Here is a 107,922-nt window from a genome sequence, read left to right as displayed (position 1 = left end):
GTGCTGTTTAGGAAAGACATATAAAGGCAAAGGTGGTGGAGTAGCATTGTAAAGAAATTAGAAGTGATGGAATTGATAAGACAGAGTCTGTCTGGGTAAAAAATCACATTGGGGTAGAAAACTACTAGAGTTTTACCTGGTATAGTGCTTGGGGTGTGCTACAGACCACCAGGATCTGATCTGGACATGGATAGAGACCTCTTTAACATTGCACCTCTGATTTGATTATTGGACCTTGAATAGTATCACCATCAAGAACAAATATTCTCTCCCATTGATCAACGAGCTTTTAGAACAGATCAGCACAGCAAAGGTCTTGAACAAGTTCCAGTTGCATGGTGCATACAACTTGGTCCACATCTGAAAGGGCTGACAGGTGGAAGACAGCATTCTGAATCAGGTATGGCCACCATGAGTATCTGGTTATACCCTTCGGCCTCTCCAATGCCCTGGCCACAACCCAACGTTTGTGAATGATATCTTCGAAAATATCCTAGACTAGTGCATTACTTAGATGACATCCTCGTCTTCTTGGAAAGCCAGACTCTGCACAGCCACCACATCCAACAAGTGCTGGAATGCCTTAGGAAAAATGGCCTATATACCAAACTGGAAAAATATGAGTGTGACCGCACCTCCATTGATTTCCTGGGTTATGTTATTTAACTCCCACGTGACAGAACTATGAGATCTATGACAAATAGCTGCTAGCCATCAAGACTGCCTTTGAGGAGTGCCATCACCACTTGGAGGGTGCACATTTCCCCAGCCAGTTATTCCCAGACCATAAAAACTTAGAACACCTGCTATACATGAAGGTCCTCAACCAGCGTCAGATCTAGCAGCCCCTATTTTTCCCCCTTTTTGAGTTCAGACTACATCATCAGCCTGGAGGCTGCAATGGCAAGCGCAATGCACTCTCCCACAAGGGGGAGTGCCTGGATGGCAAGAAAGGACATCAGAACCCTCCACCATCCTGAAACCGCACCATTTCACCAGTGTGATAATGAACATGGACTTGTTAGCCCTTGTGAAATCCTCTCTACCAAGAGACCAATTTGCAACTAAACAGATATTGCCCAGTGTTGACACCGACCCAGGCTTCTCTGTTAGAGGTGGGGTACTGCTGTTCAAGGAAGACATTTATGCCCCTGAAGGCACACCCTGCCTTGCAATTCTCCGACTGGGCAATGACTCACCTCTAACCAGTCATTTTGGATCATAAAACTGATTGTGCAGCATTTCTAGTGGCCCAGATCGCATGCCTCCATGAGATCGCACATTGACTTGTGTGAGGTATGTTGCCATATGAAGATCCCTCACACTAAGTCCATGGGCACCTTTGTATCCCTACTTACTTCTTCCTGACTCTGGAATCCGTATCAATGGATTTTATTGTGGAAATCCCTGACTCCCAGAACCACACCTCCATATCTGTAGTCATAGATCTCCTATCCAAGGTGTCCCACTTCATGCCCTGCCACAAGATCCCCACCACAGAAGTGACAGCCCTTCTCTTCTCCTATCATGGTTTCAAGTTTTCATGGGTGTGACAGAGCTGTGAGATACTGTTATCCCTCTGAGCCTCAGCAAGTTTGAGCTTTGCTGCAGCTAAGCTGTGTAACAGCTCCTTGACAAACTAGCCTGTCTGCTTTGCCAGTAAACTCCTCAGGGCTCCCCTAGTCCAAACCTTGCCGAGCAGGTAACAATCAGGAAACTCCAGCCCCAAGTTCCTAAGTGAGGTCCCTCTGCAATACACCGCCCATATTGCTGATCATTCACAAAACATTAAGTTCTCTGCTTCTTTAAAGAAACAGCAGCTTATCTTGACTGAAGATAACTATCACTTCAATTCAATCAAAGCACTGGCATGGTTTAGATAAGAAGTAAAAAGTTTATTCAATCAAAAAAAAAGAGGTTTTAAGTGAGTTCAAGTATAAGGGATAAAGAAGGAAAGGGTTATAAAACAAACAAATGTAAAAATCTGCTTTCTAATGGCGAAGACCTAACGTATCAAGCTACAGTCTTTGTTCAAGGTAGTTTCTTCATCCATCTTCCTTTTCCAGCAATGGCTGACTAGTTCTTAGTCAGGATCCCCATGGAGTCCAAGGGGCTGGTTTTCCTTGTCTCTTGAGGTGAAGGATAAGGTAGGAGTTCTCTGCCCCCTCTTTATAGTCCAGTAAGCCTTTGGAAAGTCTCTCTCAAAGTTCATCAATCTCGCTTCAAGAGGCAGGAAGGCTTCCTGGGGGTACTGTCTTCATCCCCCATTGAGATTGTTAAATGATCACTTTTTCTCCACTTGCTTTCCTAATAGCTTTGTTGCCTTGCCTGCAAACGTCTCTCTCTTTATCTTTGGTCACACACTGCTCAGTTAACATGGGTGAATTAAGGCAGAAGTGCATGACTGGGTTCAAATCCTAACTCTTCACAGCATTTGCCTATAACAATTCCAAGCATAAGTCTATCTGCCAGAGGCCCTCTTTCACCAACTACAGTTTCTGCCCCCAATTCCATCCCTCCCTACCCTCAACTTCCCATGTCCCTTCCGCATCTGACCTGGCTAAACAGCTCCGTAAAGTCCAAGAGGAACTAAGATCCCACCTGGATGCTGCCAACGCAGACTATAAGTGGTTCACTGACTGCTGCCACTGGGCTAACCCTCCCATCACCGTTGCGGACAAGGAATGGCTATTCACACAACACTTGGACACCTCCCATCCATCCCGCAACTAAACTACTCGTACCTCAGTCCCTTTCTCATCACTCAGCAATTAACCTGGTCACCGTCTGCCTCCACCTATCCCCCACATTGTGAGTACACCCCTTGTTACACGTCTCCCTAGTGAAAAAGCACACCCCCAAACTCCCTGACATGACAAACACAAGCTTCTCCTCTCCTTATTTCTTCTCTCCAGTTTTGCCCCATATTTCTCCCCCCCTCCTCCAGCTGCCCCATGTACATTATCTTCTCTTCTTTCCCCGTCCTCAGCTCAGACTTTACAACTTTCAATAAAGCCTTGCTGGCCTGTGTTCCCTAGCTCCAACACAATCTTTGCCATTACAGCCCATATGCCTTTGTCCTCCTGGTCTCCAGTGTATTCCTTGACTCCAGCATTGTCCTCATCTCTCTTTCTAACTTTTTCACCATCCTCACCTCCATCACCGACATCAGCTTCATCATTAACATCTTCAGCTACATCATCATCCTCATCATCATCTCCACTTCCATCATTCACCTCATCACTGTCATGAGCTCCATTGCCATCAGTTCCCTCGCCAACTCCATCACCCTCCTTGGTACTATCTAAGGCTCTCCCATTATCTTCATCACTGTCTGTGCTCCACCATCATTGCTCCCTCATTGCCTCTGTCCTGAGTTCCGTTGCTGCCATTTGTTGGAGGCCCAGTGCAATTTGAGTTGCCTGACCACTGTCATACAGGCCTTGCATAGCTTTAGTTGCTTGCTTGGCTATTCTGACCCCTGTAGCATGACATCTTCTGGTTGGCAGAGATGAATAGGACTACTGAGTAACCTTGCAGATGTCTCAGTTTCTGCATGCCACAGCACATAACAAGACAAAATACACAACATGCATGCTTGCAGCTGCACATAGATAACAGTAATGGAAACAAGTTATCCTTGAATGTCTGGGGGTACAATTTTTCATTGCCAAGGGGCATATTTTTATACCGCCGCTCCTATCACCAGATGTTGTTTTGACAACCCCAATTATCACAGTAAGAATGGAATGTAGTCAAGGGTGAAAACCCAACGTAGGTAATTAACGTATATGATAATGAGTAGAGAGGTAATTAGGTGAAAGCTGTTTATGGAAGGGTATAAGAAGTCACTACTTAGACAAAGTGCTTTACTGAGGCCCTGAGTCAGCAGGATACTTAAATATGTGAATAGTCTCGTTGCTTAAAGTTACACCCGTCAGTGCTTTGCTGATCAGAATCCTAATTTGAGAGCTCACTGATGCTTTGTTAAATTAGTGTCTTTTCTGGGGGCAAATTAATGGAAGATATGGGACCAAAGCTCAGCCTCAGGCAGTGCTTTGGCACTTAGTGGAAGAGTCATGGCTCCATGATCATCTCCCTGCAAAAAACAATGCAAAAGAGGGTTTAGAAGGAAAGATATCGCAATAACTGAACTTGTCTTCTGATAAAACTAAATGTCTGAAGATTTTGCTATTGCAAGGGTTGAAGATACTCTGACAGTAATCTCCATAACATATTATAACTGGTTTCTGGTGCTTCAGTTCATAGGTGCCACATTTTACTGCCATGTCCAAAAGAAACACACCTAAAGGGAAAAGCATTTTGTCGTGTTTTGACCTACAACATATTTTATTTGTAAACATTTATGTTACATGTGCCAATAATTTAATTGAACACAAGATTTTGTACATTTCAATGTATACTATTAACAACGTCATACCAGGGGAAAAAAATCAACTGTATTGAGTTACAGTTATACTTCAAAACCTTCATAATACAAACTGTGTTAGAAACACTGAACAAGAAAAAAAGGGTTGAGAATAATGCCAGAGAGAGAATTTGAACTGCTAGATTATAGAAACCAATGAAAACTTGTTAGTTGGCTCCTATACCTAAATCCAGCTAAAATACTCTTTAGGTTGCCAGAGCTATTCCCAAAGCACAAAACAAATCTTTTTTTTTTTTTTTAAACTGAATAGACTTCTTGGAAGGTAAATGCCTAAAATATTTTTTTTACATTATGAACTTGATTTTACACAACTAATAAACCATTTGAAGAAAAAAATTGAATATATTGTCTTTATTCTTAACAAAAAAAGAGTATTTTGGTTTGAATGGAGCCCATGCCTTTGTTTATACCACATTTAAAACAAAACATTATACTTTGAATAAAGCCTCTACACCATACCCAGTATTATAGTTGCAGTTGAGTTAGGATATGTTATGGCCTTTCTTTGGCAGTCACCTGTTCAATAAAAATGTCAAGCGTGTGTGCCTATAGATAGCCTCCTAAATCTACCTTAAAGCACCTAAATAAGAGTGGCCTGATTTTGAAAAGCTGCCAAGTACTTGCAGCTCTCATTGTTAAGAGTCGGATTTGTAGGTATTCAGCAATTCTGAAAACCAGGCTACTTTTATTTAGGAGCCTAACTTTAGGCATCCAAATATGAGTACTGAAGACAATAATAGTGGAAAATAAAAAACAAATTTAAAAAAATCTTCCATTAATTCTGAGGTTTGCGAAGACAAACTTTTCCATGAGCTAACAGAATTGTACATATCTGTATATATACAATGTACAGGGTGACAGTCAATATAAAATATGTTGCTAGCTAACCTACGAAAGCTCACTGCAGTATTTTAAATAATGCCTACAATACTGAAAATGTAAAACATCACCTATAGTATAGTTCCTGCACTGCATTAGCCTGTGGAATTAACCTCTCTTCGTGTAGCATATTAATTTTCAGACAGATCAGTCTGCTTTCTATGTTATTTCTCTCCCACTAATATCCATACAGAACATGTAGCATTACTATTTTTACTTTTTAATTTCCTTTGTAGGCAATAAAACAACCAGCATCAATTAAAAAATATGGATAGATTGGTACACTTCCAATAAAAAGTCAATCTTTTTTATTGTAGTGTACACACTGATCAACACATGAAGTAAAACTCTGTAATACATTCAGAATAAGTAAGTTCAACTGCTATTGGTAAAATATAAAAGGGGAAGAGACAAACGTGAGAAGAGCACTGCACTGATCATGCTGAAGTACTTACAACTTCCAGTTTCTCAGCTAGAGAGGAAGCTCCACATTTATACTTAATAGGAATGTTAACCAAGTGAAAAATGAGGAAATAACTGAAGATTCCATTCTAATTCAAATCACTGTTCTATCACATTAGAATGCTTTTTTTTTTCTCCTTTTAAAACATATATCACATCAAATATTTTCTTCCTACCCCTCATAGAACAAATACAAAAATTGAACATTACTACATTTACCATGTACAATTCCCAGCAGTACTTGTTGCACAGATTCTTGGTCCAATAACTGCTTAAAGTGTAGGTAAGTGCTGACAGCGTGGTTCAATTTCATTTTAAAGGCAAAATATGTGAATGAATTCCAGTAAACAAAAGTCAGCAGACATTTTTAGATACTAATCTTCAAAATATTCTACATCCTTGTTGTTTTCCTAGTGTGCTTAACTGAATTAGATATATTTAAACTGGCAGGAAACCACCTTACAGAGTTAGTATAAGCTAAAATGAAGTAACACTGCACAAATTCTTCCCATCTCTAGCCTTCTAAACCTAGAAATGACTACACTGATCAATTAACATAATATTTGTCATGAGTAGTTGATTTGTTAAGGAAAACAAAGAATTATTTAAAGAAATTCATCTGCCTATAAGTCCTTTTTCTGCATTTTTTTCTTTATTGAGGACACCCACATAAAAACCAAACATTTTGTTCTTTTAGTATTAGGTCTTCTCCGACTGTTTATTCTGCCATTAAAATCTTTGGTTTGTGACACTTTTGAATAACTTCAGGTGAGGAATAAGTGACAGACGCAAAGACAAGTTGGGTCAGTAATATCTTTTATTAGAGCAACTTCTGTTTGTGAGATACACAAGCTTTCAAGCTTATACAGAGCGCTTCTTCAAGTCTACTCTGTATAAGCTCAAAAGCTTGTGTCTATCATAACAGAAGTTCCTCCAATAAAAGATATTACCTTACCCACCTTGTCTTTCTAATCTCCTGGGTCCAACATGGCCACAACACTGCATATGACAGAAACAAACATGCTCAAGACGCAAAGATCCTGGTTTCATGTGAGTGCTCCAATAAAACAAGGAACAGAAGAGATACATTAAATATTATATAGATAAACAGCTTTCTATGAACAGAGGGAACCAAATTCATCCCTGGTGTAATTCCATTGCTCTCAATGAACTTAAATCTAGGATGAAATTGACCCAATCTTTTTCCAAGATTTCCTTGAGGCACAACAGGACTTTAAGTCTTCAAAACTTAAGACCTCATAGAAAGTGTCAATTCACTTATTGTTATGTTGATTTGCCAAACCAAACCTTCATCATCATCATGCTGATCTACATAAGATACAGACATTAGCAACAATTCTTAATGCCCCATAACACCACCATGATACCGGATTTTTACTGTTTGAACACCATTGAGCCTTTCCAGAGCCAAACCTCTTACCTATAAACAGAATTCAGTAATAAAATACAGAACTGAACAGGATTTATGTCTGAGCAATGAACATATAAAATTACTATTGCAATTTTGTTGTGACAGCATAGAAATTTAACAATCATCAGAAAGCCTAGAAAGGGTACGTTTAGAATTATAAAAGAAATAGAGATTGTCTCAAGATAGAAATATCGTGCTGATAGCTGAAAAGCTTTCTGTTGCAGCAGGATATGCACCAATGAATAACAAGTTGCATACAGTATGTTTCCCCAGTACTGCAACACAAGATACTTTAAAACACTGTTTTAATATGGGTTATGCTGCAGCAGCAATACACTTCTTAGTGGTCGGCACTATAAATTAATTGTAATAGATGAAGAAAAAAGGCATTAAGTGAGCAATGCATGGTGAACTCAAACTATTTGATTTGTTCTTTAGGTATGTTTGCAATAAGAACTGGGGAAGGAGATCGTCCATTCCATTCAGATAACATGCCTTCTTTGAACACTAGATTCTTGGCAGGAAGTGGAACACCCACATCAGCAGAAGTAGGTTGTGAAAACAAACTTGAACTGGTGTCAGAGAGCAGATCCAGTGTTGAAATACCTTCCTAAAGACAAAGGGAAAAAATGCAATGTCTTTAAATAGGAACAAAGGACCAACAAGGATTGTTTGGTAATATCTGGATTTCAGTTGGCTCATTTAAGCCACACTTCTGCCTTCTGGAGGTTCTATGAATGCTACTGTAAGCCACTGAAATTTTGAACTGTTATATAGGTAAGAGCACGCACCACTGAATGTGTTAAGCTTTACTTGACTCTTCGGCTAAGTCTGTGTACAAACCCTCTTGGGTCCAAGAAGGAAAAATCCAAAGCTCAGTGGAATTTAAAAAAAAAAAAAAAAACCTCAATCAGAATTCCACTTACCAGTAAGTAACCAGACTTTGAAAACACAGCTGAAGCTGGTGTTTGCCCTACTGTCAGAGTCTAAAAATCTTTACAAAATTGTACTCCCTTCCCATCCTGTATGAAACTTCCCTTCAGGCCTTTGGGAGCAGTCTACCCTGCAAGGAAACATAAGGAAGTCCAAGGAACTGTACTCCTTGTGATTGCCATATGTTGTTCCTCTGCAAGGCAGACTGTCTATATTAATCTTCTACTCTTATCTTTATGCTTTCTTTTTTTCCAGAACACCATCTATGTTGGGAACACCCCCAACAATAAGATGATCACCTCTCATTCAAATGCCTCTAAACCATTTCCACAATGCCCATTAATAATGCTGTCCCATTTCATTAAAATCATTGTGATTCACCAATCAAAAGTCATTCTAAGATAAAACCTTCCTCTGTCCGTTTTGTGCTTTTTATCTGATTTATATGGGCTATTTAAGACTATACACTCCTCAGAGCAGGGACCATGTCATCCTTGATGTCTTGTACAAGATAAGCACATTGTCAGCACTTAAATAACAATGCATGTTTGGATGTATTTATTTCCCACATTCTGGTTAGCCAGAATTTCTCATGAGCATGATATGCTGTGGTTTCAAGTACATGAAGAGGTGGATTAGGATTTTTTTGTAGTCACTTCCACTTTTTCATTCCTGGAATTCTTACTCAAAATATTTCATTACCAAATTCTTTAGCACACCCCCACATCTCTCTCATTATGTATTATAGTTAAGGTTAAGATTTTGTCAGTTATTTTTAGTAAAAGTCATGGACAGGTCACAGGCAATAAAAAAAAAAAATTCATACAAGTCCATGACCTGACCCTGGCAGCAGGGAGCTCTGGGACCAGTAACTCAGAGCTCTGGCTCCCACCGCCGCCCACAGCAGTTCAGAGCTGTGGGGCCCCTGCCGTCCAGGGGACCCGCCACCTGCAGTGGCTCAGAGCTCCAGGGCTCCCTCCAGCTGACAGCTTCAGCCCCACCACCACGGGGCTGAAGTGGAAAATGGCATGGATGTCTCTGGAAGTCATGAAATCCGTGACTTCCACAACAATCTTATCCTTAATTATAATTGTATATGGCTTCACGTGCAATGTATTTTATAAAAACAAAATCAGCTGTACTTTACATGCAGTAAAGTACAGTCATAAAGTTTTAGCAATAGCTATTGCCAAAACAGGGAGACATTGTGGACTGTGGAAATGCTGAGACATTGTGGAGGAAATTCCAAGGTAAAAATGCAACATTTATGTTCTTAAACATAAAGCCCTTCCAAAACACAGCGAAGAGTTTTACCCATTTTCTCTTTAAAATTAACTCATTGCTAGATTATTTACATGAAGAAATACACCAAACTTCTTCAACTAATAAAACTAGAATTTCACAGCATGTTTCATCTGCCATTCAGACTTGGTTAAATTTAGGATAAGAGTTTTCATTACTAAACAAACAAGGATAGTTTTAAGTAAAAATATTTTTCTTAAAAGAGATACGGTCAACTTGAAACCTAGTTAATATTTAGAAGATTAGTAAGTAGGACCTGAAACTACACTTGCCCAGCATCCCCTTACTAATATTTAGGATTTTATAATCGTGTTTTCCAAAATGTCAAATATCTCTCTCCTTTTGCTGTGCAAAACCCATACAAACAGGGGAAACTGATTATACTCAGAGCAGTGACAACATACCAAGTAAAAAACCAAACAGTATTTTCCCCTCTTATTTCAGTAAAATTTCAGAAAGTAGTGAGATTCCAAATATGACAATGTCCTTAATAGCTGTACCATTAAAAAATGAATAAACCACAAACTTCTACACAATGTTTAACAAAAAAGCCAAAACCAAAAGATAGACCATGAAGAAGTTCTTACATATTGGTTTTTTTTCCTTACCTGGAATGAATGAACAAAGTTAAGAACCCGTAGGGACAGCTTTCTACTGGAATGTAAGAGTTTTTGAAGGCTGTCAAAATAACAGAAGTAAAAGCTGTAAAACATAGCACATCTAAAAAAGTGCATGTGTGCTAGTATATATTGTTAGTGGGCTAGAGTTACCAGGTTCAGGCTGGCTCTTAACAACACTTGTTAAAGTAAAGCAGAATCATGTAATACCCTCATTGTACAAGAGGTAAATTGCTAACTAAACTTTATCCCTGGCCCCACCACTACCGCCCCCATTAACTGCCTGGGTTTTGTTCTGTTCAACCAAGTGAATATCCAATTTCCTGAAGTTATTTATGTTTGTTACTATGACACAGCAAGATGCAGGTGAAAATTTCAGTTAATATTTATAATGTACATAAAGCATGAATAATATATTAAACTACATTCTTGCTTCTTATGCTAGACTGGTCTAGAAAGGTGTAATATATAGAGGTTCTTAGCATAAGTTACTTCTCAAAATGCAACACAGCAAAAGTACCAATAAAGGTGACAAGCCACCTAATTACCTATAAGATCCTTATTGCAGAGGCCTATTAGAGCCACATTTTCAAATAGCCTTAACATAGTCTCTAAAATTGTGTCCCTAAATCAGACAGATTTTGCCAAAGAAAAAGTGAACTATAATGAAAAGCCACCTTCAAAATGAGGAATACACATCAGTGGCCATCATTTGATTAAGTCCATAAGATTTAGTTATAGTGCATAAGATCTGCCTTCCCAAAACCAAACACAGTAAAGCTACAACATTATTAGCTCTTATGAATTTGAGTTTTGCTAGTATTTTGACGATGAAAGTTAAGCTTGTGTAAAAGGTCCCTATTCCCTCTGCCCTGACCTCTACAAAAGACAGTAGTTATCCACAAATAAAGAAGCCATGATTAATTTAAGAAATATAATCTAATCAAAGGTGCTGCATTTCAGTAGAACAGTTGCAATTAAAATTGTCCTCACTGAACAAGGGCCCAAACAAGTTATCATCAGAAATCCAATTTATTATATTCTCCAAACTAAAATAAAACTTCTTTCCAAAAACAGTCCACTATATTAACCAACTGCAATGTGAAGGTCAATCTACTATAAAGATAGATTGCAAGGCAAGATTTTAAGTAGCCTAATCTCACTCATACACCATACACTATTGTATGATGCTCACACTGGCAAAAGCAGCCAAATATTCATGACTTGAGCTATGATCAATGAGTTATAGAAATGTATATTATAGCTAGTATCTTGGAGCCTAAAAGTGACCCCTATAATGTAATAACAGAATACTAGTTTCAACTTTAATTAATTGCATTGCCAAAGCACAGATAAGTCTTGCACGCAATTACTGTGGTAAAAGAAACCTCACCTTTCTTTTCTACATAGTCCATGGGTAGCAATTTTTCTGCAGACTTTCCGGTTTAATTCAGAGCTAAAGAGTGGAATTCCAAAGCATAATTCCAGGGGAACCCATTCCAGTTCTGTTGTGGGTACTACAAGATGTAAATAAGAGATACTGAAAAGTTTACTGAAGAAATTGGCAAATTGAACATGAAAATTTAACCCCTGGATCAGTTCTCTCTAAAAAAAATAAATAAAAATTTGCAGTCAGTAGCTGAACTGTACCAAAAGGTTCCTATCTCCCATTCTTTCTAAAACTTACACAATCTTTACAAGATAGAACACTTCAAATGAAGCTACCAATTCTGAGCAAAAAGAAGATTCTTTTAGAGGTCTGCATTAAAACACATTAACAGTGTTGCATTATCTATGCATCAATGTGTCAAAAACATAAACTTTTTTTTAAAATGTGCACTATTTGCTTAAGAAAGAGCAGTAGAGGAAGCATAGGCAATGCTCATATTGTGTATTTAAATACTTCAGTGTTAGATTTCTGACTGGGCAGAAAAATCTAAGGAAGATTTCATCTTTCATGAAACAATATAAGTCATTTGTAAGATTTTACCTTCAGGGCTTTGTTTAGCTACAGCATCCACAGATGTCTCTTCAATAACGATTTCAAATGATTCTGTGCTTCCATTTACATCAGATCCTAATGCCAATTCAAGCTCACCTAAATTTAAGGTAATTATTTAATAATATTTAGTTGAACATTAGCTTAGTTACCTCCTGATCTACTGAATATCCTACAAGTTTTACTTAGATGTGATGGACTGATAATGAACAAAAAGTACCTCTGAAACTATTTGCCTAAGGACAGTAATCCAGATGTATGGAATAAAAGAAGTAAAGACAGACACAAGAATCTTACTTGGACCTGGTTTGGCACTAAAATAATCAAAGTAAAGTCTATGGATCTCCATCACTTCTACTTAAATACACAGCTTTGTTTTCAAAATAAAACATAAAGAGCTGACATGGTTTTAAGAGAAGATTTTGTTTTGTACTTTTTTTATATTTTACATAATAAATTTATATCCCTTCCTTTTTGTTTAAAAGAGGGCATATGAATTCAAAGACACTAGCTGCCAAAGACAAATAGTCTTCACTGCTGACTAACCTTTTCCATCAGAAGCATCACTCAACTTTCTGTTTGTGTGTCGACTGGAAGAATTCAACATGGTAACATAGCCACAAAAATGCTGCAAATCCACTTTGTCGCTTAATATTCTCAAAGCTTTATGAACACCCATATTCACACGAGAGAAGTCTAGCAGAGAAAAAAGGTACATAAGTTTGCTTTTGCATCACTGCCAGAAGGTAGTAGAGCAACCACAGCATCACTATAGTTAATATCCAGGAAGTCAGGGGTTGACTTCTGATGGCTTGAATGTTCATTTAAGCATTTGGAGATTTCCCTTCCTTCTGTAATTCCTAGGTTCAGATATCATGATGGTGGGTGTGGTATGGGAATCTAGGTAAATGGATAGCTTCTTCTTCCCCATTCCAAAACAACATAGTTCCTTAAGATACAGTGGCAAGGAGGAAGGAGAAGATGCAAGAATTAGTGGGAGCCATTTTTCTGTACCTTCATCTAGAGGACAGAGTGCTGCAATTTCTATGCTGGGCCTCACTGATTTCTCTCTCTTCCACTAAGCTGCACTCTGGATCTTCCACAGTACTCTGGCCCAGAGTTCAGGATGAGGTACATTATGAGGCACAAGATAATCCTGCAGCTCCCAGGTTTTGAGTCTAGTTATGGAGGAACTACTGGGTTTTGACATCCAGCTGTTGATGTCAGAAGAAGGGTGGAGGAGTGACTGGCTTTCAGCTCAAGACTTTTCACCTGAGGATCAAGGTGAATGGAAGTGGCCACTCTGCCAAAGAACCAACAGGAGAGGTGAATGTAGGAAATAGGTTATTGTGAACCTAAACAAATAAACTGGATTTAGACTCAGACCAGGAAATAAGTGGATGGATTACATTGGTTTGTATTTTGTCCAACACCATTTTATAGTTTAAGATGTTAAATGTTAAATCTCAAGGCTCAGCCTGGAAGTACATGACCTTCCCATCATCTTCCTCTCCACTCCCTTTAATCTTCAAAATGATTGACTAGGACAAGTCTAAGAATCACTTCACAATCAATACATTTCTGCTTCACTAATAGCAATCATGCTTCTGCAGACTTTGAAAGTGAAGATTAGGAAATTTAAGAGTCATCATTAACCTAAAACTTTTTTTTTTAAAAAAAATGTGTTCAATTTTTTTATTTTCTGTAGTTCAGTAGTGCCACAGGATAGCGACCAAAATAGCTTAGCTGAATGCACCCCCTAGGAGCTCATCAATTGCCTAAATGTTTTTAGCTGGCAGTGTTCTGTAGGCATCACAGCAGTAATGAATCTTGCAGAAGGATCTGAAGGAGAATTAGATAGATTTAAAAGTTTTTTCAATAAGTTTATGTGCGACAAAAAGAGAAGCACGGAGGTCATGTAGAAGCAGTGATGGGCAATAAAAGCTGGTGTTGTCCCAGGAAGTTTATGAAGCAAAAGAAAAAGAGCCAGTAAATTAATTGGAAGTTGGGATGATGGTCACAGTGATATGAGGAAGACTATTTTCCTCTACACATTTGCGGCATCTGTGCACACAATGTAAGGGATCCCTTCCATTTTCTCTTCCAACTTTAATCAATAGTTAGTAACATTGTAGTCCTCTGCTTTTAGAAAGTGGGCATTAGTATATTTACTTCAGCCTCACCACAAAAGATAATTGTACAATAGCACTGAAGTCTTTGTTGAAAAATTCACATTAAAGATAGTTACCTCCTTGCTGCTCTGCTTCATCAAATGGGAAAGGTATATGCATAGTTTCCCCCATTCCATGCATGCCATGTCCCTGAACACCAAGAAATTAAAATCAGGGAAAGAAATCCATATATACTACCAGAGCTTGCATTTATTTCTTAATTCTATTTGTGCTCTTTTGTTTAAGAAGGGCCAGATTGGTATTGCTGATATAACAAACAAAAGGAACAGATACAACTCTTATATATTGAAGACTGGGGTTGGTAATTTTAAACTAATATTAATGTAAACAACTCAAACTTAAAATGTAGCAAAAGAGCAACAGTTACTTTGTGTTTTACTAACCATAACTACAAAGTTTAGTGTTCTTGTTAGTTTCAAAATGTCATCACAGCATACAGACCCTCATCCATAATAGTGCTCAAATAACTGCTTTTCTTTGTCACTTAGGCTCTTACAGGTTGATCATTTGCTGGTATATATAATATGAAAGTTACATAATATAATCCTAAATGCTTGCTTATTTGAATTACTACTTTTTCTTTCAGTTGTTTTCCAAATCTCAGAGATTTTAGCTAAATCAATGAAAAACAAAAAAGGATTCATACAGAACTATGGCATTTCTTTTACTAAACAGTAACAAAGACAGATATTATACCTATATATTTTTTAAAAACCCTATGTAGTAGTTAGTTTCAGTAATTTCATTGCAGATGTGTATGAAGAGCCATAGTGAAAGCAACAGTGAATTATGTTTACCTGTTTTTGATTTAGATACAAGATCTAAATACTAAGTAGTCTCTCAAGAAGTGCTTTTCTTGGATAAGAACATTTTCAAACAGAATTACCTCTTATACATACACCATCTTGGCCTATAACCTTAGTATTTTCCTTCACCTTGAAACTGTCTTCTCACATCTTCTATACCTGTGAATCTGCATCCCACCGCTTTGCAATATTGCTCAGGTACATCACTCTCTTAGCCCCACTTATGCCCAAAACCTTGTCTATAGCCTCATATTCTCTCATCTTGAATATGGCATCTCCCTTTTCACCTCCCCAAGTCCCAAATGTCTGAGCCTTGGTTCAAGAGACTTCTTATATGCCTCTCCTGACATCTTAACAGCCTTCTTGTATCATCAAATCCATCTCACCTGAAAACCTCTTTACTTTGTTAAATTTACTTAACTTATCCTCCTTTCCAGAGTTAATAAAGTTAAAATAATTAACAAAGAGTTCAGGATACAGTTGTAGGAAAGTCAGTGAACAAAAATTTGTGCAAGAGTACAAAAACACCCTGCAAGTTAGTGCAAAATTGTACTAAGATACAAATATTATATGATCAGAAAGAAATCATTGCAAACCAATAGAAATTTCTTTTAGTACAGAACTTTGAAAAAACAGGCATCTATAAAGCACAATTGTGATGCATCCCATACTTGTTGACTACATTTTAATACATGGACTATGTTTTAATCCATATAGCTGTATATGAATCACAGAACGATTTTTGTTCAACATTGTAATGACACAGTAATACACAAACTACACAGTAAAGCGGGTCAAAATGTTTTTAAGTTCAAAATTTTGAAAAAAAATGGAAAGTTTTTTTAAAATGTCAATTTTTTTCCAGTTTCATTCAGCCACCTCTACTATACATTACATATCATATTCATATAAAGTACCTGAATTAGAACAGCAGAATGTGTTAAAGCATCATTCAACATTGTCAGTACATTTGAAGTTGGGACTACTCCTGGGTCGTGACCCCAAGACGTTATTAGTAAGCGATCATAACCCTAAAAGACAGAAACAAAATAAAATGCAGTAGTAATTGATTATCCAAATATATAAAAGTGAAAAGCTAAATCACTAGGTTAATAGTAAGGTGTTACAATTAGGAAATTACTGTCAGAATTTTCAATAATATACCATTTTATATTGTGTCATAACATCACTTTTACGTTCATGCTCCTGCTTGTGATGGAGAGAGAATTTTGAGGTCGGGGATTTCTTAATGTACTAATTTGAACAGGATATATCTGTCATAAATCCTTGCAGCAATGTGCAGACACCACAATGTTCCTTGAGAATGGGAGGTGAAAATATTCTCATGTAAATTTGAAAGATAAGAATATGTGATGAGAGAAACTTTAAATCTGTCAGCAGGACTCAGAATGAGAGTGGTGATCTATCAATGTGGAGTATATTTTCAGAGAAAAATAATGACATTAAATGAAGACGAAACTGCTTCTCTAAAGATACAGTTGTGATAGAGCCTCATTTCTGAAAATTAACAAGTCCTAAGAATGCCTTCTGATAAAAAGTGTATATTTTGACAAGATGCCACTGCAACAAGCAGTAACGGAAAAAAGACCGATAACATTTTTGCATGGTAACAAAAAAAAGTGTGTGCAAAGGGATAAGATGTCTCAAGAAAAATTCTATTGGTATAGAACTTGACACTGTTTGGTACATGGAAAGTCCACTATGTCAGCAAACCTCAAATCTGGTTCCATAAGGAATTTACAAGGCAGTTACATGGAGCACTTTTAAAAATATAAATAAAAAAAAATCCATACCACACATTCACTAAACATTGAAGCTTTGGGTTACATCACACAGCTAGACTCAAGATCCAGTTTGTTAGCATGATAGTACCTCTTTGTGGACTCAGAATCCACACTCACCTGACCCTTTATTACTTCATTTTTGAGACATGACTTTTTCCCATGCCAATTTTAAAACAAAAAATAGGAATAGAAATGAGGGAGATAGAGTGAAACAAGATCTCAATGTTTTCATTCCTGTCCTGATGCCAGAAACTATTGCTACTGTAGCTACATCAAAGGATGCATGTATCTCTGTCTTTCTCCATCCATACACAAGGTCAGTTTCTGAAATGTTTCAATTCTCTTTGGGAAGGGAGACGTAGAATGTCTTCAGTTTAAATTGATATTTGACCAGGATAGTTACCAATGTGAACTGTAACCGTGAGAACTGCAAACTGGTGAACCTTCCAGTTGAAGGCATTCCAGTATCAAATTAGTCAAGGAATGCTATAATTTTAGTCCAACCAAGTTTTCATTGCCCATTGCAATTTCCACTACCAGGATTATGTGAAGCGGGGGGTGGGCAGCCAATTGCATCCCTATGTAACAGATGTTTTCCACTTAACAACTTTGACACAGACAGAATGGTAGGAGAACACTGCCATACTTCCTTTAGTCAATCCAAAACAGGATGAACATACGCAGTCATCCTAATTTCAGAAGACACTGCCAGGTGCTCCAAAAAAATCTGTCCTAGGATCTGGACAGTCTCCAGAACTAAGGGGATGGTCTTAACCATCTTCTCAAACTTTGAGAGAAGTGTGTGTGTGATTTTTATTTTGTTTGTTTTCTTTGGGGGACAAAGGAAGAAAAGAGAAGATCAGATTCCCAACGGCAGAATCCTTGCATTCTGAGGTAGAAGCCTAATCTTTCCTCAGCAAAGATATGCTTGCTCCTCACAAGTCTTCTACTACAGCAGCCTTCAATGTGTCCAGAGAGTACTCCTGAACAACCACCCTCATCATCTAAAATGCTTACTTCATACTAAAAGGAACTGCAATATGATGCATTAAACTAAAGCTGGGGGAAGAAGCGTCAAGTCTGCTGAAACAGCACTGATACGAACAGCAACAGAAGTAATGAACAGTTCCCTCTTGGGAGAAAATTCAGATTCTATTTGGAAAAAAGCATATAAACGTACCTGGAAAATATCTGGAAGTTTTCTTAGCCTTGTTCCTTTAGAGAGTAATAGGGATGGTGGTCCTTGACCAGTAATATGGTAAATATATAATTTGAACCAAACTGAGCTAACTTCTGGTATAGCTGGTCCAATATGCTGAAGAAAAATTAATCAAAAGATAAAGTATCATTTGAACTGCACCTATTACATGTACAATAATAGATTATGAAAAAACTGCAGAACTTTGTTATTTTACTATAGTTGGTACACTTAAACAGTAACCCTTACAAGCAGATAGGACTGACCTCATGGCCAGGAACTGCAACATCTCACTATTACATGGTGAATCCAAGTTTTAAGCTTCAAACTCAGCTGTCCCTTGGTTCCCTGGGTATAACAGAAGATGGGAAGGACTCTCCTGCTTGAAGGCTAAATTTGTTAAAGTTTGCTATAGATACAATACATATATGGCTATTGGACACCTGCTCAAACAAAATGCTGTAAACAAGCCGGTTGTTTTATAGAATTTGGTTACCAAGATGTTGACATTACTTTCCCTTGTAATTTATATTGCACAGTATGTTTCACTATTCTAACTTTCACTGCAGATGTCTGATTTATGAAACTAAGTAATATACTAAGTAAACAAACTCAGGAAGCAAGACACAGTAGTTTCACAGAAGATTATATAATGCACTTTCCTAAATTTTTAAAAGCTGAAAAATGAAGCCTATTGCATCTCGTCTACCACAACTGTGACATATGTTGGGAAAGGCATATCCATCTTAATTAATTTGCCATTCCGGGTTGTGTTATTTATTTTTAATGAAAGTTGACAACCTGGAGAACAGATGATAAGTCTTCTTACAATCCTCCCCCAACTTAGTTCTTCAGGAACCCCGAGGGGGATATGCCCCAGCATTTGGGAAACATTGACAGAATGTATCATATGAGGGCAAGTCTACACTTAAAACACTGCAGCACTTTAATGAAGATACTTTCTAATCCAAAGGGAGAGAGCTCTCCCTTCGGCATAGCTAATCCATCTCCCTGAGAGGTGGTTGTTATGTCAGCTGGATACACTCTCTTGCTGACACAGCACTGTCTACAGGGGGATTAGGTCAGTATAACTATGTCACTCAGGGGTGTGGATTGTTCACAACTCTGAGTGATGTAGTTATACTGATATAGGTCTGTAGTGGAGACCAGACCTAAGAGTTTTATTAGTAAGATGATCGTGATCCCAGTGAAGTCAATGGTAAAATCACATTGATTTCAATATTGCAGCTCTGGGACCTTAATATTCTGGGATTCCTTTAGTTTGTGACTTAAATATTCTATTTTATCTGCTACATAAAAGGGTAATGAAGACACTGTTGCTTAGGCCCAGATTTGAAAGGTATTTAGGTTCCTAACTGCCTAAATCCCTTCTGAAAATGGGTTAAGCTCCTAAATCAGTTAGGCATTGAAACACAAGTGTAGAAGTACTTAAATACCTTTAAAATGTGGACCCAAGTGCCTCCTCCAAACTTAAGCTACTAAATTTAAAATATTTACTACAGAAGTAGATAGAGCTACTTTAGATAACAAATTAAAGGCTTTATTACTCCCCCCCTTACTGTTATGGAGCCGTACCTTACTATGTGCTACTCAAAATGATATAGGGAAGTGGAATAAATTTTAAATTACTATCTCTTCTGGAAGATGCCAAATATCTATTTTGTTTCCTGGCATTTACACTGATAAGAGATTAGAAGACTATTTCCAAAGGGCTCATTGTAAGAGAGTTTTAAGAATATGAATTCAAAATGTTAAATATCTATAAAGGAACATCTGTCACAAATAATTTAACTAGAGAGATAATTGCCATGCAGACATTTAGTAAATATATTCAGCTTAATAATGAATGTGCACATTATACCTCCCTAACCTCTGATTTTCTGAGACAACTGTAATACTATTGTTTTACATGCAAATCACTTAAAGCAAAAATTCTAATGAAATTACTTTCTATTAAAAAGATCCAAAGAAAACTGCCTTTACATTAAAAGAATTATTTACAAAATGAAGAGCAATAATATCACAGATTCAGATTCCTTTCAAAACAGGTTTTCACCTGGGGGGTACAGCTGCTGATGGGTCGAATTTCATTGGTGAGTGGTGCCATGGAGACAAGTAGCGTATAGTTTTTGTTTAGAACTCTACTGCAGGTTGCAGGATCCAAGCCAAGCAAACTCTCACATCGTAAGAGATCCAAAGGAAAACCTACATTAATAGTGTCAAAAGACACTTAGAATACAGCTAGAAAAGGAACATATACAATCAAAAGCACATGTGGAAGGAAACACACAATCTTAGATTTTCTATTCTCTCATGTTCACTCCTGAATATTTAAATAAAATGTAAACAATATTTTAGAGTACTATTAATAGGCTGTTTTAACACTACCATACTAGTTTTAGTGAATCCATCCATTGCAATGGAACTAGTGCCTAGAGAATGAAATTCACTGAATGGTGGATTAACCCCTTCCTTCCTGAATTTGTGGGACCATTTGCAAAACTGTATTAGTAATTAAGAATTAAGGAAGGGTTAACAGAGAAAACCAGAGAAACTCAGTCAAAAGCTGAAACTCCATCCTTAAAATGCTCTAGCATGCGTAGGGTTTTATGGAGTGGTTTATTAGCTGTAGCACTATCATAACCATATGTTTTGGAATACGTAAACTCAACAGATTACAAATGAAATTTCAATCTTAAAGTGTCCTTTGATAGAAAGATAACCTTGTAGAAATCATAGAAGTCATTCTGGGGTTCAATGTTTATTGAATCAATTATTTCTAAATCAAATTTGCTCAGTTTACAAGTAAAAAGATGGTCTGCCAGCCTGAAAGCCAACCTGTGTTCCACGTTGTACATCACAACCAGTAACAATTCTAACAACATGTGAATCAGAAAAGAATCCAGTTCTTTCCCTGAGATGTGCTGGTTCTTAAAGTAGAAAAGTCTTGTCGGTCACTAAAGTAAAGAGATGCACTATTTTTACAGACTTGCTTTTCAGACTTGAACTTTTAACATTAAGCAGCTTGGTTTTTGACTGTTTAAGCTAACTCAGTATTTTAACAAGTATTTATGACTATGTTCTAGAAGATGTTTTACAACAAACCATTAAAATATAAAGTTAAATTATCATCTCCTCTGCTTACGCAGGAGCAGAAACATAGGCCACAGAAAATGGAATACATAAAAACTAGCTGCTATGTTGCTTTTTACTCAGTGCTACAAAGATGGCCAGTGCCAATGTTTTGGCCAGCAAAGGATTATATCTAGCACCTGGAATATTTCCAGGATTCAAGAAGACCTTGACATACTGATGTATTTCTACAAAGCAGTATCTCAAGTTTATGCTTGAACTTGGCTTCTGACAGAGAAGCAAACTTACACCTCACTGCCTACTTGACTATGTGAAGAAGAGTTTCCTATTCAGTGAGTTACAAGATTCAATATCTAATATTAAAGAAAAATGGTTACTTACCTGTTCTGTGATTGTTGTTCTTCAAGGTATGGGTGCAGACATGTATTCACTCAGGTGTTACCAGTGCACAGAAGCCGGAGAACTTGCCTAGCCATACCCATAAGGGTGGCATTTGCGCCCTGTGGCCGTTAGCTCCTCCCCTAGAAAGTTAAGGGCTGTTCCATCCCAACCCCCCTCAGTTCCATCCCACCGAATGTCAAGAGCAGAGATTCCAATGCAGAGGGAAGAGAAGGTGAGTTGTGAAATACAAGTCTGAAATATATCTTGAAGAACAACAGTTACAAAACTGATAAGTAGCCATTTTTTATTTCAGTGATTGTAGATGTGTACTCAGAGGCAGTACTCAGAGGTGGGACTTGGAATCTATTTAAATAATGACTGCAGCACTGCCTTCCCAAATTTTGCATCCGACAGAGGTGCTGCGATAACGAAACATCGTTTGGTAAAAGTATGTACAGAGCCTCATATTGCAGCCCAACATATGTCCAATATTGAAACATTGCTGAAAATTGACATTGATGTCTCTTGGGCTCTCGTTGAATGAGCCCATAATGTATACGGGGGTGCAGACTGAGCTACTTCATAAGCTGTGGTAAAGCAGGAAGTTATCCTTTGGAATTCATCTGCGCAGAAACCACCTGACCCTTCATTTGATCCACATAGGAGATAAAAAGTCAAGGAGATGTCTGAAAAGGCCTAGTTCTCTCTAGGTAAAAGGCAAGCATCGGCTCACTTCCTATATGTGAAGTTACTGTTCATGTGCATTTGAATGCAGTTTAGGAAAGAACACTGGTAAGTAAATCACTTGGTTAAGGTGAAACTGCAAAACAATTTTTGACAAAAATTTTGGATGTGGCCACAGCCCCACTTTGTCTTTGAAAAACTGCAAATACAAGGGCTCCAGTAGTAAAGCCTGCAGCTCACTTACTCTCTGTGCAGATGTTATTGCAACAGGGAAAGCTGCCTTCTGACACAGAAGGGACAGAGAACAGGTTACCAGACGCTCAAACAAAGGCCCCATCAGGGCAGCTAAGAGTATATTAAATTACCACAAGAGAACTGGCCCTTTCACAGGTGGGTAGAGATGAATGACCCTTCTCAGAAATCCCACTACCATGGAGTTTGAAAAAACTGACTTCCCTTGAATGGGCAGAAGAAAACACTGAGATCGCTGCTTATGTGAACCCTCAACGATCTGACTAAAAGACCAGAAGATTGAAGGCATAACAGATACTCTAAAATGTCCTAAATATAGGCCAGTAGCAGCTGAATTCCCCAAGCTAGCAACCAATCTGAAAACCATTTCCACTTGGCCAAATAAGTAGCCCTAGTAGAGGGCTTCCAACTATTAAGCAACACTTGTCGAACAACTTCCAAATATCATTCCTCCTCTTCATCTAGCCGTACAGCATCCACACCATGAGTTGCAGGCTGCTCAATACTGGATGCCAAATCTGACCATAGTGCTGGGTCAATAGGTCAGGATAAAGAGATATGGGCAGTTGATAAACCAAGGAGATCCGTATGTTTTCCTATAGGAGGCAAGGAAGCTGGGGTATTCCACAAAGTCCTGGCATGTTCTAATAATGCTTCATGTAAAGGAAGAACTACACTCCTTGGGCCAGGGACTGAAGAACATCTACCAAGTTGCGTGTATTTTCTTGCACAAACTCCACTTGAATACCCATAGCTGAAGCCATTCATCTGAGAACCTCCTAATGGAGCTTAAAATCTTCAGACACTGTGGAGAAAGATTGCAATATCATGGAGTCATCCAGTGATGAGGGTGACAATGGAAGTGGAGTCACTGGAGCCTTCTGTTATAGTACAGGCTCCTGTATGAGTGGTTCAGTTTGAACCTGCTCCAAGGAAGTAGCCTCCATTTGAGTCTGCAATGTAAGCAGCTGAGCAGATGATACTACAGGTTGGTTGGGCAACCTAACCCTGGAGAGAATTTTACTGAATGTGGAACGTCCCTCGGAGTGACTGGGGATAGGGATATGGCACTGATGGTGAGCATGCACTAGGCCAAAAACCCATCTCTAAGGTGGCAACAGTGCCAATCCTGGCACCGATTGTGGTCCATAGGAAGCCTCCATTATCCCCTAGAACTGTATCTCGAGGACAAGGGAGTGGGGGAGAATGTCCCTGAGTGTGATGAAACCCCAAAGCTATAAGAAGGTAATAGGGGACGCATCCAGCATGGAGCAAACAAACATCCCGCCTCGTCTGAGACCCAATATACTGGCTGCATCGGCACTGAAGTACGAAAAGAAGTCGGCGCCCTGAGGATAGGCCAGGACATCACACTCCCATTTGGTACCAACACTGAAGACAGCACAGATGCTGGGTTCAGTACTCATCCTAAAGATGTGGTCTGTACCACAGGCATGATAAGTGCCAAAGATGGCAATGGTGCCAACAGACCAGTCACTACTGATAAAAAGGAACTGCTCAATTGTCCACTGTGAGCTTTAGGCGATGCCAATAATTGGGACATGTCTGCCATCACACCAAGCAGCACTTTCCAAAGCAATGATGTCTGGGCTACTGAATGCTCCTGAATAATTGGAGAACCAGGAACAAGGAGAGGCAACAGAGAGGGAAAAAGTCGGTGCTGACGTCATTGAGTCACTGCAGACTCAATAAGCGTCCCATGGACAGCACTGGAGTCAACAAAGCGAATAGTCCAGTTCCATCTCACATATTTGAAGGATCACAGTCTGCACTCCTCCTGGAAGAGAAGGATGACAGCTCTGAAGTAGCTGCAGTCCATTTTGTGAGATCTTTTTCTTGGAGGACCCCAGGAAGGAGAACAATCTGTCGTCCTCCTGAGAGAGACATCATAGTCTGGCTGAGGAACATCAGCTCGTTCCAGCTCTGAAGTTGTTTGAGAGACTGGACAATCTGTGGAGGTCCTTCGTGCCAAAAGTGGGCCTCAAGGTGCTACTTGAATCTCAAGTCCCTTGCCACCTGCATTCTTTTCTTAAGAGACTCACACATGAAGCACCTTTCTCTAATGTATCTTCCTCCTAGCCACAATAAACACTGCATGTGAGGATCATTGGGCATAGCCACCCCACATAATGGACACTGTGTGAATCTTGGTGTGGGCATCCCACCAGGATGATTAGTTAATCTAACTATTCTTCACTAATACTAGGGGTGCCATTAACGAACTATTTATAACAAAAACTCAAAAGACTGAGAAAAGAAACAGCACGAAGGAAATACCATATGACGCACTCTAATTCTAGTCGCGGATGTTGAGAAGGAACGGAGGGGGTCGGGATAGCTAGGGGATAGGCTAAAGGCCACAGGGCGTAAGCTCCGCCCCTACAGGTACCACTAGGCGAAGTTCTGTTTTCGAAGTGCTGAGTGTACACACGAGTGGAATACACATCTGCAATCACTCAAAGAAGAACTAAATGTTGCTACCAACCCATATTACACTTTTTCTATTATCCGCCATTATACTGCAATATATAAGACACTTGGGCCAAACACTTCTCCCAAGTATGCTGGTGTAAATCTGGTGAAATACCATTGATTCAAAATAGCAGAGTAGTACTTTGTTCACTCGCTTCCAAACAGTTCTCTCTATAGAATAGGGTAATACAGTGGAATAGTATGATTCTGCCTTCCAATGACCGAATCCTGGGAGGTACTGAGCACCTAAATTTCCCAACTACAATTAGCACCTTGCAGGATCAAGCCCTTACCTGTTAAAACAAAATTCAATCTAATGGATAGATTTAGTCATCACAGAATTGCAGTTTTGGGGTATATTTCAGGCCCAAAGAGATAGGTGAACTAACAGCAAGAAAAAAGTTTTTGAGTTTCATCTTGACGATGGATTTTTGCAGTGAAGTATGTTTGGAATTTTTTTGGAGGGGAGGGGGATTTTCCACAGGCATAAAGGACAACTAGGCATTCAGCTCCCGTGTGCATGAGGGGTGGGGGCCATGGAAGTTGTGCCTAACTCCACTTTGTGCCTTTGAAAAATCTCCATGTAGGTCAGGATTATTTCTGCATGAGTAAATGTACTCCTTCACTATCCTTGAATGTGTGTGGTTTGGAACCGCCTCCCTCCCACACCAGCCCAGTTTGCCCATGGTCTTGCAGTGAAATCAATCTAGTACTTCGAACACCAGTCTACTGCCATGTAAGTGATTGATGTGTCAAATGTGACAAGAATCAATCCCTGGAGGCTCAAAAGAGGCAGCAGTGGACTGTAAGCACCCCATTCAGAAACGGCACTTAAGTACTTTACTGAATAGGGGACTAAATGGAGAAAACTTATATTTAAAGAGAACACATGATAGATAAACAAACTTAACTCCGATAGATTGGACAGCTTTCCCAAACAGTAACTTTCACTGTACCGTTATTTGGCTGTTCAGGTTGTGTAGCTTGTGCCACTAGGTCCCTGTTATGCCGCAAAAACAGTATTGTGTTTCTCAGAGTAAGTGCATGATCAAAGTATCTCTGTGCCTCCCCTTCACCTGTGCTTTGAACCTAAACAAAAAATAATATGAATGTTACACTTTCTATACTGTTTTTTGTAAATACCTGTTCCACAAAAAGCTAGATTAGTAAGTTATTATAAACATTCTATAGTCAGCATTTAAATGGTGCAACTGCCTTGAAACTTTTCAGCAAGAATAAGCCACAGCAACTATTAGGTTAAGTGAAGAGAAACCTGGCAAAGCTTGTCAAATACTATAATGTAAGCATAAAAGTGAGACATTAAAACTGAGGTGAAGGAGAGGAATAAAAAAAAATTAAATCAAACAACTTCAATTGTATTGTATCTTCATTGTTCAATATAACTTATCTCTTAAGAGCCCTATGTGAAAGGATGCCATAATAGAGTCATAGCAATCATAACAATTACAGAAAAAAAAATCTACAAATATGCAACTTTATAGTCATCTTAAGAATTTGGGTTGTTTAGATCTTACATCTACCATAATTTTAAAAGATTTCTTTTTAAAAATCATGTCTAGCAAGTTATGGTCTGGAAATTTCAATATTTAATGGCCAAGTTTTCAAAAGTATGTGAATTCAAAAGTGTATGCACATTTACAGATACTCAAATCCAGCACGCAAAGAAACAATGCTAGCACACAAGAAACAATGCTAAACACATGGTTGTTTGTACATATATCTACAAATACATGCACGCTAGGGTTTGTGAGGGTTTACTGTATTTGCATGTCTTCACTGAGTGACTGCACTTCTGAAAATTTGGCTCTAAAAAAGTCATTACTGGCACAGACATACAGGATAGTCACCATTTTAATGGGACATAAACAACTGAGGGTTGAATATTTCCATGCATGTGTTCCTGCCAATATTATTATGTAAAAAGAGGGGTAAACAAAGAGGCTCCTAAAACAAAAGTGCAAGGCCACACACACACACACACACGTTAAGCTCTGAAAAGCTTGAGACTGTACATGAGGGTTACCTTTTCAAGTTCCACAAGAAAACTGTCCAGAGATTCATCTGACAATTTTCCAACTTCAAACATAGTTACTGCATGACTTTTCAAGTTCTGCAAAAATATAATCCAAATATATATTGTATATAAGAGTCTTATCTCTCATAGATTCTTATCTCTCTGAGTGGGAGATTTAACATATATGTTTTTGTAAAATAAAGACAGAATTTGCTTAAACAATTAATACAAAAGTTCTACAATCATCAGAACTGAATTATACTAAATGCCAAAAGATTTTAAATGTTTTCTACACATTTGATCTTCACATAGACAAACTGAACAATCTGACATACTGGTGAAAGATTTCCCATCATCAGAAAGGCAGTTAGAGTTGAATCAAACAGGAAGGCAATACGCTTTGTGTGTCCACTAGACAGACTCAAGCTGCTCACACTGGCTGTGTCACCTAATAAAACAAAGAAAGAATTTGTAATCTTATTTGTTTTATTTAAGAATAAAGAAATTTTCTTTAAGCAAGCCTTAAAATCATAAAACGAGATCTATATATGAACTAAAAAATAAAGCCCACTCTACGCCATATGGAGTTCTACACATATTTCCTTGTCATTATTGAAACACAATATAACTTATCAAATTTAAAATTTAATTTTGCTGTTATTTTATTTTCATTTAGGAAGAATTCTACTAACATTCATAATGCAGATTGGTTAAAACGGCACCTTTTCAGGGTAGAGGAGGTAATATAATTTAAGAATAAAAAAGGGAAAAATAACCCAATGCATCTGATGTTAGAAGTATTTACACAATCTTCATCTCTCTTCATATTCTGGTTGCGTCTATGAATAATTAGCATTTATAACCTCAAGGCATTTTAAAAACATTAACCAAGTGATTGTAACATATCAATTCAAAATGGGTGTTAACCTGGATCATCTTGACTGTTGGTGTCAGTATCTGTAGCTGATGAACAAGCTTCCTGTACAGGACTCCGGTTTTCTCCACTGTCCCATGAAAGCAACATCTTTTGTGGATCCAAAGTATTCCTATTAACATAAAGTTTCTATATATTATCACTGTAGCACCCTGGCAGCAGCTCTGCCTGCTAATCTCATGGTACCTCACTCATGCTCAGGGGCAGATTGTGAAAACCACTGCAATTCCTATTAGTCAGTTCAAACATTTCACACCAATGTAGTAAGCATATCTATTAATCCAGTTCCTGCCCTCAAAACTACCCTCAGCCACAGACGTCTGCAGTCTCCAATTGATGGCTACAAAAGAGTTCAAACAGGTTTTATTTATTTATTTATTGAAAGCCTTACCAGAAATTTAAGTTTAAGAACAAAACAAGGGCCCCAACAGGATTGCCAGAGTACCTGAGTACTGCAAGCTGTCTTGCCAACCACAGAAACACACCACTAACTAGAAGTACACACACCAAGATATGAGGCACTGAGATATGCTGTCATGGTACTAGCATGGTAATGGCTACTTTTAGTTTTTAAAATCAGGAAATAATTTTAAAATTCCTGAAGACAGATCAAAATATAGAATAATATAAATTCACAGCCATAAGACATTAAAATAAGTACATAGTCAGTGTTTCAAAACCAAAAAGTAAGTATTCTAAACCAAAAGGCCAACATTTAAAGTATTATTTACAGCACCTATCAAAGAACTTTACCACCTATAATGCTCACATATACCTGAGGGCTATGCATGTGTTATTCTCATTTTATATATGGAAAATGAAGGAAGATAATTAAGTTATTGCCAGAACCACAAAGGGAATCACAGTACCAGAATCAAGGATAGAATTTAGAAAGTCCCACCTTTGTGGTCAAAACTATACTTTTCAATTAGCCCAAGGAACATGACAAGATACCTACTTCAGTCTATTTATAGAAGGAATGTTCCTCCATGATGAATGAAGATTTTCCAGATTCATTACTTGGCCTTTTTTGTGGGCAAAACCCAATCGACAATACATGGACACAGCATTCTGAAGAGACAAAGACACACATGAGATCAATAAAAAACTGCTAAGTTTTATAATGTAGTTTTAGTATCTATTTAAGAAGCCATGTAGTAAAACATTGGAGAATTTTCATTTTGGACAATTAGATGCTTTGGCTGTAGTATTAGACATACCTTCACCAGTGATAAGTCTATCTCTAGAACATTTGCAAGCTGAAAAATAGGAAACAAGACAAGAGACAAAATAAGAATAATTGATAAGTGATTCCAGGACTCATTTGCTCCTTGTCAAGAACACCTTTTCTAGTACAATACAATCTACTGTCATTTCACAAGTGGTTAAGGGAAAGGAGGAGAAATGTTGAAACCTTAGCCCAATATTCCCTTCCTTGAGCAGCAAGAGATTCAGAATCACATACTGCACTGTGTTACTCCTGGTGCAGTCATTTACACCAGAGTAGACTACATGCAAAGTGGATGTAAAATGCTATAATTCCAGTTAATTTATTTAACACCCACTATACACCCATTGTCAATGAATACACAGGGCATTGGAGAATCAAGCCTAGTTTTACAGTGTGATTAGGCTTTGAGACAACATCATGTAAAAGTGGCACTTACTCACAAAATCTACTCCCTGTGTTTTCATTGTCCCATTCATTCACTTTGGTGACAAAGATAAAAATTTAAGACTTTTTACTCCTGTTAGCACAACAGAATCAATCCATCTATGAGAGGGGGAAGCTGGATTCTATTTTTTCTTGTGCATAATCAACTAAGTTCCAATCCAAGGTTTAATCTCTCAGTTACCCCTGTGCAAACCTTTTTTCAGAATGAAACTGCTCCTTTAAGCAGAGAAAACAAAGTAAAAAGCAGCTAGTACTATGAACATTAACTACATGCAAAGGTCATTCACTAAAACTACTACCCCATGTTGCTCCTATGCACTACTCATTTTGCCAAGGCAAAGGTAGTGCCATTTATGAAAGAGTTGTGTGCTTCTTAATATTAAAAAAAAACCACTAGCACATTCCATAAAGTACTGAATATTGTTTCAAATTCTTCTCCCTAGACTCATCTCTGGAAAGCTACATCTACACATCTACTTCGTCTACACTGCCAGCAGATTTTGGCAGCAGTCAACGGGAGATACACAAGCTATGTAGAGTAGCTTACTGAAGCACCCCACTATGCTGCGCCAATGGGAAATGCCCTTCAGTCGACACAATGTTACTGTTTTTGCGGGGGTGGATTAACGGCATCGACTTCCGGATAAATCGAGCAGGTCTCCACTGCCGCTCAATCGATCCCGCAGAATCGATCCTGCACTGCCAACAATGGCACCGGCAGTATAGACATATCCCTTGTACAGCTGTGGAGATGGACACTGACAATAGATAGAGATACATGCATTTCCTATCTTTCAGATATTTCACCAGCCTGTTTCCTGGCCCTTCCAGTTTCCCCCACCTGATGCAGAAACAAGCTAAGCATTACTTACCTCTGCCACATTGGTGTGTTCATCTATTGAAACAAATATCTTGTAGAGAAGAGTTTCAAAGTAATCACCCTGCACTCTGTTCATTACAAAACCTTCAAGTGGAGGCACTGGAAGGAAGAATTATTTTAAATACTATGGTATAGGAGGAGCTTTAAGTTTTCACAATATTTTTGACTACTTAAAACCTGGAACTTTTTTTTTAAAATAGCCAAACTAAACTTTATTCTAGTTTAGACTATGGGGTAATTTAAAATATTTTCCCTCCAAGTTCAAACTTATTCATTCAGTTTCTCTGGTGCCTTTCCAAGTTCAAACTTATTCATTCAGTTTCTCTGGTGCCTTTCCAAGTTCAAACTTATTCATTCAGTTTCTCTGGTGCCTTTCCAACGCTACACACCTCCCAAAGACTAACACAATCAGAGATCTAAAATCATTCTATGAAATATTTATATTCAGCAATTTTCCAATCACCAAGTATTCTCCCACAATAGCAGTCATTCTGCCCAGCTGTATCATAAGACCCACCTAAGTCATCCTGCAGTCACCAGCCCATCTACCTGAAAAAAACTCCCAGCCTCCTTAAAAGATCTATGAAAGAGACTAGCTTTGTAGCATGCCTGAAGGGTTAATATGTCTGGGCTGTGGTGGAAAAAGGAAAGAAGTGAAGAGTTAAGGACCAGTTCCAGCTCAAGTGCCTTGACAGCTCTAAACTGTAAAAGTGACAGGTGGTCCCTCTATAACCAGGTCCCAAACCATTTAAACCAAACACAATTAAACCTTGCCCTAGAAATTCCATCCAAGATATCTTGGGAGCATTCAAAATAATATTAATTGCTCCCTGAATGTTGCACCATTTATCCAGTGGGCAGCCACATTCTCTATTAGCTCAAGCTTCCACATGGTCCAAACGTACAGCACTTTACAGTAATCAAATGTCAAGGTCACAGAGGCATGAATGATGGAAGCGATGTGATATCTGAATCAAGTCCCCCTTCTAGACAGGCTTTTTTTTAATAAACACTTCTTAGTTAAGTTTTTTACATTTACAGTATCCTTGTTAACTGCAGATACAACAAAACAAGGACAATTGTTTAAATAAATAAGTAAATAAGGATCTCATCTCTATATATATTAAAAACGGCTTTATTACTTCAGATAGAAATATAAGTTGAAATAAATAAATACTAGCATAAGGATAAAGGACAAAATGTTTTAGCAGCAAGTTGGAAAGTCACTGAATGAACAAGAAAAATTCTCATCCATCTTGGTGTTATGGTTATATGGGTCACTTTAATAAAAACAGACAAGCAGCACCCAAGAAAAGGAAACCTAAATTTTCAGGAACAAATCTCTCCCCCAGAAAACTTAGCTACTACTTCTAAAACATACACTCACCTGCTATACAACTGTCATCAGATATTGGTACGTCAAGATAAATAAATCCTTTGTTATATAAGCCTTTAGAAATAAAAAAGGTATATCATTTTAGGGAGATGTTTACCCAATTACTAATGATACTAGCAGACACTACATTTTTTTCAATCAATCCTAAATTATTTACAGCACAAAGATAAGGTACAATTTGACTCACAGCCTTATATTTATTTCAGAGACAGGAATTAGGAACATAACAGGGCATGGGAAGAAGGGTAATCAGAAACTGAGGGAACTATGTTTATTGCAGAAACATGGGATGTATCTACACTGCAGTTACTATGGACTCTTATTTGAGTTTTATCTTAAACCTTCTACCATTCACCCAAAAAAACCTCTGACCCAGGTTTACTTAGCTGAGAGTGTGGGTTAGAGCCTGGTTCTGCTTTTAATTACCCATAGTGAGGATGCAGACTTAACTCACTTGAGTGCTGATAGTCCTTCCCACAATCCACCCCCACCCGAAGGACGGACAAGTTCTCCCACAAATGACTGGGACACAATCCTAGGGTGTCTCAGCACAGAGAGCCATAGGATGTGCCCCTGACATACATGGGAGTGCAGAAATAGTGAGGACGCAGTAATGAGGAAATAGCTTTGTAGTGGCAATACTCACAACCAGGAGTAGGCTAACCTGAATGCTCAACTTGGGTGTCAATCACCCAGGTTAACTGTACAGCATAAACATAGTTATGGAGAGGGAGTTCAAAGGGCAAGACCCAGAGAGCACATTTCAGCATAACCTGAAAGCCCTGCCTGTTAACTCCAATAATTGTATCATGAGCTAATAAAGCACAAACCTTGATCACCCAGTGTATTAGGTGTCTGATTTATTGTCTTTCATTTATCTCTGACCCTGGGCCAGAGAGCTAATCTACTGCAAGTTCAGTATAGCAGAAAGGACATTATCAGCTCTCAGTTTTTAAATATATGTGTGTTTTTATTTAACTCCTTATCCTTGAGACTAAGTATTTTATTTAGCTCAGGGTAAGACATTTGAGGATAACTAACTCAAAAGTTAACACCTCCAAGAATCATTTAGTTAATCATCTTAATTATTTGGCATTCAAAATATTACGAGAAACAGTAGACATTTTCACAAATAGATTGCCAAGCCAACAGCCAACCATGCAAGCGAGCTTGATAAGACACAATTTTAGCACTATAGGGATTTGAGTTGCAACTGTACACATTTTAGTAATAGAGGCTTAACAAACTGTGTTCAGACTGGACTCATGCTTTATGTTAGGAATTGCACTGCCTTCTAAAAATAAAGATACACACACTATATCATGGACTGCACACTGACAAGCCTGCACAGAGTATATAGCAACATGTATCCAGACAGGCTGTTAAGCACATGTAGTGCAAGACAACCTGTAGTCATAGGCCAGGAGGACACACGGCAAGCTGACACAGCTCAGAGTGGGGTGCTTTTTATTGCTTTCTTCAAGTGCAGTCTTCATTGCTGGTGCATGCTCTCATTTGCTGTATATGGCAGCATATACACAACAGATTTTTAGGACAACCAAACCCTTTTTTCCCATAAAAACCCATCCCATTGGTGGTCCATTCTGTTACCTGCCCACATCTGCTTTTTCCACCCACAAGACAGGGCAGGGCAGCCTCTACACACCCACGCTGGGTACACTGCTATTTGCACATTGAGTTAGCACCCTTTACTTTCCTCAGGCACAGGCGTAACTTAGCCCTAAATACCTTGAATGGTCACTGTCAAGCATTTTTTCTTAAATCCTCTACTGTTCTTACATCCACTCAAAAGCTTGAAATTAATCTCCCTCATTCTTTCAGGGTTTGTTAAATGGAACAGGACAAAATCTGTAGAATTTCTTCCTGCCCTGCTTATGGGGAATACATAGTATAGTCAGAGCCCTCACATTGGGGGGGGGGAAAGAAGGGTACACTTTACCAGGGCCCAGAAGCCTTGGGGGATCCAGCCCAGGCTGCAACCCCCATTACCATGAGGAAAAAATTGAGGCTAAATTGTATATCGTGCCTGAGGATATTTATAGAAACTTATTTCCCTGTATCTATGCATCTATTGTCCAGATCTTGTGAGATTTGCTGGAGCCAATCAGAAGCAGTGTTAGAGCAGTCTCAAGCAACATTCTGAGCAGTGAGTTGCTGGGCCTCCTGGCCCAGCCCAGGCCCTTCTCTAGAATAGATAGTGTGTGCTTGTGCAGTTAAACTAGGACTTGTTGTTTGAGACTGAAAGACAGAGAGGTTTGTGCTCCTCTCTGTGACATTGTCTATCATATCAAGATCAAGAACTACCAGTCCCAGAGTTCCTTGTGCATAGGCAGGAGGAAGGGACAGCTGGTGGGAGGGGCAAAGCAAAGCACCATGAGACAGTAGGAGCCAGTGCCGCTGCCTCTTCTGTCTAATTCACTCACAGTCACACACACACCCCATACTGCCATGTCTGGTGGTGGCTATAAATACAAATCAGGCAGCCAGAAATGTAAGGAGGTAAAAGAGAGGGAACTAAAAGAAGCTAAAGGACACCAGTCTATCCTCCAGTTTTTCACTTCAGACAAGGCCTTTCTGCAGTCAGACAATATACTAACTAGGAAAGCAGATGACCAAAAGATGAAAATGATTTCAATATAGAGACTGTGTCTCTTGCACTGGCAATTGATGAGAAAGAAAAGCTGCCAGAACATGCATCATGTGACTCCAATCTAATGCTTGAAGATAGTCAGGTAGTATCACTATTAGCACCACCACATTCAGAAGGTTTACAAGAAGCAGTAGAGAGTAGTGCTACACTATCTGATTCTTGTCTTTTCAAAGATCCAGGCTTGTGGCCTGAAAAGAACGGTTAAGCCACTTAGCTATCTTATCCATTGAATGTGAACTTGCAGGAGAAATAGACTTTGGGGGGCTAATTCATGATTTTGCAATGAAAAAGGCCAGAAAAATATAGCTTTAAAGTTAATTGGCCTTTCTAATTATAAAATGTTTGCAGTCACATTGGTCCATTACAATAAAAAAATCAAGACACTGACAAGATACAATACCTTTATAATGACCAAAAAGTTACAAAATAGTTTGGCAAACGTGTAGGACTCTCAGGCTGGGTGTTATGTTAAACAAAAATAGCAAAGCGGGGGAGGCATTTTTCAGAAATGTAGAATATGTAACAGTAATTTCCAAATTCAAACTTTTTTCACGGCTCATGAGATTGTATGTATGGGATGACGGATTGTGGTTTTTGTGTGGGTGGGGGTCTGTGTTACAAGTTTGTACTGAGCCCAAAAAAATTATGCTTGGGCCATGAGTATAGATCTTCTTCATTTACTATCTCATTTGCAGGATCAATGCCACCAATGATTTATGCAGAGAGAGCTCAGAGAAGAGGATTTGTTAGTCAGTTTGGGCTCCCTCTGCTGGCACCATAACTTAACTCAAAATATTTTTTGTTTCTATGTAAACAATGGAGAGACAGAGTTCCAGAGGGTAGCCGTGTTAGTCTGTATACAGCAAAAACAATGAGAGTTCTGTGGCACTTTAAAGACTAACAAATTTAATTTTAGCAGGCATAAGCTTTCCTGAGACTCAGCTCACTTCATCAGATGCTTCTGACGAAGTGGGCTGAGCCTCACGAAAGCTTATGCCTGCTAAAATTAAATTTGTTAGTCTTTAAAGTGCCACAGAACTCTCATTGTTTTTGAGACATACATAGAGTTTCTCAGCAGTAGAGTGGGACATCTTTGGAAAATCAACAAAAGATTGTTACCACCAAATCATAATAATCTTAAATGGATGCCAAATTTGCTATTTGATAGTGCTCTTCAGAACAGAATCAATTACTATTTTAAAAGCTCTTCCCTCCCCAAATAGTATATATTAGATGAATAATAATAGTAAATTGAAACAATGCATTTTTAATTTGGATCAACACAATCATGATGTCTAGAAATTGCATGCGTTTTCTAGATCTTTTTATGTGTTGCTGTGGGAAAGCCGTTGCATCATTTCAAACAGAAATAGAGTGACAGCTACAAAATATATATATATATACTGCTAAGAATCAGTGTTATGCTATTTATGAAACATTGTTTATAGGTGATTTTGAGTTTAACTATTTCTCCTTTCCTCCACTCTTGTATCATTCCACAATAATTTCCTTCATTTCTTATCTGTACTGAATGCTTCTACCTCCTATGTTCTTTTTACTCCTAGTTTGAAATACTGGTCCTCAAATTTTTCCTCAATAAATTCTTCAGTAGATAGAAATGCCACATTTGTTAGACACTTACTGTGAACTATATTGTAGTCTAGTGATCCAGCAAGTTGAGGACCTGAATCAATTATCTTATCAATAACAGATTTCTCAGATGTAGTACAAATCTATGTAAAAGAAAACGTTAAATACTAGTTAGATCTGTCTAAGCATTTTACATACAGTCATTCAGAATGAAAAGTTCTCAGCTTTAAACCAATGAAAACTAATAAAGGCATATTTACACAAGGAAGACAGGACTTGAACCACAGATTTAAGCTTGCCATAGCTGTCTAGTTTGTTACTCTTGTCCCTGCTGAAGTAACCTCATCACAAGATTATGCACTCCTCTGGAAGTTGTATTTAGTTTACTGCCTGATGAAGATTTAGCAAGTGAAGTTCAGATCAAAATAGTTTTTAAAATTTATTGATGATAGAGTGCTAAATTTTTAAGTAGGATGGTGCATTTTCAACACAGCTTATTTAACTACAATCTATTTTAGAACTGTTAAGTTTAGGATCTAAATACAACACCTCTATTTAAATCATTTTGGGGTTATGGGATCTTGAAATACAAAAAAACTGCATCTGAAGTGTACTAGGTTCCATCCAAACATTCAGTCCCTGCTTTGAACAACTTACAATCTAAATGAGACAACCACATAACACCACATTACATAGTTGTTTCTTTTTGTTTTTGTTTTTTAAGATATATGCATCACATAGTTCATGGGAAAATGTTTTTCACAGTCATGCTGAAATAAGTTTTCTGATACCACATAACCCAGGAGCCAGAATTCACAGGAAATACTTAAAAGAGAAAGTATACCAATAAAAAATCCCTTACAACTATTTCCATAAGAAATTCTATTACATTAAGAGATAAACAGTACAGATTTGTAAACTTTCCCAATTCTCTCCGTAATTAGCAGTGTCTAAATTTGGTTAAACAAACAATACCTTAATGTCATCCTCTGTGATGTAGCCGGCCTGCACCACCCACCATGCCTCTACGGCAATCTCCACTGGCTTTACTGGTAGCAGATCACGAGCAGTTTTCCTTCTGAAAAATTTCTGCAGTGATACAGTCCATTTGAAATTGTACGTTAAATGTTATTGATTACAAAATAAGGATGTTACCAGTTTCCTTTAAACCATAAAAACAGCTACTTGTAAATGCTTGTTCTCTAAGTACTGCATACTCAGGCATTAAACAAACAGTGCAGGATACATTGGTAGGTGGGAAGCCTAACGATTTTTATTCTTACTCCCCTAAGGTCACTGAATGCACATGTATATAGCACACAGGGATGAAAACAATCCATTTACCCCAGCAGTTTTTAAGCCTTCACATAAGTCTATGTGTGTATGTATATATTCGTTTCAGTCATTAAAAAATGAGAACTGTACTCAAGTCTGCTAGCATGAAGTCCAGGCCTGAACTATTAAAAGTACACCAGCATTTTATTAGCAAAAAAGCAGAGACTGAAGATACAGAATAGTATACAATATATCAAATGGAGTGTTTTTGTAGGCAGAATACTTTACAAAACTAATAAGCAATGCATCATAAGAACACGTATTCTGTTTATTTCTGCTGACAGATAATGATTACACTATGTTCCAGATGAGCATGATGCCACGAGCTACTATAAACTTCAGTTCATGAAAAAATTGCTAGAGGGTACTGTTGTATTGATATGGGTAAGATTACTCTTCTCTACATTCTGTACAGCAGGCCCCTAACGTTTTCGTTTCAGTCAGCCTACACTAAATCTCTTTTTACTTGGATACACAATCCTTTGGCCAACGGCACAATGCTATAACTGTAGAAAGCACTTATGAATTACTTACTATATTCTTAAAATGGAAATTATCATTGTAAACTGAGCTCATAAAAGGGCCAGATCATGCAGACATCAATCATCAAATTAGTCCTGATGTCGTCAGTGGAACTGCTCACACACAGAAAAAGGGCTGCATGATCAGATCTAACACTGAATCCTCTAACAGACCACATGAGTAGTATACAAACTAAATACAATTTACACTAACTACTTTGATTATAAGCTTTTGGGAGCATACACCAGGGCAAAATCCACTTTCAATTATACCAGTATAAGTATGGAATAACTCCACCAAAGCCAATGGAATTACTTCAGATTTACACTCAGAGGAGAATTTAGCCCCTTGTCTTTGTCTAGAGAGGGCCTTAGACAAAATGTAGCATGAATAAGTAATAATAAGATAACATAAAGCTGGAGAAACTTTTTTTTTTTTTTGGTGCTTTTTTATCACAATTAACAAAGATATTTTAATAGCTTTGAAGAAACAAATATGTTAGTGTATTACCACATGAAATATTATGTTTGATTAGCTAAAATTATGATTAAAGAGGCATATGCTTCCTATCCCCATCTAGAACAGCTTTGTCAAGATGGAGCCAGGCATGGAGAGCAAGACTCACACTTAGAACAGATGGAAAAAAAAATTAAAAACTTACTTTTGATGACCTACACTGGTTCATTAGATCAATGTACTGGTTTCTTCCTATACCAAGAAGCCTTAGACCTGAAAAGTAAATGTTTGATTTTCCTTAGGAAAAAAAGTCCTTTTTAAATTGAAGCTGTGAGAACATATTATTCTCATTTTTTAAAGTAGTTCTGAGTATCAAGAATATTTTCAATACTTTCCCAAGAGCAGAATTTGGCTTCCTTCATTTACTTTGCACAAACTAAATTCATAATTCCAAGGCCAGAAGGGACCATTGTTGTCATCTAGTCTCACCTCCTGCATAACATAGGCCTATAGAACTTTCCCAAAATCATTCCTAGAGCATATCTTTTTTTTTTAAAAAAAATCACTCCACTTACATAAAAAATTGTCAGCAATGGAGAATCCACCATGACCCTTGGTAAATTGTTCCAATGGTTAATATTCACTGTAAAAAATTTACACCTTACTCCGAATCTGAATTTGTCTAGCTTCACATTCCAGACACTGTTACACCTTTTCCTGCTAGACTGAAGAGCCCACTATTAAATATTTGTTCCCCATATAGATACTTGCAGACTATAATCAAGTCACCCCTTAACCTTCTCTTTGTTAAAATAAATAGATTGAGCTCTTTGAGTCTATCACAATACGGCATGTTTCCTAATCCTTTAATCATTTGTGTGGCTCTTCTCTGAGTCCTTTCCAGTTTATTAATATCCTTCTCAAATTGTGGGCACCAGAACTGGACACAGTATGCCAGCAAAGGTCACACCAGTGCCAAATACACAGGTAAAATAACCTTTCTACTCCTATTGAAGATTTCCCTGTTTATGCATCCCAGGATCACACTAGCTCTTTTGGCCATGGTATCACCTTGGAAGATCTTAATCCAGTGATCTTCACCCATAGAAACCACACCAATGAATTCAGTATGACCACTTCCATGAGCAAGGGTTGCAATACTGGGTCTCTTCAGAATAATTACTTACAAAAAAGGTTTGGTGTCTCTTGCTCTCCCTGAAAACTGTTATAGGTGTTACTCCCTGCAGATCCTTACATTCATGAAAACAAACTTAAGGACTGTGGCAATAGCCAAAGCCCACTACATATTTAGCCATACAGTTAGGAATAACTTCCAGCCATCTGTCCCACAGAAATCAGGAAGACTTTATCCTAGTTCTCCCACCCCCATTTTCCTGTAAGTCTAATAAGAGCACAAAATAGTGCCCTAACTCTCAAGTGTTGGATCCACAAATCTAGTCAGGAGGAGGACCAAAATTTAACACACAAAAATTAAAAATAATTCCAAGATGATAATTAGTGACTTCAAATTTACTTCCTGAAAAATCTTGCTTTTTAAAACATGTTATGCTTTGTAAAAACTTCTCAAAATACATTTTAATTTCAGCGGCAACATCATGGCTGTACCCCAGTCAATGTTCTGGTCTTGTTGCATAGAAGTGTGTCTCTCCTTTCTCCCCTGGTTTATCTAAAGTGTGCATATCGGCTGAATTTGTTTTTGAAATTCCCTCAGGCCTCAAAATTGCCACCCTATATTTTAGCTGTCATAGTTATGGTCCCATTACTGGCTTTATTAGGGCTGGATTTCCTTTTTTTTTCCTTTTAAATGGATACCCGATGGACCCAAATAGCTCCTTTTACCTTACAATTTAACCATATTTGGTATTTTTCTTGCCTTCCTGCTTCCTTTTTATTCAGGTATATGCATACCATAACTTTTGTGCCTCAATTATGGTATGTTTAAGTAGCCTCCATGCTCTCTCACTTTTCTTACATCCCTCTTCCTAAAGTTTAGCATCTCAGTGCTAGTTGGAGTTACAAAACTCCAATGAAGAAATTTAACATTATTACCTATTAGTCACTTCGCAGCTGAACTACAATTGTTTCTCAAGTAACACATAGTTATTGGTTTGAGATTAAATCATGAGTCGTTTATCTTTTGTACTCCAAGAAGCAATTCTATGGCGCTGGAAAACTGCTTTTCTCAACTACCTCCCAATGTGACATATGTGGAGTTAATGAGAATTAATGAGAGTTGAAATCATCCAAAGATTACTGTGTTATCTGACTGTGAAACAACCCCTCTCCACCCACCCCCAGAGGAGACGTACTGAGGCACAACAGGGAAGAAGGCCAGTAAAAGCAAGTAGGGAAATTTCTAAAGTTAGATTTTTAACACCCAAACATGTCAGTTGTCTTGTTCACCAGAGTTTTCCTTCCTCAGCCCCTTTGGCAGACTATCACCCTTCCTTTCACTCCCCTTTTCCAATAATGTGTATTTGACCCATAGGGTATGTGTTCACTGCAAAGTTTAGACTGACTCTTACTCAGGTATTGCCCCTAGCTGGCAAGACTAGGCTAGACTGGCAAGACTAGGGGTAAGGGTTAGAGCTTGGGTTCCGCTTTCACTTGAACTGACTTCACTGTGAGGATACAAGCTACCTTGAGTGCTGATAACCCAATGCCTTCCTACAATCCTCACCCCCCGCAAACACACACAAGTTCTCCCACAATTCACTGGGAAAATCACAGCACAGCTCAGATTACTGCAGCGCAAAGAACCAGGATTATGTGCCCAGAAATCCTAGCAACACCCTGGAGTGCAGTGCCAATGAAGACACAGTCCAGGCTAACTCTGCAGTGAAGACGTATCCCTACTTCAGAACTACTAACAGGTTCTACACCTTTAAAAAGGAGTTGTGATGCAACTGAAGTCTCAAAACTGTTTTCAGAAGCTGCATTTATCTATCTCATTAAAAATAAGAATGCAGCCAAATAATACTTACAGTCAGCGGCAGTAAAGTTAGGCAATGAATCGTAGCTTTTTTCACTGTTCATTATATCCTTTAGAAAGGAACACACAGAAAAGAAAAAAGCTTAATTTGTAGCAAGAGAGACATGTTTTTGACCAAGGTAGTCCACTATTTGAGAAAGGAGAGTTTCTTTGATATCAATCAGCATTTAAAACCTTAAATAATATGTAGGTTTGCTATGTAAAAATCTATCCCTCAAATCAAATTTGATAATTTGACAAAAAAAAATCTAGCATGCTAAAATCAGTTACTGCTTTTGAGAGATCTGGCTTACTATAAAAGTGATGCAAGAACTGTATCAAAAATTATATGCTTACTATTAATAATGGTCAGATCCCTTTGAGTTATATTGTGAAAACACCTCAAAGTTTGACAGGCAGATTACTAATAGTCTAAGTCTATTTCCATTAAAGTCTGTGGTAACACTTGCATTAGAAATGTTCATCCAAATAGGAGAAGAAGAAGGCACTAATGAAAGTAGCCAACAGAAAGCACGGTAACAATTATCAATTAATCTATATCAAACTGTATGCATCCTTTACTCAAATGAGAAAATATCATGTGTACTGCACCCAAGCGAAGTGACAGAAGGTTGCCAAGAGAGCTGGCTGGGAACTTTTTGATGAAAAATACCAATTCACTAAAACTAAAACTGTACAAGATAAAGTGAGTTTTGACAAATTTCTCATTCTGAACATTTTTTAAAGATGTTTCAAAGTTAGCAAAACAGCCCTCATTTTGACATTTTCTAAATGAAAAAATTCCATTTTTTTCAGATCAGCATGACTTTTTGGTTTGAAATTTAAGTTAAGTTTAAAAGGTCATAAATGAAATTCAATATTTTGATTGATCCAATCTCAATTTTTTTTTTTTTTTTTTTTTTGCATTTTCAGTTTGAAAAAAATTCTGAGTTTTTGAGTGATTCAGGACTGGAAAACAATTTCCCACCCAGCTGCAGTTGCCAAACCCGAGCTCTGCAGAGAGGTATTGGGGGGTAGGCTGAGTTGTGATTATCAGCACAATTCTGAAGCTTACCTTCATGCTGCTCATTATCAGCAGTAGTCTGTCCAAGAGCAAACAATAACAGTCATATGACTCTGGCTGGCAGACATTACAATGCTACAATAAGCATTTTTAGAAATACAGAGCATGGCATGTTTTGTTTTAATTCTGTTCTCAAACTCACCTCCATTATTCCTGTGTAATACGAGAACGGTGTTATCCTCAGGCCTTTCACCATGATGTCAGACAAATGGTAAGGGTACAGCATCAGATGATCTCTACTGTATTTTAACAGTTCCTCATAGTATTTTCGTTCTTCTTTCTTGACATGCTTAACTGGGGAGGGGAAAAAGTCTGGCTAATATTCTATTACACTGTTCTCTCAAAATGGTGCAGAGATTATGTTTTTATATTTAAACTGCATGGCAACACAAAAAAAGGTTAGTAGTAAAACAGTATGAAATTGACTTCAGAAATAAATGGCTGGGGAGGAGGGGGAGATGGGACTTATCCAAAGATGTTGAGCAACAACATCTCCTATTAACTTCTATAGGAGATGCAAGTGCTCAGAGCGTCTCAGGATCAGGTTGAAAATCAGGAAGATTACTCATGATAAGATTAGTTATTAAACTACAGAATAATCTCCCAAGGAAATAATGAAAACCCAGTGCAAGTAATTTAAAGCTAACTAGAACACAGCACTGAAGAATATATTGTAAGGAACAATCTTGCATTTTCAGCAATGATACTATAAACCTATTGTTTGTTCTATTACGTGTCTCATTTCTAAATGAGATTTGCCAACGCCCAAAAGGAAGATAAAATATACTCTAATGTTCCCCGAGGGGGGAGGGGGGAAAAGGAGGAGGAAGGGTACACTTTACTGGGGCCCGGAGGCCCTGAGAGGCCCGGCCCAGGCTGCAACCCCCATTACAGGAGGGGGCCCATGTTAAAAGTTTGTACTAGGCCTGAAAAAATTATGTTTGGACCCTGCTCATGTTGACAATTTAGAACTTATGGAGTTGCCAGCAAACCACTTTTTCAAGCACTGGGAGTTTTGTCCACTGCAGAAGAGAAAGTGAATCCAATAGGAATTCTATGTCAAACAGCTTGGACCCAAAGACCTACTTCCTTGTACCTGTCTGGGCTTCTTCTAGAGGGACACTTCCTTTGACATCATGGCTGTAAATTAGTTAAGTCCACGGTTAAGAAACCCTAATTTTCTTTGAAGGGCTCAGATGGCACACAGAAGACATACTATATTAGCCATCAGTTAAGTTTCACTTGGAAACCTGCAGAGTGTGAAGAGTGCATTCCACAAAGAAGCTGCTGTAGTTTGGTGGATTTCAAAGTTAATTTACTTTTCAACTGTGCCATAGAATCTCTATGGATAGTAATTACATGCTTGAATAAAAAGAATATAACAGCACTGACCACCTGACAAGGATGGTGATCGTTACCGTGAAATGCTCAGAGAGATTAGAGAGGCTATAAAAATTTAAAAAATCAGTAATAATGGGGGATTTCAAATATCCCCATATTGACTGCGTACATGTTACCTCAGGACAGAATACAGAGATAAAGTTTCTTGACAACTGACTGCTTCTTGGAGCAGCTAATCCTAAAACCCACAAAAGGAGAGGCACTTCTTGATTTAGTCCCAAGTGGAGCACAGGATCTGGACCAAGAGGTGAACCGCTTGGTAATAGTGACAACAACATAGTAAAACTTAATATTCCTGGGGGGGGCGAGGAGGGAGAGACACTAAAGCAGACCACTACGTAGCATTTAATTTCAGAAAGGGGAACTATATAAATATGAGGAAGTTAGTTAAACAGAAATTAAAAACTTTTTAAAGACACCGTAATAGAGGCTCAATTTAATTTTAAACCCCCAAATTAAAAAACATAGTAAAAGGACCAAAAAAGTGCCATCATGGCTAAACAACAAAGTAAAAGAAGCAGTTGGATGCAAAAAGGCATCCTTTAAAAAGTGGAAGTTAAATCCTATTGAGGAAAATAGAAAGCAGAATAGACTCTGGCAAGTGAAATGTAAAAATATAATTAGGAAGGCCAGAGATTCAAAAAGTAACAGGAAAAAGAATTTTTAAGCACAGCAGGAGCAGGAAGCCTGCTAAACAACCAGTGGGGCCACTGTCCAATTGAGATGCTAAAAGTGCATTCAAGGAAGAGAAAGTTATTGCAGAAAAACTAAATGAATTTTTGCATTGGTCTTCACGGCTGAGGATGTGAGGAAGATTCCCAAATGTGAGCCATTTTTTTAGGTGACAAATCTGAGGAACTGTCCCAGATTGAGGTGTCAATAGAGAAGATTTTGAAACAAATTGATAAATTAAATAGTAATAAGTCACCAGCACCAGATGGTATCCACCCAAGATTTCTGAAGGAACTCAAATATGAAATTGCAGAAATACTAACGGTGGTAAGTAACCTATCATTTAAATCAGCTTCTGTACCAGATGACTGGAGGATAGCTAATGTGATGCCAATTTTTTAAAAAGGCTCCACATGCGATCCCATCAATTACAGGCCGGAAAGCCTAACTTCAGGACCAGACACATTGGTTTAAACTACAGTAAAGAACAGAATTATCAGACACGTAGATAAATATGACTTGCTGAGGGAGAGTCAACCCCAATGATCCCCAGGGATTTTGTAAAGGGAAATCATGCCTCACCAATCTACTAGAATTCTTTGAGTGCGGGTGAGGGCGGGGGGGTTAACAAGCATGTGGACAAGGATGAGCACAATATATATATTGTATATATATATAGTGTACTTAGATTTTCAGAAAGTCTTTGACAAGGTCCCTCACCAAAGGCTCTTAAGCAAAGTAAGCATTCATGGGATAAAAGGGAAGGTCTTCTCCTGGATCAGTAACAGGTTAAAAGATTGGAAACAAAGGGAAGGAATAAATGGTCAGTTTCCATAATAGAGAGAGGTAAATAGTGGTGTCCCGAAGGGGTCTGTACTGGATCCAGTACTGTTCAACATATTCATAAATGATCTGGAAAAAGGGGTAAACAGTGAGGTGGCAAAATCTGCAGATGATACAAAACTACTCAAAATAGTTAAGTCCAAAGCAGACTGCAAAGACCTACAAAGGGATTTCACAGAACTGGATGACTGGGCAACAAAATGACAGATGAAATTCAATGATGATAAATGCAAGGTAATGCACATTGGAAAACATAATCCAACTATACAAATATATAAAATGATGGGGTCTAAATTAGCTATTACCACTCAAGAAAGATTTTGGCGTCATTGTGGATAGTTCTATGAAAACATCCACTCAATGTGCAGTGGCAGTCAAAAAAGCTAACAGAATGTTGGGAATCATTAAGAAAGGGATCGATGATAAGACAGAAAATATTGTATTGCCTCTATAAATCCATGGTATGCCCACATCTTGAACACTGCGTGCAGATCTGGTCACCCCATCTCAAAAAATATATTGGAATTGGAAAAGGTACAGAAAAGGGCAACAAAAATTATTAGGAGTATGTTCCATCTGAGGAGACACTAATAAGATTGAGGCTTTTCTTCTTGGAAAAGAGATGACTAAAGGGGGATAAGATAGAGATCTATACAATTGTGACTGGTGTGGAGAAAGTAAATAAGGAAGTGTTATTTACTCCTCATGACACAAAAACTAGGGGTCACCAAATGAAATTAATAGGCAGCAGGTTTTAAACAAACAAAAGGAAGTATTTTTTCCACACAACACACGGTCAATCTGTGGAATTCCTTGCCAGAGGATGTTGTAAAGGCCAAGACTATAATGGGATTCAAAAAAGCACTAGATAATTTCATGGAGGATAGGTCCATCAATGTCTATTAGCCAGGATAGGCAGGGATTGCTGTTTGCCAGAGGCTGGGAATAACTGATGGGATTGATCACTTGATGATTACCTGTTCTATTCATTCCTTCTGAAGCACCTATTGTTGGCCACTGTTGGAAGACAGAAGGCTAGATGGACCATTGGTCTTACCCAGTATAGCTATTCTTATGTTCAGTGTCATACCATTAAAAAGGTGTTTTACTGGAATATATTTTCGTGGAAATTTGGAGGATTGGATTGGTTCTGACAGGATTATAGTAATTTCAGTGACATGCTTTTTTAAACTATTAAAGATCACAGCACACTCAAATGAAGGCTTTTTAAGTAGAGTCAGTTATCAAATTGAAATTACCTGTCTTCCACACTCACCTAAGTTACTTCGGTATCGTAGCTGATTGCGAATACTATAGAGTACAACCTGCTTTTCATACTCCCTCTGAGAGTTTCCAAGACCCTATGAAACAAAATATAAATGTTATTTTAGTTGAATTGTATAGTCCTTCAGTCGAATCAGTGCAACTTGTACTACAGACAAGTATATTCTACTACATATACTGAATTCTCCTAATTTGTCATAGCAGTACCACCTTCAAAGATACCCACCAACTCAAGATTATCCATCTAGCTGAATTCAAGCTGGGTACCTTTGAACTACACTTGTCTAACGCTACGTCTACACGACAGAAGCTATGCTGGGATAGCCCCCATTGCAAAGGCAGCATACACCAAGAGAAAGTTTTTCTGCCAATTTCGAACACCACCTCCCCAAACAATGTTAGCTATGACACCAGAAGCCCTCTTCTGTCAGTACAGCTGCATCAACACTGGAAGTTTGCTGGCATAGCTAAGTCGGTCAGGGATGTGGTTTTTTCCACACCTCTGACTGACATAGCTATATGCCAATATAAGTTTTAAGTGCAGACAATCTTAAGTGTTCTTGCACCACTATTCCGGTTGAGAGAGAGTCAAATCCTAAAAGCAAGTCTGTATGGGCCACATACACATATTAGGACCCAATCATGCAAAAAGGGTCAGGCATCTCAAAGTGCTAAGCATTTGAGTTAAGGGTGGTCAGCACCATGCAGGGTCAACTTCTTAGGCCACATCTACACAAAGTTGTATAGGTTTTATGAAAGTGTGATGTTAAACTAATTTAGTTAAACTAATGCAACTTTGGGTACGGACACAGTTTGTAAGCCTCATTTAACCCTGAATGTAAGAATGTCCACACTAAAGTTTACACTCAGAAAAGAAGTGTGTTTTTCACGTTTGCTAATTTGTTAAAATCTTAGTGTAGACCAAGTTGTAGTGTTAACATATATTAGATGGTTAAAGAAAACCCTTGGCTCCCTCTTAGGCTTCACATTGACCGGCTAACATGTTAAAACTACAACTTGCCTGGTCTACACTAAGATTTTAACAAATTAGCCAATATCTTTTTTCCTTAGTATAGACATGGCCAAAATTGCACCAGTTTAACTAAACTGATTTAGGCTATGTCTACAGTGCAGCACTAATTCGAATTAGCTTAATTCGAATTACAGAAAGCGATTTATAGAAAGCGCTGCAGACTGTCCACACTACAGTGTTTGTGCTGGTTTCTTGCGTCTACACTGGCCAGCCTTAATTCAAATTAGAAAGCAGTGCAATGTGGGAAGCTATCCCACAGTGCAACTAACCATAGAGGCTGTTGTGACGAGGGTCATCATCTCTGGATGCAGTGCTGCTTCCCCCACCCCCAACAAACAAGAAAAGGATTTTCATGCTGTTTTTTTACTCCCCCGATCGCCATTGCTGCAGGCACATGGAGCCAGCTGAACTATGCTCTCATTTTGACCGTGACAAATACATCGCAGCTTATCCTGGATTACTTTAGAACTGTATGCTGTTTGCCTTTTATGCTCCCCCCACCACTCCCTGTATATTGCTTGCCTTTGATTTTGATTCTATAGGTGTCTGTAGAATGTAAGATACATAACAACAGAGTCAGTTAGTATATTAATACAGTGAAACAAATGTTTCCATTTCACTGATGGAAAGCATGATATAATATATCCACATGTAGCACTGTGAATAAACTCTTAAGAAAGTATCAATTTCCATGATTGGCCACTGAAACAATGTAGCAAAGAATTTCCTCTCACTGCTGGCATTCACCACGCAGGGAGGGGGTGGGTGATGAAATCTTTCAAAGGGACAAACTTTAAAGGGCTAAACTTTCAAAGGGACACATCTTAAAGGGACAAACTGCAAAGGGCTTGCTGGGCAGTTAAAACACATTCACCACGTGGGGGGCGGGGAGGGGGTGAGATCTTTCAAACCCTTAAAGAGACAGACTACAAAGGGCTTGTTGTGTGTGTGCGGGGGGTGGGGGGGGTGATCGCAGCTTGGATTTTGAAACCCATTCACCGCAGGAAATGAAGATTTAAATCTTCCCGGGGCTGCTTTGGGGGAGGGTACTGAATGCGGCATCATGGGATACAGTCCGGAGGCCAATTAATTCGCACTAAGTCCCATTGTGTCCACACTCACACTAATGCGAATTAACTGATGTGCTTCAGGCGCTAATCCACTTGCAGAGGTGGTTTTATTAATTCGATTTTAAAGGCTCCTTAATTCAAATTAACAATGCGCAAGTGTAGACGCGGGAGTAATTAATTCGAATTAAGGGACTTTAATTCGAATTAAGCCACCAGTGTAGACCAGGCCTTAACATCACAACTTTAGTTAAACTGATGCAAAACTTGTATGTTTAGACAAGCCCTTAGTAAACCAGTGCAAAGTCCAGTGTAGACACTTGAATTTAAGAGTGGCTCTAACGAGGTGTTCGAGGCCCAAAGGCCCATTGCTGGAGGCCTCAAGGTCCTACCACACACACCCTGCCCCAGTAAAAGAACAGAAGAGGTGAGTCCTCCAAGCTGCTTAGAAAAATTGTGTGGGAAGCAGCCAATTAGAGTTGAGAGGCTGCAGGGAATGAGCCAATCAGAACCCAGCAGGCTCATATAAAAGGAGCTGCTGGGTCTAAATAGAAGAGATTCAGTTGTTGACTAGAGTCAGAGGAGCAAGGATGGTGCTCTTGGTTGGTTGCAGCAGTTGCAGGCAGAGAAGGAAGAAAGATGCTCTGGGCTGGCTGCTGAGACTCAAGCAAGACTTCAGCCCAAGATAAGGGTGAAGTTGAACATACTAGGGCCCTGAGGAAGTGGCCCAGTAACAGCAACAAGTTAGTTAAAAGGGATGCAGCAGGTGGCTGCTATTTGCAGGGTCCCTGGGTTGGGACCTGGTGGAGTGGGTGGGCCCATCTTTAATGAAGGAAGGTCCCAATTTTGCAATCCAATCTACATGTCTGGAGCCCCAAAGACTTTAATGGGACACTCCCTGAGCAACAGGAGTGTGTATATACACACACACACACCCTGATTGCAAAATTCAGGACTCATGTTTCTAGCCCTTATGACTGAAGATAACCTTCCAAAAATTACTCAAATTTAAACTGATGTATTGTTGCATTCCCAATATTGCAAACATATATCCATTGCCTCTATCACCACTTATAATTTTGCCAGCATGAGCATGATGGGCAACAAGAAAATTGTTCCCACACCAAGCAACAGCAGAATGAAATTAACAAAACTCTGGTCAGTGTCACTGCCAATAGTTACATTCATTTAAGTGTTGCTGCTACTGAAGAAACCTGAGAGCTGCAGCAAGCAGCACTAGGGTTACTGACCGGGGAAGATGACCACAATACAAAAAACAGAGGGTAAGAGCAGGAGGAACTGATGGAAGATTTAAGGGGGGGAAGTACATATGAACACACCCCACCTCACACACAAACTACTCCTCTCTTCCAAGGTAGAGGGGATGAAGCTTAAGATGCATCAGACATCTATTAGCCTGATGTGCCTCACATAAAATATGAAATCCTACTCCCAATAGCATTCAAGGCCAAGACCTATCAAGAAATTCTAGTACCCTTCACCTTCTTCCAGCAGCCAGAACAGCAAGGAACCTGGGCTTCTCAGCAGGTGGTTTGTGTTGCTTGCTGAGAACCCTTCTTCTTTTGTATGTACGTCTGGCTAAGTTATGCCTGGTAAAATTTTCAAGCCCTTATTTTAAAACAATAGTTAATCTAGTTACTTAAGCCTAAAATTGAACACATGTTTACATACAACAAAAGCAAGAGAAACAAAAGTTGATCAAAAGGTTTTGGTACACGAAAAGGTTCTAGTGAGCATATTTCCAGATACTTCCATCTACAATTTTACTACAAGAAATAAAATTTTAAAAGGGAAAAAATAAAAACAGGTAAAAATGGTTTGAGGGTTTTTTCCAGTAAAAAAAGAGGCTAAACAGAAAGATAGACCTTTCTCTATTACAATTTAGTAAAAGTTATTTTCAGTTCAAGCCCATTTTCTGTAAGAGGACATAGTTGCAAAACTGGTCTTGCTCAAGGCTGAACTACATAATCCTTAATAACAGAACTGCGCAATTTACGAATGGCCTTTTTAACAACTTGAAGCTATGGGGAAAGAATAATGGCTAGTCACTACTTCTATCTGAGGGATAGTATATTTATTACCCTTCAAAGGCTATGATCATGAACCGACTGAGCTAATCAAACAAGATTAATGCATAAACAGAATAAAAACCTGGTACCAATGTCACACAGAAATTTTATCTGTTGTTGACAAAGAAATATTAACTTTAAATCAAAATTTCATTTTCAAATGTTAATTCACTGAATATTTTATGAAGTCCAACAGTAAAGTAACCATTTAAAGAAAAAATAGGGTATAAACTGTCCATTTCAAAAAACATTTGTTTTAACTACTTGAGGCCAAGCATAAAACATGTTTACCCTGAAGACCCTTCAGGTATCTTTCTTCTACAGTTTATCTGTGCAGCAGTGAAATTTCATTATCAGGTAATACCTTGCAATGGCAGTCTTAATTCTTATATAATGCTTTGAGATCCTTAGTGTGCACAGATCCAACCTTAAAGCAAGTAAATTCACACTCAGTTTCAAAGCATCAGCTGCTGGAAAAGAAATGGATTATATTGCAGACAGTTTCCACGTCCTGTTAGATGTCCAGATGGAAAAGAATGTGTAACTACTGCCACTTTCACTAATACTTTTTTATTCAAACTTTTAAAAAAAGTATTCTTCCAAAAACATTGCAGAAATTATGTTTAACAGATGTTTTACCTAGTAGCAAGACTTAAATTAACTTTAGCCTGATTTACATAAGCATTTGCAGCGCACTTTCAGTTTTACAGGTAAAGAGAAATAAAATCACTTGTGTTCCTGCTACAAACTAGCTCTTGAAGTTTCACAAAGAAGCTCAATTAATTCATATACCAGGATCTATAGTCAATGCTTATCTTTCTTTCAACACTTTTACCTTTCTTCTGTGTAAGAGCAGGAATTATTTTTCAGTTTCTGCTTTGAAGAAGCATAAGACTCCTAAGATCAAAAGAGACTTTCCTTCTTGATTTGAAACAAAGTATCACCTGGGATGTCAGAAGCCCATTAAACCTGGCACTCATCAAAATTTCATGGGGTTTTCATTTTCATTAACACTTATTGTGACATTTCCCTTATTGCTGAAAATTAGACAGCATAATCCTTAATTCTTGAAATCTCTCCAGGTTTAGTATATACAGTACAGCATTGACCATGGCGTTCTCCCCTGGATCTGTCCTTCCCCAGAAAATACTCCCTAGTCGCTTAAAGCTTCACTATAAATCACATCCCCACGTTATGATTGTTCATCTTAGCCTAACAGGTGCCACAACCACCTGTGCTTTCCAGGACCATCTAGTGTTCAAGCACCACACAGGAAAAGATGGAGACAGGACAGTATCTCTCTCTCATTTGGTTCCTTGCTGAGATGTTTTAGAAGCACATGCTGTTAACAGGACACTTACAGCAAAAAGGCCATATGCTTGAATACAGCAGTTTTTTCACATGCTGCTCTAGAGCAGTGTTTCTCAACCTTTATGATGCCAGGAACTGGCTTGCTGCCTTCCTAAATTGTGTCAAATTGTGTCAGGGAGGTCTCAGAGAGTGGCACCAGGCCACAGACTGGTCACTGGGAAACACTGCTCTAGAGTCTGTCTGATAAGCCCCAGCTCCCCAACATCAAGCCAGGAGGCAGATGAGATAGTCCCAAAAGGATGAGGGCCTCAGTTACCACTTGCCAAGGACCTGAAGGTGACAGAACCACCAAGGCTGCTGCTAGAGGTGATGGAGAAGGGAGGATGTGTTGGTTCTGTATGGCACAGGAAACAAAGGTAGATACCAATGGGGGAGATGAAGGGGCAAAGGTAGGTGATGGGGGCACAGGGAGTTCCTTTCATGGGGAAGATGAAGATAGGTGATGGAGCACCATGGACAGGAAGATGACAGAAGTGGGCAAGTCCCCCCCCAGTTGGAGGCATAGCAAGAAGGCCTGATAAAGGGACTGCTGGAGCCACTGGAAGGGGCGGCTGAGGTCGGAGAGAAGGGAATGGTGTTGCCCCCTTAATCCCTACCTGGCACTGGGAGGCAGGAAGATGCTTTCTCCACCTTCCCCTTCTCACAAGGCTCCCAATGCCTCTACCTGACACCAGCAGCCCAGCACTGCGGGTGGCTGACGATCCCTCCCTGCCGTGCCAGTAGCCGTGTAGCGCTGGCAGAAGGGTCAGCGCTGTCCATAGCCACTATCCCACCGTGTGGGCACAGGGAGGCTGGTGCCCGGGCTGATGGAGCTTTGGTGCTGTCACCCCTCCCCCCGGGCCGGTACCGGTGGGACGCTGGCGGGAGGGGGGTGGGTACGGTACCGGCCTGGCCTGGCCTGGCCCGGCTGCCCCCCTCCCCCCTGCCGGTACCTGTCGGACGCTGGCAGGCAGGCGGGCCCAGGGGTAATTGTGGCGGATGTGGAACTCCACGTCTATGTTCATGGCGAGGGGCCGGGACGGGCCGCGCCCGCCCGCTCCTCACAGCCCCGCCGCCGGGGGGCGCACCGGGGCAGACTCCTCCCCCCGCCGCGTAACCTCCGCCGATACTTCGCTCGGATCGCCCCCCGCCGGCACAGGGCGCACAAGCCACACTTCCGCGTTACGCCCCCCTCCGGAAGCGCCACCCCGGCCTGACGTCACTTCCTGTACTTGGGCTCGAGAAACGCTCCGGCGGATGCCCCCCACCCCGCCCCGAGCTCGTAGCGCCCCGTAGCAAAGGCGGAACCGGCCCTTGAGGGGGGAGGGGCTGCTCATGCGCACTGGCAGCGTGTGACCCTGCGGCAGGCAAGGCTGTGAGGAGCTCCGGCCTCTCTGCTTGCCCGCGTGTCGCCCCTGGGCCGCGGTCCGACGGCGGGGCGGTCTCCATGATACAGGGTGGGGCGCTGGGGCACGCGGCGGCCCGAGACTCGAGCGACTGGTGCCGTCATCAGGGCCTAGCGCGGACTTGGACCCAGCGCTCCCGTCCCACGCCCGGCCAGGCTCCTGCCACCCCCGCGTTCTCTGTGCCCGGTGCACCATCCCCGCTCCAGCCCGCAGTGCCGCCTCCGGCCCGACCCCCCCACCCCCAAGTGCCCCACCTCACAGCGCCAACACCTTCCTGCCCAGCCCCCACGGGGCTACGCTCCCTGGTGCCCTGCCTGCGACCCTCTGCTGCCCCGAACCGCTTCAGCCTCCCCTGATCCTGGCTTGCCCCAAGCTGTCACCCTGCTGTGTCATTCCTACCTGCACACTACAAAATGGGAAGTGACTGCCTAGGAAGGAGTACTGGGGAAAGGGATTTGGGGGGGGGGGGGGAGTCATAGTGGGTCACAAGCTAAATATGAGTCAACAGTTTAATGCTGTTGCAAAAAAAAAAAAAAAAGGGGGGGAACATGATTCTGGGCTGTATTAGCAGGAGTGTTGTAAGTAAGACAGGAGTAGTAATTCTTCCACTCTGCTCTGCGCTGATTAGGCCTCAACTGGAGTATTGTGTCCAGGTCTGGGTGCCACATTTAAGGAAAAATGTGGACAAATTGGAGAAGGTCCAGAGAAGAGCACCAAAAATGATTAAAGGTCTAGAAAACATGAGCTATGAAGCAAGACTGAAAGAACTGGGTTTGTTTAGCCTGGATATGAGATGACTGAGAGGGGACATGATGAGAGCTTTCAAGTACATAAAAGGTTGTTACATGGAGGAGGGAGAAAAATTGTTCTTGTTAACCTCTGAGGACAGGACAAGAAGCAATGGGCTCAAACTGCAGCAAGGAAAGTTTAAACTAGACATTAGGAAAAACTTCCTAACTCTCAGGGTGGTTAATCACTGAAATAAATTGCCTGAGGAGGTTGTGGAATCTCCATTATTGGAGATTTTTAAGAGCAGGTTAGACAAACACCTGTCAGGGATAGTCTAGATGTTACTTAGCCCTGCCATAAGTGCAGGGCACTGAACTAGATGATCTCTCAAGGTCCCTTCCAGCCCTATGATTCTATACCTCCCTGATCCTGATCCACAGCTGGTCCACATCTAACTCCCAGGCCCTGACCCTCGGCTCCCAAAATGCTCCTGGGCCACAACCCCTAGCCCCATGCTGCCTCCACTCTCCAGTACTGCCGCAGAATAGATCTGATCTGAGCCTTCTTGACCCCCCAGCCACAAACTGTTTCAGCACCTCACTCCAATGCCCCAGTTTAAGTCCCATACTCAGCTCCCACTCTGTTCAGGTGTCTCCCATCCCTGTCCCATGGCCAGCTGACCACTACCACAGGACTCTGAATTGGATTCTATTATTTTAATTGGGTTGTGCTTGTGAAGAGTGTACTAAGTGAAATTTGTTACAGGTCATTCAGTATACATTTGGCATAAATTACAGATGTCAGCTATATATGGCCTGCATGATGTATTTATGTGGCCTGCATGACATATTCGGATTCTCCAGAACTTAAGTTTTCTTTTAAGAAAAGTTTCTAGTCCTCATGGCTGCCAAAATAACTTTCCAGAAGTGAATGATTTGTAATCAAAATGATGTCTGCCTGAATCTGCAGACATCTTAAAAAAATGCCTCAGTAATTTGAAATTTCCAGTATCCTTTTAATCTGATTGGAGTGTCAACTTTAAAGCCAACTGATAGTATCATTTAAACGCTGATCATTTTAGTGGATGGAATGGGGCAGAGATGGGAGTAAAGTCCACTGGGCTGGTAATTGCTGCAGGGAAGTAAATGGAGAGAAAAAAAGAAGAGACTCACAAAGACAGAAGTGGGAGAAAAAGGAAGAAGGCAGAAATGATGTCCTAAAGGCCATTAATCAGTCTTACTGTGACAAGGCACTGAACTAATAATGACTGATAACTAAACATGTAGTTACTACATAAAGGACATAACACTCCCCCTTCATCTCTGTGCAAATTTACTGATATCGATGAGCATTCCATTGTGCATTGTTAGGAATATATTGTCCTGAATTTATGGATCATAAATTAAATGTAAGACTGATTCTCTGCTATAAAGTGATCAGAGAATTCTGGCATTTCTCAGGGGTTGCTTAAAATTGAGGTGACGGCTATGATTTGTGGAAGGTTTGAGGGGTAGAATCTACTTTACCCATATAAAGCTAGAGTATCCAGGCTCCATATAGGTGGAGTTTGAGGGGGGTGGAGAGTGAAATCCATACTCCTGAGCTGGAATTGGAGCTCCTGCCCCTCCTCACATACAATGAGCCACCGGATCAGTATAAACATGGAAATCAATTGAAATAAAACTCACCGCTGCATTGCATCTAATTTAGGTGTAAGGTTTTGTCCTTTAGAATCTGATATTGCTAGTGAGATTTACACCAACTTTCCATTCAGTAGCATTTTTCTCAAACAGGTTGTATTTTGTTTTGTTTTAAATTGTTTTCAAGAAGTTAAAAATCAGAGTACAGGGCTGTTTAATTTTTGTTTTAGCTGCACTATATTTACTACTAAAATATATCTAAGAAATTGCTGTTTGAAATGTCATGAGCAATCAAAATAAAAGTAATATCTGCTGAAAAATTTAATGTGTGTGACTATTATCTTACATGAATAATAATTTTTTGGTCAATGATAATATTGGCAAGAAAATGAAAGCCGTAATACAGGGGTCCCCAAACTACTGCCCACAGGCTGTATCCAGCCCACGGACACATTTTGACCTGCCCACTGAGTCCACTTCCCCCCTTCTGGCCCCGCCCCTCTCCCATGTGATGTGGGCCCAGCTCCCTGGCCAGGAGAAGCCACTCCAGCCCACCATAAGAACAAGACTGAGTGATGTTTCCCTGACAGCTGAAAGTTTGGGTACCCCTGCCATAACAGTAGAAAGAAACTCACACCTTATTGACTTGCTTTCTTGGCCTGTCCATATAATAAATTCATTTATACACATATCCCTCCAAAGCAATTCTTCAAATCTTGTAATCAAAGCTATAAGTTTTTTATGTGCTCTATTCTACCACACCTTTATATAGTATATAAGTAAACTATGAAAAGTAATTAGTTTGAAACCATTTACATCTTGCCTGCTGTCATATAAACTAACCATCACCTGGTACAAGTCTTAGGCTGGTACTGTCTGTTTGCTATTGATAACAGCAATTGGACACACCTGTTGGTAGGGCACGGCAATTTCAAGCTTTTGATTTGGGACCAAATTTTCATGTTAGTGATCCAACCTTTGAGCTACTGAATCACCCAACATCAGTGAGTTATTCCTTTGAAAATAACTAGTAAGACACAGATTGCAAAATTGGCAAGCTAAAAGCTCAAGCACTCAGACATCAAAATGGTGGGCACGGTATTAAAACCTCTTAGATTGCTTTGTGTTCAAATAATTCAGACTATTTTTCAAACTTTACTCTGACGAGTGTTTTGCGGCCATCAAAGTCAGATTAAAATCCAAAAATGGACTTACTTGAACATAAATGAGTTTTTAACTTGTTGCAAGATAAAACATGCAAAGCAACTGCATCAATTAGCTATTTAAAATGTTTGGTCAAGAGTTTCAAACATGGGAACCTAAAATTAGGTTCCTAAAGAAAAGTCTGATTTTCAGAGGTGCTGAGTTCCTTCAGCTCCTCTTGAAGTCAGTCAGCCCCAATTCTAATCTTAGTTACACAGTTCTAAATCAGATGTGTAAAATACAACATGAGCTGGCCTGTTCAGCACTTCTAAGGATCAAGCCTACAGGGTATGTGCCTACAATCTTCTCCCTCAGCTTTGGCAATACAGCCAGCTATGTTGCTGAACTATTGTTGGCTTTTTCTCTGCTCCATGGGCATGCATTCATGACCCTCTGATGGAATGCCCAAGATAAATTAATGTTTCTTTGGACAGCACTAACTTTCACAACTGTTTTCCCTTTGAATTACACAAGCTTGCCATAACAGCATACCTCACAGAGCAGTCCCCTCTCCATTCTACTTGTGTTTCGCTGCGCTCCCCTTTTTGCCTTATTTTACATTTAATAGATAATACTATTGACAAGGTTGAGGGCCAAAGTTGATGCTTATATCTATTTATACTTTTTAAAGTGCAAATTATATTATATCCCTTTCTCCAAACTTTTGTATGTCACTTGTCAGACTGTAAGCCCTTCTAGTCAGGGACTGTCCTTGTATGTGTGTTTGCACAGCACCTAGCACAGCAGGACATTTTGTGGGCCCTTAATCAGACTTTCTAGCTGTTCCTGCAATATATATATAACAATAATGCTTTGACCAGTCTAATTTTAAATGACCCAAGGAGCATGGGTTCCATCATTTTTCTTCTCTTGCCCATTCCATAGCCTAATCGGTGTCACTGTCAGGAAAATATTCCTCATATACAGCCTAAGTTTTCTCTCATTAAAATTTCTTCTCTTAATGATACTGCACTTGTGTTTGATTTCTTAGATATATATTTGAAATGTAGAATAACTGAGATGTTTCATGACATGAGAAAACATTACCCTCTGCTTGGGCTTAAACTGGGAACTGTAAGATTCCTTTCCGTCCACACTTCAGACACACATGCTTTTGGAATAACAGGCCTCAAATGGCCCCATCCCTCTCCCAGCCACGTAAGCTTAAGGAAGGTAGAGGAAACTTTTACAGTGTGGCCAGTCTGGGAGCCAGAGAGTCAAGAAAGCAGGAGCAGCTACAGCTTAGAGACCCACAGAAGAAGAACAACAAATAACTTAACAGTGTTGTAAACTCTTGCGGTTTTATCATGAGTCACACAATACTGGAATTTTTGAAGGATTCTCAGTTGTTGTGACTTTCTGATTTCTGCATTACAACTTGTGAGGTTTTATCCCAATGGCCGCTATCCCCCATGGCTATGAATTAGAGTGCAGCCATAGGCCCAGCAAGAGGGCTACCATGTCTCTTTAACCTTTATAGATGAAAGTGAAACTGCCCTCAGCAAAGATGAACATCCCTTCTCATTGCAGAATGGGTACACTTCCAATGGGCTGAAGCCAAGCCAGCCTCAGGGAAAATGGTGTCCCCATAGTCACCATGTGAAGAACAGGCAGGAGACAGGAGAATGTGGGGGTGCCTGGAATGGGGCAGTAAGTGGAGAGATGTGTTAGGAAACAAGACAGGAACTGGAGAGGAGCAGAAGGTAGACTGGAGGGGAATGAGGCCTGGCCAAAAGGGAGAATGGGATGGGTAGGGCACTGTGAGGAGAAAGGGAAGGAAATAGAGGACAAATGAATGAAGGGTGCAGGGGGGGGTCAGAAGACTGAAGGAGAAATATGGAGGAAGACGGTGTATAGCTCCTGAGGGGGATAGAGTGGCAGCTCCTCACATCCCAGGGAATAGGAAAGAGTAAGCAAAAACCCCTTCAATCAGTGAACAAGGAGCTGCATTTTTATCCATGTATTTAAGATTACAATGTGAGCCTCATATGATCATGCACAAACTGGGAGTGGATGGTTTCCTCTTCATTGGAGAAAAAATACAATGTGAATTATTTCTTTTATCTTATATTTTTGGGTGGTCTGACTGATTATTTTTTAACACTTGTTGTTGGTAGTACTGTAACTGTGGACTCCATAGACCCATCATTGATATCTGGTGTCTTCCCAAATTCAATTTTCTCCATATTAGAGCTGGTCCAAAAATTCCAGTGAAACATTTTTTTGTCAACATTTATCAATTTGTTGAAATCAAAATGTCTCAGTGAGATGTTTAGATTTTGACGAAGTTCCGACAGAACCCAGGGCATGGTTCTGTAAGAAACCTGCCTGGTTTCCTGCCAGCTTGCCTGCCCAGCCCCTGGGCTGCCTATCTGCCAGCCTGCCTCAGAGTCGGGGATTCCAAGGCTTCCAGGGTCCACCGGTTGAGGGCAGCCCCACAAGATGGACTGCCGTGGAGCTAGGGCTCCATTCCCTTTCACAGAGAATTTCAAAATTTTGGAGTTTCGTTCCAAATCAGAATGAAACCAAATTTCAAAATATCGAGACGCTCCACAAAACAGAATTACCTTTCTCTGCTTAGTTCTACTCCTCATTTCTACGTTTTACTGTCTACAGACATGATGTTGTGCCTTGTGACCTTGTTATTCAGCTTGTTGCAAGTAGGTAATTTAAACCATCCAGCAGTCATATCTGTTTGCTTTTCTTGAGACCAAGAATTGAACATTCTTATAGCATGTTATTTCTGTTTTGTCTTCATGCTTTGTGGATTGTACCATATGAAAGATGTTTAATCATTCATTAGACTTTTCTCTGACATGCATTGCTTCTTTAGAGCAACAGTGCAGCCACGGCAACAAAAAACTGCAACACCTAAAAGAAGTTTTGAAAGGGTGTTATATTCATAGACTTAATACTAAAACCATATCAGATCTCCAAGACATTCAAATATGAAAGGAGAAAACTTAAAATGATATAAAAATATATATTGCTACAGTCCACAATTTATAATCCAATCAGGTCAATTATTCTTCAAGTAATAATACTTTTTTTAAAAGGACCTTTTTAAAAATTCAAAACAGGTATCTGGAATTCAGCTTTCCTGTTGCTGCTAACAATGTTTCTAAGTACTAGAGTCACATTACAGACTAAAAGAGAAATCACTAAATGGCACTCCTCGGTCCAGCTCCAGCTAGGCTAATTTTTGAGGAACTTTACTGCTTTGCATTTTATCAATTTAAAGCATAGCAAAATCTTGCTGTGATACAGAAGGGTATAGTGGGTTGGGCCTATTAGATTTATTATAAGGATGGTTCAGGCTATATTGACCGCTTATTAATGTATGTGACAAAACTCTGATTCAGCACTGACTAGCAATCATGACAATGTGAAAAATTGGCTCCCTCAAAAAATAAAATCACAGTGGAATCAGCAGGCCTCCACAAATAAATGTTCTAAAAAGTGTGAATATATAGGTTCCAAAAACACCATTACATATGTCCATATTGCAGCTGCCAGTAGCCCAAGACACAGCCTTCTCCACCTCAGATTATACCTACTAGGACAGCAATGCCAGTGTTGTCACACTTAGGCATGCAGAGATAGTAGGCAGTAATACAGGGGCTGTCATTCTTAGGCAACAGAGATAGTAGGGTTATACCCACTTTATATGATAGCTGGTGCCACATGTGAACAAAAGGAGCCTGTGAGCACAAACAGCTACTGACTTGTTTATTGCTGCCCTTTAGTCTGGCAGTTAGCCAATATTTGGGGCCTTGTGCGCTTGTTTCTGTTAAGAGAAAAAATTGATGATACACATTAGGTTTATTGTTTGGTGCAATCCTGTTTATGTACAAAGAATGTATACCAAGTCCTGTTTCCCTGACCAGAGAAAGAATGTAATGGGGTTTACAAACCCCATACTGGCCATAGGCAGAAGGGAGAAGAGAGTCTTCCCTGCCTACAGGCAATCAGGGTGATCACACCCCCATACAGCTGCCAGAATTGCCTATCATAGAGACATGCACCCACAGCTGTGATCAATAAAGAAAACAAGCCCAGCTATAAAGGACAGAGAACAGACTGAAAAGAAGGCAGAAAGGCTTGGGGGAAATAGCAGAGGGGAAAAACCCCCATGACAGGCTGTCTCTGAGAAACCAACAAGGAGATAAAAAGAGATGGTAAGCCCTGGAGTTTAAAGGCTGATAAACTCTTAACTTAAATTGAGTCCAAGGACTGTGGTCTACTTGCCTATGAATTGAAGGGGACTAGTAAGAAAAAAGCTGGGACCAATGAGAGACTGCACCCAAAGCAGATGACAATGTGGTACCAGAAGTGGGACAGGCTTTAACGGTGCCTGCAGAAAAGGGAAGATTTAACAAAAGGGGGGACCACTTTTTTCCCTTTCATATACACCAGACAGCTATGGAGGTGAATCAGCTCCTGCAATGGCTAATTGACTCACAAGCACAACAGCAACAGAGACAGCAATAACTGTTTGAACAGATGGCAGCCCATAGGCAACGGTTGTTACAGTGGATGGTGGAACTGGTACCGGCTGCTATTCCTCAGGGTCCAGCCCCCTACAGGGAATGCATCTCCGATAATTCAGGGAACCACTCTGACCCTGATGCTTTCCAAGATGACAACAGATGATGACCCGGAGTCATTATTAACCTTTGAAATGGTGACCACGGCCTCTCAATGGCCCCGAGCCCAGTGGGCAATCTGGCTTGCTCCAATCCTCATTGGGGAAGTCCAGGCAGCATGCTAGAGATTTGACAATGCAGAAGCCCAGGTCTGTGAACAAGTGAAGGTGGCCATATTGGACTGGCTAGGTCTGTATCAAGAAATCTGCCATCAGCACTTTCACCACAAGCACTACCCCCAGAGCATGGCCCTGGGCAATTGTCCAAAGATTTAAGGACTTCTGCTAGCATTGGTTAAAGCCAGAGCCTCAGACAAGTCCCCAGACAGCAGAACTCATAGTTATAGAGCAGTTTGTGCAAATTTTCCCTTCCGCAGGCTGAAATTGGGTTTGCAGACACAGACTGGTAACTCTAGCTAATGCCGCCTGCCTCATGAAGGACTATATGGCCACTCAAGCCATTGAGGGATCCTCTGCTGTATAAGTAACTGCTCCATGTACACTGGAGAAGGAAATGGACCACGGGCCCAAGGGTGGTGGTGGCCCATATTAGATAAACTCCAAGAGAACACAGGCAGATGAGTGGTCAGTGGGCAGGAAAGGTGACAAGTGGCTATCTCAGGGCTGGCGACAGCAGGGTCACGACTTTAAGCACTCCACCAGCCCCTTGCCCCACACCCACACAGGAAAGAGGCCCACGTGAAGCTCAGAAAGTTGACGACCCAGCTGCTAAAAGACAAGGGACAGACTTGATAGCCTGTTACTCCTGTGGACATCAGAGACACAGGTTTTGTGACTGGCCCTACATGGAGTATAATTTTGGGCAGGTCTGGACAGGAGAGAATAGGTCCTGAAAAAAAGGCCCAGGGAAGCATACAATTCCAGTCAAATTGAATGGTCAAAAGACACTGGCCCTCATGGACTCAGGGTGTGACAAGACATTTGTTCAGGAGCAGATAGTCAAAATGGTAGGGAAGCTAGTGAAAGGGGAAATCCCCATTAAATGCATCCATAGAGATATTTTACAGTATCCCAGCATGACAATAAAGTTGACTGTTGATGGGAACCAAGACCAAATGAAAGTATGCGTGTCTCTGGATCTCCCTACCCTGTGATATTAGGCCAAGACAGGACATATTTCCCTGAACTCTTACAGAAGCTTCCCTTAATGCAGGAGCTTGTGGAAGACACTCCAGAAGAAATGTTAGGAGTCTTGTTCCCTTTTAGGGATCCCGACCTATTTACCTTCTGACCCAAAAGGAAAAGAGAGAAAAGTGGATAGAAAGGAAACAGCAGAGAGAGATGAGAGAGGTGATCCCCTCAACAGGCAAAATGAAGAGCCCAGACTCCACAGTTAGTACAGGAAATACAGAAGACACCAGAGAAGGGCCTTACACAGGCCCAAATAAAACTCCTCCTCTGAAATCAGACCCTGAGAAGCTAACAGGATACTTGGATTTCTGCATGGAGCAAAGAAATGAGACTTTGAATCAGGCCTTTGAACGAGTAGCAGTGATAGAGGACAAAAAGGTTGATCCCGAGAGCGCAGCAGTACCCCCATTTTGCCCTTAAGATGGACTTGTTATGTTATATTATATAGACCAGGACAAGCAGACACAGGAGATAGACACAATTACTAGTACTCTGGCTATAGCATTGTAAGCTCCTGCATCTAGTACATGCAACCCCATGTTTGGACATGTTGGGAAGGACAAAACACAGTCTAGGATCCTGGCCCAATACTTTTGGCAAGGAGTCCTTAAACAAGTTGAGAATTTCTGTGAATCATGCCTCGAATGCCAATCAGTGGCCCCTAAGGGAGTTCTGTGGTCCCCACGAGTACTCCTTCCCGTGGTGGAGACCTCCTTTGAATGAATAGAAATTTACTTTATAAGCCCCCTAAGAGAAGGGCACATCCAGACACAAGCATATACTTACAATTGTGGAGTATGCCACTCAATACCCTGAAGCCATACCAGTGCAATCAGCAAAAGCCCAGGAACAACAACAACAGTATAATAAAAGGACACGAATGTGCAGCTTCCAGCCAGGTGACAGGGTTCCACTACTTCTTCCATGCTGTGAATCAGAGTTAATGGCCAAGTGAAAAGGCCCTTATAAGGTGGTAAAAAAAAATAGGAACCATGGGCTATTTAATCAAACAACCTGGGGTGGGAGAGGGAAGGGACAACAAATGTATCACATACATTTGCGAAAGCCCTGGAAAGCCAGGGAAAACTACTTCATGCCATATCGTGAAGAACCAGAACTGGGACCCCAAATTAACAATTGCCTGAAAGAAATCTCAGAGCCCCTCAGAGAGAACCTAAATAAGAAGTAAAAGGAACAGGAACTCCAACTTGTGGCTGCTTTTCCAAAGGTATTCACAGCTCTCTCCAGGGCCATGTTGTTGGCCCACCATCAAATTGATATGGAACCTGATAAAGTAATATGGGAAGGACTCTGACCAATCCCCAACAAATTGAAGAGGACAGTTGAGAAAGGACCATGTTAGAACTCTGGGTAAGAGAGGTATCCCAAGTGACTGGAAAAGTCCTATTGTGCTGGTTCCAAAGCTGGATGTCCCACTGCATTTCTTTATAGACTTCAGAAAGGTGATAGCAATTTCAAAATTTTATGCCTATCCCATGCCATGGGTGGACGAACTCTTAGACCACTTGGGAGAAGCCCAGTACACTCTGGACTAGAGTATACTGTCAGATCCCCTTAACACTAGATTCCCAGTAGAAGATGGCTTTTTCTACACCACTCGGCTATTTCATTTTAAGACAATGCCCTTTGAGTTACATGGGGCAGTGGCTACTTTTCAACGTTTGATTACTGCAACAGCATAATCAATACACAGTAGCATAGTTGGATGATGTAGTCATCTATAGCAAGGATTGAAATTCCCCTCTGGATAAAGTAGCTGCTGTTTTCTGATCACTGAAGGAAGCTGGGTTAAAGGCAAACCACACTAAATGCATGATAGGAAAAGGAGATTGTCATTACCTGGGGGACACAGTTGGCAGAGGATAAGTCTGCCCCTTGGTAGATACTGTCCATGCCTTACTGGTATACAAGACACTCACCACCAAAAGACAAGTGCATGCCTTCATTGGTTTAGTCAGCTACAATCACCAGTTCATATCACATTTCACCATCATAGCTGACCTGCTAACTGGCCCCATTTCCCAAACTGCCTGTCTTCACTAGGCAATTGTGAAATCTGATCTGGCTAAAATTACATTTATAACAATCCTTTCTGCATCCATTTTATGTGGACCATGTGAAAAAGGACCATGTTAGAACTCAGGGTAATAGAGGAATCCCAAACTGGCCTAATTAGGGACACCACCCCAAGACTGGTGTTATGGATGCCCCCTGTGAAAGGACCTTTCAAAAATTCAAGGGCATATTCTGCAGACACCTAGTGCTGTATAGTCTGAACTCCAAGAAGGAATTTACATTGCAAACAGATGCATCAGAGGTAGGGTGAGGTGAGTCCTTTCTAAAGAGGTAGATGGCAAAGAGCACCCAATAGCATACATAAGCCAAAAACTCTTTCCTTGTGAGGGGAAACACTGGGTGATAGAGTATTATCTCTTAGGGAATGAATTCACATTAGTTACCAATCATGCCCCCTTGTGTTTGCTGAATATAATGAAAGAGACAAACCTGAGGATCATGAGATGGTACCAGTCATCATTACAACCATATGCCTTCTGGATAATCAGCAGGCAGGAAATTTGCACCACAATATCAATTTTCTCAAAAGCTGTTCAAGGGCTGATAACTTAAATCAAGTCTAAGAGTTTATGGACTGGTCTAATTGCAGACTAATTGAAGGGAACCAGTTAGGAAAAAGAGAGACTGCACCAAGAGTAGATGATAAGAAACAAACAACAAATTCAGGACTATTTAGAAAAGCTGGACATGAACAAGTCCAAGAGGCCGGATCGAGTTAGCTGATGTGTTTGCAGAGCCATTGACCATTATCTCTGAAAACTCGTGGCAATCAGGGGAGGCCCCGGATGATTGGAAAAAGGCAAATATAGTGCCCCTCTTCAAAAAAGGGAAGGAGGAGGATCCGGGGAACTACAGACCAGTAAACCTCATCTCAGTCCCTGAAAAAATCATGAAGCAGGTCCTCAAGGAATCCATTTTGAGGAACTTGGAAAAGAAGAAGGTGATCAGGAACAGTCAGCATGGATTCACCAAGGGCAAGTCATGCCTGACCAACCTGATTGCCTTCTATGATGAGATGACTGGCTCTGTGGATGTGGGGAAAGTGGACCTAGTGGCTGATTGGGAGCCAGAGGCTGAAATGCAGTAAAGGGGGCTGTGTATATTTTGTTTTAGCTTCTTGATAACCAGCGTGGGGAATCAGAAGCACTGTTTGTGGCTGGTTGGGAAGTCTAAATTTACCCACCGGTGCTGGGAGAATCTGCTCTCCTTTTTCAGCCTGCCATGACGTTGGCATTTTCAGGTGGTCTACCCTAGGCACGGATGAATCACGCAGCCATTAACAGCTTCCAGCATAAAACCTTCATCTCAGCCCTGCCCCATCGAACCAATGGAGTTTAAAATGTTGATGCCCTGAGTAACTTATCCCAGACAGAAAGAAAAGAAGTCATTTTAAAAATTAAAAATTATACAAACTTAACTATTTACATAATGATTTTCTGTCAGGACTTTCATATCACACCAACCCAAATCAATTTTATTCCTATTCAAATCTTGGAGCTTTCCATTTCCTGCCCGGTTTCCTTTCAGTCAACTGGGAGTGGCAGTGGCAGCTTTCAGTGAGTTCCTGGAGACAGGCTATTGTTTCTGTGGAGTCTGCTACACAAGACAGTCCTCACGCATTCTGCTCTGTTGAGTTCATCACTGACACAACTCTTTCAGCCTGAGCTTCCACAGCTACATTCTCAGTTTCTGGGGACAGCCAAGCTGAGATTCTGGCCCCCTGGTACCTTCTCAGGCAGTCCTGATGTTCCTGTGTCAATATTGCCCCCAATCTGTAAGCACTAGCATCTATGTCTAATATGATGGGGGGTTTGAAACATGTAGGCTAAAAGAGGAGCTGCCTTTAGGGCCCTTTTCAACTCTGAAAATGTTAAATCAGTTGGTCACTGAAATTGTTTCCTTTTCTTGTCCAACCTATGCAATGAAGTCACAATTTTGACAAAACCACAAATAAACTTTCAAAGCCTTACAAAACTCAGTACATCTGTGAGTGTTTGGGGAATTGGACAGCTCTGCACAGCCTCAATTTTCATTTTGTCGGTGGAAATTCCCCCATTGATTGTGCGCCCAATGTGTGTTACTCCTTTTTTTTGGAGCCACTCAAACAGAAACTCTGGGAGCTCACCTTCATCCTGTTCTCCCTTATAGTTTCCTCATATATTGACACCTAGGTAAATATGGCTTCAGAGCCTTGAGCCGGGAGTTATTCTTGTTGTCTGGATCCCAGGTAGACTCTCAAGAGTACTACATAATTGTTTATCTTTTATAAATCATATGGCAAAATTTTCAAGCATCACCATGTAAACTAAATCCACAAAATGACTGTAGGTATACTACAGAGCATGGTCATTTTGCATGCTAATACCATGCTTACACATTCAAAATGGATATTTGCATGCCCAGCATCGCCTTATATGATTTGATCCATTAGTTATTTTAACCCACTTGTGACTGGTCCTCCATTTTACTCATTGTGCTTCTGCATTCTATTGACACCAATGAAATCAATGGCCTCTTAGATTATGCCTAACCTCAAGCAATTAGCAGTGCAGTGAGTGCATTCAAACCTGAAACATTTGGGTTTGGTTACTATTTTAGAATCTCCTATAAGCTTAAATCAATCACTTGGATATTTTTATAGAGCTGTTGTACAGGCAAATGAATTTCTATTAACTGCCTTATTGTTCCCTTCCTCTAGTAGGTGCTGATCCAGCAAGATCATTATTTGTGCCTAGGAGCCCCAGTCATGGACCAAGACCCCATTGTGCTAGGCGCTGTACAGAATTGTCCCAAATAATTTGTAATCTAAAATCATTTATCGTGAGTTCAGTTGGAGCTGTGTGTGCTCTGCATTTCACTGGTCAGGCCCATTGTGAACTCCACAGAGCAGGGATCATCCCTTTTAAAATGTTTAGAAAGCACATATTGGCAGTTACCATACTTGTATATTTTAAATAATAGTAGTTTTTTAAATGGCGTGACGAATGGCCCAATCCCATAATGGCTGATTGCCTCCTGAAAGGCACATCCAACCTCTAGCACCTTGCAGGATCAACTGATAAATGATTAGGATAATAAAGTCATCTTATATTGATGTACACACACCCATCTAAAAATAACTCAATATAATGTCAAAAGTTATTTATTAATCCAGGAACTGTCAGAGCAGGGATTATACTTGCAGCTATAATAAAACTCAATTATTGCAAATACTATCTTATTGAACAACAAAGCAGTTGTGTGTTCTACGCGTTCAAGCTAAGCAAAAATGGGCAACTTTCATGTAAGTAATTATTTCACTTGGATTGTATTTATGCACTATCAGTTTAAATGAAATAATATACATGTCAATTAGGATTTCAAATCAGAAGTATGTTTTAAAATGTATTGTGACTATGTTGTGTGTACCTGATATTTGACGATTGCACATCCTTATAAAATCCATATCCTACAACTCTAACATAGGTTCTGAGTGTTTTAATCGTGAATGGAGTGTTACTGTAGCATAAAAAAAACCTCAACAAACTATGTTAAGAAAAAGCTTATTTTAACCTGTGAGTTTCTGTGTGTACTTGCTGGACACTAAAATAACTCCATATGGATCTAGGACAACATCTCCATTGACAGAGGCCAACATTTTTAAACTTTGGCTAAGCTTGTCATTGGGTGACTAGGTAGTAATTTACAAGTGCTTTGAGAACTGCGCTGTTCACAGCAGGACCTGATCCAAATCTGTAAATTGAAACCCCCTAGGATCACTGTAGGGTTTTGACTGAGAGAATTTTGGCCAAAATTTCCATGCTCAGATACCTAATATTAGACATCTAAATGTACATTTAGGCACTGTCCACTGAAAGTAGAACAAGAAGTAATTGGCTTAATCTGCAGCACAGGAGATTTAAGTTAGATAGTAGGAAGAACTTTCTAACTGTAGAGAAAGTTAAGTACTGGAATAGGTTACTAAGGGATGTTGTGGAATCCATACCTGTGGAGGTTTTTAAGACCAGATTAGACAAACAGCTTTCAGGGATGATCTAGAGGTGCTCAGTATGGGGAGGGGATGGACTAGATGACTTCTTGAGGTCCCTTCCAGCCCTACCCTTTTTATGATTCTATGATTTATCAACATGGACTGATTTTTCAAAGATCTTCAATGGGAGCTGCAAGAGCTCAGCATATCTGTCAATTAGGCAATTTGTACTGTAATAAAAAGGTAATATGGTTTGTAATTATATTTTTAAAACTCACAAATTAGCACATTTATTTCCGTTGCTGTGTATTCTCATACAGTTTAGAGAGACTAAGCTGAACACTGATAAAAAGCATCCTTTTAGCTAATACAGTTGCAGGAGGTTCTCTTTTAAGAGGTTTATTATTTAATAATACTTTTAAAAAAAGGATTCTTACTGCATTTCAAAATTTAGAGCCATATCCCAGTAGTTGCTGAGCACTTTGCAGCTGCCAGAGGGTCTTGAGGTCTTTAATCATTTTCTCAGCCAAACGTCCATTGGTCTAGACTGTGCTATTTGCACAAAGCCCTATGTGGGAACCAGTGCACAGCACCAAGAGAGATTATGAATCAATGCCATTAGGAGGTGCAGATTGCTGCTCTGGTGTACTCTGAAGACTTGTGCAAGGGTCTGGGGAAAAGGTAAGTGGCCCCTCCTTGTTCACAGGGACTGCTATTAGGATCAGTCTTTCCATGGGCAGCACAACCCGTCTCCTCCCCACTCCCAACCCCTGTGCACTCACGTAAGGGCTCACCACAGTCTGGTTGATTGACTTCAATTTTTCCTGAATGAGGTGAGCCTAAAGGGGCTGACCCTACTCCATTTGAAGGAAATGGAAAAACTCCCATTGACTTCAGTGGGAACAGCAGCATGCCTATGTTGTTTAAGGACCTCAAGATCTGAACCATTCACAGCAGTGGGAAATGCAGGTGCTCAGCTTCCCTTGGGATTTAGCTCCAGGAGACTGCAACTAATCTTGGGAATATGCTCTACTCCTGGTCCTGAAAACCACTTGTAAAGCACCCTGAAAACCGGCAGCCCTAAATAGAAGAATTTAAACAAGTAGTTTGTTCTTCTCCTATTTGCACATTTCACCATCAAATTTTTCATTCGTGCTTTGTGTGTTGTGTTTTTTAAATCCCCAGAGCAAGTCGTACAACCTTACAGGAAAAGTGCGGGATTCAACTATAGGGGCCCCCAGTTTGTCAGCATATGAGCCAGTAAGCAATTTTTTTATGAGGGTGCACGAGGGCACACTTTACTAAAGCACATGTTGCGGTGGCCTAAGACTGGCTATTTTGGATGCTGCATTACGCATTATTCTCTCTCTTTAGTTAAGGCTGAGACTAGTAGAGCTGAGCAGGAACCCGATTTTTCTAGCTGGCCAGAAATTCCACAATAGGTTTTCCATTGTGAAGCAAAACAAAAACAAAAAGAGGTTGAAATTTCCCACAAAATGAAATTCTAAAATAATGAGTTTGGGGTGAGTCAACACATTGTGTTTCAATCAAATAAAAAAGTTTTGTTCCGATTTCAACTTTTCACTTTTTTTAAACTTTGTTTTAAATATAAAAAACAATTAATTTCATTTTGAAAAGTTGTTTTGAAAAAAAATAAAGACAAAACATTCCGTTCAAAAAATATTGAAACAGGATGTTATCAAAATGCTTAATTTCAGGGGGGTTCCCAAAACAAAATCTTTTCAAAACATGTCATTTTTGACAACAACAAAAAAAAGGCATTTTTCATCCAAAAAAATGTTTGTGAGAACTGTCTGACCAGCTGTAGAGACTAGCTTTCTTTCATAAACTAATTTGGGCTGTAAATGGGCCTGAACCAAAATTCAAGCTCCCAAATCCTCAAACTTCAGTCGGGCTTCACTTTCTGAACAGGATCTGGTTCCTGCTTCTGCAATTGACCCTGGATCCGAATGCTCCCATGCGTTAGAAAATTCAAAGTCGATAACCGTTTGCTCCTTTCGCAATCATGTGACTTCAGTCCTACCTGTAATTTTGATTTCCCTCTTAATTGCCCCAAATGGAATCAGAGGGACAAGGTGGGTGAGCTAAAACCTTTGATTGGTCCAACGAAAGATATTACCTCATCCACCTTATCTTTCTAATATATTGGGATCCACATGGCTACAGCACCACAGCATATACCAAATGGAATCAATCTGTCTCAAATTTTGCATGGGTGCTCTGCTGCCAGTAGAGGTGCTTTGGGAAAGATTTCAGGATAATCAGAAAAGGCTTTCTTATGATATGACAGTTTGAAAAGCTGAGACATTTTCACTTTTGTAAAATTGGATTAACATCGTTTTTTCTGAATGTCATCTCTTAAAAATGCCTTAGCCGAGAAACTCCGGATCTTGTTTATTCTATTGTTCTCAACGAATATTGGTGTCTTTGAACAATTTGGGGAAGGGTGAGTGATTCATTTTTAATGTGACCTGTTTTTTGAGGATCTCAGGGAGCCCCATGAGGTCTCATATTCTCACTGTAATTGCTATGAGGATTTCTCCATCAGGGAGGGCTCTAAGCAACATAAAGGAGAGGGAGAGTCTGTCATAGGACAGGTGGTTTGAAAACATCAAAGTACCAAGCAGGGATTACCTCTGGACTCTGGCAGAGCAAATAAGCCTGAAGGGTCTCCTCGGGGACTAATGCAGAGGTTTATAATCACATGGGTCTCTGCATTACCAATGAGTGCTTTAAGTACTCCGATCAAATTATAACCCTTTAGGGACCGCTGCTGAGTATTAGTGGTATTTACTGCAGTGGGAAGCTTGTTGTTTTTGTTTTCTCACATACAGCCCAACAGTAGCTTCTTGTTGCCTCTCTGCTAGGAACAGGTGATATTCAATAGCAGTAGATTTTTGTTCAGTTGCTGGCCAGATGCCCAGTCTCAGCAGAAGGTGGCAGTAGATTCATGTTCAGCCACAGGAGGCTGGGGGAGAACCAGAGGCAGATTGTGGTTCCCTCCATGGGGCCCACTGGTCTAATATATACACCACTCCTTTTCCTACTGAGGTAGAGAGGTGAGTGATGCTGAGATGGGTTATAAATGTTACCCTACTTCTTGTGTAGTGTGTTGGGTCAGACACCCTGCAGGGGAACACTTTGAAACTGAAAATCACTCCAGCAGCTTAAAAAGTGGCATACAAATAGTACATCAAAGTGAATGTTTTGCTGTTTGGGGGCAGAGGGAGGAAGGAAAGATGGGGGATAATAAGTGTCTAAACTCTAATTGGGAGGCCTGAAAAACATTAACAGCTTCTGTTTAAATGTAACCTCTCCTTGCTGTGCCGCTGCCGTCATCTGGTACCATTCTCTTAAAATAACTGAAAAGTTATGACATACCTGAAACATTCAACACGGCAGCCCCAGAGAACGTAGTCTCTGCATTAGCACCTTCGGTACATGTTTTTTTATCAGTGGTGCAGTTGGCACTGGAGCCAGTGTAGGTTTAGGTGTTAGTGCTGTAAAGGTTTGAGTCTTGTCTACACTATCTCAAGACACAGACCCAGATCTAAGGTGAGATAGTAACATATATAAGTCTTTGAAGAATTCTTGATACATTCGTGAAAACAGTTGAGCTTTGACTGCTCTTGAACTCAGACTGGTGAAACTGTACCTTTGCTTAAAAAAAGAGGCAAAATGTGCTGATGTAGAGAAGGTGATAGAATACACACCCCTAAAACAATGTCAGTTGAATCTGCAAACGTGCTTAACGGTGGTTATCATCACTAGTGGCTCAGCATATGCTATATTATGATCAAATGATCCGCAAAATTAAAGGAGCCAAATTCATCCCTAGTGTAACTGAAATGAAACTTACTTTTAGGTAAGCCCTTTGTTTGTGGCCCTGGTTTGCGTTTGATGGGTTGGGATGGGGTCACTGGGGCAAGTGAGGGGGTTAGAGAAAGACAGCAGATGAGAAACTTTTATATGTGTGATGGGGAGAAGGAGAGAGTTGTAGGGGGGAAGAGAAGGCAAGCTGAGGGGAGGGGGAAAGGCACATCATATTTTGTCAATATTTTTTTTGAAAGACATAGGCGAGATTCTGTGTGGAGACACAGAGGAAGGAAAAGGGAAGTGTTTGAGGAGTGAATCAAAGGGGTGAAAAGGCATCTGGAATTGCAGGCATGGGATTCAACTAAGTTGGAGATGTAGAGTTGTTTAGCCAGAAAGGTGACAAAATGTAAGGAGGAGAGAATGAATCTGTAGTAGAGGAAGTCAGCCTGGTCATGGGATTTCTACCACAGATGCTCTGCTGTGTAAGAACAGGAGCAGAGGAAGAGGATGCTGGAGATGAGTTAGAGCTGGGGGTTGGCAGGGTGGGCATTCTGATGCAAGGGAGTGGAAAAAGAATCAAGGGTGGAGGAGAGTGAAACATGCAGAGAATCAACAACCGTGGAAGAAAGGGAAAAGAAGGCTGAGAGCAGACAAGAAATCATCAGTGCTGATGGACTGAAAGTCATGGAAAGGCCAAACAACAGGGCATTGGGTGGCGGCTAATGGTGGATGCTGAAAGTGACCAGGTGATGGTTGAAGAGGCGAACCCAGCAACAGAGATATTGCAGAGAGCAGTGCTTAGTGAAGACCAAGTCAAGTAAGCAACCGTTTTTGGTGAGTGGGAGAGTTAAACAAGGGCTGTAAGTTGAATGAAGATGCTAAAGATCATTATTATTATCTGCTGTGCTACTGCTGCCTTTCATTGCCTGGGGACTGTTGGGACATACCTGACACATTTAGCAACACAATAGATACATATGTACTACTGGAACACATGGAAGTAGTTAGAGAACAGGAATCAAATGAAAGCCCGTTACAATTGTTGGGCCAATTCCACTCTCTGTTTCAGAGGTACAAGTCTGGTTGAACTCAAAGGCTGAGTCAACAGTCTTTCTTTGTGCTGAGTAGCCCATACACAAACAAGTAGTTCCATTGGCTTTAGTAAAACTACTCAGCATATGTAAAGGTTGCAGAATTTCCTGCACTGTAGAAGATGCCAAAACATTCCAAGGGAGATATTTTATGCAGACTTTAATCTGTTATGTATTATTTATCTCTTTCCCCCCAAAGGGGGGCTGGCAGTAGCAGGACTCTTTTCCCTCTCCCCTTGAGTGAAAAGGAGCAAGCAAGAGCTTCCAGCTGTGACATCTCTTCTTCCATCAGGTTCTGCCATTCCATCTACTGGACAGAAGTTTGGGAGCTCCCGAAATTCCCCAACCAGCTGCTCCTACTACTCTCACTTCAGATTACCCTGTTTTATGAGTCCTCACACCACCAGCTAGGGAGAACCAGTAGTTCTGAGGGTGCAAAGCTCCCTGATGCCTGGGAAAGGAGGGAAAGGGCTCTCCCTCTGCTTTTAGCACAGAAGAGGGAGCTGTACAGGCCCATGCTCCCTCTGGCCACAGCACATCTTGTATGTACAAACCTTCCAGTGTTATGTAGAGATGGGCCTGAGTTGGTATCAGGAATGGTCATTTCAAGGGTGGTAGGATGCAGATTTTGTTTGTGTCTGTCTCTAGATGTGTTACTCCATGGATGCCACTGCATTTAGAACACCCTTTCTGTAGCATGGTGTCCATCACTGTGAATTATTTTGGGGCAAATGGGCCGTAAAGCAGATGGTTTTTATATTGACAAATGTTTCACTTCATGTTTTCAGATACATCTCAGCTCTGCATGCTGACCTCAGACCAACATACTGGGTGCCTTTGTGTTGGTTTTTATGCTATTGGGTTTGCCCTTACTGTTAGTCAGCAAACAAGTGTCCTTTGTAGTTTAATGTGAACTGGGAGACTCTGTACTGTAATGATGAATTCAAACTTTGTACAGACCACAGAGCCCGTGTGAGTCAAATTGTGTCTTGAAAATTGTAAGAGGTGCTCTCACAGCCATTCTTCAAGGCCAAGGGAAAAAGGGGACGCCAGCTCACACTGCCCTCTGGAATCCCAATTGGAGGCTCTGAAGAAGAGACAGCTACTTGAGTTTATCATCCCCCACTTTCCTGCCTTTCCAACATTACCTCTTGTCCCTTTGCAAAGTGAAGTTGAGTAAAGTTTGCTGCTAGTCCACAATCAGCCACAAAACTGTGATTCCTTCTTTTCCCCAAAAAAATAAAGCAAGGTGTGCAAGCGAGTTGCTAGTAAATACATTTCTTTGGAGTTCCTCTTCCTCCTCCTTCTAGAACGTCATCCTGTCTGGATTGAAGATGTCAAGAAATGGAGAATGCACCACTTCTCTTGGTAATTTGTTCCAATAGTTAACCTCCCTCGCTGTTAAAATATGTGCCTTTTATTTGTTTGGCTTTAACTTCCAGCCACTGGTTCTTGTTCTGCCTTTCTTCACTAGATTCAAGAGCCCTTAAGTACCTTGTATTTTCTCCCCGTGAAGGTACTTATACACTGTAATTAAGTGGGCTCTAGTTGTTTTCTGCCCCTCCTGGTTAACGTTCTGGAGCCCAGCGACTTTCTGACTCAGTCACCCTACTGCCCCTCCTGATGTCACAAAACTGTAGGCAATGTGTCATTCATCTGTTTCATACCAAGCACATGTATATTGTACTGAGGCTAAGAAGCAATGGGATACATTTTCCGTTCAGATATTTTAAAAATGAAAAGATGATCCCATTTGACTCATGGCTTTAAATATGGTCCAATGACTACCATGCTTCAAAGGGCCCAAACTAGAGTTAAAGCAGGTTTAACACAACTTCTGTAAGAAGGAAGTGAACCCTAATAAGTTAGTTCTGGGCAAACAGATCAGCTTCCTGATAAGGTTAGGCCATGGTATAACATTTTCATCCTGTATTTTAAAATGTGCCAGACTTAAGAGAGAATAGTATATTTTTGCATTTTACTCTTACCTCAAGGACCTGCATAGACGCATGAGTAACATCAGTTATGCTACTGATAACTCAAACCATCCCTTCTGGGCAAAGGTTTACAGTTCATCCTGATAATACAGACTGTTAGCAATTCCTGTATGACGTTAGGGGATATTAGGAATTCAAGATCTATCACAATGCCACCTCTTTCTCTCTTCAGTACTGCTGCTCTAGTTAATTGTGGCTTTCAGTTACATTACAACTCATTAGAAACTTCTGTTGCAGTGAATAATTAATCCCATGTACGAATGCACCAATTAATAATTAATCATGTAGGCAATGATTTGCTAAGAGTTGTGTTCTGAGAGCACAATGTATTATACACAATTTTACTAATGAGATTAGCACCTAATTCCTAGTTGTTACAATATTAACAAGCACATTATTTAGCAATATATTATATGATTATGGACAGAGAAAAGGGAAACCCCTCAAATTTTCAGGATTGCTGATTAGTAATAGAATTGGTTCATTGTCTGGATCTGGGACTTTGGATCCTTAAACTGATGGATGGGCTTCAATGAGACATACTGCAAACCTGTAAATATACATACTATTTTCTGTGACAATTTCCAGGATTTCCAAGGTGTTTTCCTGATATTTCTATGCTTAATTTTATTAAAATGATGGTTCTCTTTTTTTTTTAGCAGTAAAGACTGACTTTACTGCTAAAATTTTTTTTTTAATTGTTTGTTTAGAATTCAATTAAAAACTAGCCCTTTGTTTCCAACTGCATTAAATGTATGTGATGCATAGGAGTACTGGTAAAAAACTAACATCACTCACATGAATTGGTCAGGTTTATTAAAGGTTATTACTCTATCACATGGCTGGAATCAGTATACACTGATTTTAGTAACTACAGTTACATATTCCCTTTTTATTTCCGTAAAATGAAAATAAAATATATCAGCCAAAAACAACCATAAAGTAAGGCAGCCAATTAATAAAGCTCACGAAAGGAACTATCAAGGATGAAGGTCAGGGTAAAATACCTGAGCCCCTCTTGATACCATCAGAGGATTATTCCAACTTTTATTAAACATCTCCCAATAGCTATGATCTCCAAACCTCAGTGACTTTCTCATCACATTGGCACTTCTTTTCAAAATGTCCTGCTGTAGTGGCCTGTGTTTGCTGCTCCTGTTGCTATCCAATGTCAGTGACTGAGTAGGCGTGTGTTATTTCTGTCAGTGCATGATCATTGTCATTAGCATTCTAGATATTGCTTTTCCCTTGCTATTGGGACCTCTCTGAACTTGGAGGTGCAGATGGATAAAAATAGTTGTTATTTTGACAAGTTGCAAGGTACTTTTTGTTGGAAGTCTAACTGTCTCCCTCTCTTTTGCATTAAGGGTAACTGTTTTTGGTTGTTGTGTTTCTTCTGTTTTAGTTTCCTGACCTGTAGTTCTTTTGTAAATACTTCAAGGTTATTGGCTTTAGCTCAAGAAACTGTTAGATTTTAGCCCCAAATTTGGGTCCTCTGCCATAAGTGTCTACACAGGTGAAGTAAGTATAGATCCCTTGAATCTGCCAGAGCTTTTCTTTTTCATTAAATTCTTTATTTGTGCTGACTTTTCTGCTAACCCATTTGGCTATGCATCGTAAGATTTGACATGCATGCTTGAACTGATATATCAAAGGGATTCACTGAGTATCGTGGGCCATTATCTCTTATCAACTCATCTGAAATATCATGGCAAGCAAACTGATTTACAATGTGCTAGTAAATTGTTACTTGATGTGTTGTGCAACAGCCCAGGTTAAAACAAATGTTTTCGACCACTAATAAGAGGTAATTTATCCCATTTAATTCAAATAAATCTGTGCCAACCTTGGATGAAGGGCAATCAGGAATCTCACGTGGTTTTGTTTATTTTTTGCATTCTGTTTCCTGCATTTATGGCAGATATCATACTTGGATACATGACATTTTTGCTAAATCCACTCAAGGGTAACCCATCATTTCAGATTACTAACTGAGAATCAGATTACTAATTGAGAATTTAAATGTGCTTCATATAAACTATTCTTATTTGTAGTGTGGATAGAGCCTAACCAGATTAAGTTCAAAGGTGCAACTGGCCTGTCTGACATAGTCCAGTTATGAGGACATGGTTATGTCCAATCCACACCACAAATTTTAACCATTCTGTCACCAGGTCAGGCACAATCCATGTTGTAAATAATTCCTGATACTCACTAGTAGTTGTAATATCCTGGAACACTTAGAACAGCATGAAAAAAATTCCCAACATTGTTTCACTGGAAAACATGCCAGTAATCTGACGATTTGATACTTTCATTACAATCTCACACTGATAACAATGCTATGCAGGGCAGGAAGTGATTATCTAATCTAGTAATAGTAATAAAAATGTCATAAATTAACCAATGACTCAGCCCCTGTTGTTTTAAGTGAATGTGTACAAGGCCAGGAGTTGTGTCAGAGCCATAGTGACCCAAGTCAGACTTCAGTCATTTTAGTTTATTGAGCATTGTGAAGACTTCTTTAGTACTAGCTGCTGATGTGTTGTTTCCAGGGGGTTAGGAATATCTACCTGTTATATCAAGAGTATAGGAAGCAATCATTTTCTTCTTTAGGAAGGCCACCATGCAGAAGAATGTCTTGTCAGTGTGCATGCACAGGACTGGGAGCCAGGAACTCCTGAATTCCAATCCCCAGCTTTGCAGCTGACTCAGTTGTTGGCCTGGGCAGTTTACTTAACCTCTATCTCAGATTCCCCTCTGTAAAACTGTGATGATTTGTCACTCAAAGGATATTCCCAGGATTAATTAGTTAATGCTTTACTGTGATTTAAAGATTAAAGTTTTAATGCAGCTAGAACAATAGATTTCTATGTCAATGGAATTGCTACATGAAAAAAGCATACATTAGCAAACTTGTGTGGTGTCAGCTCTCCATGAAATTTCTCTCTCACAAGAAATATATTCATTTATTTATGTTTTTATGAAGCCTGTAAACTTGGCTGATAAATGTATGAGACTCTTTCCATGTATAATATTATTTTAGTCATTTGAGCTACAAATTGACTAACTACTAGTTCCATTCTGCACACAGTGGGTTATAGTTTGTAGACATGAGTTATAAACTCTAAGACCCGAAAATAATGTATTAGCAGTAAAAATGTATATTAACAAACCACATGCCTAAAGTCTGATGAAAGATGAAATGACACAGCTGTCAATTAAAAATAAAATCTAACTAGCTATGACATCTGTTTTACTGCAGTCACAATAGGCCATATTCTCAATTGCCTTGTACCTTGTGTAAACATTTACAATATAAGTGAAAAGTGGGAGCCAAACCCTGACAAATCAGACTGGTAGCATTTTACAACCACTTTCCTCTCTCTCGGTGCAGGTGAAAATGACTACAAAAAAGTGCAAGGCTGTGGAGAATCAGCCCATAAAGTTCAATAAACCGTGAACCACTAGCACCATTTCTAGAGTCAATTGATCATATTCTGTCCTCAGTTACATAGAAGTAAATGTGACACCACTTAGTTGAAATAACACTTTTGAATTGTAAATGAGAACAGAGCTTAGACAGCTGATTATAGAAGCCCTGACAGTTCATGGTTCATGACAGTTCATGGTTTATTGAATTCTAGGCACTGGAAGGTTTTCCTTTTGTAACAAACATTTCAGGTTAGATTGTGCAAGCTTCCCTTACATTGAGAAGCAGGTTACTCTTCACTGGGACTACTTATGAGAAGCCTTCCTCTGTAGCATGGGGCACAGCTCACTTGCTGGTGGATTTTCTCTGTACCTTAAAGCATTTAAATCATGATCTGAGGACTTTAATAATTCTATCATAGGTTAGGGGTCTATTACAGGGGTGGGTGGGTGACGTTCTGTGGCCTGCGTTGTGCAGGAGGTCGGACTAGATGATCATATTGGTCCCTTCTGACCTTAGAGTCTATGAGTCTACTGAGTGTTCATCACAGAGTGAGCTGAACAATTGACCCAGGATTCTGGATACAATGGGCCAAATGCTGCAGAGCTCTGTGGCATCCTCTGCCAGAGCTGCACCCCATGTTGGGGTAGGGAGAGGGTGTGTCAGGGCAGGACTCTCCTATGCCCAATTATTTTCTGGTGGAACATCTACCAGCTGTGTAAGTTAAAGGTGCCCCCTTCCTTCATTTAACTTACACTGCGGCCAAGCCACTAAGCCTTGTCTACATTACAAAGGTAAGTCAACCTATGTTACACCACATTAATTACTACAGAGGCTGATGTCCACACAACCTTCCTTGGGTCATTGGTATGCGTCCTCACCAGAAGCGCTTCCACCGACCTAAGAGGGGCAGTGTGGGGAGCTGAGAGCCTTGTCTCCCCACAGGCTGACAGTGGGCTGCTCACCCTCCCCCGGTTTCCTGCTGGGAGCCAGAGGAAGCTGCCAGAGCCTCTTGCCCCAGGGAGCAGGGTCCAGCAGCCCCAGTTTCTCCTCGCTCCAGCTGTCCAGCTTTCTTGTCAATTTCACAGGTCCAGGGGATGTAACAAGGGATGTAAGGAACCCTCAGTGTCTACACTGACACTGTGCTGCCCTAACTACACTGACTTAAGCCCTGCACCCCTCGTTGAAGTGGTTTTATTATGTCAGCATAGCAGAGGAATTACATCAGCAGGAGGAGCATTTCAGTGTGTACACCTGCACTGTTTTGTAGACCAGCCCAAAGAATCAGGGAGACATGATTGGTTCCCTAACCACCTCCCCACGTCTATGAGTCTTGCTCAGGGACAGTGGAGAATTGAGACCAGCTTTTCCTAGATGTTTTTGAAAATTACAGAGGCATTTTATTCTTTTCCTATGGTCACACCCTTTAATAGTAGGGTGATGGATGCCTTCTAAATATCTTAGACAGACAGATGGTTTGACAATTTATCTTTTTCAAACAAACATAATTTTAAATAGTCAGTCACAATTGCTGCATTACATCAAAATGGTAAAGCTCAGCTCAGCATTCCCTAGCAGAATTGTTAGAGACAAGGACAATTTAGAATTACAGTATTTCTATACATTACCTTTTGAGAAGAGGCATACAGCTGCTGGTGTGTCAGATCCGGCATGCTGCCAAGTCAGATACCTCATTTCTTGGAAAGAATAAGTAAGATGAATAGTGTCCTAACTGAGGCCTCTTCTTTTATTACCTTTATGTTATTTTATTTTATTGCCTCTTGCTAGCATTTTATTATTTGTACTAGCTAGATCCTTTACAACTTTCAAGCTTGGGGGTCCAATTCCTCACCGCAACATACCTTGTGTTGTCACATCTGTTAAAAGTGAGTTTATTATCCTGTTATTCTCCATTGCCAGTATACCTTATCTACAAAGCTTTCCTAGTGTATAAGCCACTATATTGGCAAAGATACAAAAGCTATTTTGCAAAAGTGAAACATTATGCAAAAGCGAAACAAGCTATTCCAGTAAAGGTGCAGTATAACCGTGTTTACACTAGGGATTTCTGCCACCATAGCTATGTTGGTCAGGAATCACACCTCCTCATGCCCCTGCAGAAGTCTGTAATATAGACCTAGCCTTGGCTTTTTTTTTTTTTTTTTTTTTGCGCGCACCCTCCTTTCCCGCACTTTACAAGGTGCAGGGTTGTGGTTAATCAGTTGTGGCCATAACATTCCAACTAGATATTATAGACTGAAGTGGATATTACACTGGAAACAAATCTTATTGGAGCATTAAGGCTCAACGAGTAGTGATCAATGGCTCCATGTCTAGCTGGCAACCGGTCACAAGCGGAGTTCCCCAGGGGTCGGTCCTGGGGCCGGTTTTGTTCAACATCTTTATTAATGATCTGGAGGATGGGGTAGATTGCACCCTCAGCAAGTTTGCGGACGACACTAAGCTGGGGGAAGTGGTAGATACCCTGCAAGGTAGGGATAGGATACAGAGTGACCTAAACAAACTGGAGGATTGGGCCAAAAGAAATCTAATGAGGTTCAACAAAGAAAAGTGCAGAGTCCTCCACTTAGGAAGAAAGAATCCCATGCACAGCTATAGACTGGGGACCGACGAGCTGGGCAGCAGCTCTGCAGAAAAGGACCTGGGGGTAACAGTGGATAAAAAGCTGGATATGAGTCAGCAGTGTGCCCTGGTTGGCAAGAAGGCCAATGGCATATTGGGCTGCATTAGGAGGGGCATTGCTAGCAGGTCACGGGAAGTGATTATTCCCCTCTATTCGGCATTGGTGAGGCCGCATTTAGAATATTGTGTCCAGTTTTGGGCCCCCCAATACAAAAAGGATGTGGACAAGTTGGAGAGAGTCCAGCGGAGGGCAACAAAAATGATTAGGGGGCTGGAGCACAGGACTTATGAGGAGAGGCTGAGGGAACTGGGCTTGTTTAGTCTGCAAAAGAGAAGAGTGAGGGGGATTTGATAGCGGCCTTTAACTACCTGAAAGGGGGTTCTAGGGAGGATGGGGCTAGGCTGTTCTCGGTGGTGGCAGATGACAGAACAAGGAGCAACGGTCTCAAGTTGCAGGGAGGGAGGTCTAGGTTGGACATTAGGAAAAAGTTTTTTACTAGGAGGGTGGTGAAGCACTGGAATGGGTTACCTAGGGAGGTGGTGGAATCTCCATCCTTAGAGGTTTTTAAGCTGCGGCTTGACAAAGCCCTGGTTGGGATAATATAGCAGAGGTTAGTCCTGCTTTGAGCAGGGGGTTGGACTAGATGACCTCCTGAGGTCCCTTCCAACTCTAATATTCTATGATTCTATGATTCTATGATTATAATGTTTCAGATGAATCGATGAATTAACTAGAACCTAATTACATCTGACAAATATATATTTTTAATAATATATTTATCATCATTCCATAATCTCAAGAACATATAACATGTATTGATGAGTGGTATTTTATTAATAATTGTTATTGATCACTTAGATAATGCCTTGCATTTACAAGAAACCTTGCAAACATAGAGCAAAACATATTCCTTGCCCCCAAAGATTTTATAATCTAAAATAGGTAATTTAAGATAGCTGTTCTAATTCAGCCCCTGATCTTGCCTAACAGTTGTTTATATGGTTAGTATTTGTAACTGATGCATGCATTTTGTGATCCAGAATCTAAACTTTCTTTGCTGATTTTTAAGAGAAATTTCTCTTCCTTATGGTTACAAAGAAATTCTTTGCGAATATGAACAGTGTAACAAATGAGATGATGTCTGCAGACAGCCTGAAACAATAGCTCTGACGTATGAACTGCCTCATTCATCTCATTCATCAATTATATTAATATATAATTCTAAATATACTCATTTTGATAGTTTAATGTCAACACTATTTATTCCATTCTCTTTTATCATCAATGTACTAAACTGCTCCCTTCCATGAAGCATAATGGAGCAAGGAGCATATGGTCTGTTTATAAATTGGGATCTGTCTGAATTAAGGGAGTAATATGAGTGCAAGATAAATTATTAATGCCTTACCTAGCTTAAGGTAGTCTCTAATAGTGCTGAAAAATGTATTTTAAATTATACAGACTGAATAAAGTATTGGAATAAAGTTTGTGTGTTAAGCTTGCTATTATGGAGTTGAGCTAAATCATGAAGCCATTACTCAGTTCTGTTTATCTAGATTCTCATATCACATCCATCACTGTAATATCTGGGCACTTCTGATGTCAATGGGAATTTTATCTGAGTCAGGACTGAGTACAGACTTCAGAATTCAGCCCACAGAGAACTGACAGATGAGAATATAAAGGTCTCTAGAAATATAAATGCTAACTGTTTGAAAGAGAGGGCTTGTGTTTTAATTTGAGGAGTTCAAGCAAGCACTGCAGACATCTGGTTTATCTCCAGTTTATTTACATATATGTGTAGCTCTGGGACAGTTTAATATTTAACTATGGAAATAGAGTATTAATAGTCTATTGGGTCATTTGAAAAAAGAGACATCCAGAATGAGGTAGTGCTGGTGGAAATTAACAGTGATCATTTTACAAAAACATATTGAAAGGCTCAAAGCATCTTAGCTACCTTATCAGCACATTATCTTTATCTAATATCATCTTTAATGCAATCTGGATTCCAAAATGCTTTCTGGAAGTGGCATACAGAACAGAGTACAGTGATGTGTAAACACTGTATGGCAAACAACAGAAAGCATTCAGTCATAAGGCCAGCTGAGGGTCCTGCTAAATTCTGAATGAGTCATAGTGAACACTGAATCTATTGCTTGTTGAAGACAACTTCAACAAGTTATATGACTCTCCTTGCATCGATGCCGTGAGTGTATTATGGTTTGATGAATAGATCTATTGCACATACAGCTTTTGCATCATGGAGAGGAATACTCAGAATAGACTTTTGTTGTATTGTAAGGTGTCATTATTCCATTAGCCCATGCTCATTACTCAGTCTAGTTAGGCTGCCACTAAACAGCCTGATGTTACAAAGAACAAAGGTGAATTCTATTCTCACAATTATTCTATCACCAACTGCAGGGAGAGAACTTAGACGCTGCACATCAGTTTGTAAGGAATGAAGAAACTGGACACAGTTTAATTTGTATTTTCAAGCACATATTCAATTATTTATGCCTGTAGTATGTAATTCTATCAAAGCAATAACAAATACATATTTTCACAGGAGAAATATTTGCCACAATACCATCAGTTCAGCTTCAGTAACTATGTTGGGTGTTTTCTTTCAGATTTCGATAGAATTTTGTATTAGAAAAATTTAAATGAAAACTCCCAACTGAAAATTTTTATATACTTTATATATATGGGTCTAATTTTACAATAATTCAAAGATTTAGTCAAGTAACTCCCGAGTTACTGGACTTGATTTACTATCTGATCATTCTATATAACAACATGTAACTTTACAATCAAGATTTAGGATCATGGTCTGGTGATGAAAGTGTTATTATCTTGTGATCCTAAATCAAGGAAAGAAGACGAGAGAAGGAAATGTTACATTGTTATAGAGTGCTATAAATTTCTATTTTTATAAAGGTAACCGACAATTAAAATAATTTCAGCAAAATAGATGCATTATAAAAACCCCGTTAGCACCAATTGAAATTATTTTGGGTGATCTCACTATAGGCACCAAGGATTCAATGGGCAGAGCTGATCGCTTTTCTAAAGCATTGAGGTAGACTGACTAAGCAGGATGGGGAAATTTATTCTGCTATAACACCCCCGTTCTTTGGACAGAGCACTTCATTATCTAGGACTGCCAATCTTTCACCAGAACTAACAATATTTAAGCATGACCATGTTGAAAAAGAATAACAATAAAAGATGTCTCTTGCACCTATCTGAGTGCCAAAGCAATCGAAGGGATCTCTGGAGACAAAGTTGCAGCCCTTTCATTTTAATGCCAAGGATGCCTATTCTTGGACAAGAATGTGACAGTGACTTTAATCTATTAAACACACTAATAGACACACAGGTCAAATTTTCAGAAGCACCTAAGTGACATAGGAGCTGATGTCCCATTTTCAAAAGTGACTTAAGCACTTAGGAATCTAAATCACACTGAGTTTCCATAGGATTTCAGCTTCTAAATCACCTAGGTGTTTTTGCAAATTTTACCCATTGTCATTTGGATGATGGTGCTGCAGTTGGCCGATATTGATCAGCTGCTACATTTTAACCGTCATAAAGAGCAAACTAACAGCCTGAATACTCATTCAAGTATTCTTTACTCACGTGACTAGTGCCATTGAAGTCCGTAAAATTACTTGCATGAAAAAAGACTGTCTGCATGAGTAACAGTTATAAGATCAAGCCCCCAAGTTTTATTTCAGTAGGAGATGGCTTATCCACAAAAGTACTAGTATTTGAAAGGCTGAATTTATTTTTCATTTGATAATGGGCCAGATCCTGAAGTCCTCACTCAGGGCTTATTCATGCAAACCTGTCTGATGCTGGTGATCACATATTCCCATTGATTTGACTGGGACTATTTGTTTGAATAAATGCTTAGCAATGTGAGTAAGGTTTGCATAATCTAGCTACAGACAGATCAACACACCTAAGTCAGTCAATAAGAGTTTTTCCTGAGTAAGGAGTGAGTAATAACTAAGTAAAGACATCAGAGTTTGGATCTTTGTCAATAAAGATCAGATGGCAATCTGACCCAACCTCACCCAAATTCCATGTAGTATAATTCTGAGGGTTCCCTGTAGAATTATTTTCCACTTACTGTTGCCTCTGTTTTTGTAGCCAACCATTCGACGCCATCATGATTTTGATGCAGAACGAGATGTCAAGAAACTACAAAAAGCCTGCAAAGGGATGGGTAAGAATGCTATTGTTTTTAACGTGTTGTTGTAGCTGTGTTGGTCCCAATAGGATACTTTCACATTATAGAAGTTGTATGTCCAAGTGCACACTTGTGGTAAAACAACTGCTTGAGCAGTTTTGAGTTAACCTTTCTGTTTTCTATCAACTATCAAACTCCACTTATTAACTCCAAAGCATAACTGCTCTATGTGTATATATAGATACAGATACCCACGTAGTATGATATTTTATTAGCTTGGTTGAAAATAATCGTCATCAGCTACATATGAATCATTACTACACACCAGTTGCTTATGGATCTAATATTGATAAAGAGTAAAATCATTGGCTAAATCAATAAATATTTACCCCCCAGTACCCTAACCTCATTACAGTAAGGGACCCAATCCTAGAAGATTCTGAGCACCTCCTACAAGATGCTGAACACTCCTCACTTTCACTGAAGTCTATAGGGCACTCGGCACCTCACAGAATTCGGCCTTAACCATGCCCATTATTCCTGAAGTGATCACTTCATGAATTACACCCAAGGGAGCAGAATGAACATGGCATTTATTCACTGCAACAGACATGTCAAACTGTCACCCACGATAACCGAAATAGTGAACTCTCATTGCTCAAGGCTAGCATTAGGGGTAGGCTACATAGGTAACTATCTAGGACACCTGAATATTAGGGACTGCTCTTGCCCCAGCCAAGACAGCTTCAGTGGGAAGTGCCCCATTAAGAGCAGATTCCCACATCTCCAGGTCAAAGTGGCACCGAGCACCAAAAGTCTGTCCCCAGATCAAGCCTGATGTTCAGATTTTCCACAAGGAAAAACTGAAACCAGGGGGTGTATGTTTGTCCTATATGGACATATCTATTCAGTGTCTACATGCGGAGATGAAAATGAGTTCAGTGCTATGTATTACGACAAGAGACAACAGATGGTTAGAGATGGGGAAGCAAACAAGACAATACTGATCAGCATGATAGGCTGTGTTCTCAGCACACCTGACATATAATCTGATGTATAAGATCTGACATAGAATCCCTTTAGTTTCCTAAAGACATCTTATCTGTGTCCATCTGATTCATACTCATATGCCCCTTAGGATGTGCATTAAACATGCAGACCAGTAGGCTGGAAATTGTCCACCACATTGCAGCACACTAGGAGTGAACAGGATATGTGACAACTGTCCAACTTGAAAGACGATGGTCTAAGCATCAAAGCAGTTCAGTTATTGGGTATCTTGCTGCAGCATCGCAAGGGGCTTAAAAAGTCCAATTCTCAAGTGACAGTCCTTGCCACAAATAGTGCAGGCATAAGGCGCAGGGAGAGAGGATGAAGCCAGTGTACCGAGAGCTCTTGAGGCCTGCTGTGCTTTGTTCTTTGCTTTCCTCTCTCTCTCTCTCTATCACCCCTCTTCAGCCTCTTTGACTCCCTGGCGCAGCACAACCCTCCAGTGTGGACTGTTGCTAGCTGCTTCTTCCCAGCTTGCAGTTTCAATGTTGAAAGTTGTCAAGTCCCTCTTGCAAATGTCTTTGTACCTGTAGTGGCCTTGGAACATCCACAAGTTCTCCATACAGGAGATCCTTTGAAATGTGTCCATTGTCCTTCTGGTGCAGATGACCAAGTCAACAGAGACTTCAGGTACCTTGGTGTCAGAAACTTTGATTTCCCACTTGATATTTAGAAGACGGATGTGCATTAAACATGCAGGCCACATGGATGGAAATTGTCCACCGCATTGTAGCACACAAGGAGTTATCATGATATCCTTCCAGTTATATCAGTAGAGCTAATATCCAGGATGGTGGAGTTAAATCTTGAAAGTCATTCCTGTCATCAGACTGCTCCAAGAGATCCTTTTAGCTGCTCTAAGATAATGTCATTGGTACAGGTGAATCTGTCTGACAGATGGGCTGCACCATGTTTACTGATAGGGGGCTGTATTCTCACTGACACTTAGGCCTCTTTGTGCTGCTCTGGCAGTGTAAAAGGGCCTAAGTGTCAATGAGAAATAAGCCCCCAGACACTGAACCACAGCTGTTCGTCTCCCACAAAACACATTGTGCTGCTGGCTCTTTCCTTGCCCCCCACAATGTAACTCCCTCCCCTCATTCCCAACTGGAATGAAATACTTTACAGCGTTGCCTCTCCTTGCTTCTGCCCCTAGCATTGCACACTAACAATCGGAACCAGGTTATTGTCAGTGTGGGTGGTACACTGTGGTCCAGTTACCACACAGGGAATCACACACAGAGAATTGCAGTTACAGCATATGCATTGTGCTATGCTATAGGTTGGCCTGAGGACTGACTTTGGCCATTGTGATAGAATACACCCTTATGTTCTACACCCAACATGCTGTAGTAATAATCTGTGTACAAAGTATGCCAAGCGAGGTGTCATTTACACCACTGTGTCCCAACAGGCGTGCTGCGGCACACTGGTGTGCCTTCAGGCCCGAGCAGGTGTGCCCCGGAATTTTTTGAAAAACAGGCAGAGCGGGGCAGGGAAGGAGGAAGGAAGGGGTGGAAAGCTGTCTTCTGATTGGCCATCTGCCTCATTGCCCTGCCTCCTCCAAGTGCAGAGCAACCAGTCAGAGCTCAATCTCCCTCTCCTCCCCACTTCCCTCCTGTGAGCAAAGGGTCAGCTCTTCTGCCCCTGCCCCTTCCTCCTGTGGCCGGGGGCTGGGAGAAGAGCCTGGAAGGGGAGCAGGGAACCTGCTGCAGCCCCACAGGGTTGAGAGGGGGAAGAACCTCAGGAGCAGCCGAGATGGGTGGGGGGTCGGGGCTGGGTGTGAGGTGGGGAAGCTGGGGAGGCAGAACTGGTGGGGGTGTTGGGTGAGGTGGGGTGGGGCAGAACTGGGGTGGGGGGGCCGCATTGGTGGAAGGTGAGGACAGAACTAGTGGAGGCTGGGCACAGGGGTGCCATTTAGGGAGGGTGGGGGAGCACCTGCCCCCCCTGCGTGGGCAGAAATGGGGAGACATGAGGCATTGGCCCCGCCCCAAACTGGATGTGCCACAGAGGTGATGTGCGAAGGAGGAGATTTCCATCTTCCATTAGGCCCTGCTCCCTCCTAGAGCCCTGCCCACCCAGGCCTAAGGGGGTTTGGGTTGACCAGAACCCCCTAGGGCAGCATGGAAATATGTTCCTGGGGGGGTGTGAATGGTGACACCAGGCACTCTGTGCATCCAGATCAGTTTCCCCATGTGGGCTGGATAACAGCCACCGCCCCCTCCAGGCTCAGGTATGTAGTCCTCAGCGCCCACGAACCACTGGGTGCCGGTGGCTATGGTGATTGTGTAGGACAGCACAGCACGACCCGGCACGCACACAGCCACAAGGACTGGAGCTGCCTCCACTGCGCCAACTAGGGACTCAGCGCTTGGCTGGCCCCACAGCAGCAGCACCCTCTCATACACAGCCCCGCCTGCACTCTGAGCTACACTCTCCCAGCATGCAGTCCCTACAGACTGTGAATGGCAAGGGTGGTAACCAGCTTAAACCAAGGTGATAAGAGGGCAAGTTCATTTGGAGACAATATGGTGTGCCTCAAAATAATTAAAGGTATCAAGGTACGCCACCGCAGAGAAAAGGTTGGGAACCAGTGAACACTCATAATTTTCTGATCAGTATTGTCCTGATAAAATATGTGTGTTAACACTGCATGTGAAGTTATAAGATTCCCCTGTGTGGTGTCATTCACGCACATTCCAAGTCCCACAACCCTGCCCAAACTGAAGTTGGCAAACAGGTCTGACCTAACAAAGGAATGTGTGCTTGCCTTAATTTGCATTTAAGCAGTAAACAGAGCCATCAAGCAGGGAGGGAAACAAATAAAGCTCAAATAGGTGACAAAAAAAACCAGTAAGGAATATTCTTCCATATGGATTCTTTGTCTCCTTGTGCCCGGCTAGAAATGTTTTTCAAGAGGGGGACTGAAACTATAAAAAGGAGGGACAAATGCCCCCAAGGGACCCCTCCCTCTCTCTCTCTGCTCATCACATTCACTGCACCCAACAAGACAAAGGAAGCAGTCATTGGGCTCTGGGGAAAGGATCCTGACCCACAGTGTTAGGTTAGTAAAACTGATGAAAGGACTTAAAATATTTGTACTGTCCAGGAGAGGGCTGGGAAGTACAAGACATACTTCTCTGGGGAGAATCTGGAGCTAGGAGTGTGTTGGGGTCACCCTGCAGTATAACCAAGTCTGGTGAGAGCCAGCGTGTAACCCATGTGTGGCTGGCAGGCTGCAGTTACACACAGATACTCAGGATCTGACTTGCATGTTAGAAGGCTGTTTGTGAGTGGCTGAGGTGGGAGCTACTTCAGCAAGGCATTGTAAGACACCCGAGATTGCAGGGCAGGTGACACAGCCCCCCACTGGTCAGTACTGTACCCTGGCATGTCATAGCCATCTGTGATCAAAGTAACTAAGAGAGCAAGAATCAACATTGTTATAGACCAGCTCATGCAGGAATGAAATCAGGAAGGCCAAAGCGCAATTGGAGTTGCAGCTAGCAAGGGACGTGAAGGGGAACAAGAGGAAGATTAGGGAAAGTGTGGGCCCCTTACAGAATGGGGGAAGCAATCTAGTAACAGAGGAAGTGGAGAAAGCTGAGGTACTCAATGCCTTTTTTGCCTCTGTCTTCACAGACAAGGTCAGATCCCAGACTACTGCACTGGGCAGCACAGAATGGGGAGGAGGTGAACATCCCTCCATGCTGAAGGAATAGGTTCAGGAATATTTAGAAAGTTTGGACATACACAAGTCCATGGGGCTAGATGCAGTGCATCCGAGGGTGCTGAGGGAGTTGACTGATGTGATTTCAGAGCCATTGGCTATTATCTTTGAAAGCTCATGGCAATTGTGGGACGTCCCTGATGATTGGAAAAAGGCAAATATAGTGCCCATCTTCAAGAAAGGGAAGAAAGAGGATCCAGGGAACTACAGACAGGTCAGCCTCACCTCAATACCTGGAAAAATCATGAAGCAGGTCCTCAAGGAATCCATTGTAAAGCACTTGGAAAAGAGGAAGATGATCAGGAACAAGTCAACATGGATTCACCAAGGGCAAGTCATGCCTGACCAACCTGATTGCCTTCTATGAAGAGGTGACTGGCTCTATGGATGTGGGGAAAGCTGTGGACGTGATATACCTGGACTTTAGCAAAGCTTTTGTTACAGTCTCCCACAGTATTCTTATCAGCAAGTTAAAGTAGTATGGGTTGGATGAATGGACTATAAGATGGATAGAAAGCTGGCTAGATCATCAGGCTCAACGGGTAGTGATCAATGGCTCCATGTCTAGCTGGCAGCCAGTCACAAGCAGAGTGCCCCAAGGATCGGTCCTGGGGCTGATTTTGTTCAACATCTTCATTAATGATCTGGAGGATAGGGTAGATTGCACCCTCAGCAAGTTTGCAGATGACACTAAGCTGGAGGACTGGTAGATACCCTGGAAGGTAGGGACAGGATACAGAGGGTCCTAGACAAATTGGAGGATTGGGCCAAAAGAAATCTGATGAGGTTCAACAAAGAAAAGTGCAGAGTCCTCCACTTAGGACGGAAGAATCCCATGCACAGCTACAGACTGGGGACCGATGAGCTAGGCAGCAGTTCTGTAGAAAAGGACCTGGAGGTTACAGTGGATAAGAAGCTGGATATGAGTCAGCAGCGTGCCCTGGTTGCCAAGAAGGTTAATAGCATATTGGGCTGCATTAGTAGGAGCATTGCCAGCAGATTGAGGGAAGTGATCATTCCCCTCTATTCGGGATTGGTGAGGCCGCATTTAAAGTATTGTGTCCACTTTTGGTCCCCCCACTACTAAAAGGATGTGGACAAGTTGGAGAGAGTCCAGTGGAGGGCAACAAAAATTATTAGGGACAGTGGAGGGCAACAAAAATTATTAGGGAGCTGGAGCACAAGACTTATGAGGAGAGGCTGAGGGAAAAGAAAAGAATGAAGGGAGATTTGATAGCAGCCTTTAACTACCTGAAAGGGAGTTCTAGGGAGGATGGAGCTAGGCTGTTCTCAATGGTAGTAGATAACAGAACAAGGAGCAATAGTCTCAAGTTGCAGTGGGGGAGATCTAGGTTGGATATTAGGAAAAAGTTTTTCACTAGGAGGGTGGTGAAGCACTGGAATGTGTTACCTAGGGAGATGATGGAATCTTCATCTTTAGAGGTTTTTAAGCTGCGGCTTGACAAAGCCCTGGCTGGGATGATTTAGCTGAGGTTAGTCCTGCTATGAGCAGGGGGTTGGACTAGATGACCTTCTGAGGTCCCTTCCAACTCTAATATTCTATGATTCTATGCTCCCACTGAAGTCAGTGAGCATTTTGCAATTGTCATCAATAGATTAACTTCCCATGGGATATGTCATAGTGGATCAGACTACTGGCACACTTGTGTTCTGCTGCCAAAGGTAATCAGTATCTGATCCTCCAAAGGAGGCCAACTTCCAAACCCCAACAAATAATAACCTGGCTAGTTGTTCAGTGCTATACAGGGTAGAATTTCTTCCTGATCCCTGATTAGCTTATTCCTTGAAACATGATATTCGGTTCCCACTTAGAATAGTTCCCACTTAGCTTTAAGTGGCATTGGTTTGGGTGCACTTTCTCTTTATGTTCTGAGCACTGAGCATTGATTGAAAACTAAAAGTAACTTTTAAAAAATGTTACATACTAGAAAAGTTAACTAATTGACACCAACTGATGTTCTGAAACTAATTTTCTACTAATTAGAAGGGAAAACACTAGATAACCTTTTCCTCTCTCAGCAGAAATGAAATCTGCAGGTTGTTTCTGAATGATTTACTCATGTATATTAATATTTTTTTAGGAACAGATGAAATGGCAATTATTGAAATCCTATCAAATCGATCATCGGACCAGAGGCAACAAGTACAACAGAAGTACAAGACCATCTGTGGCAAAGTATTTCAAAAGAAATGGCCCTTTTGTTTCAAGCAGAGTGTTCTTTAGAAATGTTCCCCCATATTTTCCCACTTTTGTATAATGTCATGTGTTTGGCAGTTTTTAAATGTCACAGAATTAGGAAGTTAGTTTTTGATAAAAGAATTACTGAGTCACTTTAAAATATTGATTATATTAATCATCCTGGACCTTACAGATAGTTTGGTAAATGAAAATCAGTACAGCTGGTTGAAATTTGGAATTTCTGTTTCAAGGGAGATTCTGAGCTTTCAAAAATTTTCATCCCACTTTGGGATGAAAAGTCAAAATCTGAGTATTTTTCATAAAATGAGATATTCCAAAAATGTTTTCATAACATAAAAATGTTAGGTTTCAATTTTACCATTTCAATTTTATATTATATTATAAATTATAATTTAATAATATAAAAGGCAAAATGATAAACTAAAAAAGTTTCAGTTTTATTAAAACAGTATGTTTCAATTTGATCTACACATTTTGATAATTTCCACATGCAAGTTTTGATTAAATCAATACATTTCCACAAAATTTTCAATTTCCTTTAATCAGCATTTTCTGCCAGAAAATTGTTTGGTTGGAAAAATTTTGAGCAGCTCTAGAAAATTGTATTTACCAATTCAAAGTATTTTTATCAAATTCAGTAGAGCCAGACATATATTCCCAAATTCTAGAGCCTTTTAAAACATTTTTATTTTTGTTTGCCTCCAGTGCAGTCAGAAAGAATGCCTAAAGCAAGGATAAAGATAGCTAATGTAGTCATGGAAATTCCCTAAAGCCTAATGCAAATCCAGAGGGACAATTCTGATATCATTTACACCAGTCTTACAGTGTAACTTTGTTGACTACAATGGATTCATACCAGTGTGAGATTAGAATCAGATTTACAGATTACCAGTCAAATTCAAAAGGTCAGTAATCTGTTTTGGTACTTGACTTCTAAAAGGAAAGACTCAGTACCTTAATATAAGAAAAATAAAAGTGTCCAGAACACCTCCTTTAGGCATAGGGTTAAATCCTGCAGGCTTCATACTTAGTTTGTAATTGATTAGAGCTATTTGCAGATTAGGTCACTAATCAATGTCAGTAAACCTGGCAATATTGGGCCCTAATCCTTCAACAGATCAATAGTGAGTACAGTAAGAATTTTGCCTGCCTGACTGCAGGATTTGTTCCATAATGAGTATTTGAGGAGCATATGTTAGAGAACTGAGCCAAAGGGTCTGAAATGACCAATCTGAGACAGCACAGTTACAGTAGCACTGATACTGGGAATTTCTAATTTATGTCCAAGCAAAGGACACAACTTTTGGGTGTTATCACCCTTAAAAACTATACACAGTAATAATACTTTGCACTTGACTATACAGCATGAGCCTCTTGAGACAGTGTATCAAGTAGCTGCAGCTCACTTTCTCAAGTCATTGGCACGCCTGGTGGTTTACACTGAATACAGTATAATAAATATATTTTAATGACGTTTGGCTCAATTATCTTATCACACCACTTTTACACTGCAATAAGTCTATTGACATCAATAGAGGGACTCCTGATGTACACTGGTGTTAATGAGAGAAGAACCAGGCCCATGGATTTAAAATTATTTTCCTTCTTTTCTGATTTGAATTTTTGAAAGACTTCTTTTAGCACAGAAAACATTAACAACTAAGTAGATTAAACATAAATAATCACAAACAATAGTAAATATAACCTCTCAATAGTTCTCCATGGATTTTCTGTGTTATGAATTAGCTTTTGGGGCTACTTTCTTAGGATTTGGAAGAGGTACTCAAAGGAGAACTAAGTGGGAATTTTGAAAAGACAGCCTTGGCTCTGTTGGATCGTCCATGTGAATATGATGCCCGAGAGCTTCGGAAAGCAATGAAAGGTGCAGGAACGGATGAATTGGTGCTGATTGAGATTCTTTGCACAAGGGTCAATAAGGTTGGTGGGTGTTTAACTGTTATTGTACATCCTCCTTGCTGTCCTGCACTGACTAGTGTGCACATGCCCTCTAGAGCAGTGGCTCTCAATCTTTCCAGACTACTATACCTCTTTCAGGAGTCTGATTTGTCTCACGTACCCCTCAAGTTTCACCTCACTTAAAAACTACTTGCTTACAAAATCAAGCATAAAAATACAAAAGTGTCACAGCACACTATTACCAAAAAATTGCTTACTTTCTCATTTGTAATCATCTAATTATAAAATAAATCAATTAGAATATAAATATTGTACTTACATTTCAGTGGATAGTATATAGAGCAGTATAAACAAGTCATTGTCAGTATGAAATGTTAATTTGTACTGACTTCACTGGTTCTTTTTATGTAGCCTGTTGTAAAACTAAGCAAATATTTGGATGAGTTGATGTACCCCCTGGAAGACAACTGCGTACCCCCAGGGATACGCATACCCTGGTTGAGGACCACTGCTCTAGAGGACGCCTCTAGAGGCTGCAAACAAAAGGCAATCAGCCCCCTCAGATGGGGGTCAGGAACATTTTTTTTAAGGAAGTGACCCAAATAGGCAGACCATTCGTCCTGTTATAAACCAGGTGTGGTCTGTCCCCCATTCAGTATGGAAACAAAAACACACATGGTTATGTCTGATATCGGATGGGGGATGACATTTTGAAGAGTGAGCCACTGTGCCCCTGCCAGCGTGACTTCACAAACCATGCGTGAAAGGTCACGCCGGGAAGGGGACGGGTGCCTCACATGCAGGGGTGGGCTCACACCATTCCCAGAAGTAACTGAATGTCTGGTATTCTAGGACTGCATAAGCGGCCACCCTAGACCCAAATGCTATGTACTTAGATAAAGAACACCATCTGATGTGACTCAGCAAAGTTCCCTCGCAGCTCTCCAGCACCCACCTCCCTCAGAATATGTGTAGGCTTTGGAGAGGTGGAGAGAGGGACAGATGCCTGAGGAGTGTATCCTACATCACAACACATGAGAACGTTTATGCTGAAGGAATCCTCAGATGCCTGTTTAGGCAGTGTGACGAGCCCTTTGCATCACTGCAGCAGTTCAAAGGGCATTTAGGCCCACCCAACTCAGAAAAGCGATCCTATTCAGGACAGCCGTCAAGCATGTGTTAAAGCCACACTGAAATCAAAAAGACTTATGCACATGCATAAAGTTAAGCATGTGATTAACTGCTATCCTGAACAGGAATGAATTTATGCATGTGCTTAAATGCGTTGCTGAACTGGGCTCTTACTGGAGACTGAGGGTCTGGCCTATTACATATCTCCCACTAAATGTCATCATTCTGTCTCACTGGGTTCTAAAGCCAGGCACACCACAATGGTAGCTGAAGAGCTCAAGCCAGGTGGGCATATAACTGACCTGATTTTTGTTTGTTTGTTTGCTTATCCTAGCAAATTGTAGACATAAAGGATGCATACAAAAGGCGTAAGTAATATTTTATTTAAAACACCCTCATTTAAAGAAAATATCTCAGTCTTTAGCAGTGAGTAAAATCTTACAGACTTTTTGTCTTAATAGTCTTTGATCGGGATCTAGAGTCTGATGTAAAAAGTGACACAAGTGGCTCCCTAAGGAAGATTCTGGTTTCTGTGCTACAGGTAAGGGTTGGAATATTTCTCTTACAAGCCTACCTGAGATAGACATTTTCTTTTGTTCTACACCACCTACATCATGCAGGTATAATAAATATCTGTCCCGTACACACAGGTCTTTTACAGCAAAACATCTATATATACAGCCTTTTAACCAAATCCAGTGTCATAATTAACGACAACTGCACAATTCAGGCAGGATGTGACCATGGTTCCAATAACAGCTCAGCCTTGGCTCTTCCTATCTGAGGTTTATATGAGTGTAAGACCTAGAGACACAAAAGAGGATCTGCCTCCAATCCAGAGAGGTTTGATTATTGCACTGTTGTCCTGGGCTCTTACTTATTTACCCCCTGGTCCTGTAGACCATGGCAGTCCTTGGCCACTCTCAACAATTTGCCTCTCACCTCTTTCTGTCCAGGGCATATTTTACCCATTGATGGTTCTCATTCAGATCTTTTAGGTCTTGCTCAGTATCATCTCTCCATCCAGATACACTAAAGATACTGGATTATTGCTACTTTATTTTGTGTATTATGGTAATGCCTAGAGTACCTAACCAAGATCAGGGTTGCATTATGCCAGAGACAAAATTATAAACAGTCCCTGCCCCAAAGAGTTTACAATCCAAACAGACAAGACAGAGAAAGGGTGGGCGGGGCTTGTAATGGTTTTCCATTCACAAAGAGAAAACATAATATCAGATAGAATTACCTTTGTTTTAGATTAAGAAAACAAGAACGAAAGTGAAGTCTTCATGAGAGTTGTGCATGTGTGAGTGAGAGAGAGAGAGAGAGAGAGTTGCACTGAACACAAAACACAAAATGACTGTCAGTCTCTGCAGACAGAGCTTAGAGATGAAAAGGTGAAGCACACAGGAAGCAAAGGCACAACAGTGGCACAGTTAAATACATGACAGCTAGATTCCCACTCTAGAAATTAGGAAGCCACAATAGTTTTCCAGAGAGGTAGCCATTTTAGTCTGTGTACAGCAAAAACAAAGAGAGTTCTGTAGCACTTTAAAGACTAACAAATTTAATTTCAGCAGGCATAAGCTTTCGTGAGCTTCAGCTCACTTCCTCAGATACAGTTGGTAGAAATGATACAGCAAAAATAGGTAACATATATAGGAGGCATCATATACATATCCAAAGGCATAGATAACAATGGGGTAGGTGGATAAAAGCCGGGTACTTGAGGCCTAATGACAACCATTGAGAAGGAGGTGAGAATGGGTGATCAGAGCAAATTATTTCTTGTAATGAGATAGCCATTCCAAATCCCTGTTTAAACCCACTTTGAATGTGTCAAGTTTGCAGATAATTTCTAACTCAGCAGTTTCTCTTTGAAGTCTGTTTTTGAAGTTTTTTTGGAGAAGTACAGCAACCTTCAGGTCAGTGACAGAGTGCCCTGGGAGATTGAAGTGTTCTCTGATTGGTTTATGGATGTTATTATTTTTTATGTCTGATTTGTGTCCATTTATCTTTTTGAGTAGTGATAGTCCAGTTTGGCCAATGTACATGGCAGAGGGGCATTGCTGGCACATGATGGCATATATAACATCAGTGGATGTGCAGGTGAATGAGCCCTTTATGGTGTGATTGATGTGGTTAGGACCAGTGATGCTGTCACTAGAGTCAATGTGTGGGCAGAGGTGGCAACGGGGTTTGTTGCAGGGATAGGTTCTTGGATTGGACTTATTGTAGGGTGTATGGTTGCTGGTGAGTATTTGCTTCAGGTTGGGGGGCTGTCTGTAAGCCATCCATGTCAGCAACCATTGTGACAGACATCCCTCCTCATTCCTCTACTCTTGCAAGAAAGTTTCAGATGTAGAGTCAAGATGCTACATGTTCCTGAGAGTCAGGGATCACTTAGGGTGCCTCCACTGTACAGCACTGCACAACTATCTAGGTAAATTATAAAATCTTTTCACCTTCTGAAGCAACAGGTAGGGAGTGTTGCAGAAGGCAGGATACAGGCCTTGATGAACTAGCATCTCTCAAATACAGCAAATACTATGGGCTAAATTCTGCCCTGATTTATATATGAAGTCATTGGTATCATGTAGATTGCAAGATAAATCAAAGTAGAATTTAGCTCTGTGTAATATGTGGATAAAGTACTAGATTATGGCCAGTAGGTGGAAGCAAAAAACAAAGCAGCCTGTGAGCCACAAGAATGAAACCGGTTCATTGGAGTGCAAGAGTAACTAGCGTGTTCTCTTTTTTAATACAATGTGCCTTTCTGTAGGCTAACCGAGATGAAGGGCTGGAGATCGATGCAGCGCTCGCTGAGCAAGATGCCAAAAATCTGTATGAAGTAAGTGAAATAATGGAGAAATCTCCAATTGTCACAGTTTTTCTCTCTCTCTGGTATTTCTAAGGTGTCTAAATGCTGAACAACCCGAAAGACAATGGCACTACAGCACTACAATGGCAGGGTGGGAACAGAATTGAGTGTGTTGGGTTGACTGCAATGGCTGGTTTTTAAAAATATGAAAACAAGCATTTTTAAAAGGTTAATGTTAACATTCAATCTTTGAGGCAGGGGAAGGCTCCTGGGGAACAGACGAATCGGCTTTCAATGTTGTCTTAGCAAAGAGAAACTACATGCAACTAAGAGCTACCTTTCAAGCTTATGAAACGGTAAGTTTTTTTTGGGTTTTTTTTTGTTCTGTGGCAGGTATTGTGCAGTTTGGCACTCGGTGGTAATTTAATGGAATTAGTTCATAGATTCAGAGATTCCAAGGCCAGAAAGAATCATTGTGATCTAGTCTGACCTCCTGCATAACACAGGCCATAGAACTTCCCCCAGAATAATTCCTAGAGCATATCTAGTTACATTTGGAACATGCGATTCTTTATTTGTAATTTTAAGGACAGGTCAGCCATCCTAAATAGCTAGCAATATACAAATAGTGCCAGATTCTCAAATGGTGTAATGGATGGCCTACATCAGCTTGCACCAGTTGAAGGTCTGCCTCATAATATCCAGCAAAATAAGTTTGAGTGTTGTGTTGTCTTTCTACAACCCTATGAATAACAGAGAGGGTGACCTTTCCCCAGTCTCACTGCAAAGACTCAGCAAAGGGATGCATTGCACAGCTAATAGGCCCCCTGGCCAGAGACCTGGAGGTTCTCACTTTCTTGGCCTGCTCCTCTCCTCCACGGAATCAGAGATCTGTTGGGTGGGAATCTATGGCTCTCATCCTGACCCTCCAGCCTCAATGAAAGGGAGGTTCAGAAGGGAAGGTCCCTCGAACCTAGCTCTTGCTGTTCTTCCATGCAAGAAATGGACCTCTTTTCCACTAAAGGCTTCCAAGCTTGTTTGGAATAAAGTCCAGGGAACCTGAAAAATAATTATGAGGGGAATAGGGACAAAGTAAGAGATGGTAAGATGGACTGCTGCTTGTGACTAAGTGGAAGCACACCAATATAGCCTTTGTTCTCAAAATGTGTACATTAGAGAAAGGCCCAAACTAAACCCCTAGATGCAAACACCCAGAACTTTGGGAGTGTTTGGCACTAAACTTTGCAGGTTGGTCCCATCTGAAATATAAACAGCTCTCGCTGAGAAACATAACAACTCCATTCCTGCTACTAAAATGAAGAGCCAAAAAACAAAACCCCGTTGAGTGTGTTGGATGCCTATGTAATATTACAAATGAAATTCAGGTTTGTTTAGAAAAAGTTCATAGTTATTTATAAGACAGGGAGTTAAAATAAAATGCACTAGGTTGAGAATTAGTTTAACAGTGAGATGCAGTAGGCTGGGGAATCATCTCCCAAAGGAAGTGATAGAAACTCTGTCACTTGCAATATTTTAAATCGGACTGGATAAAACACTCCAGAGCATATTAGACAGAACTCTCTGGACCTACGTGGAGGATGAACAAGATGACATATCCCATTAAGGAGGGCCATTTTATGATTAGCTGATTTTCTAATAAATTCCTAAAAAAGAAATGTCACTGTGTTTTGATGCCTGAACATGATTACCTTAAGGCAAGAACTTGCATTTATTTAGCTTCCTAACTTTGTTCTATGTTCAGCAGATAATTAGAACCATAGAATCTATTGATGAGGTGGGAAACCTAATAAGGCAGTGTTGGAAATATATTCACAACTTATTCCAAACCTTGATTTGTGGCTAGAGAGAGGCCAAAGCTAGAACCATTTATCCACACTCATGTATGCATACTTAAACACTACCCAAACTATGGCAGTTTGGATAGATGAGCTTCAGATTCGACATACTTTGAATTTCTAAAGCAAAAGCCAAACGCATAAGGTTGTCCAACTCAAACCCATTTGCATCCTTTCCATCAGTATTTGAAGTAGCGATGGACCGAGACTAAAGCCATATGTCCGAACACAAATCCTCTCCATATCATGAGGGGTTTGAATTTACAATACTGGAAACCCCAGACATTCCCAGTTTTTCCCATCTCTCATGTGAGCAGATATTTCAGACTCAGAGATCCTGTCTTGCAAGGCAGAGTTGAGTAAAATTCTCTCATTTTTACAAATAGATCTTTTTTTATTCACAAAAAGGAGAACAGCTTGTAATTTCTAAATATTTTCCTTCCACTACCCCAGTTTCCTCACTGCAGTCTGGTACAAAACCCAGGCAAAGTTCAAATCCTTATAAACTACATGGACCTAAAGAAAATAAGTTACAAAACACCCCAAAATCTACCTTGACTCTCTGGGACTTATCCAAGTCTTTGGTGGGCCAGAAGAAGCTCTTACAGTCTCTCTCAGTTGGAGGTATCCCCAAGAAGAAACCGTGAGAGGATTCACTACAACACCCATTATTCACCAGTGCAAATGCTTCAGTAAGCGTTAATGAGGCACATTATATATTCTGGGCTAGCTGATTTAAATCAGTATAGCTCTATCAATGTCAATGGAGTGATGAAGAGTTATATCAGCTGAGGATCTGGTCTTTTGAGATAGAGTGGGTCCCTTGCCTGCTCTGTGGATTAAACTAGTTAAAAGCTCACTCCCAAAAGCCACAGAAGGAATCAATATAATCTAAATCAATCCTTTGCTACATTATGTGCCATCTGATCAGAAACAGGAGTGGCTCAGTGCTGTTCTTATACTAGAGGGATAAAGCTATAATTAATTTTTTCATTGTCTCTTTAGCTGAAGGGGAAAGACATTGAAGATGCCATTAAAAGTGAAACATCTGGAAATTTGGAGAAGGCCTTTCTCACTCTTGGTAAAAGAAAGAAAGTCAATAGCTTTTCTCTAGTTTTCATCCTCACTTGACTTTAGCCATTACGGTTCTTCTGTGTATAAACATAGTGATGCCTGTTTTGTTAGAACTAGGCTGAGGCACGGCAAGACCACCGAGAGACAGAAGAACTGGCTTTCAGTATTGTCTTTGCCAACCCAATCAATGTTGACTTGGCTTATGTGCCTGTGGGGGAGTGAGAACATCCATTAAGCCCCAGTGTGGACTACCTCACTCTTGGATCTCGGAGCACAGAAATAAGCTGACATCACCCCACTTAGGAGTAGGTTGACGAGCAGAATTCCAGAGGCGCCAAAAGAACGAAAACCATGTCCCCATAAAATTCGTTTTCATTCTGCAACACAAACATCAACATTTTCAGCTCTTCTATGCTTGCATTAATATGTTTATTCAATTTTGATATTCATGATTATATAACATGCTCTCTTTGTGGGGTAATACATTAACTTTTAGGCTACAGTTCTTCACCTGGCACGATGTGGGTGGACCCCTGCATTCCCACAGAGCCAGTTGTGGGACTGAGGCCTTACAAGCATGTATGTCCAGTTGGGTACAGACATTGGGAAGTCTACGTTTCCTTTAACGGCTGTTGTTCTCTTCCTGCTGAAGCTACGATGTGGAATATGAAATGTACAAGGCTCACAAGGTCCTTTTCACTGTTCTTCTTTAGTGAGATGTGCCAAAGATTGCCAAAGCTACTTTGCCACCCGTCTGTATGAGGCAATGAAGGGCACAGGGACAGATGAGGAGACTTTGATTCGCATTCTTGTGACTAGGGCAGAGGTAAGGCATGCTGTGATCAGAAAGGTGCCAAATCTTGTGGATAAGTATGAAATATTTTGAATGAATGAAGGGAATGAATTAGTAGGGCCAGATTCTGCTTTCAATCCATCTGTTTTGCAGTTTTAATTCAACACAACTCCACTGACTTCAGTGCTGTTGCTCTGGTTTTATCCCGTGTAACTGAGAACGGACTGTAGCCTTGATACCAAATCTATTTTTTTTTTAAAAACAATGTATTAGACACATTAGTAATTGCATAATGGAGCCAAACACATCTAGATAAAGTTGGCCACCATTATTCAACTGGGAGATGAGTCATTTGGTCCCAAAGAGTTTTTTTAAAAAAAAATCCTAGTTAAATAATGATAAAGCAGCAGTTCCCAAAGTATGGTCTGTGGAGAGCTAAGGAGTCACATGGTGCAAAAAGCTCAGAGAAGAAGGAGAAAAGAAGTTAAGAGCCAAAGCAGACTGTACGATTAAAGTCTTTCAAAAAGCACAAAACACACTCAAGACATTTCAGCTCCATAAACACTGTCTTCACATCACTCTTTCACATAAGCTGTTGTCACCATGGGGATGTTACATGGTCATGAATAGGAAGGGACGAGGTTCATGTGACTGCAAGGTGAGGTGATTATCCATATGATTGGAGTGATGGGGTTGGAAATTAATTTCCAGGACAATCTCCCTGTTAAGATGAAGCGTGACTATGAAAACATTTGAGAACCTCTGTAATAAAGATTTGACTCGTATCTTTGATGACATCTTTCATAGAATAGCACATAACATCTGGGTCTCTGTACTTAGCAACCAGAAAGTTATCTATGACCAGAAAACTATTTATTTTTTAAATTATTTTCCTGGAAATTTCTCCCCCCCCATTCCTTACCACTCATGAATGTCTTCCAGAGGAGACAGTAACTTGAACCACCATGTCAGGGCAGAAGTTAGGATATCAAGTTTGAGTTAACTCTCCAAGATTTTGAATCTACCCCTTTCTCACTAACACCCTGGATCCGAATCTGATTAAAATCAATGGGAATCTTTCCACTGACTACAAGGGGCTTTGGATCAGGATCTAGAAGTGTGGGGTATTGTGCAAAACAGATCCAGTCTTCTAAAGATTCTTTCTGTTTCCCGTCAGATTGACCTTCAAACAATAAAAGAGAAGTTCCAGAAAATGTACAACAAGTCATTAGTGGAGGCCATCAAATCAGAGACTTCTGGGGACTTCAGAAAGCTGCTAGTGGCACTGCTACACTAAGACCACTGTCAGAAAGGGAGACACATAAAAAGAAACCACTTTCTTGGCCAGTTTCCAAGTAACATCCAAAAAATGTGGCACTAGCAACAAAAACCACCCAGTTTATTTTCTTTACGACTGGGGAACATGTTGCCAGATAATCCTTGTGTTACCTGGATGTAAGGTTCATGCCAAGTCTACCACATCAAATGTTTTCATGCAATAAAGATGTGCTAAAAAACTAAACGTAAACTGGACTGTCTTCCCATCTGTAACGTAAAGAGGGATTTATAGAATCTTGTCACTGTTTCCCCCAGGAATTCTTGGTCTCTCTAGAGAATTCCACAGACAATCTATCTTCTTCCTCTGCTTCTATAACCCACATCCTAAGGACTCTGTATCATGCCATCACTTTCTGCCAAGATGGACTAAATAGTGCTCTTTCTGAGCTCCTTAAAATGCCAGAGAGCTGCCAATGAACGATGCACATCAGCCTGTGTTCTCAATCCAAAGGGAAGGTTGGAGTGATTTCTCTCTCTGAGCCATGTCTCTCATCACTGTCATCTGCTAAATTATCCCACCAAAGGGCCAAAGAATTGCAGTTTCTGGGCTCAGGGGAGGGCAGGGATTGGATGGTCTGTGCTATCCCATGGAACCTAGCACAGCAGAGTGTGTGGGGAGGAGGTGGGTCCCTAGCCTTGCCCTGCCTCTGCACTGCCCATGAAGTGGGACTGGCCTGTGAGGGATGGGTATGCTGTACCACATAGAGATGGGCATGCTTCCCATGAGCATCGAGAGGTATGCTCCTACTGGAGCTGTACAGCTCTGCACTGCCACAGATCTAGGACTATGCCCTATACAAATGACTGAGCCCTAGATAGACATAATGTGGCAGGGAATGACAATTAAAGAAGAGATAGGGAGGAGAGTCTGGGAAGCCAAGGGATAAGAGTGACTGATCAGGAAACAGGCGTGTGGGTTTGTGTATGTGTATTGTCATTCCTTTTTATTACAAGGTACTAACTTCTGAGGACAGTGGAACAAAGTCTCTCTCTCTTTCTCTCTCTCTCTCTAGTTATTTATATCACACAACAATGTGTCTGGGCAGCTACTACGGTACTTAGGTGGGCGCAAGGTCAGTTATGGCAGGCTAATGGAGGGAGGGATTTCAAGGAGCAATGCGAGTCTGCACAGTGCACAGGGCCATCACCGGAACATCTAACAGCTCTAATACTCAGCCAATTTTTCAATAGAATTCTTTTTTATTTGGAGGCAAATTCCTAATCTGAAATCAACCTCATGCTTCGGTATCCAGCAACTCAGAATTGAGAAACAAAGAGCAAAGCAGAGCAGGAGACGCATATCTTATGCTTGCTGTTTCCTTAGTTCTGTTGTAAGCAGAGCCCTTAGGAAGAGATTAATAAATAATTACTTAGGTGTCCAGTGTTCCCAGGGATCTTTTATCATTCAGAGGTCACACTGTACAGCCGATCCCATAAGATCCATGCAGACAACACTATTTGGATGATGCACTTTTGGCAAGAGTATGGCAGGCTTCCAATATGAGCGTGAAGGAGTTGGGGAGAAGGATTAAGCACCAATCCTAAAATGTCTACAGTTATTCATAGCTTTTCAGTCTGTGATGTCAGCTTACCCACAGGCTGGCTGAGATGACTCCTGTAGCCAGCTCCCTCCACCCCCCCTGGGCAGTTTCTCAGTATCCTTGTCATTGCTTAGAAGATGGATTCCAAGGGAGAGCTCCTGAGACAAAGATGCCTCTGCCTTTAACAAGTTTCCTTGACACCCTCTGGGGTCAGGTGATCGGCCATGTCCAGCAATGGGCGTGATTCCCTCACTTGAGTCAAATGAGCATCACCTTATCAGGTGCTCAAGCCAATCCATTGTTTCTGCACACATGCCTCTATGAGGCATGAACCCTCAGCTTTGTGTTTGTCTGGATCTAGTCAAGCCATGTGAGACACACATTTGGAAATATTGCATACCAGAGTTTCATATCTACACATATGACATTGCAGGAAACATGCTACCATAAAAATAATGCTCAGTATGTCACGAGCATTCCAAAAACACCTTACATAACATATTTTGCATTAGACAATACACAGTTATACTATAAGAGTGAACAAGAATGATACACAAATCACATTATAAGGTTGTACGTGGGGTACAATGTGTCACACAGCATTTTGATACCTCACAAGGGTGTTGGGAGTAGATTGTGAGATGCTAAGGTACTACTGTAACGGGGGACATATAATATCAGCAGTAGAAAGCTGGTTATTTCTCAAATGCTTCTTTAATAAAAATTCTTTCTACACTTACCTAAAAGGAAAACCCAATCCAAGCATTTGCTGCTAGTTCAGTTGCAGCCTCTGCTTCACATTGTTTCAAGCTGAAACAGCTATGACTACGATATAATTCAAGCAAACTTGCTGGCAATTATCCAGCTGAGGCACATAGCACTCAGAGATGCACTGTTAGTGGGGGAAATCATATCTGAAACTGTAACCTCCCTACATGCAAAAGGGAAGAGATAATCAAAGACAGACAGTAGTATCTTCATTCTCCCAGAGTCATGGCTAGAATTAGCAGAAACCCTTTGTGAGGAATTAGCACTGAGCCCCCATCAAACAGAGGAATAGGCTATTTAAACTATATGGGCCAGATTCTGAGGTCAGAGGGATCTTACATAAATAAGGACCTCAAAATTTGATCTTACAAATGTTTTTCAAACATACACCAGTATCCAAAACAGGAGGAACAGCAAAAATCCCACCCCACCATCCCATAAAACATCAATATAAGTAAAGTCCACCCAAGGTTGAATGGCCGGGATAGTTTCTTTAAGGGGTAAAAAATAAATCCACAGGCATTCCCAGGAAATGGCCAGAAAAACCAACCAAATAAACAAACCCTAAAAAGCTAGTGCTAGTGCAGAGAAACACCAAGCCAAAGCAATCAGCAAAAAGAAGCCCCGTAGGCAAAAGAACATAAACACACATCCCAGCTTTTGGGCTTATCTTCTCGGGTTTGGCGGGTTTCATTAGGGTAGTTAATGGTCCCTGGATGTGGAACAGAACCTTTCATTTTGGTTTTGGAGCTGCACTGTAAATATTTAGGGCACAACCAGGGCCAGCCTTTAGGCAGCGGGAGGGGAGGCCATAATGCACCTTCCCCCAACCCTGCTTGCCCGGCGCACATTGCCATGTCTATGGTCCTGGGAGTGCAGAGGCTACTAATTATGGTGCTCACCTGAAAGTGGGGGGGAGGAGAGAGGGAGAGAGAGGGGAGTAGGCAGGGCTACGGCGCTACCTATTCCCCCCATCCACCCTCACCAGTGGATTTGTCTGGTGGTTGGCTGCGTAGGCCGGGATCATTTAAAGGGGTGTCACAGAGTAGGCTCCTCTCCTCTCTGTGTAACCAGAGAGCTCCAGGATGCTTCCCAGTGCTCCTCGTACATCTGTCCCCAGCTCCGCATTGCCCCAGCACAGGACTGTGCCCTGAGGGCACCGTCTAGCCCTCAGTTATTTTAGCATGGATTTATGTCATGTAAATACTTAATTGGAAACTGCCACGGGGGCACAACTGTAGTATGAAGCCTCCATTTCTACAGGAATGGATTGCACCAGAGCACTGTGATCTGCTGGGGTGAAGATAACGGTGTGAGAGCAGGAC

At 40.5% G+C, this 107,922-nt stretch overlaps 2 protein-coding genes across 4 annotated transcripts; one reads left to right on the top strand and one right to left on the bottom strand.

The window, feature by feature from the left end:
• Nucleotides 1-2,949: 2,949 nt before the first annotated feature.
• FAM91A1 (family with sequence similarity 91 member A1) lies at nucleotides 2,950-53,429 on the bottom strand. 2 transcript variants are annotated; one of them, XM_067531135.1, is made up of 24 exons: nucleotides 53,263-53,429; nucleotides 46,762-46,846; nucleotides 42,712-42,863; nucleotides 41,499-41,556; nucleotides 38,699-38,766; nucleotides 37,156-37,269; nucleotides 36,233-36,323; nucleotides 31,911-31,973; nucleotides 30,516-30,622; nucleotides 29,189-29,227; nucleotides 28,927-29,039; nucleotides 27,962-28,080; nucleotides 27,370-27,482; nucleotides 27,044-27,130; nucleotides 25,956-26,088; nucleotides 20,153-20,301; nucleotides 18,058-18,192; nucleotides 15,990-16,103; nucleotides 14,323-14,395; nucleotides 12,621-12,770; nucleotides 12,066-12,173; nucleotides 11,469-11,592; nucleotides 10,067-10,136; nucleotides 2,950-7,833 (listed from the first exon to the last, which is right to left on the bottom strand). In XM_067531135.1, the coding sequence occupies exons 1-24, from the start codon at nucleotides 53,332-53,334 to the stop codon at nucleotides 7,642-7,644; spliced, it is 2,529 nt and encodes an 842-aa protein (XP_067387236.1). In that variant the 5' UTR covers nucleotides 53,335-53,429; the 3' UTR covers nucleotides 2,950-7,641. The 2 variants fall into 2 exon arrangements, with proteins under 2 accessions (XP_067387236.1, XP_067387246.1); XM_067531145.1 differs by having other exon boundaries at nucleotides 42,712-42,858; nucleotides 53,263-53,308.
• Nucleotides 53,430-68,449: 15,020 nt separating this feature from the next.
• ANXA13 (annexin A13) lies at nucleotides 68,450-104,440 on the top strand. 2 transcript variants are annotated; one of them, XM_067530252.1, is made up of 12 exons: nucleotides 68,450-68,464; nucleotides 70,337-70,411; nucleotides 86,315-86,390; nucleotides 93,237-93,331; nucleotides 95,123-95,293; nucleotides 96,738-96,771; nucleotides 96,865-96,944; nucleotides 99,189-99,257; nucleotides 99,482-99,583; nucleotides 102,089-102,164; nucleotides 102,871-102,983; nucleotides 104,128-104,440. In XM_067530252.1, the coding sequence occupies exons 1-12, from the start codon at nucleotides 68,450-68,452 to the stop codon at nucleotides 104,245-104,247; spliced, it is 1,026 nt and encodes a 341-aa protein (XP_067386353.1). In that variant the 3' UTR covers nucleotides 104,248-104,440. The 2 variants fall into 2 exon arrangements, with proteins under 2 accessions (XP_067386353.1, XP_067386361.1); XM_067530260.1 differs by lacking the exons at nucleotides 68,450-68,464; nucleotides 70,337-70,411 and adding an exon at nucleotides 84,223-84,281 and having other exon boundaries at nucleotides 86,314-86,390.
• Nucleotides 104,441-107,922: the final 3,482 nt, after the last annotated feature.

This window comes from Emydura macquarii, unplaced genomic scaffold (assembly GCF_026122565.2).
Source record: "Emydura macquarii macquarii isolate MOO-44397 ecotype Brisbane River unplaced genomic scaffold, CSIRO-AGI_Emac_v2 contig_369, whole genome shotgun sequence".
NCBI classification, from domain to species: Eukaryota; Metazoa; Chordata; order Testudines; family Chelidae; genus Emydura; species Emydura macquarii.
The sequence above is the reverse complement of the archived record's forward strand: the minus strand, read 5'-3'. Positions and strand labels throughout refer to the sequence as shown.

Coding starts and splice junctions, on each gene's coding strand:
- FAM91A1 (XM_067531135.1), bottom strand. CDS start 53,334: ATGAACATAGACGTGGAGTTCCACATCCGCCACAATTACCCCTGGGCC. Junction 31,974..36,232: donor AGACTACAATATAGTTCACA/GTAAGTGTCTAA, acceptor TTATTTCTAAAG/GCTTATATAACAAAGGATTT. Junction 14,396..15,989: donor ATTCTGCTGTTCTAATTCAG/GTACTTTATATG, acceptor CTTGGTGTTCAG/GGACATGGCATGCATGGAAT.
- ANXA13 (XM_067530252.1), top strand. Junction 93,332..95,122: donor ACAAGACCATCTGTGGCAAA/GTATTTCAAAAG, acceptor CTACTTTCTTAG/GATTTGGAAGAGGTACTCAA. Junction 96,772..96,864: donor AAAGGATGCATACAAAAGGC/GTAAGTAATATT, acceptor TTGTCTTAATAG/TCTTTGATCGGGATCTAGAG.